Source organism: Erpetoichthys calabaricus, chromosome 15, assembly GCF_900747795.2.
Source record: "Erpetoichthys calabaricus chromosome 15, fErpCal1.3, whole genome shotgun sequence".
Lineage (NCBI taxonomy): Eukaryota > Metazoa > Chordata > Cladistia > Polypteriformes > Polypteridae > Erpetoichthys > Erpetoichthys calabaricus.
In genome coordinates, this window is record NC_041408.2 from 16,709,380 (window position 1) to 16,853,558 (window position 144,179).

At 40.6% G+C, this 144,179-nt stretch overlaps 1 protein-coding gene across 2 annotated transcripts; it reads left to right on the forward strand.

Annotated features, from left to right (window-relative positions):
- The first annotated feature begins 10,091 nt into the window (after positions 1-10,091).
- Positions 10,092-119,782, forward strand: ppm1ba (protein phosphatase, Mg2+/Mn2+ dependent, 1Ba). Of its 2 annotated transcripts, none has more exons than XM_051919636.1 (7): positions 10,092-10,457; positions 53,074-53,187; positions 69,787-70,647; positions 93,712-93,829; positions 99,376-99,487; positions 104,554-104,611; positions 113,843-114,278. In XM_051919636.1, the coding sequence occupies exons 3-7, from the start codon at positions 69,802-69,804 to the stop codon at positions 114,137-114,139; spliced, it is 1,431 nt and encodes a 476-aa protein (XP_051775596.1). In that variant the 5' UTR covers positions 10,092-10,457; positions 53,074-53,187; positions 69,787-69,801; the 3' UTR covers positions 114,140-114,278. The 2 variants fall into 2 exon arrangements, with proteins under 2 accessions (XP_051775596.1, XP_028676799.1); XM_028820966.2 differs by lacking the exon at positions 113,843-114,278 and adding an exon at positions 119,553-119,782 and having other exon boundaries at positions 10,094-10,457.
- The last annotated feature ends 24,397 nt before the right edge of the window (positions 119,783-144,179 follow it).

Genomic DNA, 144,179 nt, shown 5'->3' on the forward strand with positions numbered 1-144,179 from the left:
AGATAGATAGATAGATAGATAGATAGATAGATAGATAGATAGATAGATAGATAGATAGAAATGAAAGGCACTATAAAGATAGATAGATAGATAGATAGATAGATAGATAGATAGATAGATAGATAGATAGATAGATAGATAGATAGATAGATAGATAGATAGATAGATAGATAGATAGATAGATAGATAGATAGAAATGAAAGGCACTATAAAGATAGATAGATAGATAGATAGATAGATAGATAGATAGATAGATAGATAGATAGATAGATAGAAATGAAAGGCACTATACAGATAGATAGAAATGAAAGGCACTATAAAGATAGATAGATAGAGAGATAGATAGATAGATAGATAGATAGATAGATAGATAGATAGATAGATAGATAGATAGATAGATAGATAGATAGATAGATAGATAGATAGATAGATAGATAGAAATGAAAGGCACTATACAGATAGATAGAAATGAAAGGCACTATAAAGATAGATAGATAGATAGATAGATAGATAGATAGATAGATAGATAGATAGATAGATAGATAGATAGATAGATAGATAGATAGATAGATAGAAATGAAAGGCACTATACAGATAGATAGAAATGAAACGCACTATAAAGATAGATAGATAGATAGATAGATAGATAGATAGATAGATAGATAGATAGATAGATAGATAGATAGATAGATAGATAGATAGATAGTACTTTATTTGTTCAAAGGGGGGGCTCACCTTTATTACAGAAGCTCATGAAACACACAAACAATTACAAAAAAGAAGAAAACTTCTGACTTGGCTAAAGATAAGAGAGAAGTCACAGTGAGACATTATAAAAGTGTATCACCATAGGCAGCTTTTCCTGATGCACTTAAATTGAAAAATTCATTGGCTAAAAGAACTTAATGCTAGTGTGTCAGAGAAGATGTGCAGCATTGTTCATCAATCGCCACCAGTTTTGTCTTCATTGTCTAATCCTATACTGTCTCCAGCAGATCAAGCTTACACCCCAAAACTAAGTCTGCCTTTTCTTGCTCAGCTTGTTAATTTATTGGTTCTCTCTTGAAGTGATGTTACCAGCGCATATTCTAAGAAGGAAAAGTCTACACAGGAAAACTATTCAGGACAACTTATAAGGAATGGGACCAAGAGAGCAACTGAGAATAATGATGTGAAAGCACAGATATGCTTTTCATGAAGTACAGAGCATTAATCAGAGAAACTGGACCTCTGCTCAGAGTTTTTTCCATAAAGTTTCTGGACCTGGTAGCATAACTGAATGAGTATGGCAATAGGGCTACATCAGGTAAGCCGTTTTGTGTTTTTTATTAAACAAAGTTATGTATTTTAAAACATTCTTGTCTATCATAGTGCTAGAGAGTGGCAACAGGTTACATATTTCACAGACTTGTGAGTAAGTATTTCTCTGTACTCAGTATGTGTTAATTCTACTCTTACTAAAGCTACTAATAGTACAAAATAGTAGAAAAACTCAGGAACCAGAAATTAAACAAAATTATAAAATGAAGCTAAGCTCAAATTGCAAAGACATCTTTTTTTTACGGGTTAAGAATGTACAAACGATGAAGCCTCTGCAAATACAACAATGGATAAAGGTGGAAATATTAAAGGAAAACATAATACATAACAAGACATAGCTACAGTTCAAACTTGATGATAGTCTGCCATCAGTCATTCATCCATCTGGGATCGTCCACCTTTATACTGCACTTTAAATTGCATAATGCGATGTTAACAGTCATTTTCAATATATTGCAATAATGCTTGATGGATTAACTTTTGAACTTTGAACTTTATTGCCAGGCAACATAGTTGATAGGAATTTTATTGCATCCATTATTACATGTGTATGATATTACATCCATACACATTGAATTAAACACAATATATGACACCATCACAACATTATATACAGTTTATATAAAGTTTTATGTTTTATATAATGGAAAATTGACTGACTCATTGACTCACTCAGTAATCAACAGAAACATTATTTCTGGTTTATTTAAAAAGCTTTAGCCAAGGTGGTACATAAACCTATCTATCTATCTATCTATCTATCTATCTATCTATCTATCTATCTATCTATCTATCTATCTATCTATCTATCTATCTATCTATCTATCTATCATATAGTGCTTTTCACATATTCTATCTATCTATCATATAGTGCCTTTCACATAATCTATCTATCTATCTATCTATCTATCTATCTATCTATCTATCTATCTATCTATCTATCTATCTATCTATCTATCTATCATATAGTGCCTTTCACATATTCTATCTATCTATCTATCTATCTATCTATCTATCTATCTATCTATCTATCTATCTATCTATCTATCTATCTACAGTGGTGTGAAAAACTATTTGCCCCCTTCCTGATTTCTTATTCTTTTGCATGTTTGTCACACAAAATGTTTCTGATCATCAAACACATGTAACCATTAGTCAAATATAACACAAGTAAACACAAAATGCAGTTTTTAAATGGTGGTTTTTATTATTTAGGGAGAAAAAAAAAATCCAAACCTACATGGCCCTGTGTGAAAAAGTAATTGCCCCCTGAACCTAATAACTGGTTGGGCCACCCTTAGCAGCAATAACTGCAATCAAGCGTTTGCGATAACTTGCAATGAGTCTTTTACAGCGCTCTGGAGGAATTTTGGCCCACTCATCTTTGCAAAATTGTTGTAATTCAGCTTTATTTGAGGGTTGTCTAGCATGAACCGCCTTTTTAAGGTCATGCCATAGCATCTCAATTGGATTCAGGTCAGGACTTTGACTAGGCCACTCCAAAGTCTTCATTTTGTTTTTCTTCAGCCATTCAGAGGTGGATTTGCTGGTGTGTTTTGGGTCATTGTCCTGTTGCAGCACCCAAGATCGCTTCAGCTTGAGTTGACGAACAGATGGCCGGACATTCTCCTTCAGGATTTTTTGGTAGACAGTAGAATTCATGGTTCCATCTATCACAGCAAGTCTGCCAGGTCCTGAAGCAGCAAAACAACCCCAGACCATCACACTACCACCACCATATTTTACTGTTGGTATGATGTTCTTTTTCTGAAATGCTGTGTTCCTTTTACGCCAGATGTAACGGGACATTTGCCTTCCAAAAAGTTCAACTTTTGTCTCATCAGTCCACAAGGTATTTTCCCAAAAGTCTTGGCAATCATTGAGATGTTTCTTAGCAAAATTGAGACGAGCCCTAATGTTCTTTTTGCTTAACAGTGGTTTGCGTCTTGGAAATCTGCCATGCAGGCCGTTTTTGCCCAGTCTCTTTCTTATGGTGGAGTCGTGAACACTGACCTTAATTGAGGCAAGTGAGGCCTGCAGTTCTTTAGACGTTGTCCTGGGGTCTTTTGTGACCTCTCGGATGAGTCGTCTCTGCGCTCTTGGGGTAATTTTGGTCGGCCGGACACTCCTGGGAAGGTTCACCACTGTTCCATGTTTTTGCCATTTGTGGATAATGGCTCTCACTGTGGTTCGCTGGAGTCCCAAAGCTTTAGAAATGGCTTTATAACCTTTACCAGACTGATAGATCTCAATTACTTCTGTTCTCATTTGTTCCTGAATTTCTTTGGATCTTGGCATGATGTCTAGCTTTTGAGGTGCTTTTGGTCTACTTCTCTGTGTCAGGCAGCTCCTATTTAAGTGATTTCTTGATTGAAACAGGTGTGGCAGTAATCAGGCCTGGGGGTGGCTACGGAAATTGAACTCAGGTGTGATACACCACAGTTAGGTTATTTTTTAACAAGGGGGCAATTACTTTTTCACACAGGGCCATGTAGGTTTGGATTTTTTTTCTCCCTAAATAATAAAAACCATCATTTAAAAACTGCATTTTGTGTTTACTTGTGTTATATTTGACTAATGGTTAAATGTGTTTGATGATCAGAAACATTTTGTGTGACAAACATGCAAAAGAATAAGAAATCAGGAAGGGGGCAAATAGTTTTTCACACCACTGTATCTATCTATCTATCATATAGTGCCTTTCACATATTCTATCTATCTATCTATCTATCTATCTATCTATCTATCTATCTATCTATCTATCTATCTATCTATCATATAGTGCCTTTCACATCTATCTATCTATCTATCTATCTATCTATCTATCTATCTATCTATCTATCTATCTATCTATCTATCTATCTATCTATCATATAGTGCCTTTCACATATTCTATCTATCTATCTATCTATCTATCTATCTATCTATCTATCTATCTATCTATCTATCTATCTATCATATAGTGCCTTTCACATCTATCTATCTATCTATCTATCTATCTATCTATCTATCTATCTATCTATCTATCTATCTATCATATAGTGCCTTTCACATATTCTATCTATCTATCTATCTATCTATCTATCTATCTATCTATCTATCTATCTATCTATCTATCTATCTATCTATCTATCTATCTATCATATAGTGCCTTTCACATAATCTATCTATCTATCTATCTATCTATCTATCTATCTATCTATCTATCTATCTATCTATCTATCTATCTATCTATCTATAATGCAGTGTTGACTAACTGACTAAATCACTCACTCATCATCAAAACTATTTCACGTTTAGTTAAAAGATTAAATTTCAATGTTTAAAGGTGATAATAGAAAAAAATAAATAAATACCCCAGTATCTCAAAAATGCCTTGGCAGATTTAAGTGAAATTTGGCGACGTTATGAAAAAAGGAAAATTAGCCGGCACGAGTTTTTTTTTTTTTTTTACATACAGTATATATTTTTTTTATTTTTCGCTATTTATTATTACGCTCTACGCTCTCCACTGCGCTGAGAATGTGCTTCAAGTAAATGAAGACAGAGCAGAAGTGATTGACGGGCCACGAGAATAGCACCGCTAGGCAAAAGGGTAGACGGAGTTCTGAAGAAAAGGCGGGGTCCTGAACAGGAACAAAGAGACGTGATCACGTAACAAACTGGAAAGAGAAAGTTCGGCAGAGCTGAAGGAAGACGTGCTGTACTTGTGTGAGCTGCGTAAACAAATGAAAATGGCAAACATCTAATAATGATAACAGGCGAACCTGCACTTCAGAGACACTATTAATAGATGCTGGCTAGCAACACTGCGGGGTTGGAGTGAGTGTTAACAGGAATGATCTGGTGAACGTAATTTATGCGAATATTAGAGAACGGACAAGGATCGCTGTACAGCGGGATTTTCAGGTGGAACCAGGCGTGCTCAGAGCGGACTTGGTGGATTAATGTTACTGTTCCCAGGGATCAGAAGCGCAGAGCGGGGTGCTGAGATATTCAAGACATGCTACGGGCCGGAGCACCGGAGCAGGTTACATAGACCAGTGGTTCTCAAACTGTGGGGTGGGACCCCCTAGGGGGGCGCGAAGTAGCAAAAAGGGGGGCGCGAAGATGTGAAAAAAAGAAAAAAGAATCGCAAATATGAAAAATACATCTATTGAAACAAAACAAATGAACTTAAACTACATTCTGATACTAGAAAAATAAATATAGTTAGATAAATGTCGATAAAAGTTAAGTAGGTATAATAAAATATTTATCTATGATATACCATCCATCCATCCATCCATTGTCTCTCGCTTATCCAAGGTCGGGTCGCGGGGGCAGCAGCTTGAGCAGAGATGCCCAGACTTCCCTCTCCCCGGCCACTTCTTCTAGCTCTTCCGGGAGAATCCCAAGGCGTTCCCAGGCCAGTCGAGAGACATAGTCCCTCCAGCGTGTCCTGGGTCTTCCCCGGGGCCTCCTCCCGGTTAGACGTGCCCGGAACACCTCACCAGGGAGGCGTCCAGGAGGCATCCTGATCAGATGCCCGAGCCACCTCATCTGACTCCTCTCGATGCGGAGGAGCATGATATGATATGATAGGAGCTATGATATACCATTAATTAAAAAAGAACAAATTGGTATTAGTGGGCTCCTTTAAAAAAAAAACGTTAGGGGGGCGCAATTAAAACTGTTATGTAAACTCGGGTCGCAAATACGTAAAGGTTGAGAAACGCTGACAGAGACATTGGCGGTGTGTCCCGAGCCCGATAAAAAAAAAAAGCTTTTAAGTTGTAAACTCCCCAATAGAAAGTAACAACTTGACGTAAATAGTTCTCAGCCCATTACAGTTTTTTGATTTTTAATACACGGGCATTGGTTCAAACTTCAATACATTTTATTCTGTGTTTATTTCCTTTATTCAACTAGGACACTTCATTACTATGTATACTCAATATAATTTCACATTATTCCTACTGATCACTCGTTTCAATTAAAAAAAAAAACACTTTCCTACACAGAAAGTGTCTTGGAATGATCCATCCATCCATTTTCCAACCCACTGAATCCGAACACAGGGTCACGGGGGTCTGCTGGAGCCAATCCCAGCCAACACAGGGCACAAGGCAGGAAACAATCCCGGGCAGGGTGCCAACCCACCGCAGGACACACACAAACACACCCACACACCAAGCACACACTAGGGCCAATTTAGAATCGCCAGTCCACCTAACCTGCATGTCTTTGGACTGTGAGAGGAAACCGGAGCGCCCTGAGGAAACCCACGCAGACACGGGGAGAACATGCAAACTCCACGCAGGGAGGACCCGGGAATCGAACCGAGGTCCCCAGATCTCCCAACTGCGAGGCAGCAGCGCTACCCACTGCGCCACCGTGCCACCCCTGTCTTGGAATGATCCTCAACAATATTCAAGTCACTAGGAGAAGGAGAAAAAAGCAGGAATTGATCTAATGCAAGAATGTTTTCCTCATGGACAACTCTTTATAGCATATTGAGGAGTAAGTGTTTATTATTTGACTGAGGCCTTTATTTTAGATGACTTGCAACATTTTAGATAATATCGGATACATTTCTTTTGTTTTTCCAGTTGGAGCACTGACAGGTGAATTGACTTGTTCGTGGTCACACAGTATCAGTAGCGGGATGTGAACCCACAAACTCAGGGTTCAAGGTCCAAAGCCTTAATCATAACTGCACACCGCCTACCAACCACATTAGCTCATGGTTTATAAAAAAAGAAGTTCTGATAGGATAATGGATGGATGGAAGTTCTGATACTTCTGATAAACCAACAGCACCACAACTGATGCCCATTGTCTTAACAAAATTTTCCAGGCAAAGCCATGTAATACAGCTAGTCTTTATAATATAAACAGAAAATAATTTACACTGGATGAAGGAGAAAAAGAAAGAGATAAATCAGAAGCTATGCTTAACCAGAGTGATTACAGTAGAAAAGAAACCATTTATACTGTATGTCCAGTAGTTCTTGCCATTAGTGACTGGTAACGTTTTCTCAAAGGTAATAAGCACTGATTGGAACAGGTTAATATTTTAAGCTATTGGAGAAAACACATCCAGTGCTGAGCGTTTTTGATGAGTACAGTTATGTTTTCATCCCAGTTCAGATTGTGAGTAATAGCTGTGCCGAAAATGTAAATTATTTCACCCTGTTGACAATGACATCATTTATAACTAGGGGTGGTGTAGGAGGTGAAGAGTGAAATCCACAATCATTTCTACTATTAAGATAATGAAGAACTGGCCAACAGATCCAACTACCCCTGATCTGGCACATCATCCCCATCTGTGATCAGGCCAAACAGGGTGGCAATCATCACAAAACTTAAGCAATTTAAGATATGGGTTACTGTAGGTGTAGTTACTGGTGTACAGAGAGGAATGGAGAGAAGACAACAAAGCCCTGAGGTGACCTTGTGCTGAGGATCAGGTGGCCTGTCTGATGTCTGCTCCTTAGAAAGTCTGAGATCCAAAGACAATGTGCCATAGTCCACACTCAGACCGAGCAGTCTGCTATGGAGAAGTTCTGGTGCGACTGTATTAAAATACAGAACTGAAATCCATAAATAAAATCCTGGCTTAAGTACATAAAGTACAAAATTATGTACAAAAAAATCCCCTTGGGATTAATAAAATATCTATCTATCTATCTATCTATCTATCTATCTATCTATCTATCTATCTATCATAGTGTTTTCCGTATCTATCTATCTATCTATCTATCTATCTATCTATCTATCTATCTATCTATCTATCTATCTATCTATCTATCTATCTATCATAGTGTTTTCCGTATCTATCTATCTATCTATCTATCTATCTATCTATCTATCTATCTATCTATCTATCTATCTATCTATCATAGTGTTTTCCGTATCTATCTATCTATCTATCTATCTATCTATCTATCTATCTATCTATCTATCTATCTATCTATCTATCTATCTATCATAGTGTTTTCCGTATCTATCTATCTATCTATCTATCTATCTATCTATCTATCTATCTATCTATCTAAAGAAGTAAGTGGAGAGCCACGTTCATTGCATCCTCAACTGACCTTTTGACAGGGTAAGCAAACTATTGTGAGTCAAGGAGAGAATTTGTGACAGAAGAATCAGACATTTAAATGACTTTATTATTACAGTTGTACCCTTAATACACCACTAATATTTTCTAGAATTGCGGTGGGCTGGCGCCCTGCCCAGGGCTTGTTTCCTGCCTTGCGCCCTGTGTTGGCTGGGATTGGCTCCAGCAGACCCCCGTGACCCTGTAGTTAGGATATAGCGGGATGGATGGGTGGATGTTTTCTAGAATTGTCTGGCTCCTATTTGAAGTTCCCAGCAACATTGTTTACGTTGTTTCTTGATTTTAAAAAAATACAATTTGATTAAATATTTCTGGAAAAGCAGGCTGTATAACTCGTTTAATAGAGCTATCGCCTGGCACGCTGTAACACTAGAAGCTGACCTATGAAATATGCAGCTCGAGTAAGAAGTCATTTTAAATACATGCATTAAAAATAGTATTTGGGGTCGCTGGTAGAACTGCACGTCGCGGCTAAAGCTGGAATGGGTTAACTGCCTACTACCTTGTAAAGAGTCATTAAAAGTGCTTTTACCCATTATATTGCATTGAATGGATGAAATTAGCTGTGTTACCTTTTTAGAAAGGTTTTAATGTGAACGATATGTATATATAAGGCATACACCACTGCGTTCTGGAAAACATAGAAACAACATAATGTTCAACTTTAATTTTACCGAAATGCTCATTCAGCACACGATTCCCGGATGTACCGTCACAAGCACTGGTTTCCGGGCGAACAGCTTCTATTGGCAATGCGCCACACTGCATGCCGATGGGAAGTGGCTCCTCGGCAATGCAGCGCAAACAAAATATTTTGGTTCAGAAGATGACGTAATGCTCGAGTTCTGATTGGCTAAAGGTGACTTCATTGGAAACCGCATACGGGGATTCTATGCCCCTCCCTTCAACTTCTTGACAGCCACGTTAGAAAGCCTAGGACCTGTTTTAACGGTCATTACCGCACCAGCTAAAGTGGGTGGCTTTTTCTGCTGCTAGTGCCAGTGTGACCAACCGCGAGAAAACATATTTCTGACATATTACAGGCAGCAGTTGGTCTGGGTAGAAAGCAACCACGGAGTCCACCATGTTGACTGTAATATATTCAGTACATTTAAAGATGCTAAAAATCGCGTGTGTGTTTTCAGCACCTCAAGCAGTTCTAGCACGGAACGTCAGAGCAGTTTTAATGATACAAAATCGACATACAGTTAATGAATTGTGCAAAAAGTCACGATTTTACGTGCTAGGTGAATCATTCGAATTTACACTAAATACATCTCAAAACAAAATGTGTTCGTTATAATTAAGAATCGCACTGAAAAACGTATTTCCACATTTTGGACACTTTACCTGAACGGCACGTATCTATCATATAAATGATGTTAGGCAGGGAGGAATTGCGCACAGTAAAAAGGCAAGGAAGGCGGGGACAGGCGCGGGTGTTTTAGCTGTCGGCTGGAATGCTCTACAAGGTGTCATTCGTAAGCCATGTCTGGACAAACAGTGCTTCCAGTATTTTTGACAAGTCGTTCGCCTATCACCGTGGCGCATGTGGGGGAGGGGCAATAGGGCTCGTTTTCGAAGGACAGACAGAGTAACCAATCAGAGTTCAATTCTGAATGAACTGTTTGCCAATGAGCAGCGAGAAGGGTCTGCTGAAGTCCCGCCTCTCGCGCGAGCTGAGGCAGAGCCGGAGTCCTTCAATGGAGGCGAGCGCGTCATCTGCAGTTCCTCTGTAGTTCAACTTCGTTCTTTTTGGGTTATATATACTGCGTGTTTCTTTCTTTTCATATGTGCCCATCGCTGAGCAAGTATTAACCACTTCTTTGACCCTCAGTCGACTGTGACCCTAGGACAGAATGATTAAACGCTATGATCAGCACGAGCTGATCCACCGACAGCCGCTGGAAAGGGGATCGCCATACACAGCGGCCTCCGAGTGAAGCTGGGCCCGGGCTCGGGCCCTTAGTGGACGCAACTGGCACTGTTGTTCGGGACTCTGTTTCAATTGTGCCCCAAAGACGTGAGTACTCGACACAGCTACTTATTCAGTTTATCTTGTGAAATAAGGGGTCATGTGTACTGTATGTTGGCTACGTGAGAAACAGGCTCGCCCACGAAGTGCAGAATATACCCCGGGGCGAGCGTGTGTGTATGTGCACGAGTGTGCGTGTGGATTCGGACGGCGAAGTGCTGCACCAATGCAACCTTTTATTTAAATACTGGAGCGAGCGAGCGAGCGAGTGAGTGGGGGCCTGGGGAGGGGGAAGGCGGAGGCGTTATATAATTCTGCGTTTTGCCTTCAAAGACGTCAAGTTACATAACTTCATTGGCGAATAACGGGGGGCTTAAGCGGTGGCTGCTCACCCGAGCCCCTGCCGTTGGAAGCCACGGTTTGCCCTTTTGAGTAAATAGCGTTTTCGCACCCGAGTCTGTTTATGGGATGTACTGGGTCGCCCCCCTTGTCTTTCCCCTCTTGTTAACGTCACGCAGCAACAACAACACAGCCACTGATACCAGTGTAACTGCTAGAGCGGCTTAAGCGGCCTCCCATTACCCGCGAGCCCTTGGCACTTTGATACGCCATCTTGCTGCAGTTTACTAACTGTCAGCAGTCAGCTGTGGCCTCATATCGTCATGTTAACTTAAAAATGTCGTTGTCAGTGGGGGTGCATGTGGCTGTAGGTTGTCGTTCTAACAGATTTTCTTAATGAGAGGCAATTTCCTGCTGTTAATCGGATGGTTTTACCATGCAGTCAATCTGTAATCTAAAACATTTTAAGTAGTAATCTGGAAAAAACATTCCTTATATTACTAGAATAATCTTATTATTTTTACCCCGGTACTTAAGGGGCTCAATAATTTTGATTTATTCACTACTTGTTGTTCAAGCAAATGCTGCAGTGGATCCAGTGACAGTTGGTCTATTCTGTTTGTCATGGAGAATGTGTCTTAATGAAATGAGTAGAAAGATGCAGAAGAATCAAGTGGTGTTTACACAGCCATGTAGATGCTACAGTTCAAGGGCACAGCGACAATTCTAACTACAGAGATAGTTCATTAATTGAATTTTGTGCTTGTCTAGCTTTTCAAAGCACTTTACTTAGATAGTGGGGGGTCACTCCAATCACCAACAAAGTGCAGCATCCACATGGATGATGAGATGGCAGCCATTCTTGTGCCAGTATGCTCACCACACATTATATATTGGGAGGTGAAGTGGTGAAGCCAATTTGAGACCGGGGATGATTTGGGGACTACAATTTAACAAGACCATGATGAGAAATTTATTATGGACAACTGGTAACACCCTGCTCTTTTTCCAAAAATGCCATGGGATTTTTTATGATCACGGGGAGTCAGGACCTTGGTTTTTTATATCCAAAGGATAGTGCTCATTTTTTAAAATTTTTTGTACAACACAGTGTCACCTTCACTGCACTGGGTCATTGGGATCTACATATAGACCACAGAGTAAGCACTCCTGGTGGTCTCACTAACTCCTTTTCCAGCAGCAATTCAAGCTTTTCTGCATGGACTCACATCCAGGTACTGGCCAGGCCCAAATATGCTTAGCTTTAGGTGGATTACCCGTTCTAAAGTGTAGGCGGCAAGAACCGGTTTCTGAATCAAATTGAAAATCCATAACTCAGAGTCTGAGGATAGGATTTGAAAATCACTGTCCAATAGTTGGGGGGGGGGACTCCATCTTTGACTAGCATTGATAGCTGACTTGATACAATATATGGAGTGTTTAGTTTTGAAAATCCAGTGTTATGAGTGTGAAGGATAGCACTGTTGTTTTCAATACAAAGTACTGTAAACATAATGTTAATTTGTGATGGCGATTTAGTGTCATGGTTGCTGCCTTACAGCTTTAGGAGAGCGAGTCAGAATCCCATCCACCTTGGGGTTATTTTCTGGGTTTATGTGTTTTCTGTTTCTTCCCACAGTCCAAAGGTTTAGAAGTAAGTTGCATCAGTGTTGCTAAACTGTTTGAAGTGTGTGTTTGTTTTTGAGTGTTTTCCATCTGCGATTGAGGCTTCATTTATAAAACCTTTCATGTATTGAAGCGTGAAAAGATACGTACACCAAAAAAAAAAATTGAACAGTGAACCTCAGTAGGCTTTGTGCTGTAGGAACCAAGTTACATGAACTATTCCATAACATTTCAGTAATTATTTACCACTTCTGACATAAAACTAGGGGGCTCCGCCCCCTGCTCGCTTCGCTCGCCAACCCCTGGTGTTGGGAATGACAAAGAGCGTGATGTATGAATGAGATATAGAATAGTGTGAAGGTGTAGATGATGCAAATAGAAACAAACAATAAAGTGTGTGGCACAGTGTAAAGGTTTATTGGAAAATTTCTTTGTAAATGCCGTTTAAGTGTAAAAGGTAATTCCAGGTCAGAATTTGTAAGGTCAATGAAGATGGTCATTGTCGTGATCAGAGTCAAGTTTGTCAGAGCTTAGAAAGAGTTGTGTCTCTCCAGGAAGTAATGCAATGACTTGGGTATTTATGTTTTTTCACATTAATATTTTTTGGACATAATATAGTGCGTTGTGTTAAAAGGGGCATTTGGTCTAATGAGATTGCTGTTCCAAATCTGTCTGTAACTAAGTCGTCGCAGATAAAGGCTTGAGGAATTGTAATAATATCTGGGTGAAGTCCATCTGTATTGGTGAGTGTACCATCTGCCAGTTGTAATAACCAATTGTTATGATCTGGATCTGGACATCGCATGTTTTGTACTAACTGTATCTTTTGAAAGCAATGCCAATTGTCTGCGTATTTTAAGGTGCACTGAACAATAGCTGAGCGCATGGAATGTGGAACAATAGCTAAGCACTGTCTAAAATCTCCTCCTAATAAAAGTACCTTTCATCGAAAGGGAATATTATTATTTATAAACATTTGTAGAAGTTTATGAATGGTGTTGAGTAAGTGAGTGGATGCCATTGTACATTCATCAATAATTAACAGTTTTGCAAGACGGATGTCATGTGCAGTGCCACTGTTAATGTTCATAGTGGATACCGATTTGTAGGATCTAATGCAGTTCATAAAGATTTCACTTTGAGGTACATCATTAGTTAGAAGCTTCTGTAGATATTCAGGATATGAATGTAAAGGAGGCAGTCTAATTTGACCCTTTTGATAACAACGTGTAAATTCATTACTTGTATTGCCAGTTGTTTCTTCAGGGAAGTTAAGTGAATGACAATGATTGCAAATGACATTCATTAATCCGAATGAATTTTCCTGAATAGTGGACTCATTATTGAAGGCGTTGTCAGCTAACTGGCGCAAGCGTTTAGCAGGTGTCTGTCGTTGATGTCTGTGACGTGTATCTTTTGCTTGTGCCGTTTGAGAGTCGCGTCGTTGTATGTCCATTATTTGGGACGTGTTGTTTTGGAGGTGTAATCGATTTGCCTGTGCCGTGTGAGAAGCCCGTTGTAGTTTACGGCGTGCATTGTTTGTATTGAGCCTTGCCCGTTTTTGTATGTCGGTCAGTTGAGCTTTCTCTTTTTGGAGCCTTGCGTGCTTGTTTTCCGGCAGTCCAGATGCGCGGTGTAGACGTCTGCGTTTATTTATTTTGTCCCTTCGCTGCCGTTTCTGTATGTCTGAGACGGGAGGTGTTTCGTTTTGAACCCGTGCCTGTTTCGATGCAGTACTGTGAGACGCGCGCTGCATGCGTCCACGTTCAGTGTGTCTGTCCATTTGGGTTCGTTTCTGTAACTGTGTTAGTTGAGCTTTGCGTTTTTGGAGCCGAGACATTTTTTCTTCCAGAGTTTCAGAAGCGCGTTGGAGCCGACGTGTATTGTTTTTTTTTCATGCGGGTTCGTGTGTTTGGTCCCGTTACTCGAGCCGTATCGTTTTGTACCCGTGATCGTGAATTCATGAATTGTTTGTTGTTCAGCGTTAGAAATATGGATAAGTAATAAGGAGGATCGCACTCACTGTTAATATGGAGCCTTTTCTGCGGTTGAACGGTTAATAGTGCCTCATTGTAATGAGATCCACCTATGCTGCATAGTGTGAATTGTGTTTGGTCCTGTTGTCCGAGCCGTATCGTTTTGTACCCGTGATCGTGAATTTATGACTTGTTTGTTCTTGAGCGTGATAAATATGGATAAGTAATAAGGAGGATCGCACTCACTGTTAATATGGAGCCTTTTCTGCGGTTGAATGGTTAATAATGCCTCATTGTAATGAGATCCACCTATGCTGCATAGTGTGAACGTGTTGAGATGACGTATGTTTAATACGGACGGTTCATTTAGAAATGGGGCTTTGTGTGTCATTTGTTATTTATGTTACTGTGGTCGAGGGTCTGAATCGTCGTTTTTGTGTACGTTTCGTGTGCTATGGCCGTAGTCTGTCCCGTTTCGTGTCCAATGGGCTTTGTGTGGTGCTCGCGGCTTCTTTTTTTTTTGTGTGCTAGGGGCTTGTTGAATCCTCCTCTTTGTGTGTCCCATTTCGTGTGCAACGGCGTTGGACTCCTTTTTTCTGTGGTCTGACTCCTTTTTTGTGTGCGCGATGCCTCATTTCTTATTTTACGTTGCATTCCATCCGGTTCCCGTTGCTTGCTTTGGGGAGAGAGATTTGTGGGGCGCCTGCGCAGTACGTCTTTTGCGGCCACGGCCCATTGCCGGATGTCCCTGCTTCCATCCGGTTTACCATTCTCGGTTAGTAATGTGGATAGGTCATTATGATAGCAACTGATGAAAAGAATTCATAATTGCAGAATTTTGGTATTTAAGGGGTCCCTCTAGAGTTCCTGTTTCTCTTGCACGATTTGGCTCAAAAACTAATCAGCACCTCGTCATCTCAGAACAGGGTTCAGTGTCCAGTTTGGTATTTTTCCATCCAGCCGTTTCAGCTCTAGACCTTCCTCAAGAAACTGTGACATGCAGATACACACACAAACAGACACACACCCATAATTGAGATATCAATGTTTCACTATCAGGGGACCCTAAAACATCAAGATCCGTGAAAAACCGGAGATCAAATTTTTGACAAATCTAAAGCTTTCGCTCCTCCCCCATAGACAATTGGTTTTGGTGGGGGAAATCAGATTTATAAAACCTGAGACATGGAAATTTATATGAAATTTTCCGTTTCTAAATCACAATCCCCTTGCAAATGTGCACAAGTGGAAGTGCTTCATATTCCACCCCTATGTGGAGCATGCTAATCCGCCTCTGACGTATGCTGTCATAATGCTGCAGAACGTTACTGGTTGGTAGAGCAGCCTCCTACCTGATGTATCAAGACACTGCCACTTGTATTCAGGAGTATCCACAACCGACAGCACAGTATCCTACGTGGCATTACAACACTGCATTCTGGGGGTCAGAGAAAGACGTAAGGCACCGGCTGTTGAGCGCATAGCTGCTATTACCTGGCATATGTTATGACATGATTGCTGTTATAATGTATAGTATAAACAATTTGAAAATCAGGGTCCAGCTGCTTACCTTACCAATATGCCAGACCCCACATGAATTCTGGGTTAACTGGAACTAATTTGGACCGATATGAGAGAGCGTGTCCTATGATGAACTGTCATTTAAATGTTTTTTTCTTACTTTACACTAGATCCTTCTAGGACATCCTTTGTGGCTCTGAATGACTTAAGTACTTAGCCAGCAGAGTCAAACCTATTTTAAAGAGTTTTGACAGAGCTAAAATTGGATTATATTATGTTAGGAATAATCCATTAAAAACTTCACATTTACCTTTTAAGTGTTAAACTTAGTTATAAAGTGAACATGCCTTTCACTTAAGTGTGTCATTTGACATCAATATGTATCACAACAGATATTTCCTAAAATGTAGCCAGATTTTCTCTCTGTGCCTAGGCAACATGATCATCATCATCATCTTAGAATTGGCATGTGAAGTGCTAATTTATATTTAGCATCTGCCAAATTTATTCATTGCAATGTCATTTGCTGAGCATGCAGTGCATATTTTCATCTCAGTTTTTAAGCTTTCAAGTTTGATTTCCCACAGTGTTTAAAGGAAGAGAAAATAGCCAACATGTTACAGAAATTCTTAATTTACAATAGAGTTAAGGGTCTATTTCATGAAGAACCCTTTCATAAGTGGCAGTTTGCATTTATGCTGACACTTGAAGTCATTGAAAGGCATGGCCATGATGACTACACAAAGTATAAAAACTTATTTGTGAAACTTCTTTGGGGGGAGGGGGGTGATCTTTCAGTCCATCATTGGCTCAGCTGGTTAGCTAATAGCTAAGATGTCTCAATGCATCATCCAGTAAAGTTGTCAAGGATTTTGCTTCAGCTGCACAGCTTAATAGTTTGTTCCAGATTCCGACGAAGAGAACTTACTAAATGGTTACTAAACTTTAAATATAACGGTACATGTATCAACCCCACCGCCACTCAGGGGTGCTTTTCCCATGCCTTAACTGATGAACTGTACCACCCCTTCCAGATGTGTACAGCACTGTATATAAAATAGCCATGTTGAAAGTTATCTCGATACAATTCCCAATTCTAAAAGCTTAACTTACTGACTTCCTTTTCATCCTTAAGAACTCTGCCACATCTACATTTTAATTCTTCCCTCCCAAAAATACTATACAGGTCTGACCGTGCCATGTTCTAAAACTTTTAAATGCTTTAACTCTTTGCGGGCTGAATATTTTTTCCACAAAACAGTTTCTAAAAAGCAATGGTTTCACACAGAAATCAACATAAAACGTCTGTTGCTGCATGCTGTGAGTGCCAGTTTGCCAAGAATATGCATCAGGCTTGCTGCCAGGCTGTCTTTGCATGGCTGAGTCAAAGTCACAGTGCATTGCAATCTGGTTTCTACCTGTTATCATTAAGTGGCAGTCTTCCGTGGCGAACATTGTCAATGCAATGATTAGCGGGGGACCACTTAGCTGAAGCTGGAACCTCACATTCGTTTTCAATCACTCCGAGTCCAGTTCAGAGATAACAGGCAAAATGTCTTCCATGGAGTGTTTTGCTTTACGCATTCACTTAATCTCTCGCCAAATGTCAGTGCCATTTTTGCCATTGTTTGCGTCTTGCTACTCACACGAGCGCAGGAAATCTCAGTCGGACCAGTGAATCTAACTTTCCTTCTAGCAACGAGCGTCCAACTAAAACAGAGCGGTTGGTTTTGTCAAAGCTTACAGTCGATTACCATTGTCAACTCCTCCTTTTGACAAAAGTCGACATCAGCCCTGAAAGAGTTAATGAAAATATTGCTAGGTGTGGCATTTTGATATATTAAAGAATTGCTTTGTTCTGTTTTTAAATGCAACATTATAAAATCCCAGATAATCTTTTCTCTTGACCATACCATTAGCAGTTTGCCTTTTTGTTTAAAAAAACAAATGTCTGATCACATTGTTTTGGTTGTGGTTTTGTTAATTAAGCAAATTCAAAAGTAAGGTAAAAAGACCCGATGGGAGTTAACTTGACACTTCTGTTTTTATATGTTTAATTGAACAAGTACTCTGAAAAAATTGGTACACCAAGGTGTCGAAGGGCTGCATATTTCTCTATTATAAAAAAAAAAAAGACTTGCAACGAGACGTGATCTTTTAAAGAGAGACCGAGACACTTTCACTTCCTGCGAGACGGACAAGTCACGTCATACTTACAACCTTTAGAAGCAAGTCCCGTGATGCACACGCAGAGCAGGTTAGAGATAATGGAAGTAGGAAAATTCAAAAGTCCCAAAATAATGAGAGTAAAGATTGAATTAGCGCAAACAAAATGAAAATATTACTTGGTGAAATAACGGAACTGCAAAAGAGATTGAATATTCAGGTGCTGTACAGGCTTCTAAATGTTCGAAGTGCGGCACAGCATAAGCAGCAAGCAAGCAGCTGATCGAGCAAAAGGAGGTGAAAAAAAACATGTTACTTGTTTCCCAATGTATCGCCATATAAGAGGGATTTTGGAGGAGCAGCTGTGTCTCGTTGGTGTGCGTTCAGCCCCCCTCTTCACAACAGCGAGTAGCGCTGGCTCGGGGTGAAACCCCCTAGTCTATCTTAAAATGAACTTGTCATTTCTGGTGAATATTTATAAAGGGTAAGCAAAACAATACTCCAGTTTGCTCCAGTTCAGTTCTGTGTATTCATATTACAGTGGAACCTCGGTTCACGACCATAATTCGTTCCAAAACTCTGGTCGTGAACCGAAGCAATTTCTCCCATAGGATTGTATGTAAATACAATTAATCCGTTCCAGACCGTACGAACTGTATGTAAATATATATATTTTTTAGTTTTTAAGCACAACTATAGTTAATTATACCATAGAATGCACAGCATAATAGTAAACTAAATGTAAAAACATTGAATAACACTGAGAAAACCTTGAACAACAGAGAAAACTAAAACTGCAATAGTTCGCGCTATAGTGCTAGGAACCGCTCGCTAAAAACACTTTTTTTTAATGAGTTTTAAGCACAGGGAAAAAATTAACATTTGAAAAATCCGTAATTTAATAAACCACCAAGAAAAGTAACATTGCAACAATGCAGGCTACGAACCGATCGCTGTAAACAGAAGTGAAAACAAAAACAAGCCTTCTCTACCTTATGCGTCCCTCGTTCGCTCTCTCTCGTGCCTGTGTGTGTGCGTGCGTCTCCCTTTTGCGAGCCTGGAGTGCCTGTGTGTGTGTCTCTCTAGCGCGCTCCTGTGTGTGCGCGCGCCTCTCTCTCCCGCCGCCTGTGTGTGTGTGTCTCTCTTTTGCGAGCCTGGAGCACCTGTGTGTGTGTGTGTCTCTCTAGAGTGCTCCTGTGTGTGTGCGCGTGCGCCTCTCTCTCGCGTGCTCCTGTGTGTGTGCCGCGGCTCTCTCTGTCTCGCACTGCCTGTGTGTGTGCCTCTGTGTCTCGCGCTGCCTCTGTGTGTGTGTGTCTGTGTGTGTGTGTGTGTGTGTGTGTGTGTGTGTGTGTGTGTGTGTGTGTGTGTGTGTGTGTGTGTGTCACACTCTCTCGCGCTCTCTCTTGCTCGCTGCACAGGAAATGCACAGGGAGAGACTGAACATGTACAAACCGAAAGGGAACCTGGCTTGTTCCTATACCGAGTGTGTGGTAGTGAACCGAGGCAAAAGTTTGGCGAACTTTTTGGTCGTGTACCGAGACGTTCGTGAACCGAGGTTCCACTTTATGTGCTTCAACTTATGAGCCTGGTGCTATATACACTAATTGCAAGTATATTGTGATAATGAAGTGCCACAAACACAGAGGAATGTTGAAATATACTTTAATATGCATATATACGGCATTGTTAAATCCTAAATTCCTACAGTCCTAGATCAGCTGTATTTTGAAAAGGATCCTTATATAAGCAAATGATGCAAACAGGAAGACAATGTAGAATATTTCAGTTCTGTTTTTGGTAAGTTTATTAGTATTAAATCAAATGTGGTCAAACCAACAAAGACACTTCCATGACATTTGTTACTTCTTACAAGCTTAGCCTAGTCTAATTTAAATTGTGTTTTGAACTTGCAGTCTGCTAATACTTGTAACAGGAGAGTAGTGCCTCATAGCTGGTGTAATAAAATTAGATTGAAGAGTTCTCGTGTTGCTTTAAAAAAAAAAAAAAAAGTTTTGATTGAAATGGATATGAAAACATCTTGATCTGTAGGATCCTATGTATAGTGATTCCAAGTTTGGACATTGATACAATGTATTTGCTATAGTTAACTGTAACTGATAAATGATGTGTCATATAGTAGTGGTGGGTGGTGTACCCATATGACTGTCCTACAACCGGAAATTTACAGTATCGTTGGTACCGGGATATGCCTTTTTGCATTTTAAAATGAATAAGTTATTCTTTACACAATCCACCAATTTAAAGAAGCTAGTTGTTTTCATAACCTAACAGATGTAGGTAAAATTTACGAATAACGTGTAAATACTGCATGTAGTAGTAAATGAGTTATTTTGAACTTGTGATAATTCTTGTCACAATTTCACCCTCTAAAAGGGCATTTAATGTTGGGAGAAATGTGGTCACATTACATAGGGCAGCGCTAAAGCCAGAAACTGGTAACAGAATGGCATTTCTAGCAAAGAACTTGTGAAGAACATACTGGCGAGTTTTTAAACAATAAAAAACTTTGAAAATTGCCATTGAAAATAGTCAAGTCATTCATGTCAGTCAGTCATTTTCTTAGTTCTGAAGAGTGTTGTACCAGTCTGCTGGTGTCTGTCCCACACCTGTCCACTGTAGGGTGAACACACACATACACACACACATACACTACACACTCACACACACACGCATTAGGGCCATTTTAGCATTGCCACAACACTTAACCTCCATGTCTTTGGACAGTGGGAGGAAGGAATTTTCTTTGTAACAAGTAAGCCCGCGATTCTCTAGAGAATCGTAAATCCAAGAATGGCAATCAGTTTCTGTTCCGTCCAATATTTGGATGGATGACATATCATGGAGGGTGGGTGCGTCTGGGGAAATGTCATTTAATTAAATAAGCATATCTGGACTAAGGCGGTTTCGTATTGTGGAGACGTGATTCCGTTGCCTTTGCTGACACCGACTGCTGGCAGAGTGGAGCACAGCAAGTTTAGGTGTGGACGGTCGCGTTCAAGCAGCTGTAGAACCTGGCGTGCACACTTTACTTCATGTTAAGTTCACAGGTCGTGAAGTGGGCGCCACCTACTGACTCTGGGAAGCTGCTGCGTTTGACTCTGGGGCGCCGCGGCGCAATTCTACTACAGCGGATTCATTGTGTGGGCACCTTCGTTCATTGTTGTTGCGTTCGTTCATTGTGTCTATCCATACGGGCTCCTTTTGTATTTCCGTTAGTTGAGCTCTTTCATTGTGGAGCCGTGACGTGTTTGCTTCTGGTGTGTCTGAAGTGGGCGCCACCTACTGACTGGGGGAAGCCGCTGCGTTTGAGCGCAGTGCGCATGCGTTTCGGTGCGTCCGTGCATAAATTAAAACTGTGGTTTAGTAATATAGATACAATCCGATTTTTAAACAATAGAGATTAGATATAAATTCATAATTTATTTGTTAAGCGTAAATGTTTTGTAAACTCTCTCATTTTTCCTTGCTAACCACAATTTGCTTTAGAAAAAAATGTTTTGCTCCAGAAAGTGGATACTGCACAAAATAGGGATTCTTTTTTCTCTTGAATCCTACTGTTTCCTTTCAATGTTTAGTGTCTGGATTAATATTTGCATATTCCAGAACTATCAACTTTTGAATTTAAATATTTATAATTTCATCCTGGAATTCACTGCCTCTGTAAATACTATCCATTTAAAAAAGAAAAATTGTCTTAAATTGATTGTAGAAGCCCTGAATTTCCGTATTTGATTTTTGTGTGCATGTGTGTGCTGTTCTTTTTGTTTTTAAACTTGCACAAGAATAATTTAAAGATGACTTGCATGTATCTTGTCACATTGTTACCTCAGTGTGTGTGCATGACATGCATTTACGTGAAAGTAACAATTGCTAAATACAAGTGCTAAAGTACATACACTAGTTATCGAGTTAGTACAAGCAGTAAAACATCCCATGCATTCTTAACAGATGTTAAAAATCCAACACCCAAAAGTTTATTTGCAAAGGAGACTTACAAGTTGGTGCAGGATTTAAAAATGTTGTATTGTAGACATTGCACAATAACTTGCAACAGGTCCACTGAGGATGCCATCTCCATAACACTTCACACCACCCTGTCTCATCTGGAGAACAAGAACTGTTATGCCAGGCTGCTGTTTGTGGACTACAGCTCTGCATTTAACACCATCATTCCATCCCAGCTCATCGCTAAACTCCTGGATCTGGGGCTTAGCTCTTCACTGTGCAACTGGGTACTGGACCTCCTCACTGGCAGACCTTAGCAAGTGCGTATTGGTGGAAAAACCTCCTCCGTCAACAGTGGCACCCTGCAGGGCAACATGCTGAGCCCCCTGCTTTACTCTGTCTACACCCATGTCTCCGTGGCTAAGTACAGCTCTAACACCATCCTCAAGTTTGCTGACGATACTACTGTAATAGGTCTGATCAGCGAGAACGATAAGACGGCCTACAGGGAGGAGGTCAGACTCCTGGCAGAATGGTGTTGGAACAACAACCTCAACGTTAGCAACACTAAGGAGATGATTGTGAATTTCTGCAAACAGGCAACAGAGCACGGCCCCATCTACATCGGAGGTGAGGCTATGGAGCAGGTCAGCAGCTTTAGGTTCCTCGGAGTCACCCTCACTGATGATCTTAAATGGTCAAGTCACACTGCGGCAGTAGTCCAGAAAGCCCAACAACACCTCTACTTCCTCAGGAGACTGAGTAAGGCCCGGATGTCCCCCACAATCCTGCTACCTGCACATATACTTCTGCCACTGTCTCTATTTATTCCTAGGATTCTGGTTTTATTTATTTACTTATTTATATTGTGTGTTGTTTGTCTATGTTCACTGTCTGCAGGGGCATATGCAAGCAAGCATTTCATTATATATGGTACTTGTAGACATGACAATAAAGAATTGAATTAACTGACTCGAGCCCAGTGCTGATGAAATGCCAAGGACCCTGAACTGTATAAGTCAGCTGGAATGGTGGTTATAATGTTTAAATGTTTATTATGGCTGATTACTGGTAATAAGTTTGGAAATTCTATGTTCTCGTCAGTCAATCTCAGCCCATAACCTAATTATTTCTTGACAATTCCCCCTACCATTGTTAATTTTAAGCTTAAAAAAAGAGCTCAATTTTCTGGAAAGTCACTGTACAGTAGTGCAACCATCATGTGCAGCCAAGTTATATAATTACTTTTAATTGTGTTTTTAAATTTGAATATACCTATACATTTTTAGAGTGTGCAACAAGAACATGGCTGCCAGGTAAAAGGTAAAGTTTAGCTGTGATGACATTTTGAAAAGCAGGAACAATACACACTATTGTATTTCTGTTTCCTTATCAGCTAAAGAACTTTTTGAACTTTCCTTTTTAGTTTTCTCTTTTCTAGTAGTTTCTACTTTTGGTACGTATGTATTACTTGCTAAAATGTACAATTTTAAAAGTGATTCTTTTAGCAAAATAGGCAGCTCATAACCCAACGCTCAACTTGGGCTCTGCATTGCATTCTAACTCTTAGTGTGTTAAGTTTCTTGAAGAACATTAAATTCTTTGACTTGGACAATTTTGCTGAAATTATGCATTTCATCTAATTTAAATCTTATCTTTCCAAATTGCAAAGTTGCTGCTCAATGATGGTAAAGTTTAAAGGTTACTAAGGGTGCTACTTTAAACTACACTCCTAATTAGCTGGTTCCATGTTATTTCCAGTTCAGCTTGTAGCACATCTGTATTTATGGTGGTTTTTGGTTTGAACTTTTTATATTTATATTTTTAATATAGAGGTCATACCTGCACTCAGTATTGCAGGTGTGGTTTCATAAGTACACTGTTTAACTTGTTTGTTTTTAATTGTCCATTTGCTGTAACTTTGTGTACTGTAGGCAGGAATCAATTCACGGAATTATTTCAACTAAATAGTAGTTTGTTTTTTTTTTTGGGTTTTTTTTTTTTGTAACTGACAAAAACATCCCAGTTTAATATGAAAGTCTTAGGCTATGAATGCTTTTAATGGCTACTGTAGTATGCATTTATCATTTTTCATGTTTTTCAATCTTCTATTTTCTTTTTATAATCTAAAATGTCTAAATATTAAATGTCTGAATCATATATGAACACAGCCCTCCTCTAGTATTGGCACCCTTGGTAAATAAAGGCTAAATTTTCTGTGATAAAAAATGCATTATTTATGTAAACCTATATCTGTACCTCAAGTACTGGCACCCCTTAAAAAGTCATATGAGTAAACTCTTAACAAGTATAGTCCCCATTGGTATGTTTCATTTTTAAGTTCAACTGTGTAGGAACTCTTAAGTGGTCAGCCAGGACTTTCTGTTTTACCAGGGAGTAAACATTAGGTGGCACACAGGTCAAATTCCCTTAGTCATCCATCACAATGGGAAAGACCCATGAACAAAAAGGTGCAACAAAAGGATGATGATCTGCACAGTCAGGAATTGTCAATGGTTGTAATTTCCCGTTTCTACTACTGCAGCCATAATTAATATGTTTAAGAGCAACCCGAATCATCCTAAAAGAGCATATGTATCCATATAGACCCAGTACACACCGAGGAGGATGGTTTGAGTGGCCAAGGAATCTCCAAGACATATAGGTGGAGAAGTTAGTTTGATTTTGGAGTTAGAAAGTCTCCAAAACTCTGATCTCTACATAAGCAGAAGTTGTTTGGGAGGGCTGATAGAAAACAAGCATATGCTAACATCAAGCTGAAATTACAGACAGTTTGCCAGATATTACTGGAACTTTTAATGCAAATGAGTTCTATGGTCAGATGAGACAAAACTGAGATTTTTAGCAGCATATATCAGGGATGGATTTGGCATAGAGACATACAGAACATACTTCAAGACTGTGAAGTATGGTGGTGGCTCTTTTCTAATGTTGTATTTGTTTCTCTGCCAAAGGTCCAGGATAGCTTGTATGGATACATGGTATCGGATTACGTCAAGGATCTGCAGATATCAAAACTTACTGCTTCTGGCAGAATCCCTAACTTGGACTGTGTTTGAATCTTCCAGCATGACAGTGATCCAAAGTGGGATGAGCTAACATGAACTTACTGTTCAAGTTTACTATTTTTCCATTGATGCCATCGAATTCCAATGTATAATCTAATGCAAGAGAGGTTTGTCCCTTCCATCAGATTGTTTATTTTTAAAACGTGCCATGTGCTGTCTGCCCATGCAAAACACATTTATGTCTAATAGAGTTTTTTAGGAGACTTTTCAACTGTTTAGGAGGAATGGCCCACAGAAGCTTGCTCTCTGTCGGACCAGGTTAACAACTGCACCTCTGATCTTTGCAGTTCAAAATCATCACCCCTACTTTGAGTGCCGCCTTAAGGAGTCGTTGGATTGGTTTAGAAATGTGACTCTCAATGAGCCGTCTAATTTAACCAACCCAGATAATTATGTTTCTAGATCTATATATTGTATTTTGTAAGGTGTAGCAGGTTCAGCCTTTGTCTCCGTCTTTTTTGTTTCCCCCAGTCCTTCTTGGTATGACTGACATGACATCAGACTGATCTCTAGTGCGATGGAAGATTAGTGTGTATCAGTGATTCTTTTATGCCCCAAACTTTTAATTTGAATTTGTCCTCTAAAATTATGATTTTTGGAAGTGACCTACATATGAGGAGCTTAAAATATTATTTCGCCGCTCTATTAATTGCACTGAATGTTGGCATTACAGCTAGATTTTTTTTTAAGTTAAATGTTGACTTAAAAAAGACAAAGATGGCATTCTTGTCAGCACAAGAACAATTTCTAAGCGTTTTTGTTTGGTATTCACAGAAGATGAAATGAAGCAATCTCTTTCACTTTTGGTCTTTTAAGACAGGAAATGAAGTGATAGCTTTTAATAGCAATCTGACTGCTTCATCACATCTGTGTAACACCCTTGTTTTGGAATTTATTCTTAGATGTTTTATTACCCATATATTTCAGAGTGAAAATAGAAAATACTACTTCTGCATTTTTAAAGTTCAGTATTTTGAGGTGTGTGGCCATGTTAAGGGTGTATATGTTAAGTGGGTCTTGACTTTAAATGAGTTTCTTGGGTGAGAGAGATGGAGAGAGCACTTTCTCTTGGTGTGTTTTGGTTCAAGCATGAGATACAAAAATGTTTGTAGTGTTGGCACTAGAACTAAAAACTGACACAAGTTTATATACTGTATCTTAAAAGGATATGCTTCCATTTAAGGTTGACTTGGTTGGTATAGTCCATTATTACACTTGTAGCGTTAAAGTCTGAAGGAACAAAATATTCTAATGAACAGATTTTTAGGAATGATGCATTTTGCCAAGTTGTATCATGGAGTTTTTAATGTACATTTTTTTAGGTAAACCATGTCAATCATTACTGTTTATATCAAGAAAGATGTGCATGCTGTGCTTCCATCCATCCATTATCCAACCTGCTATATCCTAACTACAGGGTCACGGGGGTCTGCTGGAGCCAATCCCAGCCAACACAGGGCGCAAGGCAGGAACAAATCCCCGGGCGAGAGAGAGAACATGCAAACTCCACACAGGGAGGACACGAGAAGTGAACCCAGGTCTCCTAACTGCGAGGCAGCAGCACTACCCACTGCGCCACCGTGCCACCCACATGCTGTGCTTTCACAATGAAAATATAGGTATAGTTTTCTATGTGATGTTAAGAAAACTAACGTTGTCGGAAGTTATGAAGGCAATTTAACCCTTAGTTGTCCTGCTAATTCTTTAGACTTTGCTGTTCTTTTTTTGCCAAAGGTAGTTTAGCTTGGATAAGAATGTTTTTTGTATTCATACATGTAAGGACAAGGCCTGTGATACAGGCAGCTAAAATGACGATACTCTGCAGTGTTGCTGGGCTTGCATTCTTTCGATGGGAGAGAAGAGCCTTGGAGTCGTGTTTCTTTTTTTTTTTTTTTTTTTTTTTTTTCAGACTTGGGAAGGGCCTGGCTTTTATGATAGCCTCTTTAGAGATTGTCTTAGGCGTATTTACAGATACTTCCTACTTAAACATGCAGGCAAGATTACTGTACATGTTACTGCTTGCCATGGACTCGTATCACACTCTTCTACAACAACACATTTTATTTCTCAGTCTGTGGAAGGTTTAAATCCTGTTTTGGATATAGTGTATATTGCTTTCTTTTATTTGTTTCTCCAAATACAGGCTGGTTTGTATGTTGCAGATTCAGAGATGCCACAGGCATGGGTCCAATTTGTGGCTTGTGTATGATTTTCTTTCTGATAACACAGATTTCTTCCCACAGCCTACCATTACTGTACTCTGTCCTGTGATGGACTAGTTTCTAACCCATGTTTGGTTTCTACCTTGGGCTTTGGATATTCTAGTTACTTAATTCTGTGTAGTGATGAATACAGTTTCTGAATACCGGTGAAAGTTAGATTTCTATATAACAAATGTAACTGGTTGTTTGTAACTCGTAATGTAATGTAACTCGTTCTGCTGGGAGACTTCAATGCTCACGTGGGCATTGACAGTGAGACCTGGAAGGGCGTGATTGGGAGGAATGGCCCCCCCTGATCTGAACCCGAGCGGTGTTTTGTTATTGGACTTCTGTGCTCGTCACGGATTGTCCATAACGAACACCATGTTCAAGCATAGGGGTGTTCATATGTGCACTTGGCACCAGGACACCCTAGGCCTCAGTTCGATGATCGACTTTGTGGTCGTGTCGTCGGACTTGCGGGCCACATGTCTTGGACACTCGGGTGAAGAGAGGGGCGGAGCTGTCAACTGATCACCACCTGGTGGTGAGTTGGCTTCGATGGTGGGGGAGGATGCCGGTCAGGCGTGGTAGGCCCCCAAACGTGTTGTGAGGGTCTGCTGGGAACGTCTGGCAGAGCCCCCTGTCAGAAGTAGCTTCAACTCCCACCTCCGGCAGAACTTCGACCACATCCTGAGGGAGGTGGGGGACATTGAGTCCGAATGGGCCATGTTCCGTGCCTCTATTGTTGAGGCAGCTGACCGGAGCTGTGGCCGTAAGGTGGTCGGTGCCTGTCGTGGCGGCAATCCCCGAACCCCGCTGGTGGACACCGGCGGTGAAGGATGCCGTCAAGCTGAAGAAGGAGTCCCTACAGGACCCCTTTTGTCCTGTGGGACCCCGGAGGCAGCTGATAGGTACCGGCAGGCCAAGCGGAATGCGGCTTTGGTGGTTGCTGAGGCAAAAACTCGGGCGTGGGAGGAGTTTGGGGAGGCCATGGAGAATGACTTTCGGACGGCTTCGAGGAGATTCTGGTCCACCATCCGGCGTCTCAGGAAGGGGAAGCAGTGCAGTGTCAACACTGTATATGGTGGGGATGGTGCGCTGCTGACCTCGACTCGGGACGTTGTGGGTCGGTGGGGGGAATACTTCGAAGACCTCCTCAATCCCATTAACATGCCTTCCAATGAGGAAGCAGAGCCTGGGGACTCAGAGGTGGGCTCCCCCATCTCTGGGACTGAGGTCACCGAGGTGGTCAAAAAACTCCTTGGTGGCAGGGCCCCGGGGGTGGATGAGATACGCCCGGAGTTCCTCAAGGCTCTGGATGTTGTAGGACTGTCTTGGCTGACACGCCTCTGCAACATCGCATGGACATCAGGGACAGTGCCTCTGGATTGGCAGACCGGAGTGGTGGTCCCCTCTTTAAGAAGGGGGATCGGAGGGTGTGTTCCAACTACAGAGGGATCACACTCCTCAGCCTCCCTGGAAAAGTCTATTCAGGGGTCCTGGAGAGGAGGGTCCGTCGGATAGTCGAGCTCGGATTCAGGAGGAACAGTGTGGTTTTCGTCCTGGTCGCGGAACAGTGGACCAGCTCTATACCCTTAGCAGGGTCCTGGAGGGTGCATGGGAGTTTGCCCAACCAGTCTACATGTGTTTTGTGGACTTAGAAAAGGCATTCGACCGTGTCCCTCGGGGAATCCTGTGGGGGGTACTCCGAGAGTATGGGGTACCGGCCCCCCTGATAAGAGCTGTTCAGTCCCTGTACGATCGGTGCCAGAGCTTGGTCCGCAATTGCCGGCAGTAAGTCGAACCCCGTTTCCAGTGAGAGTTGGACTCCGCCAGGGCTGCCCTTTGTCACCGATTCTGTTCATAACTTTTATGGACAGAATTTCTAGGCGCAGCCAGGGTGTTGAGGGGGTCCGGTTTGGTGGGCTCAGGATTGGGTCACTGCTTTTTGCAGATGATGTTGTCCTGTTTGCTTCATCAGGCCGTGATCTTCAGCTCTCTCTGGATCGGTTTGCAGCCGAGTGTGAAGCGGCTGGGATGAGAATCAGCACCTCCAAATCCGAGACCATGGTCCTCAGCCGGAAAAGGGTGGAGTGCCCTCTCAGGGTTGGTAGCGAGATCCTGCCCAAGTGGAGGAGTTCAAGTATCTCGGGGTCTTGTTCACGAGTGAGGGAAGAATGGAGCGTGAGATCGACAGGCGGATCGGTGCGGCATCCGCAGTAATGCGGGCATTGCATCGGTCTGTCGTGGTGAAAAAGGAGCTGAGCCGCAAGGCGAAGCTCTCAATTTACCAGTCGATCTATGTTCCTACCCTCACCTATGGTCATGAGCTATGGGTAGTGACCGAAAGAACGAGATCGCGAATACAAAGCGGCTGAAATGAGTTTCCTCCGCAGGGTGTCTGGGCTTTCCCTTAAAGATAGGGTGAGAAGCTCAGTCATCCGGGAGGGGCTCAGAGTAGAGCCGCTGCTCCTCCGCATCGAGAGGAGTCAGATGAGGTGGCTCGGGCATCTGATCAGGATGCCTCCTGGACGCCTCCCTGGTGAGGTGTTCTGGGGCACGTCCAACCGGGAGGAGGCCCCGGGGGAAGACCCAGGACACGCTGGAGGGACTATGTCTCTCGACTGGCCTGGGAACGCCTTGGGATTCTCCCGGAAGAACTAGAAGAAGTGGCCGGGGAGAGGGAAGTCTGGGCATCTCTGCTCAAGCTGCTGCCCCCGCGACCCGACCTCGGATAAGCGGGAGACAATGGATGGATGGATGGAACTGGTTGTTTGGTAACATGACACAAAATTTATACTAAAACTCTTAATACTCAATACTTTAATACTCAAGTTGTTCAAGGTCTGTAGAAATGTTTCGCCTTCTAACACTCGGATACTTCCTATGAATTCCTTATCCCTGGCATATACTCTGTCACATTAAATTCTGCCCCAGAGCTGCCTGACAAGTACAAGTATTTTAAAATATTTTATTTTTACAAACACAGATATATATCTATTATAATAAAAAAAAATCTTGGGAAGAGAGATGAGACGTGAGTTTCTCAGAGAGACACTTTCATGTGCCGCGACACGAGACTTTGTGCCAAGAGATTTAACCACACCCAGGGATGGAAATAAAAGACAAACAGTAGTTGACAAAGTAGAACGTCTTAAAGAATTCAAAAACGTTGGCGCGATACACATGCAGAGCAGGTTAGAGATATTGGAAGTACGAAAATTCGAAAGTCTCAAAAAAACGATAGTAAAGATTGCATTAGCTCAAACAAACGGAAATTATTACTCGCGAAAAGAGATCAAATATATTGTTTGGATTTAAACTTTAAATCGGAGACTTGTCATACACCTTTATCGTAAGAGCATCCCTTATCTGCGATGGAGCGTTTGATCAGAAGAAAATATGAAGCTGGTTTTAACTTAAAGGTTGTTGAAGTAGCGAAAGAAATTGGTAACTGCGCTGCTGCAACAAAATTCAATGTGTCAGAGAAACTGGTGTGAGATTGGAGGAGGCAAGAAGATGAAAAAAAAAAAAAATAGTGTAAGTGTCGCATTTTTGAACGGGCGTATAAGTTGGGGTCTGATTTCGTGATCGATTTTTTTTCCAGGTTTCAAGACCTGACTTGTCTATGAGTATATACGGTAAATATTGTATAATTTTTCTGTATTATGAAATGGTTCTCAATTCAGTCAAACATAGAACGATAATAAAGACCTGACTTATGATTTCTTTTCATGCCTAAATTGATTACTGCACTGATCGCTATTAAAACAATACAATTTTTCATTTGACAAGATTCTCCGTGAGTAAGCAAGTCTTTATATATGGATGAAGCAAAATTTATGTTTGCGCATTCTTGACATTTTGTTTTCAAGACACATGGCACAAATGTAATTTTCAATGCAAGTCTTTGGCCATGGTTGTAGTGAGTGGTCTGAAATAATTCAATCTGATCTATCAAGAGGGGAACAGTACAAGGGTTGTGACGATGGTGTAATTGTAGTATTTACCAGGGGTGCCAATAATTGTGGATATTGTATGTCGTGTTCCAGCTTTACACTAAAACAGCTACACTCGTTTTCTGAAAATTGGAGGATAAATTGTTGATGGACCAACTCGGTGTATGGACTATATGGCATCTTAATACAGTAGCAGGGAGGGCTCGGTAAACCTGATACTGAGTTTCTGTTGTTAAGCATTAAACTACACCTTTATAGCTATCATTGAAGATTAAATGAGAGTCCACTAGTGCAGCTTGAGTGCAGAACAAGTGGTCAATGGGATGTGCTAAAGAAGAATCCATATTTACATTGTGAATATCTCTCATCCTGTCAAATTATTCTTTTCTTTTTCTAATGGGTGCAGTTCCCTGTGAGTGTGTGTTTTAAATCAAAACCTTTCTGTTCAAATGGTTTCTTTCATGAGCATCTTCCTTTCTGCTCGGTACTTGGAGGTTGTTTTTTTTTTTTTGTTTTGTTTTTTCTAATTATGTGAAAAGAAGAAAGTGCAACCAAACCTGAAAAGTTCTAAGAGGAATGGAACTGCAGTAAGCTGGATAGAATCCTGTGAGTTGTGTAATTGTGTTTATTAGTAATTTACAACTTTTTTTTTTCTATCAAACAGATTGGTCTGATGATTACAATGAATGCAACAGAAAACCCGCAGGTTTAGGCTGCAGTGTTAAAGAATGAGCCATTGTACTTTGTAAATGCCCAGTGCAGAGTCCTTTTGGTCAAATAAAAAGCCGTTTGAAGCTGGTGATATTTTATACTGAATGAAGGTTTATATATATTTTCCTTTTAAAAAAAACTCTGCTTTTCAAGCAGTTATAAATGCAGACCCACTTGTGATACTGCTGCCACAAAGGCATCTTTCTTATGTGCATGGTAACTAGTTGTCTTTTTATTTTGATATTACAGTACAACTTGGACATTCTGGAAAAGATGATCAGTATCAACTTCTGATACTGGTAGTCTGAAGATTAAAAATAAATTTACTACATTTGCAAGGTTTATTTTTTGTTTTGTTTTAATAATCTTTCTTGATCACACTAATGGTAATATCTCACAGTGGCTTCCAAAGTATTTAGAAAGCAATTTGTCATAGACTTCCAATAAACCAGACTTAATGCCTCATATGGTAAATCTGCATGTAGATTTAGGTTTTTTTTTTTTTTTAGGTAGAAATGCTGATTAAAGATTTCTATTCATTGATTGTTGTAATTACTGTGTCTGTCTCTTGTGACATGTTTACTGCATTCAATTCATTGTAGACGGTGGCTTATAGGTAGCTTATGATCTGTCACATTCATGTCAGAATGTCTACATGTTCAAGTGTATGGTCTAATATGTATAGTAAGAACTGAGGTGAGCATTCAGTATGTTTGACTTGGCTTCATGCTACTCCGTGTCACATCAAGTAACAGCTGGTTAGAATCTTTTGTTCTTTTGTTGTCCTTAATTGTGGAAAGAACCCAGTGTGTGTGTGTGTGTGTGTGTGTGTGTATATGTATATACAGTATATGTATATATCTATGTACAGTCATATGAAAAAGTTTGGGAACCCCTCTCAGCCTGCATACATTCAACAAAAAAAGATAACCGTGGTATGTCTTTCATTTCCTGGAAACATCTGAGTACTGGGGTGTTTTCCAAACAAAGATTTTTAGTGAAGCAGTATTTATGAAATTAAATCAAATATTAAAAACTGGCCGTGCAAAAATTTGGGTCCCCTTGTAATTTTGCTGATTTGAATGCCTGTCACTGATCAATGCTGATTACTTGCAACACCAAATTGGTTGGATGAGCTCGTTAAGCCTTGAACTTCATAGACAGGTGTGTCCAATCATGAGATATAAAGGTATTTAAGGTGGTCAGTTGTAAGTTGTGCTTCCCTTTGACTCTCCTCTGAAGAGTGACAGCATGGGATCCTCAAAGCAATTCTCAAAAGATCTGAAAACAAAGATTGTTGAGTCTCATGCTTTAGGGGAAGGCTACAAAAAGCTGTCTCAGAGGTTTAAACTGTCAGTTTCAACTGTAAGGAATGGAATCAGGAAATGGAAGGCCACAGGCACAGTTGCTGTTAAACCCAGCAGGTCTGGCAGGCCAAGACAAATACAGGAGCAGGATTGTGAGAATGGTTACAGACAATCCACAGATCACCTCCAAAGACCTGCAAGAACATCTTGCTGCAGATGGTGTATCTGTACATCGTTCTACAATTCAGCGCAATTTGCACAAAGAACATCTGTATGGCAGGGTGATGAGACAAAAATTGAGTTATTTGGTCATGACAAAAAGCACTTTGCATGGCGGAAGAAGAACACCGAATTCCAAGAAAAACACCTGGTACCTACTGTCAAATTTGGTGGAGGTTCCCTCTTGCTGTGTGGCTAGTTCAGGGACTGGGGCCCTTGTTAAAGTTGAGGGTCAGATGAATTTGATGGCAGCCATCAAATTTAACTTAACTGGAGCGTTTTTGTATGGAAGAATGGTCAAAAATACCTCCATCCAGAATCCAGACACTCATCAAAGGCTATAGGAGGCATCTAGAGGCTAAAAGGAGGCTCAACTAAGTATTGATGTCATATCTCTGTTGGGGTGCCCAAATTTATGCATCTGTCTAATTTTGTTATGATGCATATTGCATATTTTCTGTTAATCCAGTAAACTTAATGTCACTGCTGAAATACTACTGTTTCTATAAGGCATGTCATATATTAAAAGGAAGTTGATACTTTGAAAGCTCAGCCATTGATGGACAAAAATCCAAAGAATTAAGAGGGGTTCACAAACTTTTTAATATGACTGTATGTATGTATGTATGTTCGTTCCTTCCAGCATCACTTCTGAACGTCTGGAGCGATTTTCATGAAACTTGGTACACATGTTTCTTATTGGTCAACTAAAAATACTATAGGGTGAAATCAACCCTAACCCACCCCCTTCTGGGTAGGGTGGGGGGTGATCTTGTATGCATGTTATCATCCAGTTGACACTCGGAACGACCACCAGAGGAGAGACGACTGCGAGTATCGTTTGTTTGAGCATCACTTGCTTTTGAAATTAAATAGAGTTGGCCGGGTTGGCATCCCAACTATTTCTGGGACTCATTCTGTTTTTGTGACTCGAGCCATCATATATATCTTAGATATAAACCAGACTATAACAATCTAGTGGTCTTATATGTATGTTATCATCCAGTTGACGCTCGGAATGTTTCTGGTGTGCTCCATAAAAGCAACCGACAGTTTTATCATGAAAAATATGTAGTATTATTTGTTTGTCCTTTTAATGTTTGTTTTTTGTTAACTATATTTTCATCTTGCATTATTCTTATTGTGGGCATTGGGCATTGGGTGGTGCAGTGGGTAGCGCTGCTGCCTTGCAGTTGGGAGATCTGGGGACCTGGGTTCGATTCTCGGGTCCTCCCTGCGTGGAGTTTGCATGTTCTCCCCGTGTCTGCGTGGGTTTCCTCCGGGGGCTCCGGTTTCCTCCCACAGTCCAGAGACATGCAGGTTAGGTGGATTGGCGATTCTACATTGGTCCTAGTGTGTGCTTGGTGTGTGGGTGTGTTTGTGTGTGTCCTGCGGTGGGTTGGCACCCTGCCCAGGATTGTTTCCTGCCTTGTGCCCCGTGTTGGCTGGGATTGGCTCCAGCAGACCCCCGTGACCCTGTGTTCGGATTCAGCGGGTTGGAAAATGGATGGATGGATGGATTATTCTTATTGTAACAATGTTGTAGTGGTAATGGAATTAAATTAACCTAGTAATAATATTAATTGACTTTTTTTACATCAAAAATTCTGCATGTAAAAACTTATTACTTAATACACCACAAAACAAAAATTAATCTGTCAAAAAACCTTAAAAAAGGCTTCGCTTTTCTCATCGTTTTTACGCTACTTTGAACATATTCTGCGATTATATTTTAATTAAAATAGGCTATCTATTATATATAAGATAAGTAAGCAATTTTATTTTTATCTACCATAAACATGATTCAGCGGCTCTCGTTGCGATTTTTGTTTATTCATTAATGAACTAAATGTCCTTTGTTTCGCAGCATTGTAGCTAACGTGTTGGTGTTACAATTTTTTTTTAAATACGTTCATAATCAAAAAACAAATTTTAACTTACCAAAATCGAAGGTAAAGCATAAACCAAATATAGCTATGATATTTAACTTATATAGGTAAAATATTTAACGTTTGATTGTAAAACAATTTAAAGTGGAAGAGACTAATTGGAGATTCGGTCTTGTATGTCTGTTATCATCCTCTTGATGCTCGGAACGTTTGGACAACCATTGAAAATTGCTGGAATCAGTTTGGACACAGCCGGTTTCTTGCATCGACAACTTTATGTGGCATGTTCAAGGGTACGAAGTCCTAAGAACTTTTATATATTGGTTAAAGGTGGAAAAACTAAAAGCAGTGTATATAACAAGGCACTGCAGTAACCAGCATAAGCACATTAGTAAGTCTTAATTGTTTTTTTTTTTTATTTTATTTAAAAAAAATTTTTTTTTACATTTTTCTCAAACAAATGAAAAAAAAAATTTTCCTCCTAGGCAACATATCAGCTAGTATTTAATAAAATAAAAACTTTTTGAAACATGAGCGTCTTTGCTGAGCTCTGTAGCAGGTTATCATTTTTATAGTGCAATTACACTTCTATAACTTGCTGAATGTATGGAATTTTAATTGATACCTTATTGTGAGTACAACACATTATCTCATTGATGGTGTCCTCCTATGAAAATGGTCACCAAAATTTCTGATTCGCTGAATATATTTTATTGAGGTCTTTGTAACAGAGCAGATGAAACTGTTCATGTAAAGTTCATTACGTTTTTCTTCAGGAAGACCCAGTTTCACAAGGATACTTGCATGTAAGTGAATTAAACTCTTGTGCAATAGACCTTTGTGTCTATTTTAAAGTAAAAAATAAAATTGATTTTCCAGAGGTTTGAAATCTAATTTAACTAAATCACACTGAATAATATGTTTATAATATACAGTAGGCATATTTTAATATGTAACCTGTCAACACAAGGCATGAACGTAACACAAACTCATACTCAGAAGGACTAGTATGATTAAGAATGTAATGGTCCTTTCTGTAAAACAATTTAGACACCAAAATTTGCATTTTGCATTTAGGATCACCCATTTTGCTACAGATAACACAGCAGTCCTTCAGTAAAACCTAGAATTTTTTTTTTTAAATTGATCAACATCTTTAAAGATAAATCTGCACAGGCACTTACATGGCAGGTCCTTTTAATAGTTTATGATTCTGTATTAGATATAATCTGTGCCACAGTTTTTTTTTCTTTTTTACAGTCTTGTTTCGACTAGTCAGAATTCTAATTAGAGATACTTGTATTTATACTTGAAGTAGCGAACACTGAAGGGATCTGATGTGGAATATATCTGAATGGAAGCAGCACCAATTGAATTCTTATGTATTCTGTGTCTTAATTATTCAAATATGATTGCTAAAATAAACAAAATCATATATATGTACGTAGTGCTCTCCATAATGTTTGGGACAAAGATGCATTTTTCCTTGATTTACTCTCTGGTCCACAGTTTAAAATTACGAATCAAACAGTTCAGATGTGATTAAAGTGCACATTGTAGACTTTCATTTAAGGGTATTTGCACACATTTTGGTCAAACCATGTAGGAATTGCAACACTTTTTCTACATGTTCCCCCATTTTAATGTCCGGGATGTAGCAGTGGCAGGTATGTTAAAGGCAGTCATATTTAGTACTTTGTTGCATATCCCTTGTATGCAATGACTGCTTAAATTAAAAGATTCATAAACATCACCATCTGAGGATGCTCTGCCAAGTCTCAAATGCAACCATCTTCGGCTTCTGTTAATATATACATACACGCGCGCACGCACACACACACACACACACACACACATATATATATATATATATATATATATATATATATATATATATATATATATATATATATATATATATATATATATATATATATATATATATATATATACAGTGCCCCTCATAAAGTTTGTGACAAAGGCACATTTATTTTACCTTGATTTACCCCTCTGCCCCCCCCCCCCCCAATAGATGTGTGTATGTACAGTGTGTTTGTGTGTATATACTAAAGATATTTGCCCCTTTCCTGATTTATTTTTTTGCATATTTGTCACACTTAAATGTTTCAGATCATAAAACAAATTCAAATATTAGACACAGATAACCCAAGTAAACACAAACTGCAGTTTTTAAGTGATTTTATTTATTAAGGGTAAAAAAACTATCTAAACCTACATGGCCCTATGTGAAAAAGTAATTGACCCCCAAAACCTAATAACTGGTTGTGCCACCCTTAGCAGCAACAACTGCAATCAAGCCTTTGCGATATCTGGCAATGAGTCTTTCACATCACTGCGGAGGAATTTAGGCCCACTCTTCTTTGCAGAATTGTTTCATTTCGGCCACATTGGAGGGTTTCCAAACATGAACCGCTTTTTGAAGGTTAAAGCCCGGACTTTGACTAGGCCTCTCCAAAACCTTTATTTTGTTTTTTTAAGCCATTCAGAGGTGGACTTATTGGTGTGTTTTGGATTATTGTCCTGCAGAATCCAAGTCAGCTTCGGCTTGATGTCACGCACCAATGGCCAGGATTTCTTGGTAGAGAGCAGAATTCATGGTTCCATCCATCACAACATGTCATCTGGGTCCTAAAGCAGCCCCAGACCATCACACTACCACCACCATGTTTGACTGTTGGTATGATGTTCTTTTTCTGAAATGCTGTGTTAGTTTTACCCAGATGTAACGGGATGCACACCTTCCAAAAAGTTCAACTTTTGTTTCGTCAGTCCACAGAATATTTTTCCAAATGTCTTGGGGATCATCAAGATGTTTTTTTGGCAAAAGTGAGACAAGCCTTTACGTTCTTTTTGGTCAGCAGTGGTTTTCGCCTTGGAACTCTGCCATTGGCGGAGTGGTGTCTCTGAGGCTAGGCATCTGCACTGGCAATCAGAAGGTTGCCAGTTCGAATCCCATAAATGCCAAAAAGGGACTCTGCTTTGTTGGGCCCTTGAGCAAGGCCCTTAACCTGCAATTGCTGAGCGCTTTGAGTAGTGAGAAAAGCGCTATATAAATGCAAAGAATTATTATTATTAATTATGCGTGCCATTTTTGCCCAGTCTCTTTCTTATAGACGAGTCATGAACACTGAGGCAAGTGAGGCATGCGGTTCTTTAGATGTTGTTCTGGGTTCTTTTGTGACCTCTTGGATGAGTCGTCTCAGCGCTCTTGGGGTAATTTTTGTAGGCCGGCCACTAGTTCACCACTGTTCCATGTTTTCTCCATTTTTGGATAATGGCTGTCACCGTGGTTCACTGGAGTCCCAAAGCTTTAGAAATGGCTTTGTAACCTTTTCCAGACTGATAGATGTCAATTACTTAGTTTCTCATCTTTTCCTAAATTTCTTTAGATTGTGGTATGATGTCTTCCTTTTTGGGATCTTTTTGACCTACTTCACTTTGTCTGACAGGTTCTATTTAAGGGATCTCTTGATTCAATAGGTCCAGCAGTAATAATAATACATTTTATTTATATAGCAATAATCAGGCCTGGGTGTGGCTAGTGAAACTGAAATCAGCTTTCCAAAAAATGTGATTTACCACAGTTACTTCATGATTTAACATGGGGGATGGAATAATTACTTTTTCATATAGAGCCATGTAGGTTTGGATAGTTTTCTTTCCTTAATAAATAAAATCATCAGTTAGAAACTGCATTTTGTGTTTACTTGGGTTATCTTTGGCTAATATTTAAATTTGTTTTATGATCTGAAACATTTAAGTGTGACAAACATGCAAAAAAATAAGAAATCGGGAAGGGGGCAAATAGTTTATCATAGCACTGTATCCTTATCTTTTTGCTGTTATTTTTTTTACTTTGAATTTTCTATAATTTGCAGCTGTGCTCTGCTTTAGGGAATGTTCTCTGTGGTTCTAGTGGTTGAAACTTGCAGAACCTCAAACGAAACTTGATGAGTCATATACTAAGTCTAGGATGTGAAGCTAATCAGGAACCAAGGGTGGAATGAAAGGTCACTTTACACTGTGTGAGGGAAGGAGTATGTGGGAAGCATTGAAGTGTAGTTAAATAAGAGCGTTCGTATAAACATATACTGATTGAATTTTATTGTACAGCCAAGCATTTTGGGCAGTTTTTTCTCGTTACAGCTGCTTTTAAAATTCTGTGTAAAGGTCAGCCCGTAATCTCTTATTTTTGTTTCACTTGATTCCTGAAAAGCATTTCAGAATTTTATAAGAGCATTGCTTTTACGCTGTACCTGATTTGGGAACTGAGGTTTGTTTTTTTTCTGTGCTTACTAATAGCGAAAATTCTATTTTACTTTATCTTCATTATTGTATGAGTACTTTTAGTCGAGTAATTTTTTTTTAAAGTAACTAGGGGACTCCTGCTCGCTTCTCTCGCCCACCCCCCAGGTTTGGTTTACTAGATAAACAATTCAAAGAGATTATTTTCATGGGAATTGTTACATATGCATTATTTTCACTTTTTACTTTAAAACTTTTGTAAAAACAATATTTGCCCTTTATTTCCCGCCCCGGCATACATATTTAAATCTCTCGCGGGACGTACAACGCTGCTCACGTTGTGAAGGATGGGGCTGAACGCACGCTAATGAGATGCGGTCGGTTCATCTGCTTTCTTGCTGCTGCTGCTGACGAGCTGCGTGTTCTGCTTGTTGCGCTTTGTGTCGATCATTTAAAAGCCTGCACAGCAGCTGTCCTTTTGCCACTTCTCTTCTCTGCCACAAGCGTTGTGAAGGGCAGGGGTGGGGGCTGAAAGCACGCTAAGGAGATGCGCTCGGATCATCTGCTGGCGTGCTGCATGTTCTGCTTGTCATTGTTTTAAGAGCTGGGAGCACATGAAGTGTGTCTGCCAAAAGCGTTCCAACAACTGCTAGGTTAGATGTCCATGAACTTGTTTTAAATTGTTTGTAAGAAGGGCGTGACATGCAAATGTCACCGTCTCACGGGTTTTGCTTCCTAAGTTTGTAATGTCTAGTCTCGCGTGTCGTCAAAGTGCCTCTCCGAGAAGATCAGATCTCGCTCACTTCGCTCAACCCCTCCAGAGACGCGCTACACTCCTGCCACTTTGCGTCTCTTTCACTCGCATTGTGAAAGGGGTTGAGTTGACTGCACACTAAGGACATGCTTTACCGCTCGCATTGTGAAGTCAGGGAGCTGAACGCATGCTAAGGAGAAGTGGACGGATCAGCTACTGGCTTTGTGCTGCTTCTGCCGAGGTACGTGCTCTGCTTGTTGTGCTGCACGTCAATCATTTAAAAGCCTGTACAGCAGCTGTCCTTCTGTCTCACTGCCTTGTCTCGCATGACGTCAAATTGTCTTCCGAGAAGATCACGTCTCGTCTCCCTGCCAAGATTTTTTTTAATAATAGAAAGATGATACTTTTACTTGAGCACTGATTTAAGATACTTCATCAAGTCAGGTTGGGGAGCACTGGTACAGCACGTTGCTGCACCCACCACACAACGCAATAACTCAAGATCCTGGATGGCATCCCCCCAGGCAGACACTCAGTCCAGTCCCTCTCCCCAGAAATGACCATCTAACTCCCACAGCCAGGTGTTACTTCATCCACCTTTGTAAATATGTTAATTGTATACAGACTATTTACATGTTGTCCCTGTTCTTGTCTGGAGATGTAAATGAGCAGCTGTTTCTTCAGACTGAAAGCAGTTGCATCTGGTTGTGATTTGTTGGCTTGGATCACATGCATTTTAACAACAGATTTGTAAGCTTAATATTAAAAGAACTAGTTCCTGGTAAACCCTCAAAGACAGCCTGTAATTGTCCCCCTTCTTTTCGTACGGAAGAGAAGTACTGTACTGTTTTGAATTCTAAAGTCGTATTGCCCTTGAAACACTGTTGTTTGCATTACGATGGCTTAAAGTTTAGACAATTAATGATTATTGTTGCTGCCTGAAGAAAGATAGTGTTGAATTAGTTTATTATATAAATACATTTTAATATTATGTGAGTGTTACAAGACTTGTTTAGCTATCCCAGTGTGCAAGTGTCCTTCCCACTTATAATATCCATTCAATATATACGGAAGTCTACAAATATTTAAAGCTTAATACACTAAAAATGAGCATAAGAACTAAATATAGGTAATGGAGAGAGGAATGCTTCACAGGTCAGTTTTTTGAGCCAGTGAAAGTTTTAACCATGTGTAAGTACATCTTCATGAAAATAACTATTTAAGGCTTAATCAATCCTGACTGCAAATCATTTTATAGGAAATGCTAATAAGTAAGCAGTGTGGTGTATGTAGTGATTAAGGCATTGTACTTAAAATCACGAGGTTACTGGTTTCTAACCCTGTATGATCCTGAGCAAATTGCAAAGCTTGTAAGTGCTCTAATTATTTAAAATACCTAAGATTACATCTTGCCTGAAGAAGGGGCCTGAGTTGCCTCGAAAGCTTGCATATTGTAATCTTTCTAGTTAGCCAATAAAAGGTGTCATTTTGCTTGGCTTTTCTCTACATTCATAATGGCTAACACGGTACAACACCCTAGTACTTTAAAATACCTGTAAGCAATTGTACTCATGATGGTTTTATTTATATATATATTATATATATATACACTAGTCATTTAGCCCGTTACAATAATGGGCGGTAGAACAGTAGTGCATAAACATTAGTAGGAACAGTCAATATTAAATGGCAAGGGACTTTGACCTCTTTCTTTTTGTTGGTCGTATTTTTCTTTCTTTCAGCCTTTCTTTTGTTGATGTTTACTTGCTGAGCTGACCGTTCTTCGTGGGCTGCCGCCATGTACTGTGTGTCTTTAATTTTCTGTGACAGTAATACTGTCTTGTACGGCTGTATTCAATAAGGGCGCACACAAAAAGGCGAGCTTCAAAAGGGCAAACTCAATTGAGCGCGGCAAATAAAGGCGTTCGTAGATAATTTAGTTCAAATGGCTCTGGAATATGTGAAGAGCAACAAAGGTGCAGATCTTTATTTATGCGCGCCTTTATTCACTGCGAACAATTGAGGTCGCCCTTTTGAGGCTCGCCTTTTTGTGCGCGCCCTTATTGAAGGATACCGTCTTGTACATCCGCTGGCTTGTACGTCCGTAATATACCTTTAATTTTCTCTGGCGGTAATACAGGCGTGCGCGTCGGTAATATGCCTTTAATCTCCTCTGACAGTAATACTGGCTTGTATGTGGCTGTAATATGCATCACTGTATTGTGTACCTTTAATTTCCTCTCGCAGTAATACTAGTTTGTATTTCCGTAAAACCCCTCTAACTTTCTCTGATAGTAATATCGCGCATCGCACCGTGCCCCGCGCATGTGCACTTCACACCAGAAGACACCCACACACGGACACTTGGACACACACAGGGATTTTCTCGGAGAGAAACTTTCACGTCCTGCGAGACAAGACTTTGTGCCAAGAGGTTTAACCATGCCCAGGGCCTGAAAGAAAAGACAGAGTAGTTGACAAAATAGAACATCGTATAGGACTCAGAAATGTTGGCACGATACACATACAGAGCAGGTTAGAGATTATGAAAGTATGAAAATTCGAAAGTCTCATAAAAAGTATAGTAAAGACCCAATTAGCGCAAACAAACGGAAATTATTACTCAGTGAAATAATGGAACAGCGAAAGAGGAATATGTTGTTCGGATTTAAACTTTAAGTCAGCGACTTGTAGATCGTCTAATTCGTGTTGCCATCAGGGGAAAAAAAAAGTAGGTTGCCGAGCGAAGTGAGCAGGGGGCAAAGCCCCCTAGTGTGTGTATATGTAATGTATGTATGTATATATGTGTGTGCATATGTATATATATATGTATATATATATGTATATATATGTATGTATATATGTGTGTGTATATATATATATATATATATATATATATATATATATAAGTGCTGTGTAAAATAAGAACGGTTTGTTAATTTGAAGTTTATGTTGTTTTTGTGAATCTTAAATCATTAAAATACACTGTTAATGAGGAACTGGCAAAGTAATAGGACTTTTTTTAAGGCATGCTGCACTCAGGATTTTTAAGGCCAAAGCTGGTCACTGATTTAATGTGACTTGATCATCCAATGTTTTTTTTTTTCTTTTCTTACCATTATAATTAAACTATAGACCACGGGCGTTAACTGTCTTTTTTTTTTTTTTAATATAAAAGAAATGAAATGTGGGCCTATTGTTCAGAGATCATAAAATACTAAAACAAAATTTCCTTAAAATACATACTTTAATATGTATAAGATATTTATTCACAATACATATGGCATAAAAGAAAATAAAATACTTATAATTACAAGCTGCCATATTGTTTAATTTTTTTATGTAATGTACACATCTGAAACAAGGCTTACTTAGAGAAATAGTGAAAACTACTTTTTTTAACATCAAAAATGTGTGTGACAGTATGTATGTGTGTGTGTGTATGTATATGTATATACATGTATATGTATGTATGTGTATATGTATGTACAGTATATAGTAAACACTGCTTAAATGTAAATACACACACAATTATAGGTTTTAATCATTTTAAATCATTAATTGTACTACAGGTTTTTGCAATATGTATTTACTATATTTGCACTTTTTTTCCTTCAGTGTATCAGCTAGACATTTGTAATTCTTGAGGTGTAATTGACATCTTGCCTGAAGAAGGGGCCTGAGTTGCCTCGAAAGCTTGCATATTGTAATCTTTCTAGTTAACCAATAAAAGGTGTCATTTTGCTTGGCTTTTCTCTACATTCATAATGGCTAACACGGTACAACACCCTAGTACTTGAGGTGTAATTATAAAATAACGGATTACCATTTTAATTATATAGTACTTGTTGCTTACCAAAACTTCTGCTGTGTATCACACAGCAACAAATAATAAACACAGTACAAATCTTATAAAAACCCTATTGATTACTAAGCAGCAATTTCAAAGTTATCTTTATTTTTTCTTTTTCCGATTATAAGCGTAAGCTACTGGATTTTAAAAAAGTTCCCTGTCCAAATTCAAGCAGAGCCTGTTTTAATTCATAAGACAAAATAAAAAGGCCTGAAATCCTTAAAGTAGCTTCTCTCGTCATTCGCCTAATTGCACGACAACTTCTTTGATTCCTTTTTTCAGTGTTTAACGTAAAGTCTAATATTCCAATCGACTTTCGTTCACTCATAAAACAAGCCTTCACTCACTGCTGTTTGTTTACACTGCAGGAAGTTTGCTGCAAAGGGGGGGGGGGGGGAGAGACTTTTTTCCACATTAGATTAGATAAACTTTATTACAGTAATCCCTCCTCCATCGCGGGGGTTGCGTTCCAGAGGCACCCGCGAAATAAGAAAATCCGCGAAGTAGAAACCATATGTTTATATGGTTATTTTTATATTGTCATGCTTGGGTCACAGATTTGCGCAGAAACACAGGAGGTTGTAGAGAGACAGGAACGTTATTCAAACACTGCAAACAAACATTTGTCTCTTTTTCAAAAGTTTAAACTGTGCTCCATGACAAGACAGAGATGACAGTTCAGTCTCACAATTAAAAGAATGCAAACATATCTTCCTCTTCAAAGGAGCAAACAATTCAATAGGGCTGTTTGACTTGTAAGTATGCGAAGCACCACGGCACAACGCTGTTGAAGGCGGCAGCTCACACCCCCTCCGTCAGGAGCAGAGAGAGAGAGAGAGAGAGAGAGTTAGAGAGAGATAGAGAGAGAGAGAGACAGATAAAAAAATCAATACGTGCCCTTTGAGCTTTTAAGTATGTGAAGCACCGTGCAGCATACTTAAAAGCTGCACACAGAAGGTAGCAACGTGAAGATAATCTTTCAGCATTTTTAGACGAGCGTCCGTATCGTCTAGGTGTGCGAACAGCCCCCCTGCTCACACCCCCTACGTCAGGATCACAGATAGTCAGCGCAAGAGAGAGAGAAAGAAAAGTAAGTTGGGTAGCTTCTCAGCCATCTGCCAATAGCGTCCCTTGTATGAAATCAACTGGGCAAACCAACTGAGGAAGCATGTACCAGAAATTAAAAGACCCATTGTCCGCAGAAACCCGCGAAGCAGCGAAAAATCCGCGATATATATTTAAATATGCTTACATATAAAATCCGCGATGGAGTGAAGCCGCGAAAGGCGAAGCGCGATATAGCGAGGGATTACTGTAATACTAAGGGAAAATGAACATGCATACAGCAAGAGAAACATAAAAACAAGAATACAGACTCGTAGGAGAAATAATACCCCCAATCAACTAACTGATATGTCAAAACCTCACACTGAGTCGATTGCACCTTCAATTTCGTTGTTCCTTTGTAAAAGTGACAATGACAATATCTATCTATCTATCTATCTGTCTATCTGTCTATCTGTCTATCTGTCTGTCTATCTGTCTGTCTGTCTGTCTGTCTGTCTGTCTGTAATAAATAAAAATCAATTCAAAAGCACTGGGCAGAAAGCATGGAAGAAGCACTGAAATGCCTGATGGCACTGGGCAGAAAAGACCCCCAGAGGTGCCTCTTAACATACTGTGGTAGAATGAGCCTGTGCATAAAAGTGCTGTCAAGAGAGTGCCTCCTGGAGGGGATGGAGGGGATTTTTCATGGCATCCAATTATGACACCATCCTCTTTTTTTTTTTTTTTTTTTTTTTTTTTTCTTCTACAACAGCTTCCAGTGTTTTCAGGGTTTGTCCTGTTATGAAGCAGGCTTTCCTGATAAGTTTGTTCAGGCATTGTGCTCTCTTTTCTGCTGCTGTTGCTTCCCCAGGACACTGCTGTGCAGAACCCCACACTGGCTACTATGAACTGATAGAATGTTTCCAGTAGCTTGTTGCACAATCAAAAGACCCGGGTTGCCTTAGCAAGTGCAGTCTGTTCTGGCCCTTCATACACACCACCACTGTGTTGTCAGACTAGTTTACATGGACCCCTAGGTACTTATAGCTCTGCATCACTTCCACGTCCTTCCCCTGGATGGTGACAGGTCTCAAAGGCTCTTTGGCCCGTCTAAAGTCTAACACCAGCTCTTTTGCATTGCTGATGTTGAGTTGGACGTTGTTGTCCCTTGTACCACAAGATGAAGTCCTCCATAACCTTTCTGTGCTCAGACTCATTTCTGTTATTAAAGCAGCCTATGATGGATGAGTCATCTGAAAATTTCTGTAGATGTCAAGTGCTGGTATTGTGCTGGAAATCTGTTGTGTAGAGGGTGAACAGGAAGTGAGACAGGACAGTTCCCTGAGGTGCTCCATAATTACACACAAACATTTATGTCTGTTGGCTGGTAGTAACATGATCCAGAAGATTGTGGGGGCATCAAGATGCAAAGCCTTGAGCTTTTTCCCCAGTTCTTGAGGCAGAATGGGGTTAAAAGCACTGGAGAAGTTAAAGAACATTATCTTGTCTGTGGTGCCAACTTTTGTCCAAGTGGGAGTAGGCTTTGTGGAGCATATACATGAGCGCATATTCTACACCTGCATGTGTCTCATAGGCAACCTTCAGCGGGTCCAGATGTCCTGAAACCAGGGGCTGTAACTGTTTTAGGACTAGCCTGTCAGAGGTCTTCATGATGTCTGAAGTCCTTGGGATCCCTGGAATGAACTTTTTTTTGGCATTGGATGTTTTCCACAGCTGGGGAACTTTCTGCAAATTTAGAGAAAGGGAGAATAGGTGTTGTAGGACCCCACAGAGCTGGTTAGCACATTTTTTCATCACCCTGGGGCTGATTCTATGTGGCCCTGAAGCCTTTTTATCAGCAAAGACACAAAGTCCTGCGAGTGGAGACCACAGGTGTGATGTCATTGTGGGGGACGTCCTCAGTAAAGTATGTTACCGTGTAGTTCAGTGTTTCTCAACCTTGGTCCTGAGGACCCACTGTGGTTGCAGGTTTTTGTTCCAACCAGCTTCTGTTTTTAATTGGACTCCTGGGCTAATTAAGTGATGTGTTATATTTCCCAAGTTCTGTGTTTTGGGAACAATATAGAAATTAGAAAACTAAATTTAGTTAAAAAGAAAAATATATAAAAATGTACCAAGAAGTTATATGGGAACAATGTATTTTTTTCTTAATATTTTCATCTTGATTTTCATTCTACTTTTCTAGGTGTTGTAATTGTTTAATTAATCCATTATTTACTAATTAGTGGATCTGAAGTTAAAGTAGTTGCAGCCTTTGATTATTCCGTGTTGTTTGCCAGGGTGTCTGCTCTGCTCATTTTTAATTCTCATTAATAAGATACAACAAAGGGGAAAAACTGCAAAGAGAACGGGCAAAATATAATGAAATCAATAAAAGAGATGTAAGCATTTAAATCTATAGCAAAAGCAGAAATATTTCTAAATGTCTTATAAATGTAAAAATCATGCTGCTGTGCTTTTCTGAATGTAGAATAAAAGAAAAATAATTTCAGCTAATTAAATGAGATTAAATGAGATCAGTGCTATCAGGTGTTGTCATTGATTAGGAATCTGGTTGGAACAAAAACCTGCAGCCACAGGGGGTCCCCAGGACCGAGGTTTGTTCCAAGCAGATTCTGTGTGTGTGTGTGTGTGTGTATATATATATATATATATATATATATATATATATATATATATATATATATATATATATATATATAAAACCCAAAAAGGGTGTTCTGGGCTAGTGATTATATGTGAAAAATAGCCATCCCTTTTATTTACTGCTTAGCCAGGTATAGGAAATATGGTGCCAAATTTGTGATTTTTTTATGACCAAAATTTGATTTAAGGCATATCTGTCTTGGTTAGTGTAAAGCATTTGCTACAATTGATTACTTTCTTGGTATGTGATATAGACATCTCTGAGAAGCTTATATGGACAAAATAACTTTAAACTACTACACACAATCCTATCATTTATTCAGTAAAAAGCAATTTATCAGTTTAAACTTTTTTTGGATAAGAAATAATGCAATTGAGTCACACACATAAACATTTTGTCTGTTTCTATGGGTTTAGTGGCGATTTGCTTTTTTTTATGTGGCATAATAATAATTCTTTGCATTTATATAGCTCTTTTCTCACTACTGAAAGCGCTCAGCAATTGCAGGTTAAGGGCCTTGCTCAAGGGCCCAACAGAGCAGAGTCCCTATTGGCATTTACGGGATTCGAACCGGCAACCTTCTGATTGCCAGTGCAGATCCGTAGCCTCAGAGCCACCACTCCGCCCTGGCATTATTCATATTTAAATCTTAGATGGAAACGTAGTGTATGGTGGGTGGCATCATATGTGTACAGTGCAGTTTAGAACAGGATGGCATATACTGACAGGCCAAAGATGTGCATGTGCACATATTAAGTATGTAAAGGCATAACTAAAGGTTTAAATAGCTATTTACACATCACTTTTGTGCATGTCACACAGCATATATCAGGAGCTGAAAACCTGCTGCACATTTTGCTCAACAGGAAAATTTGGAAGGAGTCCCATAAAGCCATTCTGCCCTTAGTACTTTTGTGGTCAGAAACAGACCATTAAAAAAGAAGACCCAAGAGGAATTTTGGAAATTTTGCAGTTAGCTGGTTAAAATAAGAGTATAATTTCTTACAGAAAAGAAACTCATTAGAATGCACAGCTTACGTATACCTTAATAAGTCATGTTACTTTGAATTATATACCTCCCTATCAAGTCTGTCTTGCTGATGTGTCTGGATAGCTTTTTTGTGTTGCTTTCATAATGCTTTGTACTATTTTGTCTCTGTCCTTAAATGGTTATAAAAAGCATTATCCATCTTTCCGAAAAACATCACCCAGTTACCATAGGGTTTTGCAATTGCACTGTTTTATGGCAGCATTTCCCCTAACTTCACTGTACCTAAGCTACCATAGAACTTGTGTGTTTTATAATCTTTCAGTTATTGCGGGATTTTAAAGTTATCGTGTGATTTTGAATTATAACAACTTGTGCAGCAAATGAGTAATGCTATTAATCCTCAGAATCTCACTGCAGTTCAAAAGGTGGTTTTGACAGGATGGAGCTTGATGTTTAATTTACACTTAAGTAAAGATGTGAAAGCATCTTATTACAGGTTGATTATAAATCTTTTTGGAAGATAGGGTGTGCCTCACATGCATTGTGTATTAGGAAAAATGAATCGACTAAGGAAAGGGTCAAGTATTTGGAAGCTGATTAAGTATGGTACCAGCAGCTATGAGGTACGGTGTACATTATGAAAAGATCAAACCACAAAAGGGTTAATGATCTAATCTTAAGAGTAGTTGCTTATGCAGTGGCAATCGAAAACTTCATAAAGTGGGGCAAAAAAGTATTTAGTCAGCCACCAATTGTGCAAGTTCTCCCCCTTAAAAAGATAAGAGAGGCCTGTAATTTTCATCATAGGTATACCTCAACTATGAGAGACAAAATGAGAAAAAAATCCAGAAAATCACATGGTCTGATTTTTTGAAGAATTTATTTGCAACTTATGGTGGAAAAAAAGTATTTGGTCAATAACAAAAGTTCATCTCAATACTTTGTTATATACCCTTTGTTGGCAATGACAGAGGTCAAACGTTTTCTGTAAGTCTTCACAAGGTTTTCACACACTGCTGCTGGTATTTTGGCCCATTCCTCCGTGCAGATCTCCTCTAGAGCAGTGATGTTTTGGGGCTGTCGCTGGGCGACACGGACTTTCAACTCCCTCCAAAGATTTTCTATGGGGTTGAGATCTGGAGACTGGCTAGGCCACTCCAGGACCTTGAAATGCTTCTTACGAAGCCACTCCTTCATTACCCAGGCGGTGTGTTTGGGATCATTGTCATGCTAAAAGACCCAGCCATGTTTCATCTTCAATGCCCTTGCTGATGGAAGGAGGTTTTCACTCAAAATCTGACGATACATGGCCTCATTCATTCTTTCCTTTCCACGGATCAGTCGTCCTGGTCCCTATGCAGAAAAACAGCCCCAAAGCATGATGTTTCCACCCCCATGCTTTACAGTAGGTATGGTGTTCTTTCGATGCAACTCAGCATTCTTTCTCCTCCAAACACGACGAGTAGAGTTTTTACCAAGAAGTTCTATTTTGGTTTCATCTGACCATATGACATTCTCCCAATCCTCTTCTGGATCATCCAGATGCTCTCTAACAAACTTCAGACGGGCCTGCACGTGTACTGGCTTAAGCAGGGGGACACGTCTGGCACTGCAGGATTTGAGTCCCTGGCGGCGTAGTGTGTTACTGATGGTAGCCTTTGTTACTTTGGTCCCAGCTCTCTGCAGGTCATTCACTAGGTCCCCCTGTGTGGTTCTGGGATTTTTTTTTTTTTTATATATCATTTTGACCCCACGGGGTGAGATCTTGCGTGGAGCCCCAGATCGAGGGAGATTATCAGTGGTCTTGTATGTCTTCCATTTTCTAATAATTGCTCCCACAGTTGATTTCTTCAAACCAAGCTGCTTACCTATTGCAGATTCAGTCTTCCCAGCCAGGTGCAGGTCTACAATTTTGTTTCTGGTGTCCTTTGACAGCTCTTTGGTCTTGGCCATAGTGGAGTTTGGAGTGTGACTGTTTGAGGTTGTGGACAGGTGTCTTTTATATTGATAACGAGTTCAAGCAGGTGCCATTAATACAGATAACGAGTGGAGGACAGAGGAGCCTCTTAGAGAAGAAGTTACAGGTCTGTGAGAGCCAGAAATCTTGCTTGTTTGTAGGTGACCAAATACTTTTTTTCCACCATAATTTGAAAATAAATTCTTTAAAATCAGACAATGTGATTTTCTGGATTTTTTTTTTCTCATTTTGTCTCTCATAGTTGAGGTATACCTATGATGAAAATTACAGGCCTCTCTCATCTTTTTAAGTGGGAGAACTTGCACAATTGGTGGCTGACTAAATACTTTTTTACCCCACTGTACATCTGTGAGAGGCATGTTTTTGAATGGAGGAACGGAATAAACAAACAATTTTAGCATGTACATACTGTCATTAATGACAGGGTAATGTGTCTCTTTATTTTCTGATGTTTTTACTAGATTATTTTTTGTCCATTTTAACTGACATTTTAAAAGAAAGTTGCATATCATTCTTTTTTTTTTTTTTATTAATCCAATGATATTTATGTTCACATGCCACAGACAGAAATTGCTGGCAGATACTTCTTGAGCTGAACCCATTACCACTATAATTATTCATTATGTTGGTTTCCAATGTAATAAATAGATAGATAGAATAAAATTCTGTCTGGCTCTCCCTAATAAATATAAAATAGGGGGTTGGTGATTTGGTAAATTGAAACAATTACAGTCTAAACTGGAAAATATCCTTCCATCTGTCTATTTTTAAACCTTCTCAGTCTAATTTAGTGTCATGGAATTCAGTCTGTCCCGACAGCATTAGTTATTGCAAGCTATAGGCCAACAATGACGGGGATGCATGCCTGTCCATCACAAACTAGTAAAAATATTTTCTGTCTTTATAAAACCTTCAACACTGCTATGTGTAACCATGTTTTGGGATGAACGGTATATTAGGTTATGATAATGATCCGCTTTCATTATAAATTCACGAAGTAGTAAAGTCACATTTTAGTTGTCGTACAGTGGATTATTGGAGTAGCTTTTTTGCTACTGTTCAGAGTTTAAAGAACACAAATTGAAATTGTGTGAGTTCTTTTTTTTTTTTTTTACCTGCTGCAGTTAAAGAAAATATCCCTATGTTCCTTACTATTTTATATTTTTGTTTCGGCTTGATTACGTAATAAATTAAATAAACTTTGCTAAATTCCAAAATCTTTACTGAGGATCATTTTAATTTGAAGCAAGTACTGTTAGGTGTTTGCTGTAATGAAACTTGGTTTAAAGGGTTAGTTCCCACAGAAACACATTTTAGATGGATACAACTAACATGATGGAAACTTATAAAATTTAAGAAAAACTGGAGACCGATTTGGGGGGGAAAAGCAGAAGTGCACAGGCATTGCCCTGCAGTCAAAGGCGACTTGTATTCCAGTATCAACAGTGGTTTTATGATGCTTTGCCAAGTGGTTTCTTTAGTGGCTTGTATGGAATTTAACTTTTAGGTAATTTTTCCTGAGGAGGCAGGCAAATTGTTTTCTGATACACCTTTATTGCTTATAGTTTTCATTGGTATGTTCAACATTTCTGCTTCACTGAACCTTCAAATGTGGTTTCTGTAAGAGTAACAGTGACTTGTTTTGCCCACAAAAATTAACAGCTCTCCCTTTCTGTGCTGTTTGAATGTTTAAATATGCAATAGCTTCTTTTGAAATTGGTAGATTATCTGAGAGCCTTTTGAAGAGATGAAAATAAATAAAAATGAAAGGACAATGATTTTGTTCATGGTGTAGTGCATGAGATGTAAAAGTTTTTTATAGTTCATTGCACCCTAATACATGGCTAAGCTCTTCTCAGTATTGACAGTATGAAAATCCCCAATAAACAATAAAAGGAAAGTACATTGTCAGTAATGGCGTTAGATGAATTTTAATTTTCTTAGATTTGCATAGTAGTTTTAGGCACTACATTTTTATTTATAAAAACTGTGGTTAACTTTTGTAACAAAGGTTTGCCCATCTATAATTTTGCCTGTGTGTGTTGACTGTTGAAATCTAGCCTACAGAAAGCTTCACCTTTTGATCTCTTTGTTTGTTTGTTTACTTATCTATTTATTTGTACTCCTTCATGCAGATGCTGTAAAGGCCCCTGAGAAAATTGCTTTATGTGGAAGTTAGCGCTGAAGAAATTCCTCTTGGATTGACTGAAGCTTAATTGCCTGGAATTGCCTCCTTTGTCTCTAAACCTGTGAGTGGCTTAGACATGCACTTTACTTTGGCATCTCATTGAGGGTTGGCATATGGAAAAAAAATGCATTCTACCTTGTGTTTGTGTTGCATTGCATTTTACTGTAGGAAGCAGTGAAATTTTTTTTTTTTTTTTTTTGTAACGTGGGACACAGTTTAGTATATGCTGGTGCTGGTTGTCTGCCTCCTAATACTCTCCTGATGAAGGGACCTTAGCTGCCTCGAAAGCTTGCATTTATAATCTATTTAGTTAGCCATAAAGGTGTCATTTCACCCTATTTTCTCATGTATCACTCTATGGCTAACACGGTACAACACTCTAATGCTATCCTAATACTCTTAAAAAATATACCCCTATTACGCCAAGACTTTTAGTGAGTAATTAGATGACCAACTTTGAGATTATATAATATAATATATATATATATTGAAATAGTTTACTGTCAAATAAATGCAAAGAGTACGCGACACGTGTTTCGCCCTCATTCTGGGCTCATCAGGCGTACAAACTCCACTGCACTCCCTCTTGGGAATCGAACCTCGGACGTCAGCGTCAGAGGCGATGCCCCTAATGTTGCGCCACGGCGTGTGGTTCGTTTATTTGACAGCATGTAGATTGGGGTAATTCCATTCACGGCATTCGAAGTCTGTGTCACAATCTGATTGTATGGGTGGTTACCTACCAGGTAACGCTTGTGGTTGGCCAGCAATCTGCTAACATCCGCCACGGTGCCCTCAGTTTGTGAGGAGCAGATCATAGAATGGTTGAAATAGTTTACTGTCAAATAAATGCAAAGAGTACGCGACACGTGTTTCGCCCTCATTCTGGGCTCATCAGGCGTACAAACTCCACTGCACTCCCTCTTGGGAATCGAACCTCGGACGTCAGCGTCAGAGGTGATGCCCCTAACGTTGCGCCACGGCGTGTGGTTCGTTTATTTGACAGCATGTAGATCGGGGTAATTACATTCACGGCATTCGAAGTCTGTGTCACAATCTGATTGTATGGGTGGTTACCTACCAGGTAACTCTTGTGGTTGGCCAGCAATCTGCTAACATCCGCCACGGTGCCCATATATATAAGATTATCCTTTAGTAACATTTTTGGCAACTACAGTGGAACCTCGGTTCACGAACGTCACGGTACACGTACAAATTGGTTTACGACCAAAAAGTTTGCCAAACTTTTCCCTCGGTTCACAACCACACACTCGGTATACGAACAAGCCAGTTTCCCTTTCGGTTTGTACATGTTCAGTCTCTACCTGTGCATTTCCTGTGCAGCGAGCAAGAGAGAGAGAGTGAGAGAGCACAACACACACAGGCAGCCCGAGAGAGAGACAGACGCACACACACAGGCGCGAGAGAGTGACAGACGCGCGCACACACACAGGCAACGCGAAAGAGCATAAGGTAGGAAGGCAGTTAAAGAATGCACTGGGCTTGATTTTGTTTTCACTTCTGTTTACAGCGATCAGTTCGTAGCGTGCATTGTTGCAATGTTACTTTTCTTGGTGGTTTATTAAATTACGGATTTTTTCAAATGTTCATTTTTTTCCCTGTGCTTAAAACTCATTAAAAAAAAATTAAAAAGTATTTTTAGCCAGCGGTTTGTAGCGCTATAGCGTGAACTATTGCAATGTTAGTTTTCTCTGTTATTCAATGTTTTTACATTTAGTTTACTATTACGCTTTGCATTCTATGGTTTAATTAACTATATTTGTGCTTAAAAACTTAAAAAAAAAAAATATATATATATATATATATATATATATATATATATATATATATATATATATATATATATATATATATATATATATATATATTTACATACAGTTCGTACGGTCTGGAACGGATTAATTGTATTTACATACAATCCTATGGGGGAAATTGCTTTGGTTTACGACCAAATCGGTTTACGTCCAGAGTTTTGGAATGAATTATGGCTGTGAACCGAGGTTCCACTGTATTTTAATTTTGGGTACTTTATAAGATGAAGTACTCGGCAAGTTAAATATCACAGTGAAAAAAGTAACTTTGGATTTTTGGTGTGTTATAGGTTATAGTAGTTATAATTTGGGGAAAAATGACCTGGATTTGGGCGGCACGGTGGCGCAGTGGTAGCGCTGCTGCCTCGCAGTTAGGAGACCCAGGTTCACTTCCCGGGTCCACCCTGCGTGGAGTTTGCATGTTCTCCCCGTGTCTGCGTGGGTTTCCTCCGGGCGCTCCGGTTTCCTCCCACAGTCTAAAGACATAGGTTGGGTGGATTGGCGATTCTAAATTGGCCCTAGTGTGTGCTTGGTGTGTGGGTGTGTTTGTGTGTGTCCTGCGGTGGGTTGGCACCCTGCCCGGGATTGGTTCCCTGCCTTGTGCCCTGTGTTGGCTGGGATTGGCTCCAGCAGACCCCCGTGACCCTGTGTTCGGATTCAGCGGGTTGGAAAATGGATGGATGGATGGATGACCTGGATTTCCATGTTTCTTATTACCCAGTTGCCACGTCAGATAAATATGTAATGTTAGTCACCTAGACAGACTAGATTTTATTTTATCATATTTATTCAACATAAAATAAATTCATGGGAGAGAAGCAAGTTCACACCATCAATCAGTAGCTTGTGGTACCACATTTGCAAGCAATACTTAGAACAAAAATTTTAATGTGTTTATTACATCTTATCGTTACATCTTCATTTATCAGTTTACTGCATCTTTTTAGCGGAATTGTGTCTCACTTCATTTACTCGCATTTGATGCGCATTAATTTATGCATAGCTTTTTGAATAGTTAGCTTTTAGCATCTCACTCAGGTTGTCTTTGATTTTGTCGTTCCAAAACTATTATTATCCCATCACCCCTCCAGCTCTGCGCCTGGTGGTTGGCATACGTATCCGTGCTGAAACACTCTTTGTTTTTTAATTCTAATGATTGTTCATTTGCTGCCCAAGTTGATGCAGGTTTGCAAGGTTACCTTATACACAGAATGTGTTCCTTGATCTGACTGGTGTGCTTTGTTTGCATTGCAGGGCCTCGTGCCAAAGAACTGAAATGATTTTCAGTTTGATAGTCTTTAAAGTTGGTGTCAGTTTTATTGTTGATAATTTGAGTTTAGAAAAGCCTAAGCAACACTGGCTAAAATAATTTAAAACATTATAGTAAACGAATGCTTTAAAAAAAATAAAATAAAAATCATGCCTTAAGTCTTCGCTCGATGTATCCTTATTTTAAGTAATGTATTGTTTTGAATGGAAATATGAGATTTCTGAGCTTTATCACATGAAAGTAGACACTACAAAAAATTAAATGAAACGAATATTGTCTTTCATTTTTAAACTTGTAGGCAACATAAAATAACCTGATTTTCAGATTTCTAATTCTGTATGTTGGGTTTTACTTTTCATTGAACAGAATAAATTCTTCTCTTGTTAAAGATTTAGAAAGTTTTTTTTGTTTTTTTTAATGACATTTAAAAGCAAAATCCAAGCAGGTTTTTGCTAAATATAAGTGAACTATTTTAATTTGGAAGAACTTTGCTTATAGGCCTACGGCAGCGTGGTGGCCCTCTGGCTTAAGAGTCTAGGCTGGCAACTTGAAGGTTGCCAGTTTGAATCCTGGCAATGACGGAAGGAATGCTAATCCATTGGGCCCTTGAGCAAGGACCTTAACCTGCAGTTGCTCCAGGGGGCACTGTACAAATAGCTGACCTTACACTCTGACCCCAAGACTCTGTACGTCTCTGGAAAGTAAGTTAGGTATGCAAAAAAGTATAAAAGATTAAAAATCTAAATAAAAAAAAAAAAATCCTGCTATTGACTGGCCTCCTGTTGAAACCAGTTGTGTCAGTATCTCCCTGTCAACCAAAAATTGATAAGTGGGTTTAAAAACCTGGAAGGATGGAACTTTTCATCACTCCTGTAAAATGCTTTTGGCTTAAACAAACACCTGATTAATGATAACAATGTTGCAAAGCAAAAATATATCAAGCATTAGGACTATAACTTAATTTTGCCTAGTTCTTGCTTCCTACATGGGAAAAGACTTTATTTTTCCTTGTAGTATTTGTGTGCTGTAGTATATTTTATATAATATTTTTGTGGTTTGCATTTTTTTGCCTGTTCTTTTTATTGGCGGTGTTCTCATTTTATTTTATTTGCTTCTCTTTTTGTATTTGCTGTTTTTTTTTTTTGCGTGTTTCAAATTGTTTTTAGATTTGCTTATTTTGATAGTTCTGAAATACTGTATAACACAAAAACTATCTTACTTTATAATCTGACTTCATATGAAGTCAGTAGACGGATTGGGAGAGCATGGGGGGGGGCATGAGGTCGCTGGAAAGGGGTGTGTGGCGCTCCCGATATCTATGCAAAAGGACGAAGGTCCAAGTCTTTAGAGTCCTGGTGCTTCCTGTCTTGCTATATGGTTGCGAGACATGGACGCTATCCAGTGACCTGAGAAGAAGGCTGGACTCCTTTGGTACTGTGTCTTGCTGGAATATCCTTGGGTACCGCTGGTTTGACTTTGTGTTGCTCATGAAGTCCCGATTGAGGCACATTACCTGCATGGTGAGGGACCGTCAAGTTACGGCACTACAGCCATGTGGCACGTTTCCCCGAGGGTGATCTAGTTCATAGGATCCTCATTGTTGGGGACACGAGTGGTTGGACTATGCCAAGGGGACCACAACGTAATACCTGGCTGCGGCAGATAGAGGGTCATTTCCGGAGGGTGGGACTGGACTGTGTGTCTGCCCGGGGGGCTGCCAACCGGGATCCCGAATTGTTTCATCATGTAGTGGGTACAGCAACACACTGTACCAGTGCATGCTCCCCAACTTGACTTGACTTCAACTTTAAATCGAATGTATTAATACAAATAATTGGTCTACCACTTAGTGCTTTTAAATTAGGAAGTACTAAAGATTCACTGCGGTGGGCTAGCGCCCTGCCTGGGATTTGTTTCCTGCCTTGTGCCCTGTACTATCTGGGATTGGCTCCAGTAGACCCCTGTGACACCATGTTAGGATATAGCAGGTTGGAAAATGACTGACTGACTGACTGAAGGTTCAAATATGCATGATAAATTTCTATGAGTTATACTACACTTAGCATGAATGCAATTATTCTGCTGTTTATTTTCAAATTTTTGGAGACCTTTGCCAGGTCAAGGCTACTATTGTGCAAAATGTTTTGGACATTTCAGTTAAATGTTAAGTGCAGACAGATTTTAATGTTAACCAGCCAATGAGAGGTGGGGAACCTTGTGATTCTCTGTATGCTCCCTTTTTGTGACTGCACACAGTGCAGCATGTACTGGTTATGACAGGTGGACTTTCTCTTAACAGACGTGTGAAAACGGCAGCTTTTAGATGAGTGTGACAAGCATCACTTGAAAATGCAGTTTCATAGATGTTAACCTTGGATTCTGTGCTTCCAGAGGGCAGTGCAAACTGAGGAGAAATGCATATCTCGGGTTATTTTTTTATAACAATGTGTTAGAACGTGGGCACCATAGGTTTAGGAACCAAGCATAACCAAACTTTGGGTACAGGAAAGTAATTTAAAAAAAAATATATAGTGGTTAATACGTGTTATTGTGACTGTGTTGCTGTGTGTGTATGTATCTGTTGGACCCTTGAGCAAGACCCTTAACCTGCAATTGCTGAGCGCTTTTGAGTATTGAGAAAAGCACTATATAAATGCAAAGAATTATTATTATGGGTGAAAGTGTGACTGTTTATAGAGGTTTGAAGGAACGTGTAGACATCTGCACAAGTTGGCGCTTACCTGGAGTGGTTAAAAGGTAGTGAGTGCCCAGAGGGAAATGATGATGCACTTTAGGTTAACCCGAGGGCTTTCAGATTGGGTCCTTAAGTATTTTTAACTATGAAAAGCAGGTTCCTGCAAATAATCGAGCAACTTATTGTATGTAATGTTATATTTCTAGAATTTAGAGCAAATCAGTGTATGCATATTTTTGTTAATTTGTTTAAAACTTCATAGTGTGCATCTAAGAAACCTGAGGTGAAAGTACACATCACTTTACCCAATGTGCTTCAATCAAAGGATGCCTAATAGAATGAACATAATGCTGAGAAAATGAAAATGCAAATTTACAATTAAGGTCGGGATTCATTAAACAAAAATTTGCAATGGAAATAAGATTTTTTTTTCCATATCAATTTAAAATATGATGATACTGGTAAACATTAAAAAGGCTTTGTAATGGTTATTTTATATATTCCAGCATTCATTGGTGAATGCTGAATGACAATGACAAGATGATGTTGGCATAAGCTGCTTTCATCTTTTTAATTCTTTAGAATAATTACCTCTGTATTAGCTGTAAGAATTGTACTGAAGGCTTAATTGAGCTGGCAAACAGTGGGCTGTGATTTGTAAGATTTTGTTGGTCAAGAGTGTAGAATGTGGAGGCTATCTAAATAAAGCAGTGCAGCTAAGATAAACTGTATAAGCTGCCAACTGGGCATAGACTTTTTTTTTTTAAGTAAACCTGTTAAGATGAAGGCACTTGGGGTATCCTGGCAACACAAGCTTGTTGTCTTTATTTTTAGCCTTATGTTGTTTCTTTGGCATGTGAGATAATGTGTGCATAGTAGTAAATGTAAACACTTGCACAGACCGAGGCTGCAAATATGACAAGTCCAGATCTACCGTCGATTTGTAGACTGCAAGCACATCTCATACTAAGACAGTTGTTTTGGTGGAGTTGGGAGAAGAACAACCCTTTTAAGTTTAAGCAGTGAAACGCCACACCTGATTTAAAGGGATGTGGGTGAAGTCCTGTGGTGAAATTTAGTTCTGTTTGGTGCATTGCTAAGGTGTTCTGTTACAATTTATTCTTCCAGAGTTGTGGTTCACTGCTCCTTGTAGATGGGCTATACGTGAAAGTTTGTTTGACGCCTTCATAAGTGTTTGTGTATAATAGCATATATCCAGCAATGTGCGGGTGTCAAATTAAGGATTGCTGCTCTTGTCATTATCTACAAAATTGGAAATATTTCCTATTCATTTTACATGGGTGATGCTGAATGCAGCAGTGCTTTATGAAACTTAGTCTGTGGCGCAAGGGTCATGAGATGGATTCTGTCTGGGGCCAGATTCTTGCAGAGCAAACATTGTTTGAGCCAGGCCTAATCATAACAAAGGTACTGACCCATACTCACAAGTTCAGTCATTTAAATTCAAATTTTCTCCAAGAAAAATCCACAGTGGTTATATTCAATTACAGTGGAACCTCGGTTTGTGAGTAACTTGGTTTACGAGTGTTTTGCAAGACGAGCTAAAATTTTTAATAAATTTTGACTTGATAAACGAGCGAGGCCTTGCAATACGAGTAGTTTGTCTGATGAACGTCATGTGATCACAACTGAGCTGATGGTTCTTCCCTCTCTCTCTCGCTGCAGGATTGTGGGAAATCATCTCCTATTCTCCGTCTTAGTCGGCGTGCCTCACTCATATAGTCAACATCCATATGAGCGTATACCGTTTACTACAGCATTGTGACTGTGTGTGTGCGCGTGTGTGCTGTGACGTGCGAGTCCCCTAAAACACGAAGCTGAGTCTCAGTACTTTAGCAACACCAGCTTTATTCAGCTTGAAACAGCAACAGCGTGGTTATTTATTGTAGCGGGGTCTGCCGCTCTCCTATACACAGACACAGCAGTCAGGCAGAGTCGTGGCCAAATAGTACTGTGCTCTGCGCATTTATATGTTCCTTGTTCCTTCTATTACCCATCGACGGCAGGTGCTAATAGCATGTCCGCGATCTTTTCGGATTCGCTTTTACGGCGAACTGCTACAGCACTGGGAGCCTGCGATTGCTTTGGGACGCTCTTCTGCGTGTCGTCCCGTTGGGTGGAATCCCACAAGAGTTTAGAAACTCGCTCACACCAGCCGTTATTCTTTTCAAAGGTAGAGTGCAGGTTAATTTGTTTTACATATTTTTACTTTATATCTTGTATTAATCATTTTTATATGAATAGTTTTGGGTTGTGGAACGAATCATCTGAGTTTCCATTATTTCTTATGGGGAAATTCACTTTGATAAACGAGTGCTTTGGACTGTGAGCATGTTTCCGGAACAAATTATGCTCGCAAACTGAGGTTCCACTGTATATAGTTTTACTGAGCACGTGCCTCTTTTGAACCGAGTGCTGATTTTGAGTGTGGCTTGCTTTTTTGAAGGGGAGACCTAATGCAGACCCTACTTCTAGATGGTGACTGCAGCATGGAATTTATAAAAGATATAACAATCATAAACTACCGTATTTATTTAATTTTCAAATATCTTTATTTGGGCAGTCTCGCTGGTGTGCTTCTTTTCCACAAACACTGCATCAAAACGTCCAGGTGGCTCGGTCTGTTTACTTCCATGCGTTGCCAGCACGACCCTCATTTTCACTTTACTTTCTTAGTGAAAGGTCACGCTAAATGTTCGGAGAGCTTGTGTGTTTGCAGGTCTTCACTTTTGTTCTCCTTTGGTGGAAGGGTTTGAAGTTCTCCCCGGAGAATCCCAGACCTCCATGTGCGTTACATCTTCTTTCTTGCACTGTGGTCAATACCTAGCTTCATGGTTTGATAGTTATGTCATCTGAATGGGAGTGAGAGATTAACTTATTCCAGCAGGACAAAATTTTATTTGGAGAATTGCTGTGTGTATAGAAATAAGAACAGAAATTGTCAGAATAAAATTATCAAGGAACAGATGTCATGAAATAAAATTCCTTGTTGCTTCCTATCAGGTTTGACTCCGTTCTGAGGGCTTTTTTGTTTTTTTTGTCTTTCTCCCTACAGCAGGTGATGCCAGTGAACCTGCTATAGTGAAAACACCAATTTCAAGCAACTTATGGGGAAAAAAATGCTTGCTTTGTTTTTCATATTACTTACTTCTATGTTGTTTTCATTTCATTTATTTTTACCATTCCTGTCCTAGATAATTCTTTGTGTAAATCAATAAAACTATGATAATTTTGCTTAGGAATATAGTCAGGATGTTGGTTGCTAAGCTGAGATTCCAGTTGAGACTTTTTAGGCTTTTGTTTGCCCAATGAAGCCTCCCACATTTGCACAGTGCTGATTGACTTTATAATTACTGGGTGAAACGATCAGAGAATCTGTCAGCAAACATTTGTTTGTGTTGAAACCTGTCAGATCTAACAGTTGTGTGAGGCATTTAGAAGAGACATTCATTTCTGGAATTGCAGAGAATCTACTGTAACACGAGGGGTTTGGTTTCCTTGGTCAGCAGCCCTAATTGAAAGTAAGCTGGCAAGATGGTGTCGTTCCAGACATGCCAGTGTCTACAGATGGTGTTGTCAAATTGTGTGGCAGTTCTGATTCATGTGCAAATCTGCCTGTTATTTCCCTAAAAGAACATTGAGTTCTGCCGCTTTTATTGGTTTGAGCTTGGAATACCGAGCATGTGCGCAATGAGTGTTATTCAGAGAATGAGTCTGGCCTAGCGTACAAGCGGAGAGCAACATCACAGTCCAGTAGGACTAACACAGGCCTATCATCTGTAACTTGAACTGAGAAAAGCATTTTTTTTTTTTTTTTGGTTATGGCTTTGTAGTTTTGTGTTTAGACCCATTTTTGATGAAGTGCTTCTTTTTTTTTAGTCTGAAACCAGGTACTGGACACCATTAACCCATCTTAATTAACTCAAAATAAAGATTCCAGGGCTTACTGCTCTAAAATGCTCCCTTTATTTGATGTTTATTCAAAACGTTTTCCTTAACTCGCTCTCTTTCATGAGTGAATTCTGCTATTTGCCACCCCAGGTTAGCCAATGACCATACTGGATACTCTTTTGATAGTGTGGCCATTTTGCAGAGAAATGCTTACTTACAAATCAGTTATGGTACAAAAAGATTGGCAGAATTTTTTCTTCAATTTTCCAAATCAGTAAGTGCAGTTAGCATATGATTGGTCCTACTCTGTGATTTAGAGACTTGATGAAGTAATTATCAGCTCATTTCAGTTTTTATAATGTACTTTGCATTGACAAGTTCAGATTGCTGTATACTTTTGACAGAATATCCTGCCTTATGTAATTTGCAGTAGGATAGGGCAACATTCAACACCAGGCACATTCCAGCAATAAATGGGGTGAAACACCCAATCCATCCTTCCTCCTACAGTAATCCCTCATTATATCGCGCTTCGCCTTTCGCGGCTTCACTCTATCGCGGATTTTATATGTAAACATATTTAAATATATATCGCGGATTTTTTGCTGGTTCGCGGATTTCTGCGGACAATGGGTCTTTTAATTTCTGGTACATGCTTCCTCAGTTGGTTTGCCCAGTTGATTTCATACAAGGGACGCTATTGGCAGATGGCTGAGAAGCTACCCACCTTACTTTTTTCTCTCTCTCTCTGACATTCTCTGCTCCTGACGGAGGGGCTGTGAGCAGGGGGGCTGTTCGCAGACCTAGACGATATGGACGCTTGTCTAAAAATGCTGAAAGATTACCTTCACATTGCTCCCTTCTGTGCAGGTGCTTCGTGAAGCGACATGCTGCACGGTGCTTCGCACACTTAAAAGCTCGAAGGGCACGTATTGATTTTTGATTGTTTGTTTTTTCTCTCTCTCTCTCTCTCTCTCTCTCTCTCTCTCTCTCTCTCTCTCTCTCTCTCTCTCTCTCTCTCTCTCTCTCTCTCTCTCTCTCTCTCTCTCTCTCTCTCTCTCTCTCTCTCTCTCTCTCTCTCTCTCTCTCTCTCTCTCTCTCTCTCTCTCTCTCTCTCTCTCTCTCTCTCTCTCTCTCTGACATTCTCTGCTCCTGACGGAGGGGGTGTGAGCTGCTGCCTTCATTGCAACTGCTTTATATGGCGGTGCTTCGCATACTTAAAAGCCAGACAGCCCTATTGATTGGTTTGCTTTTCTCTCTCTCTCTCTGACATTCTCTGCTCCTGATGCGCACTTCTTTGAAGAGGAAGATATGTTTGCATTCTTTTAATTGTGATACGGAACTGTCATCTCTGTCTTGTCATGGAGCACAGTTTAAACTTTTGAAAAAGAGACAAATGTTTGTTTGCAGTGTTTGAATAACGTTCCTGTCTCTCTACAACCTCCTGTGTTTCTGTGCAAATCTGTGACCCAAGCATGACAATATAAAAATAACCATATAAACATATGGTTTCTACTTCGCGGATTTTCACCTTTCGCGGGGGGTTCTGGAATGCAACCCCCACGATAGAGGAGGGATTACTGTAAATTCTTAGAGGAAGAACATAACCGAAAATGCAGTAAAACACACACATGCTAGGTATAGAAATCTTACCTGAGGATGCCAAGCAAATAAATTAAGTTGCACAAAACACCATTAATTTTGTCCATAAAATACACAAATATGAATAGTTTTGACAAAGACTGTCCATTTCCATATCTTTGTGAATATTTAAGTCGTCTAACTAGTTTGCATTTTTCCCAAGGCTAAAACATCCCTGAAATATCTGAGACTCAACACAGTCCGGCTGGTTGTAAAATTATCAAGAGAAAGACGTAGTAAGTTAAACTTTTAAATAAAAGATCCTCCACACTAATAATTTGTGTTTAGAACATATCCAGTAATTCTTTAATTTTGTATAAATACTTTCTGTCTGGGAAAAAATCAATTTTGTTTGTGAATTCATATCCTGATAGTTGAGCAGCCATACCCCAAATCTCCTGAAAAATGAAACAAACTGGTTTGGTCTCATCATTTAACACAGTCAGTGCGGTGTTCATCTGCTCCTACTAATGTGATTAAAATAGGATGCATGTCAGGGAATCCCTATTCTCCTCTTTGCCACTAACTGTTATAATACTCAGTAATAACGTCTCTATTGTTGAAACCTTGATCAGATTCAGCTTTTATAGGTTCTTGGATACAACACCTCCAGCTTGAGTAAATTTGGTCCCATTCCACCATTAAAGAAATATGTATTTGGTATGTAGCTGGTCAGATATGGAGTGACTGGTACTGGGATTTCTAAATGGTTTTATCCCAAACCTGTCTACTACTTTGTGTTCAGATAAAGATGAAGTTATCTCTTCATACATATCTTGAAATCTAAATTACTAGTGTTTTGCTGCAACTACCATTTATTTATTTAAATATAATTTAAATATGTAAACATTTATCTGTTGTACAGTACTTTTCACTACACTGGTTTGAAGGAGTGTGTTCGTTTACAGGAAGAAAAATATTCCTTAAAAGATTTTTTGAAAGCCTCTAGTGAGAAGTAAAGCACCTTTTATTGGTTAACTAAAAAGATTACAATATGCAAGCTTTCAAGGCAACTCAGGCCCCTAACACGGTACAACACCCTAGTACTGAAAGCCCCTAGTTACCCTTGACAAAGTACCTTACGTTTTTCCCATTGAATGGCCTCCCTTCTTATCGAACTGGTAATTTTTTTAATCTATATTTTAAAAGAACCATCTCTAGCAAGACAACCCCACCACCAGTAGTTATCCAGACATTGGCTTTCTTTTTTCCATACTCAACTGGGTTAATGAATAATGTCTTAAACAGGCTGTAAAATATTATTTTCAATTTGTTCCATGCAACCACAGCTCTGTCATACTTAAATTCTTGGTAATTCCTACACTGCAAATCTAAAAACAGTGTTACAAATACTCATTTTAAACCAGGCATTTTGCATCTACTGTTTAAAGATAGATCAACTACAGTCCAGGTTTTAGTTTTATCAAACTGTATATAACAGCAGCATTTACATAAAAGAAAAATGGATGGTGTAATGGAAAGCTTTTTCTTGTAATTTAATATTTATCATTGCTGTTGCTGCCTACATAAAGATTGGGTTACAGTACATTTTTTTTCTTTGTTAGAACACCTGTATAACCAAGGCTCCATTCAAGATCACATGTATTTATGACAGACACCCTGTTTTATGTTGGTTTGCTGCCAAGATGAGGACTGGGGGGAAAAAGTCTGTGGCCCATATTTAAGCATCTCAGAATTATTCTTGAGAATTGCAGTAAAAGTCGACCTGCCTCGGATAAAAATGTGTTCTGCCCTCGAGTAGAACGTAAAGTATCTATGAAGCATTCTAGTCCCAGTTCCAGCGAGGAGTAGGAGAAAACAATAATAAGAATATTCAAAGTAGTAGAAGAATAATAATACAAGAGCAACTTGATTAATCTGTCTGTGTGTCTGAGGCTCTGATTGGGGCACTCGAGAGACTGAGCGAGGAGTCTGAGTGTCTGGGCTTGCAAGTGTCCTGATAAAAACCAAGATCCAAGCCTTTAGTGACTTCTTGGGCACTGCCCCATCAGCAGTGTGTCTGTCTGCAGAGAGAGTGTCCACCTTATCGAGAAGTTTACTTGCCTTGGCAGTGACATTCATGTCTCTGGTGACTCTTCCTGTGAAGTCAGTAGACGGATTGGGAGAGCATGGGGGGGTCATGAGGTCGCTGGAAAGGGGTGTGTGGCGCTCCAGATATCTATGAAAAAGGACGAAGGTCCAAGTCTTTACAGTCCTGGTGCTTCGTGTCTTACTATATGGTTACGAGACATGGACACTATCCAGTGACCTGAGACGAAGACTGGACAACTTTGGTACTGTCTCTCCGGAAAATCCTTGGGTACCGCTGGTTTGTCTTTGTGTCAAATGAGTGGTTGCTCATGGAGTCCTGAATGAGGCACATTACCTGCATTGTGAGGGAGCGTCAGTTATGGCACTACACCCATGTGGCGCATTTCCCTGAGGGTGATCCGGCTCATAAGATCCTTATTGTTGGAGACCAGGCCAAGGGGTCACCCATGTAATACCTGGCTGCGGCAGATTAAGGGTCATTTCCGGAGGGTAGGACTGGACCACGTGTCTGCCTTGGGGGTTGCCAACCGGGATCCCGAGCTGTTTCGACGTGTAGTAGGTGAGGCAACACACTGTACCAGTGCATGCTCCCCAACTTGACTTGTCTGTCTGTCCGATTTCCGCAATGTAGTGAAAGCATTAAAACTGCTAAGGAACCAAATTTTTCTGTGATGAAAAGCAGAAATATGATCAGGACAGAGAAAAATCAAATGTGTAAAATAATAAAATAGTTCATTGTTTTAGATAACCAGCAATTTTCTATGGAAGAATAATGTCTGGAATGATATAATTTAATTAATCTTGGATGCACAATGTACTCTCCCAAGCAGACCGTGCCTTGAGTGGGGTTTAAATACATCTTTACGGAGACACGAGGGGGGAAAAAAACAGAAAAGCACTGTGGATAACTATTTTGTCACAGGTTGTGCACTGTGATGATGTTACGGATGTGTCTTGAAAGACCTGAATAGCTAGGAGAGAAAGTTCATAAGAAATGCAACTTTGCTGATGACCTTTCTATTTGCTATTGGAATGTAGAAGTATATCTTTAAGAGGAAGACTCTCTCTAAAAACAGCCGCGACTTAATACGTACAGTAATCCCTCATCTATCGCGGGGGTTGCGTTCCAGAGCCACCCGCGAAATAAGAAAATCTGCGAAGTAGAAACCATATGTTTATATGGTTATTTTTATATTGTCATGCTTGGGTCACAGATTTGTGCAGAAACACAGGAGGTTGTAGAGAGACAGGAACGTTATTCAAACACTGCAAACAAACATTTGTCTCTTTTTCAAAAGTTTAAACTGTGCTCCATGACAAGACAGAGATGACAGTTCTGTCTCACAATTAAAAGAATGCAGACATATCTTCCTCTTCAAAGGAAACAGAGAGGAAAGCAAACAAATCAATAGGGCTGTTTGGCTTAAGTATGCGAAGCACCGCCGCACAAAGCAGTTGAAGGCGGCAGCTCACACCCCCTCCATCAGGAGCAGAGAGAGAGAGAGAGACAGAGTTTGTTTTTCAGTCAAAAATCAATACGTGCCCTTTGAGCTTTTAAGTATGCGAAGCACCGTGCAGCATACTTAAAAGCTGCACAAAGAAGGTAGCAATGTGAAGATAATCTTTCAGCATTTTTAGACGAGCATCTGTATCGTCTAGGTGTGCGAACAGCCCCCCTGCTCACACCCCCTACGTCAGGATCACAGATAGTCAGCGCAAGAGAGAGAGAGAAAGAAAAGTAAGTTGGGTAGCTTCTCAGCCATCTGCCAATAGCGTCCCTTGTATGAAATCAACTGGGCAAACCAACTGAGGAAGCATGTACCAGAAATTAAAAGACCCATTGTCCGCAGAAATCCGCGAACCAGCAAAAAATCTGCGATATATACAGTAATCCCTCCTCCATCGCGGGGGTTGCGTTCCAGAGCCACCTGCGAAATAAGAAAATCCGCGAAGTAGAAACCATATGTTTATATGGTTATTTTTATATTGTCATGCTTGGGTCACAGATTTGCGCAGAAACACAGGAGGTTGTAGAGAGACAGGAACGTTATTCAAACACTGCAAACAAACATTTGTCTCTTTTTCAAAAGTTTAAACTGTGCTCCATGACAAGACAGAGATGACAGTTCCGTCTCACAATTAAAAGAATGCAAACATATTTTCCTCTTCAAAGGAGTGCCCGTCAGGAGCAGAGTCTGTCAGAAAGACAGAGACTAAAGCAAACAAATCAATAGGGCTGTTTGCTTTTAAGTATGCGAAGCACCGCGGCACAAAGCTGTTGAAGGCGGCAGCTCACACCCCCTCCGTCAGGAGCAGAGAAATAGAGAGAGAGAGAGAGAGAGCCAGAGTAAAACAAAGTCAAAAATCAATACGTGCCCTTTGAGCTTTTAAGTATGCGAAGCACCGTGCAGCATGTCCTTCAGGAAGCAGCTGCACACAGAAGGTAGAAACGTCCGTATTGTCTAGGTGTGCGAACAGCCCCTCTGCTCACACCCCCCTACGTCAGCGCAAGAGAGAGAGAGAGAGAAAGTAAGCTGGGTAGCTTCTCAGCCATCTGCCAATAGCGTCCCTTGTATGAAATCAACTGGGCAAACCAACTGAGGAAGCATGTACCAGAAATTAAAAGTCCCATTGTCCGCAGAAACCCGCGAAGCAGCGAAAAATCCGCGATATATATTTAAATATGCTTACAAATAAAATCCGCGATGGAGTGAAGCCGCGAAAGGCGAAGCGCGATATAGCGAGGGATCGCTGTATTTAAATATGCTTACATATAAAATCCGCGATAGAGTGAAGCCGCGAAAGGCGAAGCGCGATATAGCGAGGGATCACTGTATACAGAAATATACAATATTATTTTTATGTGATGCCAGTAATCTTTTATTCTTTTTTTTTTTTTTTTTTTTTTTTAAATATATAAATTCTTCTTTAAATATTTTCAACATCCCGGCATTTTCCTACTCGGAAACGCTTGATAAATATGTTCCTTGGTCCCTAGAGTGGTTTTCAAAACAGTATGTAGTTGTCACATGGCTATATATCATGGCAGATCATAACAGACAGACATTATTAGTCTTTGTTTATTATCTAATGTGTACCACTTATGAAGCATAAGTTAATTTTACCCTAATATAATTTCTGTACTTGAATAGGATGTTCCCAACTGCTATGGAATTTATATGCAGTGGTTTTTACCAATTAGCATTTTGTATGAGTTGCTTTTTAACTGACCTCTGTTGCTGTCTCTCTTCACTGCAGGTGCTGAATCGAGTCATGGGGGCATTTCTGGACAAGCCAAAGACTGAAAAACATAATGCACACGGCGAGGGCAATGGTCTCCGCTTTGGGCTGAGCAGTATGCAAGGATGGAGGGTTGAAATGGAAGATGCCCACACAGCTGTGGTGGGCATACCTCATGGCCTCGATGATTGGTCCTTTTTTGCAGTATATGATGGGCATGCAGGATCCAGAGTGGCTAATTACTGCTCCAAGCACCTGCTGGAGCACATCACCAATAATGAAGACTTCAGGGGTGCAGAGAAACCTGGATCATCTGTGGAGCCCACAGTAGAAAGTGTCAAGAGTGGTATCAGAACTGGCTTTTTAAAAATTGATGAGTACATGCGCAACTTCTCTGATCTGCGCAATGGCATGGACCGCAGTGGCTCAACAGCAGTGGCAGTTCTTCTGTCACCTGAGCATATGTACTTTATTAATTGTGGAGACTCCAGAGCAGTGTTGTACCGCAATGCACAAGTCTGCTTCTCCACACAGGACCACAAACCCTGCAATCCACGTGAGAAAGAGCGCATCCAGAATGCAGGGGGCAGTGTAATGATTCAGCGAGTTAATGGCTCATTAGCAGTCTCCCGTGCCCTTGGGGACTATGACTATAAATGTGTAGATGGTAAGGGTCCCACCGAACAGCTAGTTTCTCCAGAGCCTGAGGTTTATGAGATTCTGAGGGCTGAGGAGGATGAGTTTGTGGTACTGGCATGTGACGGGATCTGGGATGTCATGAGCAATGAGGAGCTCTGTGAGTTTGTCAAGTCTAGGTTGGAAGTGACAGACGACCTGGAGAAAGTATGCGACTCAGTTGTTGATACCTGCCTGCATAAGGTGAGTGATCAGTGCAAAAAACTGGGGCAGGGTGTGGGGTAAGGTGGTTGTTTTACATCTCTTTGCATTTTACTTAAGAATAAAATCTGATAACTATTGAGCTATCTAGTTTCATATTATGGAAGTGATTGAATTGTGATCACTGCCTAAATAGAGGTCAAAGCAAACCCATTTAAAACTACTATTTATTAGAAAACTTTTACTACATGCAAGAAAAAACAATGCTATAGACTTCAGATCAGTTGTCATGAAAAAAACTTTGTTTTGTGGCTGAATGGTTGGAACAGCTGAAATGTAAGGAATTGGGGATTTATGTCTGCACAAAGGCAGGGAATATTTTTTTTTATACATAAAACATAATTGACTAACAGTTTGCTGTAGTGTTGATGATGTGCTGTATTTCCGACTCCTGCCATTCAGTAGAAAGTTTGCTTGAACCAATATATGAATTAGTTTGGATCAGAACTTGGCACTTCATACTTTAGCTATTTGTGTTGGAATTTTATCAGATGACTAGTTATCACACATCCCAATTAGGAAATATGCTTCATTCTCTTGCTTTTAATCCTAATTGGATGTTCGTATTAGTATTATATGTTATTTCAATAAATGTTATGTTGTTGCATTCATAGAAGCCATCTCTGGAGGGGCAAAAGGGGCAGCTGCCCTGCAATATAAATCTCTAAGCAATTGTAGAGAAAAATTTCAATGTTAAAAGTTAATTTGAAATCCATACCAACTGCCACTGTGTCCACATATTGCTACAGGCTACTAAGGCTTTGTTTTGACTGATTACATTTATTTTGACACTGGCTCGTATCCACTATAACTGTACTAATATATCTGTATCGGCAAAATTCATAAAAATTAATTTGTCAAATAGATGTGACCTAATGGGTAACCATGAGCACCAGCTGCATGCAGATTGAAAATTGTTTACAGTCCAGGATGTACATGAATTTGTCCGTTCACGAAGGCAAGTGGTCAGAGATGCTTTGAATGGAATCATCAGTGTCGTATCTGCATATAGAAATTTGTGGACAGGAGAGAGGAACCACTTAGTAAGGCTGTCTTAGAAAAATACACAATTTCAGAAAAATGAGAAATTGGGATTTATTGTCAGGCTTCCTTTCATCTTTGCATTTCACAGTTCTCCAAAAAAGGTTGAATCTTTGTCACATAACTGAAAAAGAAATTACTTTTTAACAGTAGTACAGGGTGTGCCAAAAGGAAGTACCAGATTTCAAATGTTTATTGTACAAAAACGCTACAAGATAAAATAAATTTCATTACAACACAAGAATGGGTATACAAAATAGATTTTTTTTCACTGTTTTAAAAATGATGGCTTCAAGGTGGTGGCCATCATTAGCGATACACTCTTCGAGACGATTTCTGAACACTTGCATGACTCGTTCTGCCATTTTAAGGGCATTAGCAGTGATTTCGTGGCGAATAGCATCCTTGAGGGCTTCAAGGTTTTGAGGTCAGTGTGTGTGTATACCTTCAACTTGAGATAGCAAAAGAAGAAGAAATCGCACGGATCGAGATCAGGTAAACGTGAAGGCAACCTGATATTGCTGCACAGGGAGTTCAATTTGCATGGATCTCCACACCACATCAGCTGTTGCTCCATCCTGTTCAAATCAGGCATCCACTACATCCATTTCTTCCAGATGGCGCTGCAAAAAGTTCTCAAGTGACGGTGACCGCTGCTTCACCCTCCTCAAAAAAAGTAAATAAGGGTCTTCGATGCCAAATTCTGTAATGCCGCACCACACTGTAACATGCTCACTGTGCAGGGGTCTCTGATGAAGTTCACGAGGGTTGATTTCAGCCCAATAGCAAAACCATTCAAATGGAAATGTGCCTCATTGCTGCACATGACGATGGCATCTCAATGAACGGTTTGCAGAATATTCACGCACAACTCTCTATGGCTCTCCCAGTCTCTCTCAGTGAGTTCCTGCACTTACCATCATTTTATATAGAAAAGCCAGGAGTTCTAATCCTGTTGCTATGTAGATCATTTAATTTTATTTTGTGTTTGTCATGCTATGGCAGTGTAAAGATCATTGTTGTATCCAAGCAGAAATTACAACTTTACATACAGAAGCTCAAGGCAAAAAGGAAAATATAAATGTTATAACAAACAACAACCCCAAAATCACACACACAAACCTCTGGCTTGAATAAGGGAGCTGTTGTGGTCAATCACAGGCTTGTAGGAGGGAGTAAGATGAGGTCTGGTGTGTCTGCTCAGTTGTATTGCAGATTTACATTTAAAGAAACTGACATTAAAGTAATGCAAGTCCAGCTTGTTGTGCCCAGAAATCGAACAAGCTAAGTGAGGTTTGTTCATTCTAATGTCCCTCTGTTTAAGGCAACATCAGTCTAATGTCCGAATGATTTACTCATTATTATATTAGTACAGAGTGAATCATGTCTGCTCTTGAGTTAAGTTACATTGTTAAAGTTTTCATCTCTCTAGGCAGTAACATCGACAAATTCAAGTCATTATTTTGGTCACGGGATTCACATCCATCCATCTATCCATTTTCCAACCCACTGAATCCGAACACAGGGTCACGGGAGTCTGCTGGAGCCAATCCCAGCCAACACAGGGCACAAGGCAGGAACCAATCCCAGGCAGGGTGCCAACCCACCGCAAACGGGATTCACATTTTAGTTGTAATTGTAATATGCTTACTCAACTGTTTCCAGTCCCCATCCTGCCTTTTCCACTCCATTTGCTGGTATAAGGTGAAAACCATCCAGCATTAAAATAGCACCTGAAATAAAAAGTTTAAGCAGGTTCACTGCAAAAAAAAAAAAAAACAAACCAAAAACTCGCTATGACATTTAAAAGTTCAACTGAACATTCCACAAACCGTTTACAGAGGCGGGCAGTTCTGAGTACTCTGAACCTGACTTTTATCCTTGTTTTGTATTCTTTCCAAACTTCGCCTGAGATAAGGTGCAACAGGCAGTGGTGATCACAGTGCTGCCAGCTGAGTGCAGGAACATTTAAAATGAGCCTCTTTACGTTCTCTGAGACTTGTACTTTTTCTAATGTTACAAACATAGGTAGCTGTAAGATTTTTCTGATCATCTTCGCTCACCCCATGACAGCTTTTCAATATCCAAACTTGTCCAAAAGGCATTTGATATGAGTCAACCATTCCAGGTCTTTGTCTGTGGTGACAGCAGCATATCTACAATTTTAAAATTTATTTAAGATTAATAGTAACAAGCCATAGCTCATAATGTTTTGCCCCTAAAGTTTATGACAAAACATTGCTCAATGGGTTGTGTTTATTCTAGTTAGTTTTCAGTGACTAATTGCCTTTTTTTTCCTACTGTTGCTGTCTTGCTCGTCTTTCTGGTTACTCTCAGCAGCACAGATCTGCAGCGGTTTAGTTAGTGATGGTTACTCAGTGCAAGTCGTGTTTGATTCCAGTTGGTTTACAATGAGGACCTGTTTTAAAAGAACTCATTCTTTGTAAGCTGTTTTGTCTTGGTAGAGTAATATATTGCTCTACTTTGTATTATTAAGATGTAGCCTCTGTAAGAATGCCTTAAATCTCACAGACTTACCACTGTTTATAAGGTATTATAGTACAGTGGACCCTTGACTTAACAAACTCAATTCGTTTGCGAGGGCTGGTTGTAACTCAAGTTGGTTGTAAGTCAATACTATTTTTCCCATAAGAAATAATGGAAATACCCATAATGCGTTCCGAACCTCCCACAGCAACACTTACGTAACCTTTTCATAATAAAAAAGGGTTGTATAATGTGCATAATTTACCAAAACACCAATAATTTTTCTAATGTTCTAACCAAAAACTGCCTAGCCTACCAGAAACAACAATTTCATACTGTACTCACCATTTAATTTGACATCTTTGGGCTGCAGGAAGGGAGGAGGAGGAGAATGAAATGGAAGGTGGTTATTGTTTGGAAGGAGCCTCCTTATACAAATCTTTTCTTTGTAAAATTGTCAAGATGGTGGATTTCGACATGCTGTACATATTAGCGAGATCGGTCACATGAACGCCACTCTCATATTTCCACACAATTTCCTTCTTCGTTTCGATTGTGATCGCTTACTTTACCTTTGTTACCTTCTCTTCCTTCCTTAGCAGTTATCGAAATAAATTATATAAATCACCGCACTGATCGAAATTACGTCTACAAGCACATGTATCTGGGCTCCAACTGACGCTTACGAACGCTCTCGGCTGTTTGTTTACAATCGCGCAAGTGGATACACGTGAGCGCATTCAGGTCGTAACGCAAGACGTTGGTCGTAAATCAAAACAAAAATTTTGGTCGTAAATCAAGTTGTTCGCATGTCAGGCCGGTCGTATATGAAGGGTCGACTGTATATAACTTCTCCCCAACTTTCCTTCAACATCTATAACTTCAGGCAATTAGGTGTAGTAAAAGACAATCAGGAGTTAAGTTACACATAAAATAATGTATTATCGATAATATTCATAAATGATAATATGCAAAGTACATTTGAATATTGGCAACCATACAACCTGATTAAATGGTGCTGTGTAGTTTCAGGCGGCACACGGACTTGTTAGTTACTTAATGTCTCTAGTTAAGGCATCATTGGTGGTCAGCTTTCAGCCACATGTCTGTTCAATATGGCTGCCGAGCTGTGCTCTCCATTGTGTTGTCCTTTCAGTTCATCAGTTTGGTAAGAGATGCTTCTTCATCATCAGATGTTAGTAAGAGAGAGGGTGAGGTTAACCAAGCAAATATTTTAGATGTTCTGTCCAGCCCCTACAGCCAATAGGGCGGCATGGTACTTAAAGGCTTCTGATACAAGCCAATTCCAAACAGCCATACTTCAGACCAATGGGGAAATAGAACATCTTTACACCTGCCACCCCCCGAAACCATATGTTAAGGTAAAGCTTAGCAGTTAGGCAGCCTGGCTTTCTTGCAGGGGTTAAAAGACTTTAGTAGACAAACACTTGCTAAACTGGTTTAAGGCACGTCCCATTCCCACGCCCACCCAAACTCTGTCATAAAAATTCAAAGAGACCCATTCCTGGTAGGGGGAAGGGGTTCTTAAACCATCAAATTGCTGTTATTATCTATAATGTAACACTAATATTTCATTGCTTTGCCTAAGTTACAAATAAAGACATATAAAATATTTATCAACTTGTATGCAAAATTTCACATCAAAACATAAGCTTCTGTTGATAGGCTGCTGCTGGCTGAATGCTGCCTTGGAGTGCAGTTGGTATTTGGTATTTTTCATGTAAGCCTATCTAATTAGAAAAAAATTGGTATACCTTTAATTTTAATTGCGCCCCCATATTTTGGAAATTGTTGTTTAATTCTGCAGTGAAATCTAAGTATTATACAGTTTTGGAAAAGTGAAATCCTCGTTTACATTCTTGGTATACACATACTAATTCTATTAATATATACTTTGTTATAGAACTGCACTGTTCCAGAGGCTGGTGATACTTTCATATAGACACTGAAAAAAGTTTGCATGTCGCCTTGATAGTTGATATCATCTAATGGAGTGGGTGGGTTGTTGAAGATATTAGGAGCTCCAGCCTGGAGGCCCCCTGGGTGGAGTTTTCACATTTTTAAACATGTCGCTGTGAATTTTCTTCTAATTACACCAGATTTATTCCCACATCCCAGAGACAGACATGTCAAATTAATTGGCAACTCTAAACTGGCCTGTTGTGCATCTGTTTGTGCCCTGTTAGACTGGTGTCCAGTTCAGGTATGTTTTCCACCTTGAACTCAAGGCTGCTGGGAAAGACATAGCAATGCTGGAATAAGTTTAGAGAAGAGCGACGAGGCTGCAAGGGGATGAGTTATGAGGAAAGATTGAAAGAGCTGAGCCTTTCAAGTTTAAGCAAAAGAAGATTTAAGAAGTGACATGATTGAAATGTTTAAAATAATGAAGAGAATTAGTTCAGCGGATCGAGAATGCTACTTTAAAATGAGTTCATCAAAAACATGGGGACATAGCTGGAAACTTGTTAAGGGTAACATTAAACATTAGGATGTTTTCTTTACACAGAGACCAATAGGCACATGACATTAGTTAACCAAGGACTGCGGTAGACCATAGGACTTTAGGGACTTTCAAAACTCGACTTGATGTTATTTTAGAAGAATTGACTGGATAGGACTGGCAAGCTTTCTTAGGCTAAAAGGCCTGTTCTTGTCTGAATTACAGAATTGTTCACCCACAGCATGGGTGTCTTGACCTTTAAACTCTATTGCCAGGACTTTCTCTTGGTTTTACATCCATACAAATAACAAAGTAAACATAATATAAAGTACAGAAGTACTTAGTATATGTAACAAAACACACATAAATGGAAGTCCACATGTGGCACCCACTGCAAACTGACAAAAAAACTTATAATGTATCCTTAATTGAAGAAAAATGTACTAAGAATCGGTGATAAAATGTATTATTTCCAGTTTACTTTTGCTGTGACAAGCATGCTTTGGGAACATGGAAGTCAAGTTTCCTTAAATCTAAACATTCCTACTTCAAAGTGCATGTAGTCCGTACTTTTTAAGGATTTTTTTTCAAATTGGAACTGAGATTGTTCAAGTACAGTTTACCTTTAGCTGTACTTTGCAGCAGACAATTTCCAGAGAACATTAGTTACATCACTACCTTTTCTCTCTATTATAAAAAAAGTCCTGAAAAGGAAAAGCAGGGCGACGAGACGTGATCTTCTCGGAAGACATTTAAAAGACCCGCGAGACAAAAAAGACTTGGCCACGGAGTGTCTCGTGGGGACCGTAAACATGAGACTTGGTGCCAAGAGATTGTCCCAGGGCCGTCTCGCCGGGGCGCGGAACATGAGATTCCTTCAAGACACGCCCTTCTTATCAAATAAGAGCATGGCCAGCAAAACACTCAGTCATTTAAAGGCACGTAGCACACACAAATCCTGTGCTCTCAGCACATATAAAGCGTATAAGGACAATACGTTCTAGGTGAAACGTCAACGACTAAACAAAGAAGAAAGAGCAGCGTGGAGAAAAGAGACCCAAAAGCGTTGGAGAGAAAAAAAGGCAGATAAGAGATTATGAAAGCAGTGGAATTCGAAAGGCTCAAACAAGCCAGAAGTCTGCATGTCCATCATCATCAAGTCCTTCCGTGAGAACCCTAGACACAAGAGGACTATTTCATTTATGTTAGGTAGAATGCCCAGAGGGGACTGGGCGGTCTCGTGGCCTGGAACCCCTGCAGATTTTATTTTTTTCTCCAGACGTCTGGAGTTTTTTTGTTTTTGTTTTTTCTCTCCACCCTGGCCATCGGACCTTACTCTTTTTTTTTATGTTAACTAATATTGTCTTATTTTAATTTCTTATGTTGTTATATTTTTTTTATTTACTGTTCATTATGTAAAGCACTTTGAGCTACTTTTTTGTATGAAAATGTGCTATACAAATAAATATTATTATTATTATTAAATGATGGTGCAATACACATGCAGAGAAAGGTACAGAATATGAAAGCAGTAAAATTCTAAAGTATTGTAGCGTCCCAGCCAAGTTGAAGCCTTTTTTGTTTTAAGTGACTGTTAGGTCCGATTGAGGCAGGGCGGAGTACAGCACAGAAGACTGATAGCGGGGTATTGATTGAGGCGGTAAGGGGGGGGGGGGACCCGGGGGAGGAGGAGGGGTTGGAGAGTGTGCTAGAAAGTTGTGTTTGGGGTTACGAAGTCGGCGATTGTTCAAGTAGAACTTTTGTGACACTTTATTATGTCGGTCCCTACAGTATCAAAAAAAAAAAAAAAGATAGCTAAGATGGCATTAGCGCAAACAAAAGGTAATTAATCATCAGGACCAGGTGTAATTGAAAAAATAGCAGGACAAATCGAGGTCAGAAATAAAAGGCAAAGAGTGGAAAACAAAGTCTTTTCGCCTTTGCATCATTCAATGCACAAAACGTGGATTTACACAATAATGGACCATACGCTATGAGAATCTGTGGTCCCACAACAGTTAAAGCAATGACAAGTTTAATCGGTCAGGTGTATATTTATGATCATGGAGAAGTAATGTAAATTTTAACAGGCGACAAGAAAGGTAATGTATATATTCCGCGAATAACATTAGACACCAAAGGAGATCGTGATATGCCATTTGTATTAAATGTTTACAGTTTACCGTGAGAGTAGCTTTTGCTATGACAATCAATAAATCACAGGGACAAACATTAGAAAAAATCCGATTATTTATTTATTAGAGAAACAGAAACAATATTCACTCACGGGCAGTTATACGTTGCGTTGTCACAATGTGTCTCCAAAGACTGAATCAAATTCAATGCGATCTTGAAGAAAAGGTACTTCCAAATATTGTTATATTATTTTAATGAAGCTTTAAAGTAAAAGTGCAAATAATGAAATTGAAACAATTCCAAAGAAAAAAAAAAGCTTTTAAAATTGTATATCCGATTAACCATACACAGGGGTTGGCGAGTGGAGCCCCCTGGTTTATTATATAGTTCATTCTTTTGAGAGGTTAAGTTAAAAGCTTACACTGAAACTTGTGCCAGTGTAAGATGTTGCAAGAATGGCAAATCTTGATTGGAGGGCTGACTGACTGGTTATCTTGCTATTAAAGCAGATAACTGAACAAGTTTTAGGGACAAAATCTCGTTAGTTAGGGTGATCCATAAAACTCAATATATTGTTCAGTCCTTGCTGAGAGTTAAATTGTAGTTACCCCTACTATTATTCCAATGTTCATTTATTTTTTGTGTTTCTACCATTGTAATGAAATTCTCCAACATAAAATATTTATTTCAAACAATCCAGATCCGGTTTTCTACGAAGCAGTTTTTTTTTTAACATGTGCCGCAGAATATTGGTGTTCATCCTCTACTGAAATGAAAAGATGGCTGAATAAACATTAGTAATTTTTTCCCATTCAACAATGCTAGCATTGTACAAGATGCTGTTGCTGTGGACAATGGTGCCTGTTTGTTGCAGGACACATTCATGCAGACTCACATATACTGCCAGTCTGCTCTCATCATTCCTCTTCATAACAGACTTTTGAAGCAGAAGCTTGCACCTTACAGGTGAAATGAAAGCAGTATTCTTTGCTTTTCACAATTGTGGCTGTAATCTTTTTTTAATATTCTAATGAATATATTGTGGTCCTTTCTGTCAGCAGTTTTCATTGTATATGCAGATATATTTCAGGTGTCTTATCACTTTTCCCCATCCATCAAAAACACCCAAAACAGCTATTCCACTGTCATTTACCCTTACTGGCATTAGCCATGAGAATGACACGGGCTTGGAATTCTACGCAATTACATTTAACCCTTGAGTCAAGCTTGGGGCGACGCATAATAATACACTTTATTTTGTTAATCCCGAGTAACACTGAGGATGATATTTTGCTCCCATCTAGTGAACGAAATAACATCATACTGCAAAAAATGTGTATATTTCTATGCTTTCTGATACTTTATGGTAAATCTGAGGTAACTCATCAATATCCGAAGCTTCACCACCATGTTGCAACAGTAGCTACATGACAAAAAGACAAAATAATGTGATCAAGTTTAAGGGAAAGTGAGATGTTGGCACCCTAAGCACTGTTCAGAATGTGGCAACTGCCAATGTTTGTGTCAGGAGAAATGTGGACTTGCACTGTGGTGGGCTACAGTAACACAAGGGGCACATTAATTGTGCAGATCAGTCTCTGACAGTCTACCCTCTTGTGTAACCAACAGCAACAAAATATAAGGAATAATGTGCAAGATAAACTCTCTTCTACTGTCCCGAGTGCAATATTGGCCTCTGCGTTGGTGACTCTCTAAAAACATAGGAAGTGTACTAGATCAGTATCAGTACAGCAGTGGACACCAGACATACCTTTTCTACTGTAATTATGTTGACTTTTTCATATTTACATGATTCTGTTACACATTTTTTTTTCTTGTTGAAAAAAATTCAACATTTTTGGATTGTTTTTTTTCTGGAGGCTACTTCTAGGCTGAGCTGTTAACTCTAAACTTTACCATCTTGTCTCTTTACTAGCAGAGAACTACTTCAGAGTACTGCTAGCAACAAAGCTCATGAATTTACAAATGTTACCTCTTTCCCACACAAACTCTTGGGTTTGTAGCATATCTATCTCATGAATTTACAAATGTTACCTCTTTCCCACACAAACTCTTGGGTTTGTAGCATATCTATCTATCTATCTATTATAAAAAGAAATCCTGTCCTGGAAAGCAAAAACCAAGTCTATGATACGTGATCTTCTCGTAAGACATTTTAAAGGCCCGCGAGACCAAAGACATGCCCTACTTACAATCTATCAAATAGGACAGTAGGCAGCAAAACATTCAGTCTTGTGAAGGATTGGAGCACACACAGATCCAGTTAAAGGATAGAAAGTTAAAGGATATGAAAGTAGGACAATTAGAAAATACTAGGGGGCTTTCCCCCCTGCTCGCTTTGCTTGCCAACCCCCGTATTTGGTTTTCCGGATACACATTAAGATTGTTTTTTCTTTGAATTGTTGCTATTTCATTAGTTTCACTTTTATTTCAGAACTTTTGTAAAAACAATATTTGTAATCTTGCGAGTCCCAATATGCTGAATCTTTTTAATGAGATCAGGATAGGTTTCTCTGTTTTGAATTTCAGCACAGACAAAACGAACTACATCATCAGCATTTAATAAATTAAGTAACAAAGTAAGTAGAGTTCTGCATTGGACTCCTGTCTGTAAAGTCGTGCTATTTTCCTCTCACAGTTCCAAAAGTACAGGGGTTTACCAAGGTGATACCCCAGCTTTTCCCTAGGTTTTTGTACAAGGGCTAGACAGTGTGACGATTGGCTCGGACACAGACAGGCAGACACGTTCATGTCACCCAACACACGTTTGTTATACATTATATTTACAAGTCCTTAGTGCACAAACCCAGTGCCAAAGCACCATTCACCCTTTCAAGTCCTTGGCCACAACACAATGCCTTTTCTTTTTGGTCCGCCTCCACTCCTCTCCAACACGCTTTGTCTTCTTCCTCCCGACTCTCGCCTTGACTGGAGGGAGGCGGCCCCTTTTATGTGCCCCGGATGGGCTCCAGGTGCATCGTTAGGGCCTCCGTAGCCACACCCCTGTGTGGCGGAAGCTCCCAAGGTGAAGCCAGAAGTCCACCGGGTGCCCTCAAGTTTCTTCCCCCCAGCACTTCCCGGTGTGGCGGAAGTACTGAGGGCCAACACTCCCAAGGCATTGGGGCGCCCCCTGGCGGTGACCACGGGCCCCTACAGGGCTGAGCTTCCAAGCTCCGTACCCGTGGTCCCCAAAGCCACCAGGGAGGACGCCCCCCTCGTGTCCTGGAGGAGGCACAAGCCCTCCTCCACTCCTCCTAGGCGTCCCGGCCGGGCACCACATTGCCCCATCGCCAGCGAAGACCCGTTGGTCCGAGCGACACACCCCGTTAGGGCGGCTCGACCCCGAAGTGGGTCCTACTCTTCGTCCAGGGTCCAATCCGGCACCCTGGAACTCTCTTCTTCGGCACCCCCTCCGAGATCTCCTCGCCCCGCTGTTTAGTGCCGCTCGTTCCTTCGCAGCCTCCGCTGGTTGAAAGGCTGCCCCATCGCCAGCGAAAATGTCGTCCGGCCAGATGGTCCATCTGATGAGGGTCAGCTTCCCACGAAGCAGGTCCTACTGCTCGTCCCGGGCCCAATCCTGCAACACACAGAAACACAGGGGCAGAGCCGCTGCCTGGACACCCGTCCCACTGGCAGCGCTCCCCCCTTTTACAAGGACCCCGGAACTTGCCTGTTCGGAACCTTTTCCGCAGGTTGCGTGTCCCTCTGGCTGACGGGACCACCTGCTTTTCTCTCCCTTCCACTGGCTCAGGGGAGTGGCCCTTCACTTGACGTGCACACCCAGCAGCACATCCTTTCCTGTTGGAGGAATCGGCACACAGCCCTCGATCCCTCCTTTCCCTCTTGGACGCCTTGACGGTTTGAGTCTGCGCATGACAAACGTGCAGCCTCGTTCCCGTCTGCGTCCATACAGAGCGACGGGAGACTGCCGCGGGCTCGGGGCGTCGGGCACTAGGACCCAGGGCACTTGTCAGCCCCTGTCCGCCCTGCTCTCTTGCTGTTACTCTCCTCACCACGCGAGCAGCCTGCACCGCGCCATCCGCTGTCGGAGACCTACCGACATGGTCCCGATCACTGTAATCACAGTCCCCATCAGTAGGATCTCCCTTTCTTTGTACGGGGGCGGTTCCACTTACCGTCTCCGCCGCGTCCCTCCGGCTGAAGCCTCCAGCGCCGCGCCGATCCGCCCACTGTCGCAGCGTCATCACAGACGCGGCCGCTTTCACCTCCAGCTCCTTCAATCCTCTACGGAGGACGCGTATCACCTGTAAAAGCGACTCTGCGGGCTGAAGGCATTCCTCCAGCTCGCGCAGAGCCGCTGGCAAGCACAGAGAGTCAGTCGGCAGTTGCCTTACCTGTCTGTCAGGCATATCTGCCGGCTGCTCTCTGAGGGGCCTTCCCACCGGCCCCGTCGGGTCCTTTCTCAGCCCGGGATTGACATTCTGTGTGCCCGCCTCCATCCAATCATTGGCGGACACGTCAGACACATCGCCCAATCCCGAGCCAGTCTCTGGGAGCGGCTTCCGGTCCGCGGCCATTTTGGCTCTGTTTCCTTGTCTCCTGATGCGGCGACGTGCCTTCAGGGATCCCAGCAGCGGCTGCTGCTTATCGAGCTGCAGCGACTCCTCTCTCGTGGCACTGCCTACTGCCACCTCTGCGCCGTCGACAGCCTGAGGCACGGCCTTCCGTTGCCACTGACACAGTCCCAGGTAGTCCCTGCCTGCAGCACAAAAGGTAAACTTGCCCCCACGGGGCCTATCGCCATTGGGCAGGGTACTCACCTCCTGGGACTCACCTTCCTGTCTCGCCGTCCTCACCGTGCTGCCGAACCGGCCGTCGTCGGCGACAGTGTGCCTGCTGGAGCCCGCTGCACTCCGGCAACGTCCCTGTTTTTCTCCCCGCACCAGGAGAACATGGCCATTTAAGGGACCGGTGGCGGGCCGTGAGGTGAATCGCTCCCGCGGGGTTGTGCATGCGGCGCGTGTGTGGGTGCACCTGCTGCGCAGAGCCATCCACAAAATTTTTATTTTGGGGTCCCCGTCTTGTAACAGACAGAGGGCCCCACGTTGGGCGCCATTGTGAAGGTTGGCTCGGACACAGACAGGCAGACACGTTCATGTCACCCAACACACGTTTATTATACATTATATTTACAAGTCCTTAGTAAACAAACCCAGTGCCAAAGCACCATTCACCCTTTCAAATCCTTGGCCACAACACAATGCCTTTTCTCTTTGGTCCACCTCCACTCCTCTCCAACACGCTTTGTCTTCTTCCTCCCGACTCTCGCCTTGACTGGAGGGAGGCGGCCCCTTTTATGTGCCCCGGATGGGCTCCAGGTGCATCGTTAGGGCCTCCGTAGCCACACCCCTGTGTGGCGGAAGCTCCCAAGGTGAAGCCAGAAGTCCACCGGGTGCCCTCAAGTTTCTTCCCCCCAGCACTTCCCGGTGTGGCAGAAGTACTGAGGGCCAACACTCCCAAGGCATTGGGGCGCCCCCTGGCGGTGACCACGGGCCCCTACAGGGCTGAGCTTCCAAGCTCCGTACCCGTGGTCCCCAAAGCCACCAGGGAGGACGCCCCCTCGTGTCCTGGAGGAGGCACAAGCCCTCCTCCACTCCTCCTAGGCGTCCCGGCCGGGCATGGATGCCCGCTGGGCACCACAACAGAATGTTTTTGACTCCTTGGGTAAATTTTGGTTTTTAAATAAGCAGACAGATATAAATATATATACATGAACAAAGTAACCAATAAATGCATGTGCGGTAAACTCCGTTTTTGAAATTCTTAAGATTCTTTATTTGTCACATGCATAGTTATACAGGACAACGCGCAGTAAAATGCATTCTGATCCGCTTATCAAAAACTGTGCAAAGTTAAAATACTATCAGTTAGATTAACAAAAATTCATAGATTGAAAGATAACAGTATAGTAAAACATAATAAATAAGTAAAATTATGTGAATAAAGTAGAATTAAGTGTTAAGGTGCAATAGTGTAGTAATTATTGTGCAAAACCAAAGTTAGACTGTGCATAGTTAAATGAGGCAGTTTGTTTGTTTGCGCTACTGCGATCTTTACTTTTTTATATTTTCTAATTTTCCTACTTTCATATCCTTTAACTTTCTCCACATGTGTATAGCGGCAACATTTTTTTTTTTTTTTTGAGCCTTTCTAATTTCCCTGGTTTCATAATCTCTAACCTGCTCTGCATGTGTTTAGCGCCCACGTTTGTAAACATCTCTATGAAGTTCTACTTTGTCTTTTACTCATTGTCATTTAATTCTGAGCCGGATTGGGCGTACTTTTTTTTCAATTCCACTTGTTCCGGGCTGATAATTACTTTCCTTATTTTCTGAATTTGCACCTCGATTATTCTTTTTTGCTATTTTTTCTGTCCAACGCATTTGAGTCTCTTTTCTCCGCACTTTTCTTTATTCTTCGTTTAATTCGTCGACGTTTCATTTTTACCGTATTGACCTTATACACTTTATATGCACTGAGAGCCCTGGAGCTGTGTGTGCTGCATGACTGCCTTTACACTACTGATTTTTTTTTTTTTTTATTTTGCTTGTAAGTAGGGTGCGTCTTGCAAGACTCTCGTTCTGTGTTCCCATGAGACGCACCGTGGCAGGTCTCTTTCATCCCGCGGGTCTTTAAATTATCTTCCGAGAAAAATCACGTATCGTAGACTATCAGGACAGGGGACAGGATTTCTTTTTATAGTAGAGAGATAAAAAAAGAAAGTAAAGATCGCAGTAGCGCAAACAAACTGCCTCATTTAACTATTCACCAGTCTAACTTTGGTTTTGCACAATAATTACTACACTATTGCACCTTAACACTTAATTCTACTTTATTCACATAATTGTACTTATTTATTATGTTCTACTATACTGTTATCTTTCAATCTATGACTTTTTGTTAATCTAACTGATATTCTTCTAACTTTGCACAGTTTTTGATAAGCGGATCAGGATGCATTTCACTGCGTGTTGTCCTGTATAACTATGCATGTGACAAATAAAGAATCTTAAGAATTTCAAAAACGGAGTTTACCGCACATGCATTTTATTGGTTACTTTGTTCATGTATATATATTTATCTGTCTGCTTATTTAAAAAGCTAAATTTAGCCCAGGAGTCAAAAACGTTCGGTCTAGCCCTTGTACAAAAACCTAGATAAAAGCTGGGGTATCACCTTGGTAAACCCCTGTACTTTTGGAACTGTGAGAGGAAAATAGCACGACTTTACCGACAGGAGTCCAATGCAGAACTCTACTTACTTTTTTACTTTGTAAAAAAAAAAAAATATTATTAACTGCTGATGATGTCGATCGTTTTGTCTGTGCTGAAATTCCAAACAGAGAAACCTATCCTGACCTCATTAAAAAGATTCATCATATTGGGACTGGCAAGATTACAAATATTGTTTTTACAAAAGTTCTGAAATAAAAGTGAAACTAATGAAATAGCAGCAATTCAAAGAAAAAAAAAATGTTAAAAGTGTGTATCCGGAAAACCAAACACGGGGGTTGGTGAGTGAAGCAAGCAGGGGGCGAAGCCCCCTAGTATAGAGAAATAAAGGTCCTGACCTGATGTCCAAAAATTCATTTCTTTGCATTTTCAGGAGTGATGTAGTTAACAGACATGGTTCATCTACATCACTGACTCAGCTCTTGAAGGCTGTACAGTGTGTGGGAAAGACAATATGATTCTTCCAATGTGTAAGCCGTGAGCGCACAACTTTCCCTTCTTTTAGGTGAATATCAAGGAAACTCGCGTTAAAGATGTTTCTGAGAAATGGCCCACTTGCAATGTGAAGATAGCTATTTGAAAACCATTCATGTATTTCGCTGAAGAGGGGTTTAAATCTGCCTGCTTTTAAATCAAGTGGCAATTCTACCAGATTTTTTTCTGCGACTCATTGATAGGCAGTTGTATTTTTTCTTTTTGGTGCTTACAGCTTATAATTGTGTTTTTTTTTTCCCCTTCATAGTATTTCATAGTATAACAATTTTAATTTAAAAATCATGCATGTTAGTCATAATGATAAGCGTTTACATACAAGTTTAATTTTGAGAATGTGGAGAGGTCTTTTTGTTATTTCAGCACTTGTGCCAGTTTTCCTGCTCACCTAAAGAACATTTTCTTTTACTAAAGTAACTTTCTTCTAGAATGAGAAACTGAACTGAACAAAATTTGGTTTCCTCCAGATTTTGCTTCTAATTGTTTTGTTGGTCAGTACATAAACTTGACTCATTAATGGCTGCCAGAATATATATGTGTGTGTGTGTGTATAAAAATAGAGTACACATTTTTTTTTTCTTTATGTAAATAATGATAATTTTGTAAAGGATAAACAATGAAGTAAAAGAGAAAAGTTTATAGGAACAAATTGTGCATGAAACACAAAGTTGGAGAAGTGTGGCACTGTTAACGTGTCATAAATGCTATGCAAGTGAAAACTGCAACTGCAGGAGCATGGACCGTTCTTCCTGATGTCTGCTGGTCAAATGAAGTAATAGCAGCAGCTGCCATACCACATGCACTTCGGAACAGGTCATCCACCTGAAGCTAAGCATGTTTGGGCCAGGCCAGTGCTTGGATGGAAGACCATCTAGGCATGCTTGGGTTGTTGCTGGAAGAGGTGTTAGTGAGTCCAGCTGGGGCTGCTTACCCTCTGGTCAGAATGAGGATCCCAATGCGGGGGGGCACTGTGCTGTAAAAATGGTGCTGTCCTTCAGATGAGATGTAAAACCGAGGTTTTGAATCTCTGATCATAAGAGATGCCTGGGCATCTCTCAAAAAGAGTACAGTAGTGTGTTTCCCGATGTCCTGGCTAAATTGCCCACCACAGCATAGCCATTCTGGCCCCTAATTATCCCCTATCACTAATTAGCCATCTCTCTCTCTCATCACTTCACTACCTAACAGCTAATGTGTGGTGAGTATTCTGGCACAAAATGCCTGCCGTCAGGTTGATGTTACATATTAGTGGTGGTTCAAGTGGCTCCACACTCAATGTAACGCTTTAAGTAGTGAAAAAAGTGCCATATAAGTGCAAAGAATTTACTATTACAGTGGAAGTGTACTTGCAGTCGGGAAGGATAAAAGTAAGGTGTGGAACTGAAGTACCACTGTCCCTTATCTGGGTGGTGTAACCCATTCTAAGATGGAAGCAGATAGTGAGTGAATAACTGTTCCAGCCCCCTACTGTACCCCAGTGCACCCACAAAGTGGTCCCTGTGAGAAACTTGACATGCTTCCATGTGTGACAATATACTTACTTCGTGTCTCTTCTGCTCGCGTTGTGGCTGGTGGGGGGGTGCTAAACACACGCTGAGGAGAGGCGATCAGATCAGCTGCTATTCCTGCTGTCCAGCTGCTTGTCGCGCTGCATGTCAATCATTTAAAAGCCTGTACAGCAGCTGTCCTTATGTATCACTGCCTTGTCTCACGGGACGTCAAAGTGTCTTCCGAGAAGATCCCATCTTGACCAAAGATTTTTTTATTATAATATACAGTACTGTGCAAAAGTTTTAGGCAGGTGTGAAAAAATGCTGTAAACAAAGAATGCTTTCAGAAATATAAATAATGATTGTTTATTGTTATCAATTTACAAAATGCAAAGTGAGCGAACAAAAGAAAAATCTAAATCAAATCAATATTTGCTGTTACTACCTTTTGCCTTCAAACCAGCATCAATTCTTGTAGGTCCACTTGCACAAAGTCATGGATTTTGTAGGATTCTAGTCAGGTGTCTGATCAACCAATTCTACCAAACAGGTGCTAATGATCATCAATGTCACACGTAGGTTGAAACACAGTCATTAACTGAAACAGAAACAGCTGTGTAGGAGGCTTAAAACTGGGTGAGGAACAGCCAAACTCTGCTACCAAGGTGAGGTTGTGGAAGACAGTTTCATGTCATGGCAAGATTGAGCACAGCAACAAGACACAAGGTAGTTCTACTGCATCAGCAAGGTCTCTCCCAGACAAAGATTTCAAAGCAGACTGGGGTTTCAAGATGTGCTGTTCAAGCTCTTTTGAAGAAGCACAAAGAAACGGGCAACGTTGAGGATCGTAGACACAGTGGTCGGCCAAGGAAACGTAGTGCAGCAGATGAAAGACACATCAAGCTTATTACCCTTCGAAATCGGAAGATGTCCAGCAGTGCCATCAGCTCAGAACTGGCAGAAACCAGTAGGACCATAGGAACTGGGGTGCAGAAAAATGGCAGCAGGTGCTCTGGACTGATGAGTCAAAATTTGAAATATTTTGCTGTAGCAGAAGGCAGTTTGTTCGTCGAAGGGCTAGAGAGCGGTACAATAATGAGTGTCTGCAGGCAACAGTGAAGCATGGTGGAGGTTCTTTGAACGTTTGGGGCTGCATTTCTGCAAATGGAGTTGGAGATTTGGTCAGGATTAAAGGTGTTCTCAGGGAGGCGTATGATTGGCCCAAATTTATTCTGCAGCAGGAAAACGACCCCAAACATACAGCCAATGTCATTAAGAACTATCTTCAGCATAAAGAAGAACAAGAAGTCCTGGAAGTGATGGTATGGCCCCCACAGAGCCCTGATCTCAACATCATCGAGTGTGTCTGGGATTACATGAAGAGACAGAAGGATGTGAGGAAGCCTACATCCACAGAAGATCTGTGGTTAGTTCTCCAAAATATTTGGAACAACCTACCAGCCGAGTTCCTTCAAAAACTGTGTGCAAGTGTACCTAGAAGAATTGATGCTGTTTTGAAGGCAAAGGGTGTGGTCACACCAAATATTGATTTGATTTAGATTTTTCTTTTGTTCGCTCACTTTGCATTTTGTAAATTGATAACAATAAACAATCATTATTTATATTTTTGAAAGCATTCTTTGTTTACAGCATTTTTTCACAACTGCCTAAAACTTTTGCACAGTACTATATATATATATATATATATATATATATATATATATATATATATATATATATATAATATCCAATTCAACTTCTATATGCTCCCATTAGGTGAGATTATTCGTCGGTATGGTCTAAGCTTCCACTGCTATGCCAATTACACACAAGTTTATGTAAGTGTTGATGCAACTGCAACATCTTCACCTGTTGCGCTGACTGACTGCATTCGAAAAATCAATCCTTGGATGACAGATAATTTTTTACAATTCAATCCTGATAAAACAGAAATCTTATTAGTTGTTACCAAATCTGTCCTCTCTACCCTTCGTGGGCTAAAAATTGACATTGATGGGATCCTGGTTGAACCCTCAGCATCAGTCCGTAATTTGGGTGTCATCTTTGATCAGCTTCTTAATTTTCTATCACACGTTATTTCAATAGTACAGAGAGCCTTTTTTCATCTTCGCAACATTGCTCATCTGCGTTCTTCCCTCAGTGTGAAAGATACTGAAACACTCATTCATGCTTTCATCACTACCCGTCTGGACTATTGCAGTGCTTTGTTTTATGGCCTCCCGACTAAATATATCAATAGATTACAGTATGTTCAGAATTCTGCTGCTCGTTTACTTACACACACTAAAAAAATCTGCTCACACTACAACTGTCCTCTATGATTTACATTGGTTACCAGTTTCTTCAAGAATCAAATATAAAGTTATTCTTCTGACCTTTAAAGCTCTTCATGGGTTAGCGCCTCATTATCTGTCTGAGCTGCTGCTTCCTTACACTCCTGCCCATGCATTACGATCATCGGATGCTAAATTACTCACTGTACCTAAATATAGGTTAGTAACTATGGGTGGCAGGGCTTTAAGAGTGATTGCCCCTAAAATTTGGAATTCTCTCCCTCTCAGCGAGGAAAAATCTATTATTAATTTCAAACTTCTGTTAAAAACGCATCTTTTCAATGAGCATTATTCTTTTTTGTGTATGTAATTTCTACTGTCTTGTTAATGTGTGTATTGAATTGTAAAATGTCCTTGAGTGTACGAAAGGCACTACATAAATAAAACTTATTATTATATAATATATAATTTTTTTTTTTAACTTGGATGTTTCCCTCGCTGATCTAGGAATGCTGTCAGTGAAACTCGCTCTTTCAGTGTTGTGGTTAGTGGTTGCTTTCTGGCTGTAATGTTGTGCACATGAGAAGGCTAGTTGACGTAATGTTGTACTAAGCACATGCCTTTGCTACTTGCCCTGTTACATGAGTTGGTCTGTTTTGTTCAATTCAGTAAACCCTACATTTAACTGATCTTGCTTAGTATACTTTGATTCACCAGACAAAATACTGTTGATAGTTTTGCTTTAACGGTAATCAAGCATTGACATCTGCTCAAGCAGGCTTTCCCTTAAATTAGTGTGATCTTTGACAAATGTTTTCCTTCTTGCTAATGCAAAAAATCTCCGTAGTAGTAGATGTTAACAAGAGAATGCTTCTGCTAACAATTAGTGTATGGCCTTGATTTAAATGCTTGTAAAGTTTATATTTCAAAGGATTTATTTGTAATGAGTAAACAACCTGAATGGCAAAACAATAAAACAGTTATTCCAAGTTAGTGAACAAAATGATGTACATTATGGAATAAATTTTATATTAACAGGTTTTCAAAGGTATGCAAAATTGAAGCTCAAAGGAGAAATGAGTGTCAAAAATGATGTGATCTTTTAAGAAATTAAGCAAAAATAAGATCAAAACTCTTTATTAAGTGTAATGCAACTATTTGCAGAATGTCTACACACTGATGAGTGTCAAAAATGATGTGATCTTTTAAGAAATTAAGCAAAAATAAGATCAAAACTCTTTATTAAGTGTAATGCAACTATTTGCAGAATGTCTACACACTGAAAGGTTTCTTTAAATTCAAAATGAACAGGTAACCTATGATATACCCGAAGAAATAATGTATCATTTAGTTTAATTGATAATTCTGGTTAAATGTCATCAGTGCACAAATTGAAGTATATATATATCTTTGTGATTTGCATTTCCAAATAAAATGAGGAAAAAAACGTCCCTAGCACTGAATTCTGCGGAACTCCGTACACACTAATTTTGGACAAGAATGGTGGAGCAGAGTCATAGACTTCAGTATTGCACATTGTTATAAAAGAATGAAATGAACTAAGAAAAGTTCTCGACAGTCCAACTAATTGCTGAAGCCTACATAGTAAAATGTTATGATCAGTAGTATCCACAGCTGTACTTCTTTTAAAAAAAAAAAAAAAAAGAAGAAGAGATTAGATTATCTTTAGTTATGGTGGACAAATCCAGGTTGAAATTTCTCAAAGTTGTATTTTTAAGATGAGATTCAAAGAAAGGCAATTAATTTTATACAAGGTAAATTTAAACTTGGTCTTACAACTCACAAGAAAATTCTGATCTAAATCAAAAGGGGCTATTTCTAAGGAGACTGTTTGGTAATGGTGTATTAATTATGTCCAGTATTAGTGATGCTGCTACTACTAAGTGAGTTCAGTGTGGCAAGGCAGGTAGTGGAAATCATTTAAGATACGAGAAATCTCTGTCATTAATTAAAATGTACTAAGAGGGATCGGCACAGATTGTGCTAATTTCACACAGTAAGACAGCGTCAGCGTTAATTTGTAGGGCACTCACTACTTGGAGCAAAATGAAATGTAACCAATAATTGAACCAACTCTGGAAATAACAAATAGGCAAAAGCCTGTATAAGGAATCCCAGAAGCAAGTTGTGAAACTTTATTTGCAGCCCTTAAACAGTTACCATTTTGTCAAGCAGTTAAGATGGAAAACTGCATTGGACAACCAATATGCCACATGTTAACAAACAAAGCTGAGAAAAATCTATGTATTGACAATACAGACATGTCCAACAGTCTAACATACTGAGAATATTTAGTATATATTATGGAGACTGGCTCGGACACAGACAGGCAGACACGCTCATGTCACCCAACACACGTTTATTTATAATATTTACAAAGTCCATATTGTGCTCACAAACCCCAAAGTCCTGGCCACAACACAATGCCTTCTCTCTCTTCAGGCCGCCTCCTTGCCGTCCTCCCGACATCATCTTTCTTCCTCCCGACTCTTGTCAATGACTGGAGGGAGGCGGCTCCTTTTATACACACCCGGATGTGCTCCAGGTGCTCCCCGGCAATCTTCCACCGGCACTCCCCAGTGTGGCGGAAGTGTCGGCTGTGTACCCGGAAGCGCTGGGGTCCAGGGTCCCCAAGGCATCAGGGCACCCCCTGGCGGTGGCCACGGGCCCCTACAAGGTAGAGCTTCCAAGCTCTGTACCCGTAGCCCCCAATACCACCAGGGCGGATGCCCCCTCGCGTTCTGGAGGAAGAATGAGCCCTCCTCCTTGGCGTCCCGGCCGGGGCTCCACAATATTTACAAAAAATAATGGCATGTGCTTGTGCACTATTATAATATTTATATATGCAATGAAGATGGACCGTGTAAAGCATGACAAGAACTGGCACAAGTGTCTAATAGCGCTAAGCTAGCCTATTACAGAGCTGATTATGACTAAACCAGTTAGAACTGTGGTTTCTCAGAGAACAAGTTACGCTCAGTAGTACACCTCAAGCCTTTTATTTGACTTGGCTGCTAATCATCTCATGTTCACGGATGGTGCGAAGGTCATATGAGCCTTCTGCAGACAGATGTTAAAAGTGTAATGAAAAAATCTCTTGCTCACACACCACCTCTAAATAGTCTCCAAAAACTCACAGAATCACCATTTGAGTGTATACCTAGAAAGTCTGATGATGATTGTTTCGAGTTATCTTCTGCTAAGAGAAATGCCTAAAATTATAAAGAGGAGGCTGTGTACGTTTGGTGCTGGTGTTGCCAATATTAATACATTGTGACTCTGGATAAGCATCTGGTGTGCTGCTTAAAATGAAATGCTAAATACATCATTTTTTCTCTTCCTTCTTTTAGGGAAGTCGTGATAACATGAGTATTGTACTAGTCTGCTTCATGAATGCACCCAAGGTTTCCGAAGATGCCGTCAAAAAAGATGCCGAGCTGGACAAGTACCTGGAAGCACGTGTTGAAGGTAAAAACTTTGATAAACCCTAAATCTGTGTTGATGTACTTGCTGAGGTTGGCAGAAGGCCTCAAAAATTTCCTTTTCACTTTCTACTGCTCTGTTTAAGGGTGTTGGTGCTTAGTTATTACAAAAATTCCAGTGCATCAATATTCAAATTTGAAATACGCATCTATTAGTGATGCCAAAATCATTTAGTTGTCTTTTACCACAACCAGAGAACTTTGATTCAGCTCTGACTTAACACTGTAGAATTCTATGCTGTCCTCAAAACGGTCCCCGTGGCATGGTGGAGCTCAGGATTATTGTGTCACATCATATGATTTTTTTTTTATGCATTTACTGCCATACTTTTAAAATACTTTTCCCCACCCAAAGGCCAAGACTGCTTTACAGGTGGTAACATTTTGTCAATATCAGTAGTTAAACAGCAGTAAACTAGTTTATTATGTGCAATGTTTTTAGCTTCAAAACTGCTGTACACATCTTTAAAAAATGCACTTACTTGCCTAGACTAAAGCTTGGCCCGTTTTTCATCTTTCTTACAGTATGTCTGGTATGTTTCTTATATATTTGCCTGTACATCAGTAAAGCCACATTTCAAGTTAAACTAACAAGTGTCAAATGTGAAATTCTTGTAAAAACAAATGCATAAGAATAGTAAATAAATTTTGCCTACGTGATCCAAGCACAATAATAGTGATCTCAGTTGTTCTCCCATGTAGAGAACCTTTAAAAATGTAAAGCAAATAGAATGTGATCTCTTTAACAGAGCTTCACAGACAGCACTTCTGGTCTTAATCTCTCGAAAAGTATGTGCAGCTATTTTTGATATACTGTGATTTTCTTGCTTTAAAAAAAGAATTTAAAAAAATCGGGGAGGGTGTGTGTGTGTGGGGGGGGGGGGGGGGGGTCTGATACAGCTGCCTGTTATTTTTTTTTAAACACCCAAGTTTAGCTATTAACATTAACATAAAAAAGAAGAATTATGTAACTGTTGTAACTTTTTTTTTTTTTTAATAGGTATTGTTTAACTGAAATATGCCCCAAAGTTCTTAACCATCAATTTTAAGTACAGTAGTTATGGAGCTACATACTGTACACTAATTGGCCATTTTTACATAGCCTATCTAGCACCAGGCATGACATTGTTTCACTCATAGAAAAGGCTAAATTCTTGAAGGCAAGAGTTTACTAAGGTGCCAGAACAATTTGTTTCAAGTATTTTGATTAAAGTTAGCTCGGTAGTATCACTGTGGTATCAGATTTTTTGGTATTTGCAAGGATTGAGATTGTAGACTTGTTGGAAATTTAGGAATAAGCTGTTAACTGTTTTCTACATGTAGACAGATTAAGGCATGGTGCATTTATACAGTTATGAAATGACATATATGAGTATATGAAAACATTTGGGACCCCCTCTTAATTCTTTGGATTTTTGTTTATCATTGGCTGAGCTTTCAAAGTATCAACTTCCTTTTAATATCTGACATGCCTTATGGAAACAGTAGGATTTCAGCAGTGACATTGTTTATTGGATTAACAGAAACTATGCAGTATGCATCATAACAAACTTAGATAGGCGCATAAATTTGGGCACCCCAACAGAGATATGACATCAATACTTAGTTGCGCCTCCTTTTGTCTGGATTCTGGATGGAGGTATTTTTGACCATTCTTCCATACAAAAACTCTCCAGTTCAATTTGATGGCTGCCAAGCATGGACAGCCTGCTTCAAATCATCCCATAGATTTTCGATGATATTCAAGTCAGGGGACTGTGACGGCCATTCCAGAACATTGTACTTCTCCCTCTGTATGAATGCCTTTGTAGATTTCAAACTGTGTTTTGGGTCATTGTCTTGTTGGAATATCCAACCCCTGCGTAACTTCAACTTTGTGACTGATGCTTGAACATTATCCTGAAGAATTTGTTGATATTGGGTTGAATTCATCTGACCCTCAACTTTAACAAGGGTCCCAGTCCCTGAACTAGCCACACAGCCCCACAGCATGATGGAACCTCCACCAAATTTGACAGTAGGTAGCAGGTGTTTTTCTTGGAATGCTGTGTTCTTCTTCCACCATGCAAAGCGCTTTTTGTTCTGAACAAATAACTCCATTTGTGACTCATCAGTCCAAAGCACTTTGTTCCAAAATGAATCTGGCTTGTCTAAATGAGCATTTGCATACAACAAGCGACTCTGTTTGTGGCATGAGTGCAGAAAGGGCTTCTTTCTCATCACCCTGCCATACAGATGTTCTTTGTGCAAATTGTGTTGAATTGTAGAACGATGTACAGATACACCATCTGCAGCAAGATGTTCTTGCAGGTCTTTGGAGGTGATCTGTGGGTTGTCTGTAACCATTCTCACAATCCTGCCCATATGCTGCTCCTGTATTTTTTCTTGGCCTGCCAGACCTGCTGGGTTTAACAGCAACTGTGCCTGTGGCCTTCCATTTCCTGATTCCATTCCTTACAGTTGAAACTGACAGTTTAAACCTCTGAGATGGCTTTTTGTAGTCTTCCCCTAAACCATGAGACTCAACAATCTTTGTTTTCAGATATTTTGAGAGTTGCTTTGAGGATCCCATGCTGTCACTCTTCAGAGGAGAGTCAAAGGGAAGCACAACTTGCAATTGACCACCTTAAATACCTTTATATCTCATGATTGGACACACCAGTCTATGAAGTTCAAGGCTTAATGAGCTCATCCAATCAATTTGGTGTTGTAAGTAATCAGCACTGAGCAGTGACAGGCATTCAAATCAGCACAATGACAAGGGGACCCACATTTGTGCACAGCCAGTTTTTCACATTTGATTTAATTTCATACAACTAAATACTGCGTCACTAAAAATCTTTGTTTGGAAAACACCGCAGTACTCAGATGTTCCTAGGAAATGAAAGACATACCACGGTTATCTTTTTTTATTGAAAGGAGAGTCAATTATTATGCAGGCTGAGGGGGGTTCCCAAACTTTTTCATAAGACTGTACTGTTTTTAAAAGTTTTTATTGTAGCTATAAAATAATATATGTGTTTACCAACAGTGTTAGCTGCACTGAACTATTCAAATTGATGCTAGGTTTGTTTTTAAAAAGCCAGATGTGTCAAGAAAAACCTTCATGACACAGGTATAGTTCCACCTTCAGTCTGCACTCTTGTCAAAGGCAGGGTGAATCCATGGATTTCAGCTTTTTACATTATATTTTGACTATACTAGTGGGCTTCGCTCACCAACCTCCCTGGCCTGCGCTACTCGCCACCCTCTTTGCGTTTCTGCCACTTGCATATGTGGATTTCACTTTCACCAAACAACAAATCTTTTAATTCTCACGGATAGGCCTCTTCATTTGGAAGAAACACTACTTTTCCCTGATGGCGACACGAATTAGACAATCTACAAGTCCCCAACTTAAAGTTTAAATCAAAACAATATATTTAATCTCTTTTCGCTGTTCTGTTATTTCGGAGTAATAATTTCCCTTTGTTTGCACTATTGCGATCTAGGAAAAAAGGGCCATTTTTTTTTTCTAACCAACAGAACTTCATTTACTGGATTTTGTTCATTAATGCACAAGTCCGTGTAAACCCTAGAAACTGTTTTGCATGAGAATTCCACTAAAAAAAAAAAAACCCCACTAGGCCTGGATCATATGCTTTGTCTACAATAATATTTGGTTGAACAACTACTAAACTCCTTGGCCATTATGTGCATGCTGTATAAACATACATGCTGCAGCCATATGATAGGATGTTTGGAGGGGGAGGCTATTTTGTTAAAAAGAGTTGCATCTAAAATGTAGGTTTTGAGAATATGCTATTTGGTCCTACAGAGCAATGTTATTTGTAAAAGATTTTGGTTGACAGAAATGCACAAATGTTTGCTTAGCTAAAGCCAGTATTTGTACTTGGTGGATCTTTTCTCAGTTAGGTATACAGTAATGTAACAGAACATCTGTAGATCAGTCAGTCAGTCAGTCATTGTCCAACCTGTTATATCCTAACACAGGGTCACAGGGGTCTGCTGGAGCCAATCCCAGCTAACACAGGGCACAAGGCAGGAAACAAACCCTGGGCAGGGCACCATCCCACCGCAGGGCGCACACATACACACACCAAGCACACACTAGGGACAATTTAGGATCGCCAATGCACCTAACCTGCATGTTCTTGGACTGTGGGAGGAAACCCACGCAGACACGGGGAGAACATGCAGACTCCATGCAGGGAGGACCCACGAAGCAAACCCAGGTCTCCTTACTGTGAGGCAGCAGCGCTACCACCGCGCCACCATGCTGCCCTTACATCTGTAGATGCAACTGCAAAATACTTGGACATGCAGTGAAAGGCTGGCTAATGGAAACTCCTTCGATTCTAATAAAGAGTGGTTTACAGTAAATGTGACATTACTGAGTACAGCTACTGTACTGCTTGAACCAGTAGATGATTCAGCAGTGTGTGTGTGCAAACCACATTCCTAGGTACATAACGTTTGTCCAGGTAGAGCCACATGGCGTGTTTTGTTTTGTTTTTTAAAAATTTTATAGAGATGAGATACTGTCCTTCTGAGTAAACATCCATTACAGCTACAGTCCCACTTGGCCACTTCTACATTTCTGACAATACACACATGCTGTCCAACATTAGCTCAAATTTACCAGCACTCATTGTTTTCCTTCCCCTTCTTAATAAACATTTTATGAATTTCAAAGAATTCAGACATGGACAGTGTCATAAATTGTGCAGATTTATACTTATATGCTTACTGGCTAATTACTTTGGTTACTCTGACTTTTTACTTCTATTTAATAATCACTGGGTAGACTATCAGAGGACCCTGTTTATCTTGCTGAAGACACTATGCATTCAAATTTTAACCTTTCATTACAACATATATGTATGTACCAACAACAGTAATATTTTAACTTAAGCTCTCAAATTTAGTTTTAACTTCCATTTTATTCTGAAGTCTATTTCACGTTTATTTTAGCCTCAGCTTTTGGCCTGCATTTTGGATTTACTTGGGATTGCTGTGAGTTGGTAACTGCTTGCATTAAATTTTCAGGCAAATAAAGAAGATCCAGAGATTGTAGTACCTCCTCATCCTGCAATTTATAGAGCCATGCGAGTGTATTGTTATGGTTGTACAGCCATAGAAAGCACTGGATCTAATCTGCCTGATGCTATCTTTTCACCTTATCCGGGCAACACACCCTGGGGCTACTCGGCTCTTTAAATTATGACACTGTGCACGGGGGCGAAGCCAGATTGTGTTTAGGGTCCTTTATCTTGAAGGCAGTGTTCTTCATGATCAGGTAACCCTGATTAGTTGTTCTCACAATTGTTCCTTTCCAGTGAGCAAATGCTGCATTCATTGGTTACATTACATAACTTGAAGCTCTGCTTTACATCAAGTAAAGCAGAATAAGGAATACATTTTTGAATTTTTGGGTATAATTGGTTACATCAAAGCTTTGTGAGGTATTAATATTATTGGTAAAATTCATTTGATCATATGCACGTTTTTTTTTTCTTATGATTCCTGCAGAAATTTTTGAAAAATCTGGTGAAGAAGGAATTCCAGACCTGGTTCATATAATGCGGAACTTGTCAGCAGAAAGCATCCCAAATTTACCACCTGGAGGTGGCCTGGCTAGCAAGTATGAACCTAGCATTTTGATGCAGTTACTGCTTTACATTTGTGAAAATGAGCGAAAATGTCATGGCTAGGTTTGTATTGGTAAGGGTTTTGGATACCAAGGTTCTTCCTTCATAGCCAACTCCAGTGTGCTGTAATTATATTCTATTAGAAATTATTTCTCATCATATGTGATTTCTGGTTTATTATGAATATTAAATTCCTGTTAAAATTATAGAGAACAACATGTGTGCCAAAGGACTTGTGCCATTTTTTAATTAGAATGGATCGTGTGTGTACCACTTGTTGCTTCTAGCTCCTCTTTTTTGTCAATGTATGAGCAGCTTAAATCTTTATTTATGAAATGGTTTATTTAATGTTTATAATTTTTATTACTTAGTTCTTACTAAGTTTGGAACAAGGAGCAGATTCTATTCAGCCTTTCAGTTATTTTCTGCACTAAGTATTTCATCTTTTTTTGTTTTTCTTTGAAAGTAATTGTTACATTGGTTAAAATTCAAAACCTCGGTGTTTGAAATCTTCACTTCATTGTATTTAGCTAATGTTTGAGTGTTAAGTCTTTCATTAAAGTTAAACATTTGAACTCCCATATGTATCACAATTTAATCAGTGAGAAAATCGTAGTTTAATCAGTTGATAAATTAGTAGACTCGTGAAATTATACCACGTGCTTAATTTTCAGCACTGCGTAAAGTATAAGGACATGCAGGCATAGTTAGCTGGCTTGAAGTTTTCTTCTGCTTGCGTGTACTCTCTTGATAGTTCCTGAAAAATATCAAATTGATTAAATTACATACATACATGTAGTATATGTAAATAGTTGTATATTTTAGATATGTTATATATATATATAAATGCTTCTCATCAAATTCTTCTACTCCTTTCCTGCCTTCACTGATGGCCTTTCCATTCCTATTTAAAACAATTATTAAAAAATTAAAATAAATTGGACAAAAAATTATCCAATTATGCAGAGTTTTGGATTGTCTAACTTTTGGTACATTAATTTTTTTCTACTTAAAGGAATACTCCATGCAAAAATGATTTTTTTATTATGTTACCCCATGTAGTTTGTTGTGATATCCAAGACAAAATTTTAATCTTGCATGTTTTCATGGAAAAACATTAAGATTCAAATTGAACGTGATTAAACAGTGACCAACTCTGGACAATATGAAAAATGTCCATATGTTGGGAGGGTGGCGGGATTCTCACTAATTTATGTCACATAATCCACATGTTCGCTATACGTTATATTCTCAGAATGTGCTAAATACATGCATTTTGTTTTGCTAAAATACTATTAACGCTTCTGGAAAAGGCAGCATAAAAGATCATCAGGAAAGGCACATTCCCACAATGCAATGCATTTTAATTGAAGATAAGATTCTTGGAACAATAAATGAGGAGACATGGATCTTTATGAAAAATGTGTTAAGTATTCTTAGTATTTAGCAAAAAATAGATGTATTTTGCATGTTCTTAGAATACAAATGGATGACGGACATGGATTATGTGACAGAGGATACGCAAGATTTTTTTTTCTTTTTTCCATGGGCATTTTTCACATTGCTTACCATTGTCCAGAGCTGGTCACTGTTTGTTTTTACTTTACTCCATGAAAACATGACATTACAATCCCTCATTCTTCTCTCATATATATATATATATATATATATATATATATATATATATATATATATCTATATATATATATATATCTATAGATAGAGATAGAGATAGAGATATATAGATAGATATGTCTATCTATATATCTATGTATTATAGATATAGCTACTGTAGATATTGAGATCTATCTATATCTATCACTCTTGGGATGGAGTGTTCCTTCAAGTTTATACAAATTACAGTGTGAAAGCTTTACTGCCAGTGTCTCTTCACCCCTTTTCCCTAAGATAATTTAATTTTTCCTTACGATATTTTTAGAGTTACATCACTCTATTATAAAAGGAAATCCTGTCCTGGAAAGCAAAAGCAATGCTACGATACGTGATCTTCTCGGAAGACATTTAAAAGACCCGCGAGACCAAGGAGACTTGCCACGGTGCGTCTCGCGTGGACCGTAAACATGAGACTTGGTGACAAGAGATTGTCCCAGGGCCGTAGCAAAAAAGGACAGGGGCTGTACAGGCTTTAAAAAGATCGAACGGCAGCGCTACAGCAGCCCACCCCCCCTCCCAACAACATGAGCAGTGTTATATGTCCTGCAAGAAAGAATTTAACCATGCCCAGGGCCAGAAATAAAGGACAAGTATTGTTTTTACAACGTCACGTGAGACCAGGCAGTGACTGAGCCATCATTTAAAAGGAGTCCACAGACATCTAACCAAGCAGTTGTTGGATTGCTTTTGGCAGACACGCATCATGTGCTCCCAGCTCTTAAAACGACGACATGTGACAGGCAGAAGAGACCGCTCGCAAGCAGCAGAAAGACAGCAGATGATCCAAAGGCATATCCTTAGCGTTTATTCAGACGCCCCCCCTTCACAACACAAGCAGCATTATACGTCTGGCAAGAAAGAGATATAACCACGCACGTGGCCGGAAATAAAGGACAAGTACTGTTTTTACAAAAGTTTTTAAAGTAAAAGTGAAATTCTACTCCGTACTTCTAGAATTTTAATTTTTATACTGTATTGAGGATTTATTCTGTTCTATGGATTCTATTGTGTTGTATTGTATTGACCCCCTTCTTTTTGACACCCACCGCATGCCCAACCTACCTGGAAAGGGGTCTCTCTTTGAACGGCCTTTCCCAAGGTTTCTTCCATTTTTTCCATACAAGGGTTTTTTTTTTGGGGGGGTGTTTTTCCTGATCTTCTTAGAGGGTCAAGGCTGGGGGGCTGTCAAGAGGCAGGGCCTGTTAAAGCACATTGCGGCACTTCTTGTGTGATTTTGGGCTATACAAAAAATAAATTGTATTGTATATCCGGTAAACGAAACACAGGGGGTTGGCGAGCGAAGCCCCCCAGTTGAATATATAATTTTCCCTTTAACAGTTAATCTTACTAGTTTTTGACTCTTGAAAAGCTCAGGAAAATGGAGTTCATACAGCATTCAGAACATTATGTAAGATGTTTTGAAACTATCCCATTAGCTCCAACTTTAGTAACTGAGCAGTCATAGCACAGTCTTTAACACAATAACTATACATGCAAGTGTGGATTCATCTTAAATTTAAATTTTTTTATCCAAATGTCTTTTTAGTAAACTGATTTGTATTTTTTTAAGTTAACATTAAACTTCTTAAAAGCAGATTGCTTGGTGCATTTAGGTAGCATTTGTGCAATTCCGTATATTTTCGGTAAATTTTTCATCCTGTAAAGGATTTGAGTTCCAACTGCAAAGTCGTAATGTTTCATTACTCTCATCAGCTCAGCAGTGAAGTGGAAGCTGCCAAAGGAGGGAAAGAAGTTTTACTTCAACCAGCAATTGAAAAAAATTATTTTTTGTTTAGTTTATTAGTTGAAATCTCTGGATAATGTATCACTTTTTTGTTTTTGAATTGTTGTTCTCAATGTACTCTCTTATAAATTATACTTGAAATTAAAAAAAAAAAATCCATCTATTATATATGGAGCTGTTAGTATTTGCCAATAGGTTTGTGTTCTTCAGTTTTGACTGGGTGAAAAATATGAGGCATTGAGGTGTATGGATATTTAATATTATTGGTGCAATCATAAAAGTCTAGAAGTTAAGCTCCCCATACCTTTTTCAGTTCAGCTAAATAAGGCAGATTAACATATGAAGCAACATAATTTGGGGGGGGGGGGGGGTGTAGTTGATTTGTCGATATTTAAGAAACACTAGGAGGCTTCGTTTGCCAACCCCCTTGGCCTGCGCTAGACGCCAGCCTCTTCACGTCTCTGCCGCTCGCGTATGTGGATTTCACTTTCACCAAACAACACATCTTTTTAATTCTTGTGCATAGGCCTCTTCATTGGGAAGAAACACTACTTTTCCCTGATAGCAACACGAATTAGACGATCTACAAGTCTCTGACTTAAAGTTTAAATTCAAACAATATATTCAATCTCTTTTTGCTGTTCTGTTATTTCACCGAGTAATAATTTCCATTTGTTTGCGCTAATGCAAACTTTATCATTTATGTAAGGCTTTCGAATTTTAGTACTTTCATTATCTCTAACCTGCTCCGCGTGTGTATCGTGCCAACGTTTTTGAATTCTTTACGACGTTCTACTTTGTCATCTACTCTCTGTCTTTTATTTCCGGCCCCGGCTGTGGTTAAATCTCTTGGCACAAAGTCTCGTCTCGCGGGACATGAAAGTATCTCTCTGAAGAAGTCACATCTTGTCCCAGGATAAAAAGTCTCGTCTCGTCCCAGGATTTTTTTATTATTAATATAGAGAGACAGTATTAGAGTAGTAACTGTAAAAAAAAATAAATGAAGGAAGCAAGTACACCACCTGGAAAGGAGTCTACTTCATGGGTTTCACTCATAAACTACTGTATTCACAAACTTGAGGCCCTGGAAATTAGGATAGCTTGCACTCTAGCATTCTCAGAAGCATATTTAGGGTCATATAAGAAAGGAGCATGTTTCCTAACTGTCTTGATTATCATGTTGCACACTTTGAAACTGCCTTTGATTTCCTAACTGTCTAAACATGAATTCTTAACTTCTTTAAAGTTTAGAGAGGAGTAATGCTTCTGTAACTAAGGTTATTCTAATTTGTACACAAACAATATCTTTGCAGATAAACCCAATGTTCCAGTCCATTATTATGTAATATCTAGTAGTGTGCGGCCTTCCTTACTTTTTTATTCATGGGTATAATAAGCCTTGAGGTTTTAGTTTAACAGATAAGAGCCTCTTTGTTTTCTTACTTAACATATGCATTGAGATAAAATACTGATGGCTGATTGCAGTTTGCCCTTGTAAGCATGAATCATTTTCCTACTTTCTGTTTTACAAAATTTGTTTAAAGCTGCATGCACTCCTTACATGATGTCTTTCTCAATGTGCTGTTTTTTGGTTCCCCCCCCCCCCCCCCCCCCCCCCCCCTCTACCTGCCCCCTTTGCAGACGCAGTGTAATTGAAGCAGTCTATAACCGGCTCCACCCACATAGGGACGATGATGGGGTAAGTGTTTGTGTAGGTTGCCATTTGTTACCCCGTTTGGCAGCACTGCTCTTGAAGCATCTCCTGCTAGACGTGTTTGTTTGCTTTGCATTTAGCTCACTTTAATATATTCACCATAAATTATACTCTCCTTGAACCCTTTGTTGAGGTGTCTGCTGCGTTTTGGGTACTGCTGTATTGTAACACACCATTACTGAGGTCAATGCTTGACTATGGATTGGGAAGGCTGGTGCGTTCCTCCTATGGATTTCAGGAGTTATGAATAGATGTAAGGTAGCACTTACAGTTAAAATATCGGAGACAAATTTAGGTGATTCAGTAAAATCAAATTCCTACAAATATTAATGAGTATCAATTAAATATGTTAGCTTATGATATGACTCACCTTCTTCTTTCTTGCTTTAGCCAAGAGTGGTTTTGTGTGACTGCATGGAGCATAGCGTGCCCACACTCCTTTCACTCTACTCTTTCAAAATTCGGTACCATCTGTGTTTTACTTTTTGCGACTACAAGTTTTTCTCATTAATAAAACCACTGCACACTGGGAAATATATAGCAGCGCTCACGGTGAACATTTCTTGCAGGGCCATTTCTGCTTCTGGGTATTGTGAAGTTATCCTTGTCATGTAACTAGTACCCTGTCAACTACAAATAAAGTCCTCTAGCGTTTGTGCCTTTTAAGCTCACTTTCACACATACAGGGTGTCCCACTCGGGAGTACAACTTTAAAAATGCAAATTACTCTGCAACGCGTGCATGTATCATCATGCAACAAGGTTCAAAATATTCCTTATTTAATGAAGAATTGATTCTGTGTCATAAAGAGGTGGGCACTATAGCGGGCGCCGCTACTGGGCAACAGGACGGGGCAACGTGCCATACCTCTCATCTCAGTATGGAAGAGATCCGATCGTTTATTGGAGACGGGGTGATCTCGAAAGGTTTGTGGCCACCTCGATCGCCTGATTTAACTCCCCCAGATTTTTTTGTATGGGGATATTTAAAGGGCAAGGTTTATGCAAGCAAACCCAGGACCATCGAACAACTGAAAGCAAACATCGAGCGTGAAATTGTTTCCATCAACAGTGACATGTTGCAGAGGACATTCTCAAATATGGAGCATCGCGTTTCTTCTCAAATATGGAGCATCGCGTTTCCTTGTGTGCAGACGTTGGGAGAGGACATTTTCCACACCTTTTATAATGTGGACTTGTTTTCCACTAAATACAGGTATGTTCAGTTCTTACAGCTCGCCTTTGCGTTCGCGAGTAATTCACATTTTTAAAGGTGTACTCCCGAGTGGGACACCCTATATAACTATGGATTTGCAGCATTACATACACAGGAATGTGATTTTATATTATAGATTAATATATTTTTGTTTCCTGACATGTCAAAGTGACCATCTTACCCAAATTTAAAGGATCTGTAAAGCATCTTTTTTGAATTTTTGGAGATTTAGTCTGGATAAAGAATAAATGTCGTCCATTTTCCCCTAACGTATCTAACTTGGACATTTTTTCAATCCCCCCTCACTTACAGTGGTGTCTTTATATGTTTTCTTATATTCAGCTGAAAAGGCTGACCAATTGAAATGGTAGTTAGACTTGGTAGAATCATTATAGATGGAGCAGAAGCGATAAAATTTAATGTATATTAACAGTTTTAAATGTACGTGGTAAATATATTAGGCATGATTACATTATCACTGTTCTGAAACTCAAAAGTACTTTTTAGACATTAGGTCTTTATATGTTTTCTTATATTCAGCTGAAAAGGCTGACCAATTGAAATGGTAGTTAGACTTGGTAGAATCATTATAGATGGAGCAGATGGAGCAGAAGCGATAAAATTTAATGTATATTAACAGTTTTAAATGTACGTGGTAAATATATTAGGCATGATTACATTATCACTGTTCTGAAACTCAAAAGTACTTTTTAGACATTAGGATTAATGGAGTTGTCACTATTCACTTAAAGTAGACTGGACTGATTAAAGAGGATAATAAGATGCTGCTGGAGTTGTACAGCAAGCTGTGTCAAGTATAACGGAAGGGACTAGCAGGATTTGTTTTATAAAGATTGTAAGCATTAATCACAAGATTATTGGTTGAAGTTTTCCTCCCTATTTTACCAATAAAAATATTGCAGCAGTAGAGGAGGTCTAGAGAAGTGCAACTAGGCTAATTCTAAGACCGCATAGAATAAGCTATGTGGAAGGTTTAAAGAGTTTAGTCTTTTTAGTTTAAAGGAATAACTGATAGAAATTATGAAAAGAATTAGCTTGGTGGACCCCAGCTGTTACTTTAAAGTAGACCATCAGACCAGTAATGGTAGCTGATTAAGTCTAAATTAACAAGTTTATATTCACAATGTGAACTGTAGTTACATTAAGTTATGAAGTAGTGTGATTGACAACAGTAATCTGGAGACTCTGATGGTATTTTGCAAGTTGTGTGGATGGACAGAAGAGGTATTGGGCCAAACAGCTTGTTGAGGATCTAGTAAATGAAATGATTAGTCATTGTTGAAGTGTACGTAAACCAACATACAGGTGCTATCAATCCTGAAAGCTAATTTTAAAGTTTTCCTGACGCCGTTTGTATGTTTATTACAAAGTTCATACCCGGGGTTTTAATGTGCATAACACAATCGGAAACACCTCATGTATTCTGATCTGACCGCTGCTACTCTTCTTCTAGATGAATTTTGCAAAGTTGTTTCCCCTTAGTTGAAGCAGCTTGAAAGAAATTGGTAACTGCTCTGCTGAAACAAAATTCGATGTGTCTGAGAAACTGATGCGAGATTGGAGGAGGCAGGAAGATGCAAGAAAAAAAAAAAAAATTAAGTGTTGTACTTTTGAACGGGCATCTAAGTCGGTTTTTTGTTTTTCTGATCGATTTTTACGTGAGTATATACGGTATGTAATGTGATAAAAGTGGCAATAACTAAAACATGTGTTTGTTGTCTGGCCTTTTTTTTTTTTTTTTTAAATAACTTGGGGGCTTCGCTCGCCCAATCCCCCCACCTTGCCTGCGCTATATGCCAACCTCTTTGAGTCTGTCGCTCGCGTCGTGAAGAGAGGGTTGAATGCACCCCAAGGAGATGTGATCCCTCCTCCGACACCCCCTCTTAAACGGTGATACAATGGGAAAGTTTTTTTTTTTGTTTTTTTTTTTATAACCTCCTCTTTGCTCGATCAGCTGCTGACTTGCTGCCGTGCCGTGCGGCACACTTCTGTCATATCACCTTGGTCCATATATTCGATCTCTCTTCGCTTTTACCTTTTCATCAATATCACATTGAATTTTGATTCCGTGTTTGGAATTACATTGTGACAATGCAACTGCCCGTGAGTGAATATCATTTTTCTCTCTACAAGAAATGTGTCTCACATAATCACGTAGGACTTTTCCAAATCTCTTTGCATAAGCTCTTGTCTCATGGGGCTTCTAGCCCCGGGCATGGTTGCATCGCTTGGCACGAAGACTCATCTCACAGGACGTGAAAGTGTCTCTAAGACAATCACAACTCGTCTCCTTCCAAGATTTTTATTTTTTATAATAGAGAGATAAGCATGATTGCCGCAGTCATGTGCAGAAATTCTCCCGTCTTGAATACATAATGTTTTCTTTTCTTTTCGCGGTGCTGTATGATCATCACCATGACCCATTTACATTTAGTTCTTGTTAATGTATTTCATCGTGTATTACTTTGTCTTCTGGTTTAATTTGTCTACTTCAGTACCGCTGATACTGGAAAATAGCTAGAACATTATGTTTTTGGATCATTGGTATCTACTAGGGAATCCATTCTCGGATGGGTTTATCCATTCCCAGGAATCTGGAATCCCGCATGTCATTCCCAGACACCCGGGGATGACACAGTGCACGGGCATCTGACATGTGAACGGTTTTAGAATGACCGACACTTATTTTTAATAAAACTACTGCAATATGTTGACACCAATAAAAAACTAACCTTATCTACAAGCAGTTCATGCTGTCATATAAGTACATGTATCTTTAGTTGCGGTAATAAGAGTGTAGAAAGCACAACGTGTCCAGCGTGCGGTTGTCCATGCGAGAGCACACCTTCGTGCAGAGTACGCCAGCCGCTGAGAAAGCACACTCTGCCTCCACTGAAGTAGGCAGCGCAGTCATCAGATACTGATACACTTGTTCTAAACAACACCCGTGCTTGCCGTTGCTCTGAAACACCGCCATTTCAGCTTTTACTGCTGCATCCAGTTTCTTGTCATCATTCTGTGATGGCAAGTTTCTTGGCACAGATAATGCAGATGCAACAGACTGACGCATTGCAATTTCAAGTTGCTGTTCAAAGCTGTTGTCTGATGAAGTGCAAGCTGCAGCAATGGTGCCACCTTAATTATTTTCAACTATAACTGTTATTTCTTGATCAATTTTTACACTTTTACACGCTATATATGCGAGCTTGGCCGTTCCCCTTTCCTGGGAATGGATTCCCTTGTATCGACTGGTACTGAAACTGTCGGTTCATCTGATATCTCCAACGGTGATAACTAAATAAACAAGATCATTACTACTAAAAGAATTATGATTATTAGCTAACCAAATAAAGACATACACATCTACCGTCATACCTTTCTTATATGCTGCTATTCGGTGATCCAGCCCTGCCTACTCCTCACTCTGTCCCATCCCATGTCTTGTAGTTTGATGCACTTGTTTCAGTGCCCCCTACTTCACAGGAGTGACTGTCGAATGAGTAAAAGAAACAAAACATATAAAGGTTGAAGTAATCACTCTCAAGGTAATATTGACACAGTAAACTGATACGTTTTAAGATGGAGGATGAGTATCATTCAGGTGTAGAGAGGTGTGCTCACATATTCAGACTTGATACAAGTTGTGTGTTACTTTCCTTTATCTTTGGAGTCTCTACCTGTAAGCTCTTTCCAAGACAACTGCACATAAAAGTGTCCTGGCGTCTTGGAGCATCTGCCAGAGCTGATACGGAGTATTGACAGGGGCGCATATAAAACTATTTTTTCCTAATTAAATGTTATTGCCATTTGCTTTATAAATACATTTTCACGTACGGTCAATAATAATGTAAAATACATCATTTTAAAAATAATTGGGATACTGGTTTTCAGGAACTATATTACTGTATGAAAACTCTGATATTTCCCACACTAAAATGCTTTTATCTTAGTTCCAAAGTATCAATATAATACCAATACATTACTTGCAGTTACGGTCCAGATGTCACCCAAGTCTTAATGTAACTTTACTGTCATAATTTGCAGGCCTTCTAATTCTAAGAAGTGGCCCCTAGAGGTCTATAATTAATCAAAATCCTAAGAAAGAGCCCTTTCTGTTATTCACTGCTTTTCAAACAAAGGCTTCCCCAGTAACTTGTATGTAAACTAGGCTTGATTACCACTTGGCCCCCTTCTGTGGACTGCAGTACTTAATGGTGCCAGTTGCTACCAGTAATTGCCTTTAATTCCTTCATGGCACGTGGGTCTGTTTATAGCCCAGAATTTAGTATTTTTTCATTCCTTAAATACTGTTTATCCGCTTATTACTGCTGCCTGCTCTAATAATAGCTGTTTAACAGCAATGAGTCAAAACATTTCCGATAAAAGTTTCAGACGAATATGTGCTTGCAATTAACATAATTACCTCACACAAGAAAGCCTGTGGGAAAAGTGGAGCCGTGCAGGTGTCTTCGTTCTCTGTATGCATGTGCCAAAAGCATGACAGCAGCTGGGCCTTTTCTTACTGAGCCTTAGTTGTACAATATATTTCTTCTTTCCTCTCACTACAGTTTATGAACAGAGCTACACATTCTTGGACAGAACTTCTTTATCCAGATCCAAACTGTTTGGCCAATAAATACAAGATGAAATGCAGCTAATTTTCTGTAAAATCAAATTTGCCATTTCTAAATATTTGAGTCAATAAATTTACATCGCCTTCCTTTAAAATTATTTGTCTCAATATGCACCAACGAGTATCCAAGGTTTTGGTAAATAAAAGTGTTATCTATACATTGGTGGGTTAAATAAAATGTAACCTAACAGACTTAAACCCATTTAATCCATTTCAGAGGGTGAAGGTTGGCCAGAGCCTATCAGTCGCCGGGTCAATTAACACCCAGACCTCCACTCACGGAGACCATTTATTGTTGCCATACAGTGCATTCGGAAAGTATTCACAGCGTATCACTTTTTCCACATTTTTTCATGTTACAGCCTTATTCCAAAATGGATTAAATTTATTTTTTTTCCTCAGAATTCTACACACAACACCCCATAATGACAACGTGAAAAAAGTTTACTTGAGTTTTTTGCAAATTTATTAAAAATAAAAAAACTGAGAAATCCCATGTACATAAGTATTCACAGCCTTTGCTCAATACTTTGTCGATGCACCTTTGGCAGCAATTTCAGCCTCAAGTCTTGTTGAATATGATGCCACAAGCTTGGCACACCTATCCTTGGCCAGTTTCGCCCATTCCTCTTTGCAGCACCTCTCAAGCTCCATCAGGTTGGATGGGAAGCGTCGGTGCACAGCCATTTTAAGATCTCTCCAGAGATGTTCAATCGGATTCAAGTCTGGGCTCTGGCTGGGCCACTCAAGGACATTCACAGAGTTGTCCTGAAGCCACTCCTTTGATATCTTGGCTGTGTGCTTAGGGTCGTTGTCTTGCTGAAAGATGAGCCGTCGCCCCAGTCTGAGGTCAAGAGCTCTCTGGAGCAGGTATTCATCCAGGATGTCTCTGTACATTGCTGCAGTCATCTTTCCCTTTATCCTGACTAGTCTCCCAGTCCCTGCCACTGAAAAACATCCCCACAGCATGATGCTGCCACCACCATGCTTCACTGTAGGGATGGTATTGGCCTGGTGATGAGCGGTGCCTGGTTTCCTCCAAACGTGACGCCTGGCATTCACACCAAAGAGTTTAATCTTTGTCTCATCAGACCAGAGAATTTTCTTTCTCATGGTCTGAGAGTCCTTCAGGTGCCTTTTGGCAAACTCCAGGCGGGCTGCCATGTGCCTTTTACTAAGGAGTGGCTTCCGTCTGGCCACTCTGTCATACAGGCCTGATTGGTGGATTGCTGCAGAGATGGTTGTCCTTCTGGAAGGTTCTCCTCTCTCCACAGAGGATCTCTGGAGCTCTGAGAGAGTGACCATCGGGTTCTTGGTCACCTCCCTGACTAAGGCCCTTCTCCCCTGATCACTCAGTTTAGATGGCCGGCCAGCTCTATTAAGAGTCCTGGTGGTTTCGAACTTCTTCCACTTACGGATGATGGAGGCCACTGTGCTCATTGGGATCTTCAAAGCAGCAGAAATTTTTCCGTAACCTTCCCCAGATTTGTGCCTCTAGACAATCCTGTCTCGGAGGTCTACAGACAATTCCTTTGACTTCATTCTTGGTTTGTGCTCTGACATGAACTGTCAACTGTGCGACCTTATATAGACAGGTGTGTGTCTTTCCAAATCATGTCCAGTCAACTGAATTTACCACAGGTGGACTCCAATGAAGCTGCAGAAACATCTCAAGGATGATCAGGGGAAACAGGATACACCTCAGCTCAATTTGAGCTTCATGGCAAAGGCTGTGAATACTTATGTACATGTGCTTTCTCAATTTTTTTATTTTTAATAAATTTGCAAAAATCTCAAGTAAACTTTTTTTACGTTGTCATTATGGGGTGTTGTGTGTAGAATTCTGAGGAAAAAAAATAAATTTAATCCATTTTGGAATAAGGCTGTAACATAACAAAATGTGGAAAAAGTGATGCGCTGTGAATACTTTCTGGATGCACAGTATAAGGTGACCTGCACATATCTGGGGATATGAGAAGAGATTCCATGTAAGCGCACAGAGAACGAATTTCTGCACAATGAATCCTTAAGACAAGAGAGCTACTCGCTGTGTCACAGTGCAGCTCAGGGTATTGAAGGAATAACCCACCTAAAAATATTTTTTATATGGTACTTTCCACATGAGGTTTGTAGTGATGGCCAAGAAAAAAATCTTTAATCTCAATGTCTCCATGGAGGATGGAGATCACAAATGTTCTGACAAAATGGGCTTCTACAGAAACCAACACCGGACTACAGTAAGCAATAAAAAAAAAAAATCCATGAAAAATAATTGTCCTGTAATCCACATGCCAAATCATCCAGTCATAGTCTCACAACCGGCCAAACGTACATTTTCCTCTGGATGCACTGCTCTTGTTTTCCACCAGCATTTATTATTATAATATTTTATCAAGCAATGCATGCATTTGGTGCGTTCTGAGCATACAAACTAACTGACATGTGGATAATGAGTCACGAGTAACTGATCATAATCTTAACCTATGTATGGTTATTAATTTTTCTGACATATGGGCTTTATGTGAGATTCACTTCCCCCTTCATTAATATGTGTGTGTGTTGTTTTTTTTTCTTTTCTTTTCTTTTATAATAATGAATCTGGCTTGTATGTACTCAACCATCAAATACAAGTGTAATTCCAGTACTGCCACACTTACAGGACACTGGTGTGTCTATACAGCAATCCTGTGACGCAGCAGTAACACATGTGAAATGCTGCCCCAGTTCCCCTGACGTGCTGACTGACCACACTTTCTTATTGATATGCAATCAGGATGAAATACTTGCATGTAGTGAAGCATGTTCACTCTTTGGGCTCTTTTTAGCCAATCTCCACACAAACCTGGTTAGTTCTCTTGTAAAGTAATACTTGTTATTTGCATTGTGGTGTTGCCATCAGCTATGTCCTGAATGAACTGGGACATCTGCATTCTTTAAGCTTCATAGAATAGCTGAATTTAAATATTAAAAGCCGGTTAAAACACAATTCTTTTTAATCATTTTAGTCAGTCGATAGTGATTTTTTTTTTTAAGAAGCCAGACTTGAGCTCAGGTTTGGGCTTGAGGACATATACAGTATGTTTTAAATTTGTGTGGGGTGGCACCTTTGAGAATGGAGCACAGCACATTATAGAAGCAGCCACACAACAGCAGGTAAGCCAGCCCTCTGACCTCCGTGAAGCTCTCCATATGTACGTTGTGTGGCTGGCTGTCCTCTGACTCTCCAGTACACATGTAGTATTTGTTTGTTTGTAGTTTGCTGCATTCTTGCAGGGCACCTCTTCAGTTAACATTCCTAATGTACAATTGCATGCATTCTTATTCTACGGTCTTCAATCTTAACAAAGGATCGCCATGGACCAGAAGACCGAGGAACCTCAGGAAAGTTGCTTCACACACTTCGGCAGATGAGAATCAATCATAGGGGCAACTATCGTCAAGTGCTGGAAGAAATGCTTTCTACTTATAGGAAAGCTGGGGAGGAAGGCGCGTCAGTCTCCTCCAGCATTACCGTTCGAGATGGCAACACCTCGGTTTCAGACTCCCCTGCTCAAAAATCCACCAGAAGAAGCCATTCGTCCAAGTTCCTTCGCAGCAACTACAACACCAAGCAGGAAGAGCCTGGAGTAGATAATACAGAGTGACGCACAGCCACAGCCAGTCTGTTGTCATGTTAGAAGCTCACAGATTGTTTGGCTTTAGAGCATGTGTAAAATAAGTTAGCGCGGCAATCTAGCCACTACGCTTTGTTCTCTTATTATTATACCTTGTGACATGCTGCAAGATGGAATTAAATGCAAAAAAGAGATTCTGCTCAGTGTTTTTTTTGCAGATCAGATCACCAGGACTTGCAACCAGTCAATAAATAGGACATGTGGTTTACTGTTTTGCTTCACACAAACTTTGACTTGTCTTCATAGAAATCAAATCATGGCATGGTCTAGAAGTGACACTGGTGCCTGTTCATCACGCGTAATGTACAGAAGACCTGCTTTTTATATTGTGGTCCTTGCTGCCTATCTCCTTCCCTTCTGATGTGCCAGCTGCCCCATTCTTCACATATGTAAGAATTATGATGTCAAAATGATTGTGACATTAATGTTTAAAAGGAACTGCTCTCATGACCCCTTGCAAAGCCTCTGAAAATGTTGACTTGCTGTTGTTGCCACAGCAACAACATTAACAACACTGCCACACACACACAAACCCCCCCCCCACCATGAACCTCCCACCCGTTGCCCAGTTTGTTTAAGGTTAGCTTTAGAACTGGTGACTGCAGCAATGAGCCTTGGGGCTCTTCGGCCTTAAGATTGTTCATCTTGATGAGAAGAGTCATAATGCTTTAGAGGTCCCATTTCTAGTGAGCGTAGAAGAGGACATGCATGTCATGAGATTTTTAAAGTTCTCAGGGCCTAACGCACCTTGACTGTGAAAATCCCGGTATGCTGTGTCAATGGATTTGTTTTTGTACTTGACTGAAAAGGGCACATGTGTCACGTTAACTATTCCCTCCAAACATTATGAAAATGTCACTGTCTGCAGTTCGTCTCACCTCCCCTGTTCACTTTGTAGTGCAGTTGCTGCAATGATACAGAATTCATTTTGTCAATCTAGTTTTGTTTTTGGATGGGGAGAGTACTTCGATAGATACTTTATTAATCCTCAAGGGGAAATTCACATGATACAAACAATATTAATGAAAGAGTGATAAAAAAACACAGTGCAAGTTACAAAATGCAAGGCAGGTATAACAGTCAATAACCTTGTATAATACTTTTAACACCTTTTGGATAATTAGTTGGTAAATGGTCCATGGACCTAACCAAAGTGTTTTGAAATGGTTAATAATTGTGCCAAATAATCTATAGCCGTAGTTTATTTCAGTTATTTTGGTAGTGTCTCAGGGATTTATTGCATTGGCACTGTATTGCCAAGTAAACCCGTGAATAGGTAGCTGCTTGTTGCCTCCCTGTTGGCCAGTGCCTGTTACCCATGGCAGTGTTTCTCAACCTCGGTCCTGGGGACCCCCTGTGGCTGCAGGTTTTTGTTCCAACCAGCTTCTGTTTTTAATTGGACTCCTGGGGGGTATTTTTCATACGTGGGTTAGTCGTTTAGCCAGATGTAATTGTTGACGATTTGGCCTGATCCTGGATCTGTCGGTTTTTCGAAACTCTTGCTGGAAGTGTTGTCATAGCAGCACATCCTAATCCTCAGACCTGCTCGGAGCAGGTGTGTTTGATGTAAACAAGGATTAGCTCACACACGTAATCAGTGACGATGCGTGGAAGTCATCCAGTCATGGCTTTGCCGTTCATAAATGAGCGACCAATTGATATCGGTGCGCAAATTATAAGAAGAGAATTTCATATAGAGAGGGTTTTGCGCGATCGGCAAGATCCTTTATTGCTCCTGGAGGAAATTCTTTTTGAAAGATACCGCTTTAGCCGATGGGGAATACCTCAACGATTTATTAGCACCTTCTATTCGAAGTCAAACTCTGCGAAGTCGGACTCTCACAACCACACAGACAGTAGCCATTGCTTTGAGGTTTTTTTACAAGCGGCACTTTTTTTATATACTGTAGGCGATGCGGAAAATCTAACTAAAAGTGCAGTTTGCCAGGCAATTCGTAAAGTCTGTTTGGCTCTGAAATATTTCCTTCGGGTTTTCATAGTGTTTCCTGGACACCTGCGTGTGCAGACAATAAAAGAGACGTTTCATGCCATTGCAGGTAGGTAATACACAGGCACAAACACCCACAGTTCCATGAAGAATCTCACAATCAGCCTAACATTCTCATTACCAGGACTTCCAATTGTGATTGGGGCACATGGGACTGATCAGAGTGAAATGGATATGACATTCCCTGCAACTGGCCCAACAAAAAAAGAGGGCTATATGGAACATACCTATGGCACACATGGAGGACAAATATATGCAATGACCATCCTTTACCTGAAATGAAGTGACCACTGCATCCTGCCACTGGTTCTGAGGAGGAGCTTCCCCCTGGAATGCCCTCAGAAACAGGGCGATGGGCATTTTGCTGGAGAGCCAACTCTGCTGCAGGGGTTAGGTCTGGACCGCGTGGACCTCCACCTGTTTTTTGCTTGTCTGCCTTCTTATTAGCTTTAGAATTAATGTTCTTTACATTATATATGATTATTTATGTCAACAATTCTTTAAATAGTTATATACCAATATTTACCAGTTTGAAGTATATTCTTGTTCTTCACTTTAACCTGTTCCCGTGTTCTCCTTGTGCTCACGTTTGATCTGGAATTATGACATATTAAATAATAATTAATTTGACACATAGGAAATGAAACGCTGCATTCAGTAAGTACAATGCACACTACTTAGTGTTTAATTTGTTGGCCACTTTTTGCCAGCCGTCTTTTCTGGTCTGGGCTGCTTTTGCAGTGTTACCCCTTGTGCATATTAAATCTTAAAATTCTTCATGTCCTTCGAATAAAAGGTCTTGCGCCGCGTGTGTGAAAAAAAAATGCGCCCATTCTTTCGTCATTTTGTTACAGCCTATCAAAGACTTGCTGATCATGTTTTCTAGACTCAATATATATGGGCTTTTGAATCAGCGCGGGCGCGTGCATTCATCTCGTATGATTAGATCCAGCTACACTAATCTAATACACGGCTGCGTTTGAAAAACCGACTTATCCCGGATGAGTGTCACCGGCATTAACTTATCCAAGATGAGGCATCTGATCTCGGATGATTTAAGCGACGTACGAAAAATTACCCCCTGGGCTAATTAAGTGAACTGTTATTTCCCAAGTTCTGTGTTTTGGGAACAATATAGAAATTAGAAACCTAAGTTTGGCTAAAAAGAAAAATATATAAAAATGTACCAAGAAGTTATATTGGAATAATGTATTTTTTTCTTTTTAACAATATTTTCATCTTGATTTTCATTCTACTTTTCTAGGTGTTCTAATTGTTTAATTAATCCATTATTTACTAATTAGTGGATCTGATGCTAAAGTAGTTGCAGCTTTTGCTTATTCCGTGTTGTTTGCCAGCGTGTCTGCTCTGCTCATTTTTAATTCTCATTAATAAGATACAACAAAGGGGAAAAACTGCACAGAGAAAGGGCAAAATATGATGAAATCAACAAAAGAGAATTAAGCATTTAAATCAATAGCAGAAGCAGGAATATTTTTAAAATCTTATAAACGTAAAAATCATGCTGCTGTGCATTTCTGAATGTAGGATAAAAGAAAAATAATACCAGCTAATTAAATGAGATCAGTGCTATCAGGTGTTGTCATTGATTAGGAATCTGCTTGGAACAAAAACCTGCAGCCACAGGGGGTCCCCAGGCCCGAGGTTGACAAACACTGCCCCATGGGGTTTGAGAGGAAGCAGCAAGACAACTGGCCATCCTGCCTAAACTCCGACCTTGATTCATCATGAGAGCATCCGACTGCCCTTCTCAATGGCTCAGCTTGAACTGACTGTGCCATCGGTGCTTTTTTTGGATTCGAGGCTCATCCCTCTGCAGCGTCCTTCTTGACTTTGGATAGACTGCTCTCATTTTGACGTGATTACTGGCTAGGTGGGACACATAATACATACTCCTGAACCTTTAATACTTCTGCAACCATGGTTTCCTACATCATGAGTCCTAAGAAATTTATGAAAAGTTTCTAATGTTCAATTGATTACTGTAAAGTTAACTGCTTCACTACCTTGGCAGTGTAGAATGCTAGTTTCTTTGTGCCTTTGCTCAAATAAAATTGTTTTTAGCAAGCTAAATGTGTCATGTGTTTGTTTATTTTGTTTGTTTACTACGCTACCAAACAAAATTAGCACATGGAAATTATTTGAACCCGATTCTGTTTGGCTTAACAGCACTTGCTCTGACTTTCTCGGTTTTTCACAATGGATCATGAAACAAGTAATTTTTCCTTTCTGAGTTTTTATCACTTGACTGGCTGACCTCATTCACCAACTTAAAAATACAATTTTTATTCAGATTAAATGTGTCAAGCATGTTGGATCAAGGAAAATGCATCTGTGCTATGCAAGACACAGACTAACCAAGCTGCTACTGTTTTTATAGCATTCAATATCGAGGGGGGTTTGGAGTGAAAGTGTGTATGTATTTGTGACAGGTGAGCCATGAAATTGTCTAATAAATGTTTTGTCGCGTCTGCGTCTTGCTCCAAATTTCTATTCGTTTCACTTACTATTCAGAGTTCTCTTGAAATCTCATATAACACATTGATCAGACAGACATGTTGTGTTACAAACGTGCAGTCACCAATTGTTTGCAGCCTTTAAAGACAACTCTGTGATCTCTTTCTTTACCTTCTAATAAATTAAACCAGTATGTCAGAAACAAAAGTGTTTTCTTCATATTCTAGTATACCACATGTGTTGTAAGGCTTGTCTCTTTAAATATTTTGAGTGCTTTTGTTTCAGATTTAATTCAAACTCCTTTGGTGCATCAGCTGTCCCGTCATCCCCATTTCTGGGGTTGTAGACTCTCTTCCGTTTCTATTGATGTTGATAAGTTCTATTTTTTTAATAGTCCATTGTTTCCTGTTTTAGTGCAGTTAAAGCATTCCCAGTTTAACTCTGCGAGCCCTGGCAGCATTTTAAATCATTTATCTGTATTTCAAAAATGACTTCCTTCACCCTTACAGCGTTTCTTTTTTCCTTTTGTATTGTTGGGTCCATCTCTCTGTCATTTAATGACTCCAATAGCAGGGGCAGTTGTTGGGGGAACTAGGATTCAGGATTACCCACAATGCAGGTGTACTCGTCGTTAAGTCGAGTACTTTTAACATCAAGAACGTGCATAACATTGAACGACATTTTAAAGCATTTGGCCAAGTCTTCACCCAGGCTTTCGCTTGAGATCCAATACGTCCGGTGCCATTGAAGCATTGTAATTCGACAGCACCTGTCGTGCCCATCCTGGGAACCATCTTGGGTGAATAAAGTTTATCCAAACCCCTTAGAGGTTTCAGGTGCGGTCTGACATTGTTAAATGCAACTTTTATTTTTTATTTTTTTTTCCCCTTTCTGCAGAGTGCTGGAGATCTGGAGGACCCTTGGTAGCCTGCTACAGTCGGGAGTCTCTTACTAAACAATGTTCGGAGTGAATTAACACGGATGAAATCTTTTTTTTCCATTTTTCTTCAGTACCAAGGGAAGCCCCAATGTGATGGCTTAACATTTTTGGGTTAAAGGAGAGGTGTATGCATTTGAAAGGGATTTAAACTTATGAAAAAAAAAAAGAATAAAATGTTTTTACACCAGTTTTACTCAATTTTTGTGTTTTCTGATTTAAAACAAACGACAAAAAAAAAAAATTGCCATTTGGCGTTTGCTTGTACTGTGTCCAGTATTTGTCCCCCATCCTTGACTTGATGGCATCTGCTCCTGGGTTCAGCTCTTGAAACTTGGAAGGTGTTGTGTACACCTGGGTGGGCCATCGAGGAGGCGCTACTAAAAGTTCAAGGACTTCATGATATGCATCCCTGGAGGTCACGCAGATAGCTCCGTAAGGCATGTTGCTGAAGTTTTTTTGTTTCAATTAATTAATCTTCAGCTATCCTGGGCTTGCATCTTCGGTTTCTGTGTGTGTGCGCGTGTGTTTCTGGCGATAGATTTATCAGTATATTTTGTTTCCCTTCAATTTCAGGTGTTAGCCTAACACTTGCTTATGGGAATAATTCGTTTGGCAACTGAACTGTTTACACCACCGGGCCCTGTGGAACATCTGCCAGCTTGTGCCTAGGGCAGCAGGTCCTTCTTTAATGGAATCTGGCAGATCCATTTGAGTTTTACGCAAATGCAGAATGCCGTCTCTTCTCACCCTGACATCTCGCTCGTTTCCTCCCTGGCTAGTGACAACCGCTCTGTTTGACGTGTACCGCTCTGTCATCACACCTAACAGTCCCCAATGTGAACTTGACTCTCCACGGGACTTTCTCTGCATTATCATTTATTTAGTCCCTGCCTTATTATAATTTTACTGGCTTAAATGAGCATCATTTGGTTGCTTATGGAACACGGGGGACATGTCACATTGTTAGAAATGCAGCTAATGACGCTTCCATGTGAACAACTTGCATTAGCCAAATAATGTTTTATTTTTTCCTTTCATCGTTCGCACATCGGTCTGGTTGACACGTAAGGTACTTCGAGGTTCACGGTGTGTGTGTGTGTGTTTGTGCGTTTTTCTCTCTCCTTTTTCCTTTTTTTACCCCACTCCCTCAATAACCTCGGTTACATGCACGGAATTGAATTAGTGTTAAATCACAGTAGCAAAAGGGAAAATAAAGCTGGGCTGAGGGGAGAACAATGAATGTATTTCATCTGTACACAATACTGTACATGCCTTGTAATGAATGATTTTTGTTTTAATCTGTTACTTGATAATGATGTTTAATTGCCCATGTATGTAGTTTAAGAGGAGTGTTTTTAATTGGTTTGTATGAAATGGAATTCATTTTTATTATTTATTTTTAAGTTTACTTACCCCTCTTATTGCAGTAGGATTGTGTGAACCCTGCCTGGGAAGAAGAAATTCATGAGATGAGGGAAAAAATAAATAAATAAATTAAAGCTCATTTCATGTGCATTCTGGTGTAGATATTTACCCCTTCCACCCCAAGAAATATTTTTTGGTCTATAATTATTGGTATATAGAGTAAATATTGCCACAATATATTTTATTTATTCATAGATTTTAGCCTTGTAAATGACAAAATGTTCTAAATAATACAAAAATGAATAACGTATTAAAAAAAAAAAAATTAAAAAGCTGAGGTTGGCGAAGGTGTCAGAGAAGAGTGATCTGAAGTGTCCTTGGGGCAAGCCACTCTCCTTCCCTGTAGTGGCAGTGCTGTTTCATACAATGCAGTGAACATAACCACCTTGTTATCTTCAATAAAGGATTGCATACAATGCTGCTGGTCGCCGGTGTATCTTTTTTTGGGAGGGTTTTTGCTTGCAGTTACTCCATTTTATGTTTTTGTGAATATGTGGCGTTTATGCCCTGTCTAGTCTTTGAAGGCTCTCTATTGGACGGCTAGTACCCTTTTCTATTACGACGCAAATCAAATTTTTCGTTTTTAACATTAGGGACACCTATAGGCAGCTATGCTCCACCCCCACTAACTTTAAGGTTAGTATTTGTGGTTGGGGTAGGTCAGTCTAATAATTTAAACTCCAAAAAAAAAATAAGCAATCGCCCGGGGCGCCTCCCCCACGGAGCCCAACACTAGAATGGGTAGGAACTGCCGTCCGTTTAGTACACAAGTACCCTCAATTTTAATTGGGAACCATTAACAGTCAGTACTCGACCTCCCTGTCACCAGGCTGTGTGTTCTCACAAGTGTTCAGCGCAGCTTGGCAGTCACGGTCCTGGAGGGCCGCAGTGGCTGCAGGTTTTTATTCCAAGCAGTCCATGCTGATAATGAAACTTGGTTTTGACCTGTTTGGCTTGTTAATGCTTGCATTCGTCCAAGAGCAATTTTAATGGCACTGCAGAGTTTCCTTCTGTGAGAACGTTATCCAAGAGTTCTGTGGACCAGAACAGATTTAAACTTCCCCTCTCATTCATTTCTAAACATTTTATTTATCACAGATACTTCATGGTAAGCTGGAGAGCTGCTGGTTTATTGGTTATCTGCGTCTTGTTATTTACTAGCCAGTAACGGCTATCATGCAGTGAATCCACTTGACTTGAGCGTTCGCAGTTTTCATCTTCTTTCTCTGTATGTTTATCATTCGTTTGCTCAGAGGTTGATGTGCTTGCTGTTTCCTGAGCGGCTCTTCTTGTCTCCACCCTAGCGGCCCACGTCTTCTCTTCTTTCGTTGGCATCTTTTCACGTTAAAACTGTGTTGCAATTACTTAGGATGTTTTCTTTAATTCTTCACTTAAGCTGGCACTGAAGTCTTCAATCTGCGTCAAGAATGATTTAAGACAGGGGTGTCGAACTCCAGTCCTGGAGGGCCGCAGTGGCTGCAGGTTTTCATTCTAACCCTTTTCCTAATCAGTTTTCACTGCTAATTCACTTTTTACCCCTTTATTTTAACAGCCATATTAGAAGGATTCAGTCCTCTGAATTGATTTGTTTCCTCAGTAAATGACAGCCAAACAGAAATGAGATGTGAAACGAGCCAACAGATGACCAGCTTAAACTGGGGCTCCAAACTCCAACCAGTTTCTTAATGAGAAGCCGATGCTTGCTGTTAATTAAACCCGTTATTTAATTCCACGGCTTGTTGCTGCTCTCGTTCTGCAACAGCAGACATTTCCAAAACTGTTGATTTTTTGTTTTTTATAAGAACAATGACAAAGTGTTTTGGTGAGTTGAGAGATCAACCTTACTGAGACCATCACCTTTATTTTCAGATATTGTGTGATGCGGTGGTTTGTTTTGTGTCTCATTATTGTTTGGCTGCTAATTAAGGAAAAGAAACAACTAAAGGGCCAGAGTCAAGTTAATTAAAATTAGCATCAAAAATTGGTCACTAATTAAGATGGTTAGAATGAAAACCTGCAGCCACTGCGGCCCTCCAGGACTGGACTTCGACACCCCTGATTTAAGATATGAAGAGGTAGGGGAAGTGATAGTGAAGGTGGTAGGGATGAAAACTGAGCCAAGAGTTGCTTCTACAATAAAATAAAAATAAAAAAGCAATAACCTTGGAGGTCAATCATCACCCTGAAAGCGGATAGTAGATGTCACGTAGTATATCTGTACCAAATTTCAGATCAGCAGGTCAAGCGGTTTGCAAGCTACAGATGATTTAAAATCCTGGACAGACAGACAGCCACGGTAGAGTATTATATAAGACTACACAAAGCGCTTGTTTCGACAACGTAAGATGAATCGGGCACGAGTTTGTGTCAGCAGTGTATGAAGAACAAATGGTAAGTAACGAAGAAGTTGTTTTGTAATGATTGTAGTCCGCTTTACTCATTACTGTACAGGCTTGTACTGTTAGTTGATGAATTTTCCAGGCCTATAGTATAATATTGAATGATGAATGTTCCAGTACAATATAAGCACCACAAACCTGATATCGGTGTATTGAATGAATGTGTAATTAGGCCTCGAGCTGTAGTCGAAATCGCCTTTCAGGCCTCTAGAGCTTTAATCGAAGTCGCCTTTCTCTTTGAAATTTTGTGGCCATAAATCCGCCGCCTGCCACGATGTTGGGGTTGGATGTCGGTCTTGTAAGGTTTTTCAGGCAGCTGCGCAGAAGGCGACTGCTCATTCGGCTTCGGCCGGATGTGAGTGAGTGAGTGAGGAGGCAGGCGAATTATGAATTCAGATGACGTGTGGTTAAGAAAATGGGCAACAATTAAAACTTAAATGCAACTGCTAAAATCTAAAATAGGCAATTAAGGGGTCTGAAGGGTAACAGGCAAGAGAACTAAAATTAAGCCCAAAAATCGTATTGCTTTAGTAGTAAATGAAAAGGCTCTAATTAAGAAATTGGTTAAAGTGAAAACCTGCAGCCATTAGCAGACCTCCAGCACTGTAACTGAGGACCTCTGATCTACAAAGGAACTCAAATTTGTATTTGATGAATGAAAGCACTAACAAGGCATAGAGTTAAACACCAACTATCATTATCAGCAAGGACTGAGTTCTAATTAGAACACTGCGGCCCTCCAGAACTGTGACTGAGGACCCCTGTATGAGTTGGTCAGCCTCAGTGTTTATGGGCTGCGGTGGTGTAAAGTCCGATTTTAATTTTTTTATAAATGTGTAATGATTACTTCAACAAACTGAATTAACCCTGGTTAGAAAACTGTTTATTGCGTGGGAGTAAATGCTACCTCCTAAAACTTGGACTTGGTGTCCTTTTCATGCACAATAATCACGTCTTCTGGTCGGAGTGTACCTACTACAAGGTCAGCTTTCAAATGATTGTGATGCCTGTTCTCAGAGCTTTTCTCAACTCATTGCTGACTTCCACTGTCTAGCTGTGACTGGGAAGACATTAAACTGGGAGTGTAAACCGATGTATCCGATGGTAGTGCTTGTTTACCTGCGGAGAATAATGAATGAAAAGGGGGGGGGGGGGTAAGGGGGTTGATTCAAAGGTTGTGTGCCTACAGTTAGGTCCCTAAATATTTGGACAGAGACAACTTTTTTCTAATTTTGGTTCTGTACATTACCACAATGAATTTTAAATGAAACAACTCAGATGCAGTTGAAGTGCAGACTTTCAGCTTTACTTCAGTGGGGTGAGCAAAACAATTGCATAAAAATGTGAGGCAACTAAAGCATTTTCTTAACACAATCCCTTCATTTCAGGGGCTCAAAAGTAATTGGACAATTGACTCAAAGGCTATTTCATGGCCAGGTGTGGGCAAGTCCGTCGTTACGTCATTATCAATTAAGCAGATAAAAGGCCTGGAGTTGATTTGAGGTGTGGTGCTTGCATGTGGAAGATTTTGCTGTGAACAGACAACATGCGGTCAAAGGAGCTTTAAACGGGTGTCGAACTCCAGGCCTGGTGGGCCGCAGTGGCTGCAGGTTTTCATTCTAACCCTTTTCCTAATCAGTGCCCAGTTTTCACTGCTAATTAACTCCTTTTCCCTTCATTTCAATAGCCCTGTTTTTAAGGATTCAGTCCTCTGAATTGATTTGTTTCTTCATTAAATGGCAGCGAAATAGAAATGAGATGTGAAACGAGCCAACAGATGACCAGCTAAACTGGGATTTCAAACCAATTTCACCCCAACCAGTCTCTTAATGAGACGCCGATTCTTGCTGTTAATTAAGCCCGTTATTTAATTCAATGGCTTGTTGTTGCTCTCATTCTGCCACAGCAGATATTTCCAAATCTGTTGATTTTCTGTTTTTTCAAAGAACATTGCCAAAATGTTTTGGTGACCTGAGAGATCAACCTTTACTGAGACCTTCGCCTTTCTTTCTTTTCAGATATTGTGTGATGGGCACAGGGGCGCTGGTCATATGCTGGCTTGTTTGATGTCTCATTATTGTTTGGCTACTAATTAAGGAAAAAGAGAATTAAGGGGCCTGAGTCAAGTTAATTAAAAGTAAAGCAAAAGAAATTAACAGTAAAAACAGCTCACTAATGAAGAAGATGGTTAGAATGAAAACATGCAACCACTGCGTCCCTCGAGGATCCTAAACTGAAAAGATTCAACTCCTCCAAACAGCCCAAGCCGTTCAGTCCTGGAATCAGCCGAGTCGCTCTTGTGGACGTTCTCTAGCACGGCTAGGATTCTGTTTTGTAGGACGGAGACCACAACTGCACCCTGATACAGGTGATGCCTTTCAAGTCTGTTATGTAATATAAGCAGAACTTCCCTCAACTTGTATTCCACGTTGTGATATACAACCTAACATCCTATTAGTCATCTCTGTGACCCCCACATTAAATCCAACAGGGTGGTACTTTGAACCCTCATACTTCAGTCTGGGAGTCCCCTGGAAGGGGAGCAGAGCACAGATCTTCTAATGTCCAACCTTGTCCCATCATTCAGAAATCAACATAAATTAGACTTTATAGTGAACCCCTTAGTACCGGATAATAATGCAGTCTACTCGCCCAGCAGGTCACTATTGAATCAGGGTTCTTGGAGAACTTCACTTTAGTACTGTATCATTGTGCTCCCAGCCAACTGTCCGCCCTGATTAGGACAGCAGTTCATTACACCCTCACAGGGGTACAATCATGCTGGAACAGTAATGGGTTCTCCTCAAATTTTGGCCACAAATTTAGAAGCATGCAATCGTCTGAAATGGTTTTGCACCGTGTAGCATCAACAGAACCCTTCAAAAGGATCCAAAAGGCCAAACTCTGTAAAAACGGCTCCAGCCCATTATTCCTCCACCACCAACCTTAAAAGTAGGCATTACACAGCTCAGAAAGTAGCATTCTCCTGGTATCTGCCCATCAGACTGCTTGGTAATGAAGTGCAATTCATCACTCCAGACAGTCCAATGGCGGCCTGCTTTACTCTTGGCATTGTACATAGTGATCTTAGAAATGTGTGCAGCTGCTCAGCCATGGAAACCTATTTCATGGAGCTCCCGACACAGTTTTTGGGCTGATGTTGCATTCATAGGCAGTTTGTAACGCTGTTGTGAGTGATAAACCAGAGTACAGACGAGTGTTACTCATAATGCGAGTTTCTGTGGTCTTCCACCTCGTGGCTGAGCTGCTGTTGCTTCTTGGTACTTCCACATCACAGTACTGACACTTCCAGTTGAGCAGGGCAGATCTAGCTGAGCAGAAGTTTCACAAATTGTGGCAAAGGTGACATCCCATGACAGGGCCACGTTTAAAGGAACTGAGCTCTTCAGTACGACCCATTCTACTGCCAATGTTCGTCAATGGAGATGGCACAGCTGTGTGTTTGATTTTACGCACCTGTTAAGAGCGGGTGCCACTGAAAAACCTGAGCTCAACAATTTGTAGTGTAATGAGGTCTTTATTTTTTAGTGTAATATTTGGGTGTGCTCTGCGACGGAGTTAATTCTTTTAACAGTGTGAATGTTTGTAATGGAACATTGTCATTTATGAAATATTTTCACAGTGTTGTATGCAATGCCAGTTTGAGGTTTGCACAGACCACCGCACAGCTGGCACATGCAGGCCTGGCACTGCGGCTCTTTAAACTGCTCGGACCGCTGGGTGCTGCGGGTCGTCCTGCCGCCAGCTAGGAGCGGCTATCGCAGAGTTTCTGAACCACGTGGGCTGCGATCGCTACCCACCATACAAAAATTCGTCAAAACGATCGACAGCGTTGCGCTCTTTTCACTAAGTGGGAAACCGAAACACAATCGCTCTTATAATCGCGGTCATTTCACCAGGGTTGGAGGGGGTTCACGGCTCTCTTAAATGGCCGTCAGTGAAACTGAGAAGGAGGATCGGATTTGCGAGACAACAAAGGTTGATTAATGCTGGGCTGTCGGTGACCTCGTAATGGCGACATGCAGTTGACGGTTGCTATGGGCAGGATGGACAGCGTTGTGCAAGTTCACACCTCACAAGAAGTCGCTCAAAGTTCAGTTCACACAGATTAAAATGAATACCTTCACGTTCATAGTTCACCATTTCAATTTTGAACTAGTTCATTTTGTATTTTTTAAGAAGTGAGAATAAACTTATTTTTCAATTTTGCATGCCTTGTAGTGTTCTTGAATAAAATACATTATGAAGACTTTATTTAAATACACCAAGTTATTATACCCAGCAACAGACACGTATAATCATATATGCTAATATCCTCCCGGTCAAAAAAAAAATTAAATAGATGCAAATATACATAATAAGTTACTGCTGTATCTCTAACCGTGTGACACAAATGGTGACTGTTGAACCAGCGTGCAGGTGAACTAACTGATTACACTGCGGGTCAGAATTCGCATCACATGTTGCACGTCCAACGGAGAAAAATATAAAAGTGGCCTCGCGAAGTCCAAAGTTTTCCTAAAAACGAAAGCGGAGCTTCACAGCGTACTCCAGATTAGGCACAAGCAGGCAGACACAGACGGTGCCTATTTGATTTAACGTTATTTTTTCCAAGTACAAATAAATGGCAAAAAGAAAAAAAATGAAATAAATATTCCTAAAAATCCATTATCTGTGCTTACCTGAATTCGGCTCCACCCCTACATTACAGGGTAAGGCAAAGCGTTTAATTTGGAGCTAAACCAGATTCAGAATGTCACAGAAAACTGAACTCGCACACGTTCAAGTTCTTCACTTGCAAACACGTGACGTTTTGTTCACCGTTCTTAGAAAGATGAGCTCATTCAATGAAGGCGCTCTTTTGAACTAGCGCATGCGCAACACTGCGGATGGATTTAGTTATCGTTAGCAGTCAGTTATTAATATTGTAACGGCGGTAGCGACAAGCACAAATGAAGTACTATCCGATCGGGAAAACCCATAATGGTATTCCGGCGACCGTTATGTAAATGTAAAAGCCATAAAGAAAAAACAAAAACCACACAGATGTACCCTATAAAAGGCGAACATCTGCACAGCCGTCCGCCTTTTAGCGTAACACTGACGGCTGGGCCAGCAAGTCCTCATTAGGAGAGCCAGCCAACAAAAGAGCGCTAATCCACTCGAGCTTCGCAGCAATATCTTCACAGTAATCGTGGCCTCAAAAAGTTTGGAGGAAAAAAAAAAAGTACCCTTTATTGGAGGCCCCGCCATCAGCGTCTTTATCGCGAATCGGCGTAAAATACACAAAACCTTTATCTTGTGTAACGACCCGAGAGGAAATTAAATTTAAAAAAAATCCCTATCAGCGTCTTTATCACGAATCATCATAAAATACACAAAACCTTTAGAAAACAAGACAGCATCTAGCTATTGTATACTGCAAGAGCTTTTAACCATTAACGCATTCGATTCGCACTCATTTATACATACAAAGTAAACTAAAGTGTTCACTCGGAGAACGTCAAGATAATCTGGACGAGAACAAAGGTCGCCAGTCCCAACCACTTAATTCTTCTAAAATAACATCAGGGACTTTCAAAACTCGACTTGAAGTCCTACCGACTACTTGGTCACTTATTCAAGTGTCTCTAGTTATCTGTGTGAAGAAAAACGTCCTAATGTTTGTGCAAAATGTACTCTTAACAAGTTTCCAACTGTGCCCGCGTGTTCTTGACGAACTCGTTTAAAAATCAGTCTCGATCCGCTGTACTGATCCCTTCATAATTTTAAACACTTCACTCGCGTCTCCTCTTAATTTACTTAAACCGAGAAGGCTCAACGCAGAGCCCAAAATTGTACACAGTATTTGTGATGAGGAAATATAATACACCAGTAACGGCACGGATCTACTTGACTTGACATTCCTAGTTTTCATTCTCTTTCTCTGTACGTTATCTATCTATCTATCTATCTATCTATCTATCTATCTATCTATCTATCTATCTATCTATCTGATCCTGCCAACTACGCTATCTATCTATCTATCTATCTATCTATCTATCTATCTATCTATCTATCTATCTATCTATCTATCATATAGTGCCTTTCATATCTATCTATCTGATCCTGCCAACTACGCTATCTATCTATCTATCTATCTATCTATCTATCTATCTATCTATCTATCTATCTATCTATCTGATCCTGCCAACTACGCTATCTATCTATCTATCTATCTATCTATCTATCATATAGTGCCTTTCATATCTATCTATCTGATCCTGCCAACTACGCTATCTATCTATCTATCTATCTATCTATCTATCTATCATATAGTGCCTTTCATATCTATCTATCTGATCCTGCCAACTACGCTATCTATCTATCTATCCATCCATCCATCCATCCATCCTTACAGGTCCACTCAGAAAGTGGTCTGCCCATCCAGTCGAATGGCTGCAGGAATCCGGGATGTTATTCTGCAGCCACTTTCCAGTAAAGATAAACCCAGAACAGTCCATTTCCAGACTACAGGCACTTCTGGACTTGATAGTTTTGAGGGTCCATGTCGGAGTGATGGCCTGTTCCTGACTGAGGTCCTTTTTGTGGTGCTTTTGGGCCTCAGTGTCAGGATGATGACCTCTTCTGGCTCACTGTACCAGTAATGTTTCGATTAAAGGACCTTCCAGTGTTTTCAGAGTGACAGCTTGCTTCGGCTATATGTGGTAATAAGGCGCTATATTGCGGCACAGACTGACACGGAGGCACGTGTGAAAACACAAACAGAACTTTTGTTTTCTTCCCCTGTGGGGCACGTCTTCCCCATGAACCCCACGGGCACAACACAGTCCCAATAAGCACAAGCAAAAACACAAGACTCCCTTCTGCCACCACCACTCCTCCCGTCAAGCTTTGTCTTCCTCTTCCTCCTCCTCCTCCTCCTCCCGACTCCGGCCACTGAGTGGTGGTCGCTGGCCCCTTTTATAGCCCACCCAGAAGTGCTCCAGGTGCTTGATCACCTGTTTCCGGTTGCACTTCCGGGTGGGGCTGCAGAGTCGTCCATGTAGGCTCAGGGACCCATGCAGTGCCCCCTGGTGGCCACCCCAGATCCCAACAGGGCTGTGGAGAACTCCATCTCCCATGGAGCCCTGCTGGAATCTGAGGCTGCCACCAAGTGTCCCGGGGGAGGTATTGAGCAGCCCAAGGTTGCTCCCCTGGAACATAACATCGAAGGGGCGTCCTGGCCAGGTCCCATGCCACAATGTATGTGCCAGTTCTGGACAGGGGCCCTTTTCTTGGTGATTTTGAGCATCGCTGTCAGGGTCAGGGTCTGTTTTGGCTCAGTGTACCAGCTGTTTTTCAACTGAGGTGTTAGGACACATTGGCATCACCCATTTTGCAAATCCTTTGCTTATGAGGCTGCCGATCGACCCTCTTAACGTCAAACCCTGCGCCAGTGTGGCCCCTCTTTGGAATGCTAATTCTGCACCTGATCTGAGTGGACTGATCGGTCACACAATTTGATGCACCATTTACCATAACTCAGTGTTTGGCAAAACCTGGCACCAGTTGTCAATCAGCTGGGTTTCTGTACATCCAAGAAACCAATGGCAGAACATCCACTCCTTCCTTTATGACCCCTTGCAAGCACCACATGTGGACTCTCTCTGTGTATTCTGCTCCATATAGCAGGACCCCTGTTGGCCAGGGCATAAAGGTTGGATTGATGGCTTTTCGTGGTGCTGATGGTGCTATGCGTCCATATTTTGCTAAAGTAAAGTGAGGTGCATGAGGAAGAGAGCAACAGGATGAGCGCCACACATCTTGGCAGTTCACTGACCACCTTGCCGATGTAAATTGTATGAAGTGGTGCCTCGGTTTGCGAGTGTAATTCGTTCCAGAAACGTGCTTGTAATCCAAAGCACTCGTATATCAAAGTGAATTTCCCCATAAAAAATAATGGAAACTCCGATGATTCGTTCAACAAACCAAAAATATTCATATAAAACGATTAATACAAAATATAAAGTAAAAATACATAAAACAAATTAACCTGCACTTTACCTTTGAAAAGAATCATGGCTGGTGTGAGGGAGACGAGAGAAGAGGGTTATTGTGTAGGACGACTTTCACTCTAACTAACGGAGTCACGGCTCTCTGTTGGCTCGTGGGATCTTTTTCTTCTTTTTTTTGCGACTTTAACAAGGAGCCTCTCCAATGACAGTTGCTTTTGCCTGAAGAGTCGCTACACTTGGACACAAAATTAAAAACAATGCTTTACGCACTGTAAGGTTTCTAAACTCTTTTTGTATTCCACCCAATGGGACGACACGCAGAAGAGCGTCCCGAAGCAACCGCAGACTCCCAGTGCTGTAGCAGTTCACCATAAAAGCGAATCCGAAAAGATCGCAGTCATGCTCTAAGTGCCTGCCATTGATGGGTGATACAAGGAACATTATAAATGCACAGGGCACTAACCTGGCCATGACCCTGCCTGACTGCTGTGTCTGTGTATAGGAGAGCGGCAGATCCCGCTGCAATAAATGACCGTGCTGTTCCTGTTCCAAGCTGAATAAAGCTGGTGTTGCTAAAGAACTGAGACTCGGCTTCGTGTTTTGGGGATGCATGACAGGGACTCACACGTCACAGCACACACACGTGGTCACAATGCTATAGTAAACAGTATACGCTCGTATGACTCTATGAGTGAGGCACGCCGACTGAGACCGAGCATGGGAGACCATGACCCACAATCCTGTGGCAAAAGAGAAGAACCGTCGTCTTAGTTGTGATCACGTGACACTCGGCCGACAAAGCGTATACAGACTACTCGTATTGTAAGACGTCACTCGTTTATCAAGTTAAAATTTATTTAAAATTTTAGATTGTCTTGCAAAACACTCGCAAACTAAGTTACTTGCACTCCAAAGTTTTACTGTACTATCAAAAGATGACCAAGTCAAGTCAAGTTGGGGAGCATGTACTTGTACAGTGCATTGCTGCACCCACCACACGACGAAACAACTCAGGATCCCGGTTTGCAACCCCCCAGGCAGACACCCTCCGGAAATGACCCTCTATCTGCCGCAGCCAGGTGTTACGTGGGCGACCCCTTGGTCTGGTCCAGCCACTCGGGTCCCCAACAATGAGGATCTTATGAGCCGGATCACCCTCGGGGAAAACACGCCAACTGACGCTCCCTCACAAGCAGGTCATGTGCCTCATTCAGGACTCCATGAGCAACACAAAAATCAAACCAGCGGTACCCAAGGATTCTCTGAAGAGACACAGTACCAAAGGAGTCCAGTCTTCATCTCAGGTTATTGGATAGCGTCCATGTCTCACAACCTTATAGCAAGACAGGAAGCACCAGGACTCTAAAGACTTGGACCTTCGTCCAAGTGCCACACACCCCTTTCAAGTGACCTCATGACCGAACCCCCATGTTCTCCCAGTCCGTCTACTGACTTCGCAGGAAGAGTCACTAGAGACATGAATGTCACTGCCGAGGTAAGTAAACCTCTCAATGAGGTCAACACTGCTGATGGCCGTGCCCAAGAGGTCATTAAAGGCCTGGCTGTTGGTTTTTATCAGGACACTCGCAGGCCCAGATACTCGGTCTCCTCTCTCAGTCACTTGAGAGCCCAGATCAGAGCCTCCATTGACTCTGCGAACATCACAGCATCGTCAGCAAAGTCAAGATCTGTGAACCTTTTCTTCACCAACAGATGCCCCACAGTAAATAAAACCTCAGAGAAAACTCCAATCCTGCCCCCTAAATTGGAAGGTGCAACTAAAGAAGGAGAAGATCTCCTGAACAAAGAAACAAAAAAGTGAGCTGAACATCCTTCCATGTCTGCTGGAGAAGGCGACCCAGAAAGAAAGGGACAAAGCATCACTCCACCAGGAGTCAAGAGGGACCAAACCAGAAGTACATCGACTTTGATTCTGAGAACATTTGATTGTAACTGTGTAGTTGGGATTAAGTCAGCGAATAATAATAATGATACGTTTTATTTATTTGTAGGCGCCGTTCTAAAGACTCAAGGACACCGAACAATCGATAAAACAAAACAAAAATACAACAATTAAAATCAGACAGAGCAATTCTAATCAAAGAGAGAAAGTGAGAATGATTCAATACGTCTAAGCTCAGAAGGTAAGGAGCTCCAAACTGAATGCTGTGCTCCCCTTAGTGGTAAGAGGGACAAAGGGGACAGTCAAGTGGATGGAGGAAGAGGATCTAAGGGTGCGAGAGGGAATGGCAACAGATATGGAGGGCGAGGTTGTGGAGAGCCTTAAACGTTAGTAGGAGAATTTTGAATTCGACGCGGAACTTAACTGGATTGGATTCTGGTTATTGGTATTATTGTAACTGAAAAGTAATAACCTTTGAGAAGGGTAAGATTTTAGCATTTACGAGTTTCTTTTCCGAAATTCAGCAGGGAATTTCAGAGCAGCCTCACACACACACAGGGCTCCTCTGGGGTGTATAACAAGTGCAGACTAAGCTGTGAGCAAATCACCCTAAGCACTTTGACGCACACACTAGAAACGTAACCAACGAGCTAAAGAACGCATCCATCTTGGTCACGTTACTGGAAAGATCAGAATTCATATGTTATGAGCCTTTTTCTATAGGAGAGCAAATGTTCTACTAAGCTTGTGGAAATCCATTGTCTCTTGTTAAAATATCGAGATTATATACGCCTCTATCTATACAGGTCATCGTCGAACGTACAACCGGTGCTTCTTATGACTGCTACCGCGTCTCACAGGCAAACGCCAGCTCTGTATGCCGTGACTCGTTCATCTCGAGCTCAGTTTATTACCTGCAGCGGTTTCGACGACGTTCAGTTACATTTGTCTTACAAGTACAGGAAAAAAGGCAATTCATCTCAACGTCAAAATGAAGTGTGAGGGAGGACAGACGGTGAATGTGACCCCATTGTAACGGGTGTTCCCCACACACTGTTCTGTTATACTTTGTCTTTGAATCTGGTTAACCTCCGGAGCTTCTGCGTTGTGACTCACGACGTGCCGCGTCACGCAAACCGCCATGAAGGGGTAATGAAACCGCAGTGAACTCCTTTATCTGTTGATGTTTATTATTAACAGTTAATACAGAAAACACCCGAGCGCTCCAACTCTGCCCGTACGATTCCTGCTCTCGCAGTTAACACAATGAACGCTGGGAGACGCACACGCTGATGACGTCACACGAAACAGAAAAAGAAAGGATTCGTGGAGCCATTGAAGGATAGGGACCCACAGTAATAATTTCTTTGTGATCTCGAGGGTCGGTGTCAGAGTGACGGCTGGACTCTTCTCGAGACCCTACCTGTGATAGTTTTGAGGGTCACTTTCAAAGTGAGGTTGTATTTTGGCTGAGTGAGTGTACAGGCCATCTGTTATGGAAGACCTGCTGGTGTTTTGGAGAGTCGATGTGTCAGAGTGGTGGCCCGTTTCGGCTTAATGTGTGGCCATTTCTGGACTGCTGCCCTTTGTTGTGCAGGTTAGTTACACGCTGATGCTCTGCTGCTCTCCCGCCTTGCTGTCTTTCACACCTTTTCAGCTACATTTGTCTCAAAGGTCACTTTGTGTTCAACACCCTTGAAGTGAAGGATGATCTATTTACATGGATCAGTTTGTGATCAGATTAACTATTAACTCACGAAATAATGTTAAAGAAGCAGCGGCTGGTTAATGGGTCTGTGCGAGGTTCATGAAGTGGAACCATTTTCTCCCTCCCTGATCCATCCTTGTTTGTGGAGCTTCATCTTCAGACAGCTGCTCTGTGTGACCTCAAACAATGATGGCTCACCATCCCTCCTAAGAATGGGCATCAGGTAAGCTGGCTGTCCTCCACATCCCACGTGAAACACAGCTAAGCTAGAAGACCCCATGGCGGGATGCCAGATGTTTCCTTCAGTCTCACTGTGAGTTTTTATGCCACGCTAAGGTGCAGAGTGGCCTGATGCTCAAGTAATAATTAATTAGTAATTACATTTATGGAGCACGTTTATGACACCCACTTCAACCACCACTTATTGTGCAGCATCCACCTTGGAGATGTGGCAGCAGCCTGGCTGGGGTTCAAAGTTGTGTTTCTTGTCTGTTTTGTCCATTTGTGTGCCATTCAGTTATACAGGGTGCCCACAAAAACGCTCCTTAATTTGAAATGGTTACAATAAAGAAGACGACAGCAAATACATGAACTCAAAACATTTCTTCTTTTCTACAACTCACTGAGGTAGGTGACTACCATTTTCAACAAGATGGGGCACCACCGCACTGGCATCTCGCTGGCCGTAATTTTCTCAACGAGCGCCTGCCAAACAGATGGATTGGTTGCGCTGGACAAAATGACCAGGTGCCCCTCAAGTGGCCCCCGAGATCACCGGACATTACTGTTGGTGACTTTTTCCTTTGGGGGTACGTGAAACACAAGAGTGTACGGACCTCCACTACCAGCAACTATGGATGATCTGCAGGAACGCATCACTGAAGCTGTAAACGCCATCACGCCGGATATGCTTCAGAGTCGCAGGTGGGGCGCACATCACGTGAATGTAATCGGCAGATACCGTAAGAAACTTTATGAGCCTCAAAGGTGAAACCATTTCAAATCAAGGAGTGTTTTTGTGGGCACCCTCTATCTATCTATCTATCTATCTATCTATCTATCTATCTATCTATCTATCTATCTATCTATCTATCTATTATATAGTGCCTTTCCTTTCTATCTATCTCTATTTATCTATCTATTAGATAGATAGAAAGGAAAGGCACTATATAATAGATAGATAGAAGAAAGGAAAGGCACTATATAATAGATAGATAGATAGAAATGAAAGGCACTATATGATAGATAGATAGATAGAAAGGAAAGGCACTATATAATAGATAGACATATAGTGCCTTTCCTTAGATAGATAGATAGAAATGAAAGGCACTATATGATAGATAGATAGAAAGGAAAGGCACTATATAATAGATAGATAGATAGATAGAAATGAAAGGCACTATATGATAGATAGATAGAAAGGAAAGGCACTATATAATAGATAGATAGATAGATAGAAAGGAAAGGCACTATATAATAGATAGACATATAGTGCCTTTCCTTATATAATAGATAGATAGATAGATAGAAATGAAAGGCACTATATAATAGATAGACATATAGTGCCTTTCATTTCTATCGATCTATCTATTATATAGTGCCTTTCCTTTCTATCTATCTATCTATCTATTATATAGTGCCTTTCCTTTCTATCTATCTCTATCTATTAGATAGATAGAGATAGATAGATAGAAAAGAAAGGCACTATATAATAGACATATAGTGCCTTTCATTTCTATCTATCTATCTATTATATAGTGCTTTTCCTTTCTATCTATCTATCTATCTATCTATTAGATAGATAGAAAGGAAAGGCACTATATGATAGATAGACATATAGTGCCTTTCCTTTCTATCTATCTATCTATCATATAGTGCCTTTCATTTCTATCTATCTATCTATCTATCTATCTATCTATCTATCTATCTATCTATCTATCTATGTCTATCTATCTATATAGAAAGGAAAGGCACTATATAATAGATAGACAGACAGAAATGAAAGGCACTATATAATAGACATATAGTGCCTTTCGTTTCTATCTATCTATGTTTCGAAAATGCCTTCGTTATGTCCCATGTGTTTTGTGGGTGGTCCCCCAAGAGGCGGGGCCAGCTGCCAATCACTACCAAGGCCCGCCCCCACTCTGTATTATGACAGGTCCTCCTGTAGTTCCTGGAGGTTCATTTCGAGTGTTTCTTGTGCTTTACTGAACTTTTTAACTTTTGCGATTTTCTGAACCTGTGCTCCGTTTTCCACTTCACCTCTGGATTCTGAACTGAGACTTTGTTTGCTGTTGACCGCGTCGTCCTTCTCAGGCAAATTCCTTTGTGATCTTAGGAGCTTCATGTATCACAGAGGCTTTGTTAAAAATCCATTTTTAGGCCCTTTCTGTATCTAGTCGGGGTTTTGACAGTAGCAAGTCCCACCAGTGGGCAAGTCTTGAAAGTATTTTGGGGTTTTCTGTGCTTTTAGGACTCCCGTGTCATGGCAGAGGCGTTATCGGCACCAGTACGCTCACCACACGTTAGCTGTTAATTGGCGAAGAGGGGACATTTAGCCAAGAAGGGACAGGGGATGATTAGCGTAACGGAGCGGGTCCGGCTCCTTGCACCCTCTTCCAGTTTTGGGAGCCTCTTGAACCCGACACCGTCATGACTGGGATGAGCTGGACAAATGAGGACACCACCTGAAGTAGAGGGAAGGTGCAAAAATGATGGGCGCTTTTATTAAAAACAATCAAAACTATACAGTGTCCAAAAAGAAAGTGCAGTGCTGCAACTGTCAAAAAAAAAAATGCATCAAAACGGGAGAACATGGAGGTTACGAATCCAATAAATGATTCCATTAAAAACAAAGTTGAAATACTGGCAGGACGAGTCCGGTGCCTTACCCTTTATCTGGTCGCACTGCCGGCCTTCCACGGGTCCGCTGTCCTTCTGTCCCATGGCTACATACACACAGACTCCCTCAGCAGACCGACACTCCGGTCCCCAATGGCCAGGGAGTTCACGGTGAGGCCGTCCCACCCAAGTCTCCTCGGCCTTACGCGGCGAGCCGTTCACCTTCCAGGTCGCTCATTGGAACTGCTCAACAGGAGCGACTGCCCTGAGTGTCAGCCATACACTCGCCTTCCTCCTTTATCCTCCGTTCTCTCTCCTCTTTTTCTCCCCTCACACTCGCGCTTCTCCCTTTTGAAGTGGGGGACACGGCACAGCTGTGATGACTGGCAGCCCCACGGGCGTACACCTGTGCACCGGACCACCTGCACGCCCACAATGGCATGAGTGTGGCAATCATTTATTTAAAATGGCATTCAGCCACGGACCTCACTTTAACACAATTAGGGACCAGAGTGGACAAGGCCGTGGTGGGCGATTTAGCCAGGACATCGAGAAACACCCAACTCTTGTTGGAAGATGTCTTGGGATCTTTCATGGGTCAGAAATCCTAGGGCACCACACTTGTGTTTCTCCTGTTTTCCAGAAGCCAACATCACACCAGGTGTCCAGAGGACTCGGGTCTGCCAGTCAGTTGTGTCTTGTGGTCCCTCGCACTAAGGGGGCCGCTGCACCTCATCTGTGAAACTCCTTACCTCGTCACATTAAGGAGTCCCCTTCACTTGAACTGTTTAAAGTGGGACTGAAGACGCATTTCTGTGACCTTCACTGACACTGATGGTTTCCCTCCTCTTCGTCATCTTCTTTCGTTTTCTTGACCTCACTGCTGGCTGTGTTTCATTTGCTTGTACTTTATTCCTATTTACGTTTATTGAACGTTTTAATGTAAGGCACTGGCTACAGCATTACTGATGTTGTTTTAAATGGGATCGACACTGACGTCCCAAACAGACCAAGGATCTACCATGGCATGCAAACGTTTGGGCACCGTTACTTAAAATGTCTGTTACTGTGAATAGTAAAATGAGCAGAAGATGGACGGATCACCAAAAGGCATGAAGTTAAAGAAGACACATTTCTTTTATATTTTAAGCAAGTTTACATTCTTATTTCCATTATTCACAGGTACAAAACAGCAAAAAAATGAAAAGAGCTGGAAACAAAAGTTTGGTCAGCACTTAGTAAGACCCCCTTTGGCGAGTATTACAGCTTGTAAATGGCCTTTGTAGCCAGCTAAGAATCTTTCAGTTCTGACTTGCTGTATTTTTCAAAAACTCCTAATTCTGTAAAATTCTTGGGCCGTCTTGCCTCCACTGCTCTTCCGAGATCTCCACAGATTGTCAGTGATATTTGGGTCAGTGGACTGTGAGGGCCATGGCAAAAACATTAGCTTGCGCCTCTCGAGGTGTGTTTCAGATCATTATCTTGTTGTAGGACCCATCCACCTTTTTTTTTTACAGATGGTGTGATGTTTGCTTCCAGAATATGCTGGTATTTATTTGAATCCATTCTTCCCTCTGCCACTGACATGACCCTGTGCCACAGGCTGCAACATAAGCTCAAAGCCTGATCAATCCACTGTCATGCTTAACAGTTGGAGGCTGTGTTGAGTCTGTGTTCTCTTCTTGGCATTCAGCCCCCGTTTATTGTTTAAACATATCTTGGCACTTTGTGGCCAAAACGTTCTATTTTGACTTCTTCATTCCAAAGGCCTCGTTTCCAAAAGGCATCAGGCTTGTTGTTCATTTGCAAACTTCAGGCACTGAATTTTGTGGCTTGGATGCAGGAAAGGCTTTCTTCTGTTGACCATGAAGGTCATATTTGTTCAGGTGTCGCTGCCCAGTAGAACAGTGGGCCACCACTCCAGAGTCTGCTAGATCCTGAAGATCTTTTGCAGTCAAATGTGGGTTTTTATTTGCCTTTCTAGTAATCCAACATGCATTTCTTTCACAAAGATTTCTTGATCTTCCAGACCTCAGCTTGATCTCCACCATTCCTGTTAACTGCCTGCTGTCTTCTTGTCACCTTCTCCTGCTTTGTAAGCATCAATTGTTTTATTTTCAGAATGCTAGGCAGCTGCTTAGAGAAGCCCATGGCTGATGATTGTTAGGACAAGGGTTGAGCAGTCCGAGAATTTATACAGCTTTGCAGTTTGCATCACTTGGGGTTTCCTATCGATGACTGTGAACAAGACAAAGCCCCAGCGATCTAATGAAGGTCTGAGACCACCTTGAGGTACCCAAACTCTTGAATGGTGCTCCTTTTTACTTTCTTCTATACAAATCGTGAAAAAAATTCAACCTCGAGATTTTGATGAATCTCGATGTTTTAGACCTTCCTGAGTCTGAAAATAACCGTTTTTGAAATTTCATCTGTCTATGTGTAAACACGATAACTCAAACGCTTTGTCCTGGTCAATGAGATTTTGTTCACCTGCTTATATCAAAAATAAGGAATCCTATCAACTTCTGGGCCACTTCAGGCAATCAAAACGAAACTGAATACTTTTGTGAATTTTCAAGTTAAATAAGGTTACACTGCGGTGGGTTGGCACCCTGCCCAGGATTGTTTCCTGCCTTGTGCCCTGTGTTGGCTGGGATTGGCTCCAGCAGACCCCCGTGACCCTGTGTTCGGATTCAGCGGGTTGGAAACTGGATAAGGTTACAATTACAGATAGATGATTCAAATTTTGTATAGATATTTATAATGATAAAAAACAAACGATATGAAATTTGAGAAATGTTACTCAACCGGAAGTAGTATTTCATTTAAACAACCATCCAAATTATTAGTACCGTGGAAATATAAATGTGTACACGATATTAAAAACTGTATTCAAGATTACGCATATTCTATCATGAACTGTTATTAATTTAATTTTATTTTATACATCATCACTTTAACAATAACTTGTAAACATTGAACATGCCATGTAAATATAAAGGTGTAATGGGAACAACAAGCTGCCACGTCCCCATCGTGTTCCTGGTAATGCGCCGAATTTTATCCTACTTTTTTTATTTCTATCATCATTATCATAATTACAGTATCTCACAAAATTGAGTCCACCTCTCAGTTTTTGTAAATATTTTATTATCTCTTTTCATGGGACAACACTGAAGATCTGACCCTTTGCTCCAATGTCCAGTAGTCGGTGTACGGCTCGTATCGCAGTCCTCAAAATAACTCGACACACAGCCATTAATGTCTAACAACACAAGGGAGTCCACCCCTAAGTGACAAATCTCCAAACTGTGCCTAGTCAGTCATTTTTCCTCCCCGGTGTCATGTGACTCGTTCGTGTTAGAAGGTCTCAGGTGTGTTACATTTGGTATTCTCGCTCTCACACTCTCTCATACTGGTCACTGGAAGTTCAACATGGCACCTCATGGCAAAGAACTCTCTGAGGATCTGAAAACAAGAATTGTTGCTCTACATAAAGATGGCGTAGGTGATAAGAAGATTGGCAACACCCTGAAACTGAGCTGCAGCACGGTGGCCAAGACCATACAGCAGTCTAACAGGACAGGCCTCTCCATGGTCGACCAGAGACGTCGAGTGCCTGTGCTCAGCGTCATATCCAGAGGTTGTCTTTTGAAAACCGACGTATGAGTGCGGCCAGCATTGCTGCAGAGGTCAGCCGGTCAGTGCTCAGTCCATACGCCCGCCACACACTAAATCAAAGTGGTCTGCATGGCTGTCATCCCAGAAGGAAGCCTCTTCTAAAGATGATGCACAAGAAGGACAAGCAGACTAAGGACATGGATTACTGGAACCACATCCTGTGGTCTGATGAGACCAAGATGAACTGATTTGGTTCAGATGGTGTCAAGCGTGTGTGAGGAGTACAAAGACAAGTGTGTCTCGCCAACAGTCAACACGGTGGTGGGGGTGTCGTGGTCTGGGGCTGCATGACTGCTGCCGGCACTGGGGAGCTACAGTTCATTGAGGGCACCACGAATGCCAACATGTACTGTGACCTATTGAAGCACAGCGTGATCCTCTCCCTTCAGAAACCGAACACGATAACGACCCCAAACACACCTCCGAGACGACCACTGCCTTGCTAAAGAAACTGAGGGTAAAGGTGCTGGACTGGCCAAGCAGGTCTCCAGACCTAAACCCTATGGAGCATCGGTGGGGAAGGTGGAGGAGCACAAGGTCTCTAACATCCACCAGCTCAGTGATGGCGTCATGGAGGAGTGGAAGAGGATTCCAGTATCAACCTGTGAAGCTCGTGTGAACTCCATGTCCGAGAGAGTTAAGGCAGTGCTGGAAAAGAATGGTGGCCACACAAAAGATTGACACTTTGGGCACAGTTTGGAGATTTGTCACTTAGGGGTGGACTCACTTTTGTTGTTAGACATTAATGGCTGAGTGTGGAGTTATTTTGAGGGGACAGCAAATTTCCACTGTGATACAAGTTGTACATGGACTATTGGACATTGGAGCAAAGTGTCAGATCTTCAGTGTTGTCCCATGAAAAGATATAATAAAATATTTACAAAAAAGTGTGAGGGGTGGACTCACTTTTGGGAGATACTGGAAATGTAGCTAAATGCAGATTTACGTAGAGCAACTTATTGCAAGAAATCTTATTTTTAAATGTCTACGCATGGAAGTGCATGTGTCTGTCTGTCCAGCCCGGGAAGTGAGCGGTGGACTCGGGGTGGTCAGGGTTCGCTTAGCCGCCAATAACACAAGCGAGGCAAACACATCGACAAAACGAAGCCTCCGAAGAAAGAGTCGCTCGGTCAGCGGCTAATACACAAGCGAGACGAGCACATCGACAAAACGAATCCTCCTAGGAGAGAGAGACCCCCAGAGTAGTCGGTCAGTTTCCAACCTGCTATATCCAGGGTCACGGGGGGGGGGGTCTCCTGGAGCCAATCCCAGCCAACACAGGAACAAATCCTGGGCAGGACGCCAGCCCACTGCAGACCCCCCGTTATCGGACATCTCTACGTTTCAAAGATTTTTCTGACAATTTCAATAGTTTCTCGGACCCCGGAGTTTTTACAGCTAACGTTATACAACACTAACACTTTTTCTGTGTTTTTAGGCGACTTTAACTCGTTACTTTGCACGTAATCGAGGTAATGCATACGTAACCATGAAAAATTCCACCACTGTTTTCGACCTCCCTAAGTGTGAAAATATCATTTTATTATAAAGTTGAATTATAAACAGACATAATGATTGTGTATCCATATTATCAGTTAGTTATGATGAGAAACAACGAGATTTTTCGAAATATTGCGCAACTGCAGGTGGTCCTGATGACGTTTTCTGCTGTCTCCGAATACGAGGAAGTCGAGGGGCGCGCACTCCTGATTTCTTTTCACTCTACAAAACCCTAATTGTGCATAAAATGCCGAAAAGAGAGGTGTCCTCGTGAAACTGTGTGCCTCTCGGTTCATCTTCTGCTCACTTACCTACTCACAGTTACGGACCGTTTAAGCAGGGTGCCCAAACATTCGCATGCCACCCTAACCCACAAGCCTGGAAGGTCAGTCGCCTCTCCTGATCCAGAGCTCACTTCAGGAAGGCGCTATATAACATGAAGGAGGTGTCTGCATATTCACTCAGAGTGTCACAGGTGCTGAAAGGGGGGGGGCAGCAATGACAAAATGTGACAGATAACCTGCAAAGACGGGGGACGTCACAGAGAGCAGTTTGTCGGTAAACACAGAAGTCAGGCTGCTGATAACGCCGAGGGGATTGTGGCCACCAGCAAACGTGACGAGGCTGAGGCTCATCTCTCCAACAATTAGGACGTCAACAGAAGGTGTGATGTTTGTAGTGCGACACCTTCAGTTCCCAGCTTAGCTCGAGGAACTCTGAGTTGGACCCCCACGGTTTGTGAGTTAATCAGTGAGACCTGGAGGTGCGCAGTCGGTTTTATGGACTGTAGCTCCTTTAACAGGAAGCAATGTGAAGAAGACTACGGTAATGGAAATGAGGGCTACTCCTCCACCGTGGTGACCCCTGAGATGGGAGACGCCAGTAGGAAAGGAAGGAGAGCAGCAGTTACATTTATATAGCGCCCTCCTAGACACTCAGGGTGCTTTACATGGATGATTTGGGGGGCCGTTTCAACCACCACCAACGTGCAGAATCCACCTGGAGGATGCGACGGCAGCCATTCTTGTGTCGGTACGCTCGACACTCATTAGTTATTAAGTGGTGAAGAGGAGGGAGAGATAGTTAGGCAATGAGAGTCAGGGATT

Excerpts from the sequence above, each read along its gene's own strand:
- ppm1ba (XM_051919636.1), top strand. The coding sequence starts at position 69,802 with ATGGGGGCATTTCTGGACAAGCCAAAGACTGAAAAACATAATGCACAC. Across the intron at positions 70,648-93,711 it reads TTGATACCTGCCTGCATAAG|GGAAGTCGTGATAACATGAG; the intron begins GTGAGTGATCAG and ends TCCTTCTTTTAG. Across the intron at positions 99,488-104,553 it reads GGAGGTGGCCTGGCTAGCAA|ACGCAGTGTAATTGAAGCAG; the intron begins GTATGAACCTAG and ends CCCCCTTTGCAG.